This window comes from Pithys albifrons, chromosome 18 (assembly GCF_047495875.1).
Source record: "Pithys albifrons albifrons isolate INPA30051 chromosome 18, PitAlb_v1, whole genome shotgun sequence".
Taxonomy (NCBI): Eukaryota; Metazoa; Chordata; class Aves; order Passeriformes; family Thamnophilidae; genus Pithys; species Pithys albifrons.
This window is the reverse complement of record NC_092475.1, coordinates 991,854-1,121,150: the sequence shown is the minus strand read 5'-3', so window position 1 is coordinate 1,121,150 and position 129,297 is coordinate 991,854. Positions and strand designations below refer to the sequence as shown.

At 60.9% G+C, this 129,297-nt stretch overlaps 18 protein-coding genes across 23 annotated transcripts in view; 9 read left to right on the top strand and 9 right to left on the bottom strand.

The window, feature by feature from the left end:
- The window catches only part of CTNNBL1 (catenin beta like 1), a 48,433-nt gene extending 42,041 nt beyond the window's left edge, over positions 1 to 6,392 (bottom strand). The window contains exon 1 of the mRNA XM_071572902.1: positions 6,306 to 6,392. Coding sequence (XP_071429003.1) covers positions 6,306 to 6,335 — 30 coding nt within the window. The 5' untranslated portion in view covers positions 6,336 to 6,392. The remainder of the gene's footprint in view (positions 1 to 6,305) is intronic.
- Positions 6,393 to 18,600: 12,208 nt separating this feature from the next.
- Positions 18,601 to 23,868, top strand: WFDC3 (WAP four-disulfide core domain 3). 2 transcript variants are annotated; one of them, XM_071573156.1, is made up of 4 exons: positions 18,601 to 18,808; positions 22,252 to 22,383; positions 23,445 to 23,597; positions 23,678 to 23,868. In XM_071573156.1, the coding sequence occupies exons 1-3, from the start codon at positions 18,724 to 18,726 to the stop codon at positions 23,594 to 23,596; spliced, it is 369 nt and encodes a 122-aa protein (XP_071429257.1). In that variant the 5' UTR covers positions 18,601 to 18,723; the 3' UTR covers position 23,597; positions 23,678 to 23,868. The 2 variants fall into 2 exon arrangements, with proteins under 2 accessions (XP_071429257.1, XP_071429255.1); XM_071573154.1 differs by lacking the exon at positions 18,601 to 18,808 and adding an exon at positions 18,824 to 21,998.
- A 9,923-nt stretch (positions 23,869 to 33,791) lies between these two features.
- Positions 33,792 to 35,262, bottom strand: SPINT4 (serine peptidase inhibitor, Kunitz type 4). The gene is made up of 4 exons (XM_071572889.1): positions 35,087 to 35,262; positions 34,710 to 34,883; positions 34,189 to 34,356; positions 33,792 to 34,109 (listed from the first exon to the last, which is right to left on the bottom strand). Exons 1-4 carry the CDS (start codon positions 35,217 to 35,219, stop codon positions 34,093 to 34,095), a joined length of 492 nt encoding a protein of 163 aa, XP_071428990.1. The 5' UTR covers positions 35,220 to 35,262; the 3' UTR covers positions 33,792 to 34,092.
- Positions 35,263 to 40,672: 5,410 nt separating this feature from the next.
- LOC139680314 (dentin sialophosphoprotein-like) lies at positions 40,673 to 42,317 on the bottom strand. The gene is made up of 2 exons (XM_071572828.1): positions 42,210 to 42,317; positions 40,673 to 41,671 (listed from the first exon to the last, which is right to left on the bottom strand). Exons 1-2 carry the CDS (start codon positions 42,280 to 42,282, stop codon positions 40,785 to 40,787), a joined length of 960 nt encoding a protein of 319 aa, XP_071428929.1. The 5' UTR covers positions 42,283 to 42,317; the 3' UTR covers positions 40,673 to 40,784.
- Positions 42,318 to 48,198: 5,881 nt separating this feature from the next.
- Positions 48,199 to 52,775, top strand: DNTTIP1 (deoxynucleotidyltransferase terminal interacting protein 1). Its single transcript, XM_071573055.1, has 13 exons — positions 48,199 to 48,341; positions 48,415 to 48,485; positions 48,583 to 48,679; positions 48,822 to 48,920; positions 49,409 to 49,477; positions 49,815 to 49,871; positions 50,120 to 50,181; positions 50,620 to 50,665; positions 51,105 to 51,163; positions 51,344 to 51,404; positions 51,997 to 52,068; positions 52,297 to 52,352; positions 52,593 to 52,775. Exons 1-13 carry the CDS (start codon positions 48,255 to 48,257, stop codon positions 52,729 to 52,731), a joined length of 975 nt encoding a protein of 324 aa, XP_071429156.1. The 5' UTR covers positions 48,199 to 48,254; the 3' UTR covers positions 52,732 to 52,775.
- On the top strand, positions 52,740 to 54,599 carry UBE2C (ubiquitin conjugating enzyme E2 C). Its single transcript, XM_071573054.1, has 6 exons — positions 52,740 to 53,415; positions 53,493 to 53,520; positions 53,646 to 53,732; positions 53,879 to 54,083; positions 54,210 to 54,269; positions 54,410 to 54,599. The coding sequence occupies exons 1-6, from the start codon at positions 52,799 to 52,801 to the stop codon at positions 54,466 to 54,468; spliced, it is 1,056 nt and encodes a 351-aa protein (XP_071429155.1). The 5' UTR covers positions 52,740 to 52,798; the 3' UTR covers positions 54,469 to 54,599.
- On the bottom strand, positions 54,578 to 55,682 carry LOC139680459 (regulator of G-protein signaling 9-binding protein-like). The gene is made up of 2 exons (XM_071573056.1): positions 55,382 to 55,682; positions 54,578 to 55,270 (listed from the first exon to the last, which is right to left on the bottom strand). The coding sequence occupies exons 1-2, from the start codon at positions 55,572 to 55,574 to the stop codon at positions 54,837 to 54,839; spliced, it is 627 nt and encodes a 208-aa protein (XP_071429157.1). The 5' UTR covers positions 55,575 to 55,682; the 3' UTR covers positions 54,578 to 54,836.
- Positions 55,683 to 56,232: 550 nt separating this feature from the next.
- Positions 56,233 to 58,063, bottom strand: TNNC2 (troponin C2, fast skeletal type). The gene is made up of 6 exons (XM_071572655.1): positions 57,962 to 58,063; positions 57,188 to 57,239; positions 56,966 to 57,109; positions 56,774 to 56,888; positions 56,559 to 56,695; positions 56,233 to 56,480 (listed from the first exon to the last, which is right to left on the bottom strand). Exons 1-6 carry the CDS (start codon positions 57,962 to 57,964, stop codon positions 56,449 to 56,451), a joined length of 483 nt encoding a protein of 160 aa, XP_071428756.1. The 5' UTR covers positions 57,965 to 58,063; the 3' UTR covers positions 56,233 to 56,448.
- Positions 58,064 to 59,572: 1,509 nt separating this feature from the next.
- Positions 59,573 to 61,783, top strand: SNX21 (sorting nexin family member 21). The gene is made up of 3 exons (XM_071572653.1): positions 59,573 to 60,103; positions 60,271 to 60,428; positions 60,695 to 61,783. The coding sequence occupies exons 1-3, from the start codon at positions 59,827 to 59,829 to the stop codon at positions 61,364 to 61,366; spliced, it is 1,107 nt and encodes a 368-aa protein (XP_071428754.1). The 5' UTR covers positions 59,573 to 59,826; the 3' UTR covers positions 61,367 to 61,783.
- A 357-nt stretch (positions 61,784 to 62,140) lies between these two features.
- Positions 62,141 to 64,778, bottom strand: ACOT8 (acyl-CoA thioesterase 8). The gene is made up of 6 exons (XM_071572654.1): positions 64,536 to 64,778; positions 64,322 to 64,458; positions 63,623 to 63,848; positions 63,225 to 63,382; positions 62,690 to 62,881; positions 62,141 to 62,528 (listed from the first exon to the last, which is right to left on the bottom strand). Exons 1-6 carry the CDS (start codon positions 64,664 to 64,666, stop codon positions 62,410 to 62,412), a joined length of 963 nt encoding a protein of 320 aa, XP_071428755.1. The 5' UTR covers positions 64,667 to 64,778; the 3' UTR covers positions 62,141 to 62,409.
- Positions 64,779 to 67,049: 2,271 nt separating this feature from the next.
- ZSWIM1 (zinc finger SWIM-type containing 1) lies at positions 67,050 to 70,473 on the top strand. The gene is given in 4 exon segments (XM_071573227.1): positions 67,050 to 67,085; positions 67,371 to 67,541; positions 67,543 to 67,912; positions 67,915 to 70,473. Coding segments are annotated over 4 exon segments (666 nt in total). The 3' UTR covers positions 68,004 to 70,473.
- A 920-nt stretch (positions 70,474 to 71,393) lies between these two features.
- Positions 71,394 to 73,585, bottom strand: NEURL2 (neuralized E3 ubiquitin protein ligase 2). The gene is made up of 2 exons (XM_071573035.1): positions 72,910 to 73,585; positions 71,394 to 71,564 (listed from the first exon to the last, which is right to left on the bottom strand). Exons 1-2 carry the CDS (start codon positions 73,583 to 73,585, stop codon positions 71,449 to 71,451), a joined length of 792 nt encoding a protein of 263 aa, XP_071429136.1. The 3' UTR covers positions 71,394 to 71,448.
- Positions 73,586 to 74,338: 753 nt separating this feature from the next.
- CTSA (cathepsin A) lies at positions 74,339 to 78,665 on the top strand. The gene is made up of 15 exons (XM_071572874.1): positions 74,339 to 74,404; positions 74,625 to 74,785; positions 74,857 to 74,968; positions 75,091 to 75,141; positions 75,427 to 75,513; positions 75,609 to 75,764; positions 76,108 to 76,199; positions 76,499 to 76,583; positions 76,716 to 76,807; positions 77,011 to 77,089; positions 77,208 to 77,356; positions 77,428 to 77,503; positions 77,598 to 77,687; positions 77,800 to 77,901; positions 78,043 to 78,665. The coding sequence occupies exons 1-15, from the start codon at positions 74,354 to 74,356 to the stop codon at positions 78,124 to 78,126; spliced, it is 1,467 nt and encodes a 488-aa protein (XP_071428975.1). The 5' UTR covers positions 74,339 to 74,353; the 3' UTR covers positions 78,127 to 78,665.
- A 299-nt stretch (positions 78,666 to 78,964) lies between these two features.
- PLTP (phospholipid transfer protein) lies at positions 78,965 to 83,516 on the bottom strand. 2 transcript variants are annotated; one of them, XM_071572872.1, is made up of 16 exons: positions 83,215 to 83,516; positions 82,291 to 82,443; positions 81,990 to 82,089; positions 81,790 to 81,918; positions 81,497 to 81,652; positions 81,289 to 81,352; positions 81,107 to 81,170; positions 80,899 to 80,990; positions 80,586 to 80,762; positions 80,379 to 80,438; positions 80,119 to 80,280; positions 79,873 to 79,940; positions 79,755 to 79,797; positions 79,540 to 79,603; positions 79,382 to 79,458; positions 78,965 to 79,288 (listed from the first exon to the last, which is right to left on the bottom strand). In XM_071572872.1, exons 2-16 carry the CDS (start codon positions 82,400 to 82,402, stop codon positions 79,148 to 79,150), a joined length of 1,509 nt encoding a protein of 502 aa, XP_071428973.1. In that variant the 5' UTR covers positions 82,403 to 82,443; positions 83,215 to 83,516; the 3' UTR covers positions 78,965 to 79,147. The 2 variants fall into 2 exon arrangements, with proteins under 2 accessions (XP_071428973.1, XP_071428974.1); XM_071572873.1 differs by having other exon boundaries at positions 82,291 to 82,409.
- A 1,554-nt stretch (positions 83,517 to 85,070) lies between these two features.
- Positions 85,071 to 96,861, top strand: PCIF1 (phosphorylated CTD interacting factor 1). The gene is made up of 17 exons (XM_071572970.1): positions 85,071 to 85,177; positions 85,406 to 85,514; positions 88,127 to 88,265; positions 88,418 to 88,542; positions 88,967 to 89,104; positions 89,269 to 89,399; positions 89,638 to 89,792; positions 90,015 to 90,162; positions 90,361 to 90,444; positions 91,156 to 91,255; positions 91,420 to 91,582; positions 92,736 to 92,908; positions 93,732 to 93,818; positions 94,304 to 94,488; positions 94,581 to 94,674; positions 94,896 to 95,071; positions 95,822 to 96,861. The coding sequence occupies exons 3-17, from the start codon at positions 88,142 to 88,144 to the stop codon at positions 96,072 to 96,074; spliced, it is 2,136 nt and encodes a 711-aa protein (XP_071429071.1). The 5' UTR covers positions 85,071 to 85,177; positions 85,406 to 85,514; positions 88,127 to 88,141; the 3' UTR covers positions 96,075 to 96,861.
- A 1,455-nt stretch (positions 96,862 to 98,316) lies between these two features.
- LOC139680368 (E3 ubiquitin-protein ligase RNF182-like) lies at positions 98,317 to 100,455 on the top strand. The gene is made up of 2 exons (XM_071572912.1): positions 98,317 to 98,521; positions 98,946 to 100,455. Exon 2 carries the CDS (start codon positions 98,977 to 98,979, stop codon positions 99,700 to 99,702), a length of 726 nt encoding a protein of 241 aa, XP_071429013.1. The 5' UTR covers positions 98,317 to 98,521; positions 98,946 to 98,976; the 3' UTR covers positions 99,703 to 100,455.
- Positions 100,456 to 103,747: 3,292 nt separating this feature from the next.
- Positions 103,748 to 113,964, bottom strand: ZNF335 (zinc finger protein 335). Of its 4 annotated transcripts, none has more exons than XM_071572930.1 (28): positions 113,884 to 113,964; positions 113,320 to 113,551; positions 112,724 to 112,997; positions 112,282 to 112,359; positions 111,056 to 111,385; positions 110,779 to 110,910; positions 110,545 to 110,703; positions 110,172 to 110,430; positions 109,901 to 110,078; positions 109,709 to 109,821; positions 109,512 to 109,530; positions 109,205 to 109,321; positions 109,043 to 109,119; positions 108,802 to 108,962; positions 108,465 to 108,694; positions 108,283 to 108,391; positions 108,108 to 108,202; positions 107,710 to 107,993; positions 107,458 to 107,596; positions 106,998 to 107,387; positions 106,767 to 106,909; positions 106,313 to 106,446; positions 105,739 to 105,842; positions 105,573 to 105,650; positions 105,332 to 105,415; positions 105,097 to 105,162; positions 104,841 to 104,922; positions 103,748 to 104,493 (listed from the first exon to the last, which is right to left on the bottom strand). In XM_071572930.1, exons 2-28 carry the CDS (start codon positions 113,518 to 113,520, stop codon positions 104,375 to 104,377), a joined length of 4,155 nt encoding a protein of 1,384 aa, XP_071429031.1. In that variant the 5' UTR covers positions 113,521 to 113,551; positions 113,884 to 113,964; the 3' UTR covers positions 103,748 to 104,374. The 4 variants fall into 4 exon arrangements, with proteins under 4 accessions (XP_071429031.1, XP_071429033.1, XP_071429032.1 ...); XM_071572932.1 differs by having other exon boundaries at positions 108,283 to 108,364; XM_071572931.1 differs by having other exon boundaries at positions 110,187 to 110,430.
- A 10,213-nt stretch (positions 113,965 to 124,177) lies between these two features.
- MMP9 (matrix metallopeptidase 9) lies at positions 124,178 to 128,811 on the top strand. Its single transcript, XM_071572697.1, has 13 exons — positions 124,178 to 124,460; positions 124,664 to 124,902; positions 125,259 to 125,407; positions 125,600 to 125,728; positions 125,809 to 125,982; positions 126,058 to 126,231; positions 126,358 to 126,531; positions 126,677 to 126,832; positions 126,921 to 127,173; positions 127,322 to 127,461; positions 127,571 to 127,721; positions 127,822 to 127,925; positions 128,220 to 128,811. Exons 1-13 carry the CDS (start codon positions 124,317 to 124,319, stop codon positions 128,327 to 128,329), a joined length of 2,097 nt encoding a protein of 698 aa, XP_071428798.1. The 5' UTR covers positions 124,178 to 124,316; the 3' UTR covers positions 128,330 to 128,811.
- The last annotated feature ends 486 nt before the right edge of the window (positions 128,812 to 129,297 follow it).

The following is a 129,297-nucleotide window of genomic DNA, read 5'->3' as shown; positions in this document are numbered from 1 at the left end:
CACAGTGGGGTTGGATCAAGACATGGTGGATTCTCACTCAGTGCCACATCCACAGAATCACAGACTCATAGAATGGATTGGGTTGGCAAAGACCTCTGAGATCATCAAGTCCAACCCTTGGTCCAACTCCAGTCCCTTTACCAGATCATGGCACTCAGTGCCACGGCCAAGCTCAGTTGAAAAACCTCCAGGGATGGGGAATCCACCCCCTCTCTGGGCAGCCCATTCCAATGCCTGAGCACTCTCTCTGCAAAGAATTTTTCCTGATCTCCAACTTCAATTTCCCCTGGCAGAGCTTGAGCCCATCGTGCCCCCTTGTCCTATTGCTGAGTGCCTGGGAGAAGAGACCAACCCCCACCTGGCCACAACTTCCCTTCAGGCACTTCCAGACAGTGCTGAGGTCACCTCTGAGCCTCCTCTTCTCCAGGCTGAACACCCCCAGCTCCCTCAGCCTCTCCCCATCCCTCACTCTCATTCCTAAACACTGAACAGGACCCTGGTGAACCTGCTGTGTGACCCAGAGGGAGCTGCAGGTCTGTGAGACACAAACTCTGTGCCAAGGGAAGGGACAGCACCCCAGAACAAACCCGAAATTCCAACTCCATCACAAACCCCAGCACAAGATCCACAGCATCAGAATTCACAGCCTGCTTCCATCTCAATCATTTCATCCCTTTTTCTGTGTTTATGCCTTGCTGGAGGAGGCGCCTCCAAGCCCAGCAGAGTCATTATGACAACTCAGGAGTGCCCTGGTGAGATCATTAGCGCTGGCACAGGCACTAATTGAATTCCAGGCAAACGCCATTAGGGCTCTGCCTCTGCTGATTGATGCCGTGCAAATCCTCACCAAGAACATTCCCATTCCCAACAAGCACTAGTGGAGTCACAGAACCACAGCCCGAGTGGAACCCCTGGGTCCTGCTCATCCCACAGGAGATGCACAGCCATGAAGGGCTGGTTTAAGGCAGGCACTGGTTTCTGTTCATTGATTTCCTTCCTGGGGTTGGTTTTCCAAAGGGCTTTTCCCAACCAGCAGGAATTGAGCCCCTCAGTTCCTGCTGAGCCCGGTGCATTTTGCTCACACACTGTGTCCAAACACATTTATTTAACCAATTCCACAACTTCAGGCATATCTACATGAGTTCTTTGCCCTTCTGGGGGAAAAGAGAAAGTTAATCATTTGATAAACAAAATGTGGGGCTTTTTACTCAGTTCTGCTGAGGTGAATCTGGCAAGAAGATGGAATTCATTAAAAAATGCACACGAAAAGCATTTTTAAATTGTTTTGTTAGCTAAGCTTAATTCTGTTCTGTTGAATGTGGGGCATTCACAGTGATTTATTCAGAAGGCATTTTCATTTAAATCTAACACTGATACCACCACACGAAAACCAATGAATACAAAAGGGTTTAAAAAAGCTGCCGTTTATAAAATATGATAAAGTAAACAAAAGATGCTGATTGGGAAAGAGAATTATCTTCCCCTTTCTCTTCCAGCCCTGGCTGTGGTGGCTCTGTGTGTCCCCTGACACACCCTGAGCTGTCACTGCCTGGGGCTGAGCCCTTGGGCACAGGTTTTCTCCAGGAACACACCTGGGTCTGGGCTGAGAACAGCCAGGTAGGACAGAGCCTCGTGTGTGGAGGGACAGGGAAACAACGCCCCAAACCAAAGCACAGTGACCTGCCAGGGCCCCCGGGCTCCTCCAAGCACTGACTGCACATTAATAGCAGGGTTCAGCACCCCACAGGATCTGAACACACATTGCTCAGGCCCCTGGTTGCTTCAGCCTTTGCCAAACATCAGGAACAGTTAGAGAAGCTTTGGCAGTTTCATATTGCTCAGGAAACAGTCAGGAGTTTCATATTTCTGAGGTATCTGGTTTGTAAGTAACCTCGTTACTGTGAAGCCCTGAAATGATCTGTTAATGAAACCTGAACTAGATCCTCATAAATGATGCAGCCTGCTCAGAGAGTGATGCACCAGCTGTCAGTCTGGGATCCCACAAACAAGCCCAGACCTCCAGAGGCATCTTCAATAACTTCCTCATTTTGTTTTCAATGTTTGTGACAAACCAGGCTACCATCAATCTCACTTTTCCTTGGTTTTCCTTCCTGAAGCACAACCTCAATGGTGCAGGATCTGAGAGCTAAAAACTGGAAGAACTGGCACAAGGAAAATCCAGAAATCTCAGGCAGACCCGAGAGCTCCACAACCACAGAAACTGAGGCAAGTGCAGTGAGAGGTGAGCACTGTGCCCACATGGACAGAGATCAATCATTTCAGAGAGCCCCTGTGTCCTCCAGCCTCAGCCAGGAGGCTCCAAACTGCCCCAGAGCCTGCCAGGATGGCACAGGAGCACAGGGACCTTCCTGGACACACATCTACACACACCCCAGTTTGGTGGCCAAGGACAAGACACCAGGGAGGAATTGGCAACCCTCTGAGAGCCCCAGGAGGGGTCTGGCAGCACGGGCTGCACCCCCAGGGGCAGAGAGAGGGCTGAGCTGTGTCAGCCCCTTCTTTAACCTGCCAGCAGGAGAGAAGCTGCTGTGGTAATAATGCTGTAAGCAGTCAAGGATCTGCTCAGCTGAGCTGCCCCTGCCACCAGATGCCTCCACTGCACTGCAAACCAACAGTGAATGAATTACCTGTGCCAGCAGCAGGAAGGATGATGTGCCCCCCCAGACACGGGAGACCCAGCCCAGCACACCCTGCACTCAGCCCAGGGAAGCCACAGCTCACCCCGGCAGTCACTGCTGCCTCTGTCGTTTGATTTTACTAATATTCCATCTAAAAAATCAGCAATTTGTGATGATTGCTCACAGTGAGGAAATCTGCCTTTAATGGAACTGAAATAATCTCCCTTATTCCCTCCCAAGACAACTGGAAGAGGACTCTGAATAGCCCCGGAGTTGGCTTTGTCCCCTTAACTACCCTCTGTAATCAGAGACCAAACACGGGCAAACAGCAGCAATATTTAATCATCACTTTAGACCATCTGCAACTGTTTTGCTGCAACACGTAAAGTTTATGGATTCCTGAGCTTTGTATAAACTGCCAGGTGCTGTTTAATTGTATTTTTTGTTGCAAGAGGTTCCTTTTCCCATCCTGGCAGGCACTTGGTGCTGAATTGGTGGCACAGTGCCCTGCAGCCCTCCATGCCAAGCCTGGCACTGAGGGAGAACCTCATCCTGCTGAACAAGGGCACAGATCACACATTAAGAGGAAAAAATTCAAAACAGCATAAGAGAAAAGCAATTATTTGGGGTTGTGCTGAGGGAGGCTGAGCAGACCAATTCATCTGCAGCAAGAGATTAAAACCAAGAGAGCCACCACCCCCAACAGCTGGTGCCACCCCTGCAGCAAGGACAAACAAGGAGACCTTGAGCAGGCCCACACCTCAGCCAGGGCAGGGAAGCTCCCAGATCCAGGGCTGGAGGGGAGCAGAAGCTGCTGGGAGAGCTCCAAGCCACCCTTCTCCAGCCACCACCCTCCTCAGAACCCGATCCACGGGGTGGAGGCAGCGAAATCGGCTGTTTCCTGCTACTCCTCCCCTCACTCTCAGCCAGAAATGCCCTCCCAGAAGGGAATCTCCTTTTCCCGGGAGCTCAGCTGATTTACCTGCCCTCTGCTCCTGCTCTCCTTCCCCCTGCACTCACCGTGGCACCCAGTTTGGAGCTGGGAGTTCACTGAAACCCAGTGCCCACTGAGGCACCACCTCACCCCCGGCGCCAGACCCACCTGCCCCCAGGTGAGGGCTCAGGAGAGCAGGGCCAGGACAGCCCCTCAGGACCCACAGCAGCACCTGCTGAAAGCTGCAGGATGTTTTCCCCACAATTTCAGCAGCAGGAAATGAGATTAAAATGTAGATCCCCAGCAGGTGAGCAGCATTTCCCTCCCTCCCTCCCTCCCTCCACAGACACAGCCCCTGCTGTCCCACCCATCACCCCGTGCTGAAAAAAGCTGCACAACATCCAAGAGAGCAAAGCAAAGGGACAGACACTCCCCTCCAGAATGAAGTTACACATTGTATTCTTTATCATCGATTTTCCAGACAAAGATCACCTGCATTAAAGGCTGTACATTTGCTTGGCTAATCCACATTCTTTGGTATCTTCTTGTGACAACAAAGATTTCATCAACTGTTTTCTTCAGCATTACAATTTCCTACCTTTATGCCACATTATCTTGCATATATAATAAATAATCATTCATAAATAAATTGAGAAATAACTCAGGGAAGTCTTTAAAAAACAGAGGTGTCTGATTTGCATTTGCAGATTTCCCCTTCTCAGAGCAAGAGAAAAACCAACAAACAAATCCCCAAAATAGAGGCTGGTTAAATAATTTCCAGGTTCAGGTTTCCCTCTCTGTGCCTCAACCTGCACATGAAGGATGAAATCACTCCCATAACTGGGGGGGCAAAACCAAAGAACAACAGGAATGGGGGGAATGGAAATTCCAATTTGATACTGAGAAATCTAGTTTTAAAAGAAGAGATAAATACAGCAGTGGAGCAGAGCTCAGCCCAGCAGGGCTGTGCTGGTGGATACAGCAGGGAGGGTGGGGAGGGATGAGGAGGGGTGGGGAGGGATGGGGAGAGACGGGGAGGGATACAGAAGGACGGGGAAGGGACGGGGAGGGGACGGGGAAGGGGACGGGGAAGGGGACGGGGAAGGGGACGGGGAAGGGGACGGGGAAGGGGACGGGGAAGGGGACGGGGAAGGGGACGGGGAAGGGGACGGGGAAGGGGACGGGGAAGGGGAAGGGGAAGGGGAAGGGGAAGGGGACGGGGAAGGGGACGGGGAAGGGGACGGGGAAGGGGAAGGGGAAGGGGAAGGGGACGGGGAAGGGGACGGGGACGGGGAAGGGGACGGGGACGGGGAAGGGGACGGGGAAGGGGACGGGGAAGGGGACGGGGACGGGGACGGGGACGGGGAAGGGGAAGGGGAAGGGGACGGGGAAGGGGACGGGGAAGGGGACGGGAGGGATGTTTGAGACAGAGCAATAATCCACAGGAAATGTCCTGGAGATCAGCCAGGAGGAATCCAGGGGAGGGAACAGCAGGAAATGTCCTGGAGATCAGCCAGGAGGAATCCAGGGGAGGGAACAGCAGGAAAATCGATGAGAAGCGTCTCAAAGCCAACAGTAACACTCCCTCTGTCCCCGGAGCGTCTCCAAAACAACATTCCCAAACCACAAACGCTGGGCTGCCCCTTTCACCTCCGAGCCCCCAGAGCGAGGCACACCAGGAGGGCTCCCAGCTGGGAATTCCACAAGGAACCCCGAGCAGGGAATTCCACAAGGAACCCCGAGCAGGGAATTCCACAAGGAATGCCCAGCAGGGAGCTCCATTAAGGAACCCTGAGCAGGAAATTCCTTAACGAATCCCGAGCAGGGAATTCCACAAGGAACCCCGAGCAGGGAACCCCACAAGGAACCCCGAGCAGGGAACCCCACAAGGAACCCCGAGCAGGGAACCCCACAAGGAACCCCGAGCAGGGAATTCCACAAGGAACCCCGAGCAGGGAATTCCACAAGGAACCCCGAGCAGGGAATTCCACAAGAAACCCCGAGCAGGGAATTCCACAAGGAACCCCCCGCTCTCAGCTCAGGGGCAGAGCCAGCCGGTGTCTCCCCCGCTCCCGGGGCAGGGGATGCCCAGGGGGGTTCTCCTCTCCTCTCCCCACCCGGGGCCGCAGCGGGGCCGAGCACGGGGCCCGGGGAACGCGCCAAATCCGCCCCGGGACAGCAATCCCGGCTGCACACCGGGAGCACCCACCGGGCGCACCCACCGGGAGCGCACACCGGGAGCGCACACCGGGAGCACCCACCGGGCACATCCACCGGGCACACCGGGAGCACCCACCGGGCACGGGGCAGGGAAACCTCCGAGCAAAGGGAGACTCCTGTAAGTAAAACTTCCAAAAACTTGGTAAAAATGAACTTAAATGGGTTTGGTCGTGAAACAGGAGAAAAAGACACCGTAGAAGAGCCGTGGGATGAGCTCGGGCTTCCCTCCGGGGCGCTGCGGGCACCGGCCGGTCCGGCTGTGGCAGACACGGCACCGGCAGCGCCCCGGTAACGGGACCCACCGGGATGGTGTCTCTGCGGAGACATCCCCAAAACTTGGCGACACCGCAGCGGGGCCCCGAGCGAGCGCCCCGAGCGCCGCCGGGCAGGCCCAGCCCAGGCCCGCGGCCGCACCGGGGCTGGAGCTGCCGCCACAGGACAGCGCTGGCGAGGGCACCTCTGCGCCCAGGGCCCCGCCACCCCGCGGGCCCGGCCCGGCCCCCCGTGCCCACCTGGTAGCTGAGCAGCTCCCCCACGTCCATCGCTCCCGCCGGGCCCCGACACCGGAACCTGTCGCAAAGCACCGGGACCGCGCGACACTCTGCCGTAAAACAGGAGCGCGGGCCAGGCCACACTGCCGCAAAACGAGGCGGGGCGGGCGCGTCGCAAAGTGCGGGCCGCAGGTGCCACACCGCCGTAAAGCAGCGCGGGGCTGTCGCAAACGGGAGGGTTAATCCCTGAGCAGCCAAAGAGCTGTGAGGGGTGTCCAGGATTTAGGAAAAAAAACAATTTCGTTGTTGTTATAATCGCCTTGTTAAGGCTCAGGGCTGCTCCCGGACCTGGGGAGGGTACCAGAGCTGGGGAGAGGCTGTTCCGCCGCAGCGGGCACGGCGGGTGCGGGTTGTGGCGCTCCCGGCCCAGAAACTGCCCTGGGATCGCCCCGTCCCCCGGGAACAGGGAATGGGGCAGGGGCAGAGCTGCCGGGAAACCCCGACCCAACGGAGAGAAACACGGGGCGTGGGCAGGAATCACCGTGGGAATCATTAACCACCAGATCGCTAATTAGCGACAGAACCATGTGGACAATGAACACGCAATTCCTTTGTTTGCTAAAACCTGTAAACGGTATAAAAGTTTTGATAACGCGCTCGATTTGTGGAATTCCCCTGGGCAGCGACTGCGCAGCCCTGGAATGATTCATCGGTGTCCCTGCTGCTAATTCCTGGCTGCTGGCACAGCGGTAAGAGCGCGATTGTCGCCGACAGTGCGACAGAGGGGACGCGCACCCGGCACAGCCCCTGGCACTGCCCCTCGGGCACACCGGGAATCAGCAGCTCCTCGTGTTCCACAACCCTCTGGAAACGCTTCCCCGGGGCCGAGCCGGGCTCGGGAATGCGGAGCGAGTTCATTGAACACGCCGCTGTTTGTCCCCAGCGCCACCGGCCGCGGCCACCTCGGAAAGTGCCCACATGGGAGCGCCGGGACAAACCCCCTGCCCGCTGGGTCTGACACACCGGCCTGGAATTCCACACGGGATGCAGAACCGTCCAGGAATTCCACACGGGATGCAGAACCGTCCTGGAATTCCACACGGGATGCAGAACCATCCTGGAATTCCACACGGGATGCAGAACTGTCCAGGAATTCCACACGGGATGCAGAACTGTCCTGGAATTCCACACGGGATGCAGAACCGTCCTGGAATTCCACACGGGATGCAGAACCATCCTGGAATTCCACACAAGGTGCAGAACCGTCCTGGAATTCCACACGGGATGCAGAAACATCCTGGAATTCCACTCAAGATTCAGAAACAACCTGGAATTCTACACAGGATGCAAAAACATCCAGGAATTCCACACAGGATAGAGAACCATCCTGGAATTCCACACAGGGTGCAAAAACATCCAGGAATTCCACTCAAGATGCAGAAATATCCTGGAATTCCACACGGGATGCAGAACCATCCTGGAATTCCACACAGGATGCAGAACCATCCTGGAATTCCACTCAGGATGCAGAACCATCCTGGAATTCCACACGGGATGCAGAACTGTCCAGGAATTCCACACGGGATGCAGAACCATCCTGGAATTCCACACAGGATGCAAAAACATCCAGGAATTCCACACAGGATGCAGAACCATCCAGGAATTCCACTCAAGATGCAGAACCATCCTGGAATGCCACACAGGATGCAGAAACATCCAGAAATTTCACACAGGGTGCAGAACCATCCTGGAATTCCACACGGGATGCAGAACCATCCTGGAATTCTACACAGGATAGAGAACCATCCTGGAATTCCACACGGGATGCAGAAACATCCAGGAATTCCACTCAAGATGCAGAAACATCCTGGAATTCCACACAAGGTGCAGAACCGTCCTGGAATTCCTCACAGGATGCAGAACCATCCTGGAATTCCACACGGGATGCAGAAACATCCTGGAATTCTACACAGGATGCAGAACCATCCTGGAATTCCTCACAAGGTGCAGAACCGTCCTGGAATTCCACACGGGATGCAGAACCATCCAGGAATTCCACACGGGATGCAGAACCATCCTGGAATTCCACACGGGATGCAGAACCATCCTGGAATTCCACACGGGATGCAGAACCCCAGACAGACAGAGGCATTTCTCAATTTAACAAATATCAGTAATTAGGAGAGAGTCAACTTGGCCAAAATGCGACTGAATTTATTTCAGCTGTGCTTTAAAAACCAGTTCTGAGCTGAAAGAATTTCTCATAACGACGGCAGCTGTTCCACAGTTATCTCAGCAGGAGTCTGGTTTGAGAACACTCAGGAAATTAAAAATATATATAATGTTTTCCAAGGAGTCCTTGCTTGAATCCCCCGTTGTTTCAAGAAAATACAGGAGATCAGTCATGGCAAAATTAACTCAACAAATCTGCATGTTAAAGATGAGATAAATAGAAGATAATTATTGGCTCATCTGGCTTTGGGGTATTGAGTGTTCAGATAATTCCCCAGCTGTGAAACCACCGAATTCGCAGATCCTGGAGGGGTTCTGGCACATTTTGGGAACGGGATTCAGCCCTTGGGAAGTCTGACAGTCCCCCCTCCAGTGAGAACCACGATGGGCTGAAAGAAGAGAAAAGCCCGACCCTGAGCAGGGCCAGCACCTCCCACCTCGAGTCTCCTGTTAGACAAAGGCACAGAAAATGTTCGAGTCACCTCCCTGGGTGAATTAAGGCCAGAGGGGCATTCAAAAAAAAAAAACAAAATTGGGAATTTTAGGAACTGAGGGGCTGTGTCACTACCTGGGAAATCCAATTCCCCCTCAGTCCTGCAGGGAGGATTCAGTAACGGGGGGTTTATCCAGCAAGGGGGGTTGGAGCACAGGGACAATATATGGAACTTAAAAGGTGAAATCGAGGGCAAGATCAAAGTATTAGAAAGCTCTGAAGGAAATAAGTGAGGGCTGGGGATGAGTGGCTGCCCTGGATGGGCACCAGCCTCTCCCAGGTGGAACAGGCAGCAAAACTGGGGAAAGGGCTGGAGGCTCTGGATGGGCTGGGGCAAACCCAGAGAGCAGGAACCTCAGGAGTCCTGGCTCCAGGTCCCCAGGCTCACACCTTCCACAGGGGCTGGGCTGCCCCCCCAGGGCTGACCCTGCTCCTGAACTTTTCCTGACCCTTTTCCTTGGCCTCCCTGGCTGCAGCTCTAGGGGTGGGCACTGAGGACCCAGCAGCCACCAGCCATGGGGAGAAGCCCCAGTCTCTGCAACAATCCCGGTATAGAAACACCAGTTCCTCATCGCCAGGGCTGTGGGGAATGCTCAGCACCATTACTGGGAGCACTGGTGGGAGGAAGAGGCGAGGAGGAGAACCCTGGATTAATTTTATCCCGAGTTCAGGTTTCAACCCAGATGCCTCGAGATCTAATTCTGAATAAATAATTGTACTGAGTAACCCAGGCCCCCGGTGATTAACTAAACACACTGAGCCTCGCTGAAATTGAATTAGTGGTGTGCACTCAGCCGTTATTACCCTCCCCACGTCATGAATATTAATGAAGGGTTATTAAGAAATGTAAATGACGCCTCAGGGGGTTGGGAGCACAGGGGGTGCAGGGCCGTGCGGGCTGATATGACAAACCATTAGGAAAACAGCCTGATTGAAGCCACTTTTTAATTATGTCAGATCCTGCTCTTTGGTGGGTGCAGCGTTTCCGGATATTTTCGTCTTTATTAAAATGAGGAAAAGGGAACGAGGCAGAGCTGGAATGGGAAATGAGCCTTCAGAGGGGGGAAGATGCAGCCACCCAACAGCCTGGCCCATGGGGACAACAGGGCTGTGCACCCCACAGGGTCCCTCCCCACCTGGCTCAGCTCCCAGCCGGGACACCCCCTGCTGCCAGCACAGGGGGGGGACACTGGCACCCCCAGAGCCCCTGCACTCAGCCTGAGACCCCCACAGCCCCCAGGGCCCCACTGCCTGCAGCCCCTGCCCTCGGTTCAACCTCGCTGGGCAGCACAGCCACTGCCACAGGCTCATGCATTTTAACGGGCTCTCACAGGGCTCCCCGCACCGGAATGGGAGCTGACAGGGCCAGCTGAGTTAATCAGAGTGGATAATGGAGGGAAAGAGAGAAATCTCAACCCAAATTGCTGCAGAAATCATGAGCCGGGACTCAAAAGCATTGAATTAAACCAGGCTGAAGCTTAAAGGGGAAGGCAGCAGTTCTGCCAGCCCCGAGCACACCAAAGAGGGAAAGGAGAACAGCCACAGAGCCCCTGCTCTCCCACAGGAGAACAAGTGTCGTGGAGCCCCATTTCCCCATCCTGGAGGGATGCACTGCTGGTGCTTGGACAGACATCTCTGTCTGACCAGCACTGCAGCATCAGGGCTTCCCTTGTGAAACAAAGCAGGCCAGAGGCTGTTCTTTGGAGGGCAACATAGATCAGGTGCTTTGCTGTGGTGATGGGTATGGCACCAGCCCAGCCCTGGTCCTGCTGTGGCTGCCTTACCAACTCCTGGTCCCTCCACAGCACCTGTGCCCACCAAACCCAGCACGTGGGTGCCAGGACAGGGCTGGGCCACAGGCAAGGGAAGAACAGGCATCTGATGGAGGTGAGGCCCATCCCTGTGGCCTGTCAGCATCACCACGGTGTCACTGCAGGCAGATGGAACAGTCTGGGATGGGCACACACACAGAGTTCCTGGGGATTCAGGTCTCTCTGCCCTGATAGCTCCGTAATGCCAGGCTGCCACTTAATTGCACCCAGAAGTGTGGAATTACTGAAGGGTAAAATGCAAATGGTGTAACCTTTCCTGAGCTTACCCAGCACTGCTGTGCCAGCTCTGTGCCAAAGGGAGCTGCCTGCCTTCCTAATTGCTCACATTGCTGCTGGGAGATACTCTCATCAGGCCCCAGGAGGGAGAAGACAGGCCCCTTGCTGGGGTCACATGCTGGTTCCCAGAGCCAGAGGCACCGGCATGGCCCTGGGAACTGCCCCTGCCCCAGGCTGGCCATGACACCCAGTCCAGCAGGGGCCAAGCAGGGGCTGTGCAGGACGGGCTCATAACAGGGACATATCAGAGCATGGAGTGAAACACACAGCCTGTGCCCTCCCTCCCCAGTGCCACATTCCCACCCTGACAGGCTGGCACAGCTCCTGGCCAGGGTCCCTGCATGGCTGTGCCCAGGTGCCAAGGCAGAGCACTGGCTGAGCCTGCAGCATGGCAGGGGCCAGAGGGGACTGGTGCTGGGAGGAGAAACCAGCTGTGGCATTATGGCTAATGAAATTTTCATGAACCTACAGATCACTTGGTGGGTGGGGTGGGGCCAGACATGGGTAATTAAAGGTTGCTGACCTGTGAAATCAGGCTGTGAGAGGCTGGGCACGGAGGGGGTGACTGTGGTCAGGCTGTCCTTGCTCCCCACCCATGCCAGTGCTCCTCACTGTCCCAGTACAGCTGAAGCCTGGGTGCTGGAGTAGCACCTTATTTATGGCTCTTCTTCCCCAAGTTAAACTCCACAAAGTGTGACAATCAAAATTAAAGATTTCTCCAGAAAGGCAGCCTGAGGGAAATCACTGCTGCGGCCGGCAGAGATTTCCCAACGGTGACTTTTAAATTAAAGGGGAAAAAAATTTCTTTAATTTGGTGGCATGCATGGGACGCAGCTCACTGGGCACGTTATTATCCAGCTCAGCAAATGCTCCCAGAATCCGCTTGTGCTCCAAATTACCAATCTCACTGCAAGGCTGCACATCCCCACCTGTGCTGGCATCAGCCAGCACTGGGGTCCTGCGTCACAGCCAGAACTAGGCTGTGCCCTGACACCCCAGAGCTGAGCTGTGGCAGGTGTCCCTTCCCCACACAGCCGGGTTTTCCTGCCTGAGCTGCAGCAGCTGTTGTGTGTCCAGCATAGGAGCTCCCCGAGGCCACGGGGGCTGGTGGCACTGGGGTGCAGGCAGCCCTAGCCCTGCCTGCCATGGCACAGCTCTTCCCCTCCCTCTCCCTCCGCCCCTTCATGATGAAGCAATGAAATTATTTTTCTACTTGAGGAGTTTTCAATTTAGATTAAGAAAAATCTGCGCTCGGTTAGCGGCGCCGCAGTAAATCAGGCGCGGGCGGCGCGGGCGGCCGCAGCCCCATCGCTTATCGCCTGCAAACCTTTCTCATGTTGACAGGCTCTGAGTGTGACATTGAGCAGGGCAGCGGCAGCCTGGCAGCAGCAGCCAGGCGGGGACACCACCTGAGGAGGGGGACCTATGCCTGGAACCACCCTCAGGGCACTGCAGGCAGTGCCCAGGGCAGGTGGGCATGCTGAAAGGATCGGGCTTGCTGCCATACCACCCAGTCTCTGCCAGAGCCAGCATGGCTTGATAACCACACCAAGGGCCTGCCACCAGCACCTCTCGGTACTCCAGCATTTCACTAAGCCCTTGCTCCTGCCTGGCACCACTGGTGATGTGGTGGCACCCAACACAGCTGAATGGTGCCCATCGCTGGCTGCCCTGTGGTCATGTCAGGAGCAGATCCCCATCCTCGTGCTCATCTTGGCACTGCCACCTCCCTCATGCCAGCACCATCAAAAGGAGCGTTTGACAGAAAACAAACCTTTTTTTTCCCCCTCTTGTTCTTGCAGCTCGTTTATCGCCGGCGCGGGGCAGGCGGAGCTGTCAGCGCCTGAACCTCACTCATCCGTTTAACCTTGGGGGAAGAAACACATTTGTGCCGGATAACGTGCATCAGATGGTGGCACCAGGAGCGCCTGTAGCTGCTGCGCCTGATGGATGGGCTACAGGGGCCTCGCCTGACCTGTGCTTGTATGTTATCTGCATTGCTGCGGGAGGCTTTTCATCACACCGACAGCTCCGGCGGCACCAGCCTGGCAGGAGCGTCTCATCTCGCCAGGAATGGCTGTGGGCATCACAGCCAGAGGGATCCGGCCCTGCAGCTGTGCTGGCACCACGGCACCAGAGGCAGGAAGTCACCGTGGCAGGGGAGGGTTGTCAGGTTGTGCCAGTGCTTATCTGTGGTGGGGCTGGAAGGACAGGGAGAGCAGAGCTGGTGCCAGCCATGCCAAGGGGACAGAGGACACCCTCAGTGCTGGCAGTGCAACCAGACTGGCTGGAGGAAGAGGCCAAGCTGCTGCACTTGTCCTTTGGGTGACATTTTGCCAACGAGGGGTCCTGTGACAGTGACGAAGAGGGCACGGCGCTGGGCAGCCCGGAGCCCCGGTGACGGATGAGCGCTGCCAAGTGCCGACACAAAAGCCATTTGGTGTAGGGAAATGATAGATGCTAACACTAATTTTAAGCACAGGCAGCCGAATTCCTCCAGACAGTCTCGGCACTCAGGATTTAGGGCACAGCTGCTGGGTTCAGATAAGGTGTGAAATCAGCCCAGCGTGCAGGGTGTTACTTGGTAATGAACGGCCAGTGATGGATGGGGGTGGCTCAGCGCTATAACCTCCGCATTTGGAGCCTTTCAAATCTCTTGCCATCAATCCCAGTCTCTGCCAGGCACCAGGAGGAGGAGCTTGGGAGCTGGCAGTGGGTGCACACTGTGCCTGGTGGGCACCACAGCTGGGGGTCCTCCTGCACCACCAGTCCCATCACAGGCTGGCAGGAGCACTGGAGGGGTCTGGGGACAGATCCTGTCCAAGCTGGGGCAGTTACAGGTCATTTCTTCAGCACCACCAGCAGTGTGACCCCACATATTGCCTCTCCTCCTTAATGCCATGGAGCATCTCTGACTGCTCCCATGTGCCAGCAGCAATCTGGTGAGGAAGGGGATGGTGAGCATCCTGCCCTCCGTGGGGCCATCCCTGCTCACCCAGCACGGCCACAGTGAGCAGGCTTGGACCCACGTGGGCAGCGTGGGGATGTGGGACCAGCCCAAAATATTTATGGTGAAAGTGATGCTGGAAATGGCAAGTGCTGTGCTTGTCTGTAGCATTTAATCTTTCCTCTGACCTTATAAAAAATCTATTTGTGTTGAGATTTTAAATTCACTTCTTAAATCACCTGCTACAGGCTTCACACTGTATTAATTCCTCCTCAAGCAAATGAGTTTGGTGTTTGTTCTTTTCTGGTACTACCAAAGCCAGAGCACCAGAAGGATGGACACCATGCCCATGCAGACATGCCACCTGTGCCCCAGCCCATGCTCTATCCCCCCTGCACACCCCTCTGTGCAATGTCACTCCGTGCAGAGCACACACAGCACCTCTGAAGGGATCCTATCTCTTCCACTTCAGTGAAGAGCTCTGAGCAGGATCTTCACTGCTGCCCTTCCAGGAGAAGGAAGAATCACAAGTGGGCATGAAGGCCAGAGGCTGCAGGGAAGCAGCTGTGGGCTCACCTGGGCTCATGCACGAGCTGCCCCCCACTGCCCCAGCACTCCTGCAGCCCCCCAAGGCCCCAGTCCCTCCTACCTCGTGGGTCAGGAGTTGCTGAGTGCAAGGGAGACACATGGCACTGCTGAAGCTGGAGCAGAGGTTCCAAGGCAGCTCACTGGCACAAAGCCTTCCATCCAGGGGCTGTCCGTGCCTCACCCTGGCAACCCCAGCATTGAGCAAATCACCGGGAAAGCAAACCAGGCGCACCTGGGAAAATACATTAACGAATTACTGCTGATGAGGGTCAGAGGGCGTTCCCTGCTCATGTGCCAGACCTGGGCTCCTCTCCTCCTTGGATAGAAGGGGAGGGGTTATGGGGTTTATCAGTCACTGGTGATCCATGCAATGGGTGTGATGGGGTGAGCAGCCAACCCCCTGCTGATTTATTGCCCTGGAAATGCTTAATTTAGGCAATGTATTTAAAGGAACTCATTAGAATTGTATTAATATTTATGCACCATATGGAGAAGCTGATAGCTGCTATTGGAGGATATTAACTGTTATCTTACACTGGGTAGGACTGTGGTGTTTGGAGGCAACTTTAACTGTGGTGAGAGCAGCCAAGGTCTCGCCAGCAGCCGGCGACAGAAGCCTGCCCATCACTGCAAGGCCAAGCCATGCTGGTGCACATAATCCTGCCCACATGGTCTCCCCATGCCCAGGCAGCAAAGTATCCATCCAGGAATCCCTCCAACAGGAGTGGGAGCCCCAGCTCCTCCAACCCTCTGGAGCAGCAGCACAGCCCTCATGCTGGGCATGATGCTCCCAGTCGTGCTGCTGCCAGTGCTCCCCCCCACCCAGCCTGGAGCAGGGGCCGGGAGGGGCTCAGGGACAGGCAGCCCCAGCAGTCCCTGCCTCATCCATAACCAGCTCCCTGCCCGCGCCCGACCTCTCGCTATAGCAAAGTTCACATCAATTTTCCTTCCCCTCATTTGTCTGTAAACCATGAAGAAAAATCACCGCCGTCTGCCCGCATCAGGCCTCCGCCGTGATGTATGGCTGTAATAAAAACCCCATTTTGGGCGGCCGCCTTGCCGCGCCGCCAGCCAGGCGCCACGCGTGGCCGTGCCACCAGCCGGGCACCGTGCGTGACACCGACCGTGGGCAGCCAGCACCGGCCCCGCCCGGCCCCGGTGCTGCATCTCAGCCTCACCGTGGTGATGGGTAGGAGCTATTAGAGCTGTCACAGAGCCTGTCCCTGTGGCTGTTCAGGCTGCTGGTGCTGTTAATCTCGAGAGCCAGATCGTGCTGGACACCCCAAGGCAGGGCAGGAGTGGGCAGCACGCTGCCTTTGCTGGGCATCCTCCTGGCCCTGAGCTGAGGGACAGCCATGGCCCTGCCTGATCTTCCCAAGTGGTGGGCACAACCCCATCAGCTCTGGGGATAGGGCTGGGGTGCCAGGGCAGGGGTGCCACCCCCTTGCCAACCCCATGCAGAGGTTTTCATGTCAGCACCCAACAACAGCTGTGGTGCCAGATCAGGGCCGAGTGGTCCTGGAGTGCACGGGCAGGGACATCTTCTACTAGACCACATTGCTCTAAGCCCCATCTAACTTGGCCTTGAACAGTTCCAGGAATGGGGCTGCCACAGCTTCTCTGGACAGGGTGTTCCAATTCCTCACTACCCTTGAAGGAAAGAATTCCTTCCTAATCTCTAATCTAACCCTCTCTCAGTGGGAAGCCATTCCACCTTGTCCTGTCACTCCATGCCCTTGTCCCAAGTTCCTCTTCAGTTCTCTTGGAGCCCTGGAAGGGGCTCTAAGGTCTCCCCAGAGACTTCTCTTCTCCAGGATGAACACCTTCAGCTCTCCCAGCCTGTCTCCATAGCAGAGGTACTCGAACCCTCGGAGCATCTCCGTGGCCTCCTCTGGACCCACTCCAGCAGCTCCACATCCTTCTCATGCTGTGTCCCCGCCGGAGTCCCGGGCCGGCCGATGCTCTCTCCGGGGACGGGAACGGGGCTGTGCTGCCGGAGCCCAGCAAAGCCCAGCAGAACTCGGCCCCGCTCCCGGTCCGCTCCGGCGGAGCAACAGCCTCCTCTGGCGGCCGCCGCACGGGATCGGCGCCGCTGCCGGGACGGGACCGGCCCCCGGAGCTGCGAGACGCGGCGGGAGGGGACGGGATCGGCCGCCGGCACCGCCCAGGAGCAGCTGCGGGAGGGAGAGGGCTAAAGGTGCGGAAAGGGCTGCTCAGGCCAGGGCGTCCATCCGTTCCCCACGTCCCGGTGGCAGGAGGGCATGCCAGGCTCGCACCTCCATGTGCCATAGGACTGGCACACGCCATCGTTGATGCTGCTCACACATCAGTCATGCAGCAGCAGGGAAAGGAAGAGTGCGAGGTCAAAACCCCACAGATACCAAAGTTGCTGGCACCAGCTGAAGGGCCACAGCTGCTCAGGAGGGACTGGTGACCCTTCACATCATCATCAAGCACTGCAGCATGCGTCACATCGGGGCCAAGGTGTCACGCAAAGGGACCCCACGCACATGACCAGGCTGCTCTCAAAGCCCCTGGTTACTGGTTGTGGTTCCCTTTGCTTCAGACCCAGAGTTCTGGCAGCAACAAATGCATTCAGCTGCTCGAAGCAGGGATGACGCACACAGGAATTTCCAAGTGGGGAAATACAGTCATTGAGCTGTAAAACCCTGGATGAGGCCACAGAGGTCATGTTGGCCTCAGCACAGATGCCTGTGTCCAGCCAGGCTGGCCTGGTCACAACCCCCTGGGTAGGGAGTGTCCCTGGCGTCCCCACTGCGTACCAGGACCCTGGCTGAGGCCATTCTCCAGCTCTAGCTCCAGCACAAGGCAAATCCCTTCACCAGTCCCTCAAAAACCCTGGTCCCACCTCTCTTCACCCATTGCAGCCCCAGCTCCCCACTGTGCCTTGTTGCAGCCCCACCAGTCCCCTGCTGTGCCCCCTGAGCCAGGCTGCCCCTGCCCAACCTGCCAGCAGCACCTGCAGGTGCCCTTTGATGTTCAGCGAGGCACGAAGAGCTGTGCCAGTGTGGCCATGGTTCAACAGTGAGAAGAGCCATGGAGCAGCCCCCCAGCAGGGCTGCAGCCTCTGGGCTCTGCTCCTGCCTGCATGGGATGGGGTGCAGGAAGCAAAGGTCCCGCTTGGCAGGGCCTCAGGGCACAGCACTGTGGGGTCCCTGCGAGCAGGGGGTACACCTTACCCTCAACACAGTCACCCTTCACACTCAGCTGTGCTGGGCTCCCTGTGACCTCCCTGCATCTCTGACTTTAGCCATCCCAGGGTTGCCTCTCAACAGTCCTGGAGCAAAGCGAGGTGAGAGGCAGCCCCGGCGCTGACCCCACTGCAACACCCACCCATCTGCTGGGACACGTCTTCAGCCAGCGATGTCGGCACCCAGCCACCAGCCTGTCCCCACGGAGGAATGGTGCTGGGTGCAGGGCAGTGGGTGCGCCCAGCCCGCCACAGTGTGGAGGCTTCCCACGCTCTGATCCCCCTGAGGCCATGCTTGCCCGAGGGGACCCAGCCAGCTGTCCCCTGCGGCTCCACAGGCAGACGTAGCAGGATGTGGGCACCAAGCCGGGACTGGGGCAGGCACGTGCCAGGTCCCTGGGATGGGCACAGCCAGGGGCAGACCCCCAGCTGCTCCGTCCTGGAATGCCCCCATGGCACACTGCCAGGACAGCAGCCCCTGGGGAGGCTCCTCCTGACCAGAACCCCCTGAGTTCCCATCCCACAAACTCATTTCATTGCTTGTCACACCTGGGCACTTCTGGGGTCCCTGTGGCCATGGGGTGACCCCAGCCCATGGCTGCATCTCCCTTTCCCCATGAGGGTGCTGAGGGTGCCGTCCTCCCCCCTGCTGTAGCCTGGTTACCAGAGCTGGACAGGGCCAGGTAAATAATTTCTCAGGCAGGAACGTCGTGTGGCCGTCACTGCCTCGGGCACAACTGTGACACGCAGCAGCAGTGAGAGTTTCAGCACTTGAAGGTTATGTGCACGGCCCCTCCCCAGCCCCACACGGATATAAACCCTCCCAACCCTCACTGCCCATCCATACCTGTGGCACCACCATGAAGACTGCTGTCATCTTGCTCGTGGGCATCCTGGCACTGTGTGCCCAGCTGCAGGCAGCTCCTGTGGCTGCCAGGCCCAAAGGTGAGTGCTGGGGGTCTCGGGGTGGCTGCTCCCACTGGCTCTAGGAGCAGTGTGGGGCTGGCTGGGGCCAGGGTGCTGCGTGAAACAAGCAGGTAGGAGCAACCCCACCAGCACAGAGCCAGGCACGACCCCAGCTCCAGAGCAGCCACACTCTGAGGCTGTGGCTGTGCCTCGGAGCAGGGCCACAAGGACTGTGGGCAGGGGGGAACTTGGTGGTGGCAGAACGTGTCAGTGTGATGGGAGCCCTCGGCTGCTGGCAGGTGCACAGCTGGACCAGAGGAGCCAGATTCCCCATGTACCAGCCCATGCTTATGGCGTAGGGACCCTGCACTGCTAGCTGAGGGGCCCAGCACCTCCAAAGGATGGGGTGTCCCTCTCTGTCCCTGTACTTGCTGTCCCTGCTCTGTGCCAGCAGTGGGAGGCTGTGTCCCTACTCGAGGGCACCTCAACATGCCCCTTTTAATCATTGACTGCATTCCCTCAGAAGTCAGGAGATGTGACTCTGGCACCTTCCCTGCTGCCATCGAGGAGTTGCAGTCACCTGCAAGGCTTGGGCACAACCAGCATAACCAGGTTTAGCAGCCGTGGGCACAGCTCCCCAGGGATGTGGCAGGAGTAATGCTCGGGGCTGCTGATCCCATGGGGACAGCCACCTGCAGCCATGCCAGCAGACCCCTGTGTTCCCATTGCCATCCTCAGCCTCTTCTGAGGAAGTACCTGGCAGAGCCAGGGTGGGGAAAGCAATATCCCAAAAGCTGCGCACTGGGGACAGGAGCCAAAGCACTCCCGTCTCCCAGAAGGCGATGCTGACTGTGTGGGCTGGAGCCACTGGCCCTGCCACCAGCCTGCTCACTCCCTCTCCAGCTGCTCTGGCTGGCTGGGGGCAGCTCCAGCTGGATCATCCCCTCAGCAGCCAGCCAACCACCCTGGGACCAAGGTGCAAACACGGGCAAACCCACTGGCACCCACATTGCTCCCCACAGCTCTCATCTTCCCCTGCGTCTTCCCCCTCATCTCTGCCTGCATTTTCCTCTCATTTCCTGCCAAGAGCCCATTTCTGGGCTCCTGTCTGCTCCTGTCCAGCTGGTCTGGTACAGCCCAGCTGCTGGTATCCACCCTCACAGCCTCCCAGTGCCAGCTGCTCACCGCCAGCACCAAGGTCACCCCGTGCTGAGGTGACCCCACAAATGGAGCAGAGCTATTATGGGGTCAGACCAGGGTGATGACTCTCAAAGACAGCACTGGCATGGGAGCCACACCTCAGCCATGGTGGGACACCAGGGCAGCCCATTCCTGACGGTGCGGATGGTGACCCTGGGTGTGCAGTGTGGGAATGGCAGCAGTGCTGCTGCTCCAGGGAAGCTGCTTCTGGGTCCAGGTGGGCTCTGTTCCTGTGTGGCACAGGCAGGGATGATGGAGGGACAGAGCCTCCATTCTAGTGGGCAGCACTCCCACCTCCCAGCCATTACCACCCCAATCCCACCCTGGCCCTGGTGTGGTGGCCAGCGGGCTGCAATGTGGCTGCCTTCATTCATGGCATCCTGATGTTGGCCCTGCATTAAACTCAGGCCCAGGCCAGCTCCCTGAGCACTGTCACCAGTGGGGCCCAGAGTGGGAGCATCCCATCCAGCTTAAGCATGGCCAGGTCCCAGCAGCTGCCTGGCAGGTCACCATCCTGGAGGACACAGGGGCAAGGACTGCCCTGCTGATCTCCCTGCTGGCCCAGGCCTCTGCCTATCCCCATGTGTTGCACGAGGTGCAGTGCCGGCTCCTGTTCCTGCATAAACACCCAGGCAGGGAGGGGACCACAGGCAAAGGCAAACAGTTACTGATTTACTGCCACGCCACCGTGCCACATTGTTGACTGTGGGGTTAAATTACCTGGAGACGGACCCCGGCAGAGCAGACTCCAGCTCGTGACTCAGGCAGAGATCACATCCTGGCTCCATACACCTCTGGCCCATGCAGGTTTGCAGGATGCTCCAACACGGAGCTGGCACTGCTTCTGCAGCCTCTTCCACATCACCAGGGACAGGGCAGGTCTCACCTTCCCACAGGGGGCTGTGGAGGAGATGGGCACTGCAGAGTAGCAAACGCTGATGTGAGCTGGGCAGCCACGTTGGGTGGGTGAGCTGGGCCCAGCCTAACCAGCTCTGGCTCAACATTGCCAAGCACCATGAAGTGTCCAGATGTGCTATGGGTAGAGTATCCTGGGGAGGCCAAAGGGGTTTTGGAGTCATACTGCCATAGCACCACCAAGCCCTGGAGCACTGGGTGCCCATGCCAGTGGCTCATTCCCTGCCAGTCACTTGCCTGACTGGTGCTGCCAGATGGTCTGTCTGTATCCCTGGGGCTGTGGGATACTGCAAGGATGGTGGGGGCCATGGGATGAACCAGCAGCCAGGCAGAGCTCTCATGGCTGCTCTGGGGAAGTGCAGGGGAGCCCTGGGTCGGTTGCCTGCCCAAGGCACAGGCAGCTTTGAGGGCCCTTCAGTTGAGGACCAAGAGCTGGAGGAGAACAGCATCTGAAACAAGGGCAGGAACTGGGTGAGCAGCAGCAGAGCTGAGCTGCAGCCCTGTCTGCACCTCCAGTTCCCTCCTGGCCTCTGGGCATCAGTGACCCAGGCCAGGGGCTCTGTTCAAGCTCCCGACTGTGGCCGGGGCGCTGCAGGGCGAGTCTGAGTGTGGACTGTCGTGCCCTGTCCCTGGTGTACCCGTGCCTGCTGCTCTGCCCGCGGGCAGTCCCACCACATCCCCTCGGTCAGTCCCTGTGCGGGTCATGGTGTCCCAGCGCCCCGGGGGGCTCAGCCTGGAGCTGTCTGGGGTCCGGAGTGCGCCGTGCAGGGGCTGCAGCCGCTGCTGTTGGGCTGTCATTCCTGCCGGGCGAGTTCTGAGCATGGCCGCCCGGTCTCGTCGAGGCTCCCCCTCCCTGGTCGGCAGCCAGGAGCGGCAGATACCTGATACTCGGGTTGTGCAAGCACGAAGGGGGAGCCTGGCCCTGCCCGGCCCTTGGGAACCACCCGGAAGGCCGAGCCCGCCAGCCCCACCTGGAGAGGAGCTTAAAGGCCGTCCGGGCGGCGCAGAGCAGCCGGTTCCTGCACCATGCCCGCACCCCGCAGCGTCCTGGTCCTGGCGGGGCTCCTGGCTCTCTGGGCAGAGCTGCCGGCAGCATCCGCCCAGAATGTCACCAGTGAGTATGAGCGCACGGCCCGGCCCGGCTCGGCGCGGCACGCCCGGCGAGCAGTCAGCATCCCTCTGTCCCGGCCGCAGGGCGGCTGCGGTGGGGCCGGGGCGAGCGCCAGCCCGCGCCTGGTGCATCGGGCTCGGCAGCATCCCTGGCCCCAGCCCTGGGTCCGGCGGCAGCATCTCTGCCACGGCAGCAGCCCCCGCCCTGCCCAGGCCCGGCCGCCCCAGCGTCGCCCACGCTCCACCTTTCCTTGTAGCAAAAGCCGGCGTGTGCCCGGACCCGACGGACGCGGCGAACTGCACAGTCGGGTGCCAGTCCGATGGAGACTGCGAGAGCACCCTCAAGTGCTGCCCGGCCGCCTGCGGCAAGGCCTGCCAGAAGCCCGACGGTAACGCTGCCTGTGCTGCTGCTGGCCGTGCTGCCCGGAGCTGCCGAGAGCCCGCAGCCCATCCCAGCGGCAGCGCCGCGCTCCGGGGGCGGGGGTGGCCACGGGCACCCCCGATGCGTGTGCGGCTGCAGCCTGGGCGGCAGGGGCCGTGTGGGAGCCCGGCAGGCTCGGGGTGTGCTCCCACCGGGCCACACTCACCCCTTCCTCCTCCTCTCGGTGATGCAGGGGCTGAGTGGACGCTCCCGAATGACGCTGGGGCCGGGAGGAGGGTGGGGGTCTGCGCCGCTCCCCGTCACAGCCCTCGTTTGCTGCTCAGCCTCGTGGGCAGCTGCCAGCCCAGCATGTGTGCACTGCCCTGGCTCCAACCCTCCGCCGGGGCAGCATCCCGATCCTTGCACTGGACACAGCCCTGAAGCTGCCTGGCTGAGCACACTCACCACGCCAGTCCTGTTGGAGAGCAGCCCCTGGAGAGGGGTGCAGGAATTGGGATCCACAGCTGCACATACATGCATGTGACCCGGAGGTTCCAGTGTCTCCACCGCCACTTACAGGACGGCAGTGGCCTTGCTGTGCTGCAGTGTGGGGCAGCAGAGTGCAGAGCCGGATCCCAGTGCTGATGACAGGCAGGGGTCCCACACTGCCAGGCACAGGTTGTCTGGGGGAGCACATGATCCCAGCTGAGGCCTAGCTGAACCCTCATTCCATGAACAAATAGCCAGGGCCATCCCTGGCAGCTGTGGAGGGCAGCAGGGCCAAGGCCACTGTCAGGTCAGCGTGCACATCCTGTGCCAGCCATGTATCCCTCAGCAAGACCACTGAGCACAGGGACCATTGGGGACCACCATGCCATGTGGCCCCCATGACGTGTCCCCATCAGGTCTGTCTGGCAGGAGCACCAACAGGCAGAGCTGTGGGATGGGGGACAGGCTGGTCACCATGGAGGGTCCCCCCTCCATGGCAGGCAGAGGCAAGGGCCATGCCCACAGCTCCAGGAGCTGCAGGGTGTGCCCTGCCCCCATGCCAGGGCCAGCACATTTCATCCATGTCCATTTGCCTTTCAGAGAAGCCTGGTACCTGCCCACCTGTCAGCCCAGGCATCCCCATGCTGGGCGTCTGCACCAACCAGTGCAAGATCGACGCCGACTGCTCCGGGAACCAGAAGTGTTGCAGGAATGGCTGTGGCAAGGTCTCCTGCGTGACGCCCCTGCACTGAGGTCAGCTGGGTGCATGCCAGCCCCAGGGATCCTGCTGCACCCGAGCACCTGCACTGCTCACAGTCTCTGCTCCTTTGCAGGTGCAGCTGCCTCCTGCCAGCCCAGCCACGGGGAAGCTGCTGCCCAACACCCGTCCTGCACACCCTGGCTCTGGCCTTGCATCATTCCCCGGCCTCGGAGCCTTCAGCCTCTGCTTCCTCCCCAGGGTCCCCTGCATGGGGCATGCCACAGCCCCCTGCTCTCTCACCAATAAAGCAGCTTCTCCCTGCCACGCCGTGGCTGCCTCTCCATCCTGTGCTGTGGCCAACTCTCCCTGTAACTGCATGGCCACCTCTCCATCCATGGCTGCCTCTTCATCCTGTGCTGGAAATGCCTGAAAGGGCTCCACGCAAACACCAGCATCACAACTGGCTCTGTCATGTCTCCAAGGGTACTCAGCCTGTGCCCTGCCTGAGGCTGTCCCATGGCATGCCAGCTCCTCCAGCTCTGCAGCCATGCTCAGGGGTGGGGCCATCAGGGTGCAGCTGTGTCCCATCAGAGCAGGGGTACTCCCTGCTCTCCGCTGTGCAATGGCTGGGAGACAAACAGGCTGCAGCTTGTGCCCTCATGAGCATCACCCAAACCCTGCCTTGCCCCACATGTTCCCAACCTGCCAGTGGCACGTTGCCCACAGCAGAAGCCTGAAAGAGCTTTGGGCAGTGCAGCCCATGCACCCCTGCCCAATGCCTGCCTGTGCCCACTCCCTCCCTACCTTCTTCATCCTGCTCCTGTCCTGCTCTCCCTGGCACCTCCTGATTCCCACAGGTCTCCAGGGGTCCTGTCCCTTGTGCTCCTGCCCTGCTCCTGCTCCCAGCCCCTGGGACTAAAGCAAGTGTTCCTCCTGTCTGAGAGGGGCTACTACTCCCAGAGGCCCCACCCTTGACAGGGGACAGAGCAGAGGTGTCTTGCAGGATTGAATGAGTCCCACACCCTGCCCAGCAGTGCCCAGTGGCTGGTGCTGGTTTCCCCTCTCCCTGTGGTGCAGGCTGGTGCACCCCAGCACAGAACCACAGCACCACAGGAGCTCTCCCTGCTCCATGCATGCCACGAGGGAGCCGGTGGACTCCGAACACAGGGGACAAGATGCTGCCCCAGTGTCCCATCCCTGCTCACAATGCTGGGGTTGTGGCAGTGCTGCTCAGGCCCTGGCCCAGCTGCTTGCAGGTCACTGGTGACCTGGAAAGGGCTCTGCAGAGGGATGATGTGTCAGCCATGGGCCACGAGCCCAGCACTGCCCCGGGAGTCTCCCCCGAGTCGAATTGTTCATGCCTGGCACTCCCACGGTGCTGAAACTGTGCTGCCATGAGAAGGGGCAGCTTGGCCTGGCCAGCCCCCACCCCAGCAGGGTTTAAATCCCAGCCAACTGCCCAGATGCACATTGATTGCAGAGCAATGCTGGGCCAGCACAGCCTCCTCCTGGTGCTCCTGGCACTGCTTGTGCTGGCACAGCAGCACAACCATGGGGACCAGGGCACTGCTCCCACCTTCACTGCATCCCCACAAGGACATTGGACCTCCACTGCTCTGCCTGCACCCCCCAAAGTGGGTGCATGCCCGGTGGGGGTAAGTGGAGCCCCTTGGCCCCCTGGGCTTTACTGCCTCTCCGACCACAGCTGTCCTGGTGCTGAGAAGTGCTGCCAGAGCGGGCAGTCCTGGACCTGCCTCCTGCCCACCACAGGTACCACTCCGAGGGATACCAGTGCCAAGACTGGGTGATGGGTGGGATGTGAGTGGGGGCTGGCACCTGTATTGGTGCCCCTGGCACAAGCCCCACTTCCTGGCACATGGTTGCATGGAGCATGTCCCCCTGCAGAGAGCCCAGGCTTCTGCCCCCGCGTTGGCAGTGCCATCGGGCCGAGCTGTGGGGCAACCTGCCACAACGACACCACTTGCCAGTCCGGGGAGAAGTGTTGCACCCGCGGGTGCTGCACCCACTGCGTGCATGCTGAGCCAGGTGAGGTGGCCTGGGGTCCCCATGCCGGGCTGAGTATGCCCCGGGACAGCCCCAGGGGTCTGCAGCCCCCACCGTGCTCCAGGGGAGCATGTGGGGCCAGACTGGCTGCATGCTGAGCCTCAGCCCTTCCTCCAGCCAAAGCTGGGTTCTGCCCACGGAAGCGTGCCCAGGGGAGCGCTGCTGCCTGCCCCAACCGCTGCTCCGATGACCGGGACTGCCCTGGGGATGGCAAGTGCTGCTTCTCTGGCTGTGGGCTGGCCTGCACCTCTCCAGACACAGGTACAGCCCTGCCAGCCCTTCCTAATCCCCATCTCCAGCCCACCACTGCACTGGTGGCAGCACAGCTCTTGCTCCCCTGCAGAGCCCGGCGTGTGCCAGGCCGTGCAGCCGAAGAGCCGCAGCGGCTGTGCCCAGCCAACTGTGCAGCTGTGGCAGCTCTCCAGGCCCCAGGGAGCGTGTGCCATTGGCTGTGCCTCTCGGTACCACACACCCACCCTGGCCCCAGACCAGGCTCTCGTGAGCCCCTGGGCAAGAGCTGGACCTCAGGTTTCTGTGGGAAGGGATTCCCAAGCCCAGCTCCTCTGTGATGGGGGAGTGACACCCTCAAATGGACACAGGAATGAACTTCCTTCTGCATCCCACCCCTGTATCTCCTCAAACTGGCTGCTGGTGGGACCATAGCCAGGGTTGTCCCTCACCACTCCAGCTATCAACTGGCATCCTGTACTGGGCCGTCACCAGTCTCACTAGGTCAGACTGGTGTAGGTGTGAGGCTGGCAACTGAAGGAACACAGGACTCTGGAAAGGAGGATGGAGGGGCAGACAGGGCCAGCATGGAGACTGAGGCTGTGCCAGAAGCAGGGCTGGAGGACACAGAATCCTGGCACAGCTGTGGTCCCCACTGTTCCAGTGAGCCGCCGTGCTGCAGCAAAGCCTGGCACGTGCCCCAAGGTGCTTCGGGGCTCCCTGGGTCCCTGCCTGGAGCTGTGTGATACCGACGGTGACTGCCTTGGGGACAACAAGTGCTGCACCACTGGCTGTGGACATGTCTGCAAACCACTCACCAAGGGTAAACCATCAGGACCTTGTGGGGCCAAGACCCCTGTGCCCCCCCCTCCCTTCTCCCTGTTACTGTGACCCTCCTGGAGGCAATGGGAGGGTCAGGACCAAGCTGCTGAGTGAAGTGCTCACCCCTGCAAGGACAGCTCCCCCATGCTGGAGGAGTGCCCTGAACCCCTCACTCCCCCCTCCCTCTTCATGTGCCAGTGTGGCAAGGGCTCTGTCCCCCTGCAGCCAGTGGAGATGGGGCAGCCAAGTGCCTCCTCCTGTGCCTGCAGGACAAGGATTGTCCCCCTGGCCAGAGGTGCTGCCAACAGAGCTGCAGCCAGATCTATGTCCCCCCACTATGGGCTATGTCCCCCCCAGCCTGCTGGCTCTCAGGTCCAGCCTGGAGGGGACTAAGAGGGCCCATGGGGGGAGCATCCCAGGGTCCCCCATCCTTCAGAGAGGGAGCACTCATCCTCACTGACCACCTCACCTGTCTCCTCCAGGCATAGCCTAGCCCTGGCCAGGAAGAGCTGCACCAGGATCTGCCTTTTTGAGGTCACCTTACACCCCCCTGCCATTGCATTACTGGGGTGAGCACAGGTGCTGCTGCCCCCCACGCCTGTCCCTGCACTGGACCCTCTGCACCGCTGGCAGGATGGCACCAGCATTGACTCTGATGTCTCTGAATGGGGTAACTGGCACCCCCAGCTGCTCCCAGCCACACCATCAAGGGTAGCACAACTCATACACCACCCCATGGCCAAGGCTCCTGGCAGCCTGGTGCAAGCAAATAAACACCTGCATCCCCTTTGGCCTCAGCTGCTCCACAGCACTGAGACAGAATAAACCATCCCTTGGCTGCCTCCGCTCTGGGTCACCATCCCTGTTCTCTGCTTAATTCCCAGAGGCACCAGCAGCCTGGGCTGCTTGCAGGCTGGGAGGTGCAGGCAGGCGCCAGGCAGCCATCCCTGCATGCAGGCACTGCCCCGGGGCAGGCAGAGGGTCCCAGTTCCATGTGGGCATCCTCCAGCCATCACTGGTGACCATCCTCCCGGGCCCAGGGGCTGCATGATGTCCCCTCCACAGTCATAGACTGGAGAACCAGTTCCCTCAGATTCCTTGCACCAAGGACAGGCTTATTTGCATCCCAAAGTTTGAAAACCTGGTGGGAAAAGCAGTCACAAGTAAAGACAGATGGAGCAGCCAGACAGGGAAGGGGACAAGGAGCAGCACTGACTTGACAGGGGCCATGGCAGGACCTGCTTACTCATGGTGCTGGATCCCAAACAGTCCCATGCATGGAGGCTGCAGTGGCTGAGGAGCAGCACCATGGCACAGAGCTGGCAGAACTCCTCAGACTGCTCCTGCTGCCATGCCAGAGACAAGCCTGGGGTCTATGCACAGCCCCGTCTCCAGGGAGGCAAGCAGGGCCGGAGGGAAACCCAGGGAAAGGGTGGCAGCCAGCTCCAGCAGGGACAGGGCTTTGCACCATGGAGGACAGCAGTGGCCGACCCCAGCTGCCCTCCCCAGCCCTGTGGGTCGCCCTGACCCCAAAGCGGGGCTCAGCCAGAGATAAGAGAGATGGCTGGCGGGGCACTGATGAATTCTGGGAACTGCCCCTCCTCCTGCCCCTCCTGTCCACAGCTGCCACAGCCAGCAGCACAGCTTCAGCCACCCTGGCACCTCGGTTACCCCTGACACAGGCTTTAAATCAAGCCACAGCTCAGCTCCAGACACTCACAACGTCCCAGGCAGCACCATGAGCCCGGGAGTGTTCCTGCTCCTGGGACTCCTCATCCTCAGGGCAGAGCCAAGCATAACACCAGAGAAGAAGGGAGGTGAGTACCGGGTAGCAAAGCTGGCAGCTGCCAGGCACAGGCAGCCTGGGGGCAGCTTCTTGCACCCCAGTTCCCCTTGCCCCTGTTGTGTCTTCTCTGTCCCTGCCCAGCACTTGCTGGCAGAGCCCCTGTCCCAGCTGCCTGCAGCACTTGCCCTGCAGCCCAGCTGCTGGGGGAGCCACGGGGCATGTGTGCACCCCTGGGGGAGCCATGGGGCATGTGTGCACTCCCTGCACCCCACTCTTAGGGGTGCCACGTGTGACAGGCTTTGCTACATCCTGGGCACAGACCGCAGGTGCCGGGCCCCTCCAGGGGACAATGCCAGGGGTGGTGGTGCCCAGCTGGAGCACGGTTCTGCCCACCCCGAAACAATGGCCAGTGCCTCTTTGTTTGAACCAAACAGCTGCTGTTTGCAGTGAAACTCTGTCAGCGTCTGTTTGCAGCCAAAACACACAGCCCTGCCACAGCCAGGCTGGTTCTGCTCATCCCTGGCTGGTGGCAGGAGCCGGGCACAGGTGCCAGCTGGAGCTCACCTGTAGCAAAGGCAGGGCTGTCTCGATTTTCCCAGCACAGCCAAGACGAGGGTTCCAGGAGAAGGACGAGGAAGAGGAGGAGGCAGCAGTGATGAGTGTGTTGCTTGCAGTGAAGATGCCTGGGGCAGCAGGGTGCTCAGGGATAAATCCTGACCTCCCACTGGTGTGCCCTGGTAGTGCCAGTGACACTCCTCATGGCACTTGCTGCCTTGCAAGGGCACACACGGCCCCATGCCACACCGTGCCATGCAGGTCTCGATGTGGCGGTCCAGCAGCCCTGGGCTGTGCTGCAGCAGAGTCTCCAGCCCCCCAGGCTGTGATCCAGTTCCCTGGTCCCTGCAGGGGGACCCACGCCCCACTCCCTGGGGGATGGAGCATGGGGGGCTCTGGTGTTGGTGCTGCACTGATGCTGCTGCCCCACTGCAGGGGACCCCCAGAAACTGGGCAGGTGCCCACGGGACTTCATGCGCTGCCTGCGCCAGGAGCCCCCGCTCTGTGCCAACGACTCCAGCTGTCCCGCTGGGCTCAAGTGCTGCCCCTGGGAGTGCCGGCTCCGCTGCATCCCCCCAGCAGAAGGTACAGCACCACCTCCATCCATGGACAGCTGGCACCCTTCTCCCCCGTCCCTGTCCCAATCCCTGTGCCATTCCCATTGCTGTGGAGCAGCTCTCTATGCATTGTGCCCTGGCCACGGCTCCCAGTGCCATCATGGGGCACATGGAGGGGTCTGGGAAGGGGCACATGGTGGGGTCCAGCCAGAGCCAGGCACAGGGCAAGAGCAGCTTTCCCAGTGCTGTCCTAGGACACTCCAGTGCAGCCTCACCTTTTGGTCCCTTGGCACTGCAGAGAAGCCTGGTGCCTGCCTGGCAGCAGCCCCCGAGGGATTTATTGCCCCCTGCTCCTTCCCCTGCCTGGAGGACAAGGACTGCCTGGGAATGCAGAAGTGCTGCCCGCTGGGCTGTGGCTCTGCCTGCCTGGAGCCGGCACCAGGTAAGGACCTGGCAGTGGCAGCTGGGAGTCCTGGCTCACCACAGGGACTCTATGCCACAGACACCTACCACCTTCCTGCCACCCTGGCCTCTGGGGCACCACACCCAGCTTCCCCTGCACCAGCAGCTCCTGGGAAAGAAAACCTAAGGCTGGGATGTAGCCTCAGGCACTAGGCATGTGTGGACCACAAGTGGGCAGGGTGGCTGGTAGAGAATGCTGAATCCTTGCACTCACTCTGCCTTGCCAGACCAGCCCAAGCCCAGAGAGGGTCACACGGTGCAGCCAAGACCATTCCAGGAGCGGTGCCGAGGCGACAGCGACTGCCCTGACACACAGAAATGCTGCAACAGCAGCTGTGGCCAGCAGTGCCTGCCAGGAGTGTCAGCTGGTGAGGCAGGATGGGGCAGGATGGGACTGGATGGGCAGTGTGGGCAGGGACATGGCTCAGAGATCAGCGATGATGCCGTGGGGCCACAGCCACCCCTGCACAGAGCTGTGGTGCAGTGGGGGCTCCTCTCCCCATGCCCACCGGGGTGGGCTCTGCCAGGTCTGGGGTGGGACCCACTGTGCAGCTCCCAGGTGGGCACTGCAGTGGGGAGGGGACAGTGAGGCCACCAACCCGCTCTTGCCTGGTCCGCTGTGCAGAGGACACCAGCCCTGCCCCAGCCACCCAACAGACACTGCCACAGCAGTGGGGGTGCCTCCAGGACCAGGACTGTCCCCCATCCTACATGTGCTGTCACCAGCTATGCAGCCAGGAGTGCCCAACACACAGCCAAGGTGAGGGGGCCAGGAAATTAAATAGTCCCACAGGCTCTGGTCCTCCAGGCAGTGTCTCCAAGCAGTGGCACTGCTGCCATCCCACCCCATGTCCACAGGGAAAGACGGATTCTGCCCGGCCCGTGCTGGAATGTTTCCCAGTTATGACTGCAGAGCCTGGTGCTGGCACGATGGCGAGTGCCCTGGCGAGGAGAAGTGCTGCCTGCGTGGCTGTGACTATGTCTGTCTGCCCCCATCTCAAGGTGCCAGATGCAGACAGGGGTGTCCCCCAGCTCCAGGAACTGTGGGACTGGGCAGGGAAGACCCTCTGCTGCTGCTTGCACAGCCAGCCCCACTGCCTCCTGCCCCCAGGAAAAGCAGGCATCTGTCCCCTGGCTGAGGAGGCTCGGCTAGCCATGGCCCCGTGTGGCACCACCTGCATCGGGGACTGGCAGTGCCCAGGGGCTGAGAAGTGCTGCAGCAGCAGCAGATGCGGCCAGGTGTGCTTGGCCCCCGAACCAGGTGAGGAGATGGTTGCCAGGACAGCAGCGCCATACACCGCTCAAACACCATCAGAGCTCCTTGGGGCAGGATGTGGGATGGAGCTGGCATAAAGCTGGCGCTCAGACTCCCAGGGTGCAGCTGCAGAAAAGGGGGTGCCTGCAGCATGATGTGGCCTGTCTGCCCCTTCCTGCCCCTCTCAGACAAACCTGGCGAGTGCCCGAAGGTGAGGCCGCAGCAGAAGTCAGAGCCGTGCACGGAGCGGGACTCCTGCGCCCACGACAGGGACTGTCCCCGGCAGGAGAAGTGCTGCTTCTCTGGCTGCGCCATGCACTGCTCCCGCCCTGCCCGAGGTGAGCGCGGCCACCAGCACGGGACAGCAATGAGAGAGCAGGGCTGGCACCCCCCTCACCCGGGTCACCTCCTCCGGCAGAGCACCCTGGGGAGTGCCCCCGGGCAGAGCCGTGCTGGGACCCCCGGCGCCGGCGCGGGAGCCAGTGCCTGGATGACAGCGTCTGTCGGCGAGAGGAGAAGTGCTGCGACACGGGCTGCGGCTGGGAGTGTGTGGCCGTGCTCAGAGGTAGCGGGCACGACCTGCTCAGGGGGAGCTGGCCCCAGTCCCCAAGGCGGCCAGGTGCCAGTGGGTCACCGTGCCCCCGCAGAAAGCCAGGACAGCGCTGATGGCAGGTGTGTGGAGGAGTGTGAGGTGGACTCACAGTGTCCCCAGGGACAGCGATGCACCAGCATTGGCTGTGGCCATGTCTGCATGGACATCCCTGGAGGTAAGAGCCAGCCAGGCACTTTGGGAGCCACACAGGGCCACCCTGGGGTGCCCCACGGTAAGGTGCCCCAGCCAGGTGCCCCCCAGCTGGGTGCTTGCCTTGCAGGCAGAGTGGGAGTGTGCCCCATCCCCAGAGATGGGGACACATGCCTGGACCTGTGCAACTTCGACGAGGAGTGTCCCTGGGGCCACAAGTGCTGCAGTAATGGCTGTGGCCATGTCTGCACGCCAGCCTCTCTACAAGGTCAGCCCCTTGCCCCCTCTGAGCCCAGTGGGGATGGACCCCAGGGTCCCCTTAGCACCCCCCACCATGGGGCATCCCAGCCCTCCCATCCCAGTGAGGATCGATGCCATGACCACACCAGAAGCCTGTGTGGGGTCTCCTGAGCTGGCTGTGGGGGTCCCACACCCTCCAGGGACATGATCTGCCCCACTCCTTCTTTGCATGCCTGGCACTCTTTCTGAGAGATGAGCACACACAGCCTCAGGTCAGAGTCACAGGTGACTGTCCTCCCCTGCCCATAGAGCACAACGCCGTGGCTGTGCCACGCCACACAGCCGAGCAGTGTGTGGAGAAGTGCGAGGCCGACTCACAGTGTCCCTGGGGCCAGAGGTGCACTCGCACCAGCTGTGGCCGTGTCTGCACAGACACCCCTGGAGGTGAGAGAGGACCCAGGTGTTGTGCTGGGAGTCGTGGGGTGTCCCAGCCAGGTGCCCCACGGCTGGGTGCTCTGCCTTGCAGGCAGAGGCAGAGAGTGCCCCGTGCCCAGGGGCCATGGGACATGCCTGGATCTTTGCAGCCTGGATGAGGAGTGTCCCTGGGGCCACAAGTGCTGTAGCAATGGCTGTGGCCACGTCTGCACACGGGTGCCTGATGGTAAGGATGGGCCAGCACCGGGGCTGGCAGCAGGTCATGCAGGGTGTCAGACCTGTGTGAAGGGCACAGCCCTCAGCACACTCACAGCTTGCAGGTCATGCAGGGTATCAGACCTGTGTGAAGGGCACAGCCCTCAGCACACTCACAGCTTGGCATCATCATAAGCCCAGTTCCTGCTCTGCCCCATTGCTCTGCTCCCAGCAGATGCACTTTCAGGGCCAGGGGATCTGAAGTGACACAGAGCAGGATGAACCTCTCATGGAGCTGACAACCACCATGGCTGCAACCATGGACACTGGTCCCTCACTTCTCCAGCCTTGTGGCTCCCTCAAAGTGTGTCCTCCTTTTCAGATGCTGCATGATGGGAGAGCAGCTCCTCTGCAGCAGGAAGACACCTTCCTTAGGAGACATAGGACAGTCATGGACCCCAGCTGGTCTGTCCCCTCTGCACCACCTCCAGCAATAAATTGTGTGCTTGGCCACCTCCAGCTGCCCCACAAGCTGCCAGAGCAGCCCTGGAATCCATGTGGCTCCCAGGGAAGGGGATTCAGCCAGGGTCGGTGCCACAGGGCCAGTGAAGCAGAACAGACACAGAACCAGGGCAGGGCAGGGTGGGGATGGGCATCCACTGAGGCAGTGGCCATTCCTCCTCCATTCCATGGCATCAGCCCGCAGCCAGGTCACGTTGGCAGCTCAAGGGCAGGACTACACTGTGAGTCCGTCTGAGGCAGTGGGAGCTTCAGGGTGGTGGCTGGGTGAGGCCCAGGGCTGCCATGCTGTGCTGCTGGAGGCACCCAGCACCCATGAGGGAGGGGAGCCCAGAGGGATGGGCACTGCCTGCTCCAGCAGGAAGGACAAGACCCAGACTGCTAATCCAAGGACCCACCCTTGTATTGAAGTGTCACAGCCTGAGGGGAGGGATGGGCTCCTCTGGTCCGGCACCATGGCACAGGAAGGGGCAGCCGTGCTGTCATTATGGGATGCATGTCCCTGACATTGGGCCAGCAAGCATCCCTAGTCAAGCCACTGCCCCCCAGCATGGCTACCCCAGCCAGCAGCACTCATTGCCACCAGCCCCACAGAGAATGGTTCCCTGCAGGGTTGGGGATGTGACCAGCAGCAGCAGTTTCCCCGGGGCAGGGGCGGTGCAGAGACCCCCACGTCCCCGAGCCAGCACTATTGGTCACCTGGAACTGAGACGTGGGGAGTCAGGAGCGGGGCCAGGAGCAGCCACCCTCAGTGGCACACGGGCCACAACACATGGCTAGTTACCAAGGTGGGAGCAGGCCTGGGAGCACTCGCCCTTGGTCTCAAAGTTGTTCCTGTTGCCGCCACAGCCGCCGTAGATGAACTCCTCACACTGCTGGCTGGAGGCATTGAAGAAGAAGCGTCGGAAGAGAGCCTTGCAGTTCCCACAGACTGAGGGCAGGTAGCAGAAGTCTGCATGGTCCAAAGGGGGCAGGCTGAGCCAGGGACAGGATGGGCATGCCACCACTCTCACTGCTCCTGGGCCCCTGGAAAGACCTGCACAGTTCCAGTCCCCTCTCACTGCCAAACCCCCTGTGCCAGCACCCAGCCCTGCACCCACCTGCCCACAACCCCACACACCAGCAGCTGGGACGCTCCCACACCACACAGTGTGATGCCCTCCATGGTCTGCAAGGACCTGGCAAGACCTCAGGAGCACCCCAAGGACCTCTCTTCTCAGTTTACTTCCCAGTGTGAACCAACTCCCCTCCAGTCATCCACCCCTGCCGCTCCAGAGCCCCACTACCGTGGCACCAAGCCCTCACCCAGCACTGGCTCCTGGCAGGTGTAGCCACACTTGCTGGGACAGCACTTGGTGACGCCGGGGCAGTCGGCATCGCGGGAGCAGCGGGAACAGGAGGTGTCCATGCGGCAGGCGCCACAGCTCTCATCCGGTGTGTCCTGTACCTCCGAGATGTGGTAGCAGTACCCAGGCTTTTCTGTGGGACATGGGGGCCAGAATGCTGGGGACACCCACAGAGCGGGGACCTCAACAGCCCCTCAGTGCCCCAGGGCTGGTCCCTGGGCACCCACAGCCCCAGACCTCTGTGGGCACCTGGCAGCACACAGGGCAGTGGGGAGCACTGGGCAACAGTATCACCCTGGCATCACTTTGCCCGGGCCATGCCCTGGCCACACTCACCCATCCTCAGCTCCTCTCGTCCATGTCCATGTCCATGTCCATGTCCATGTCCATGTGGGGCTGGGCCGGACCGCGTGGCGAGGGGCAGCAGGGCAGCGAGGAGGAGGAGAAGGCAGCCAGGCAGCAGCTTCATGGTGCCCTGGACAGCCTGGTCTGGCCCTGGGTGTGGTGGGCTGGGATTTAAGGTGCGCAGGCGGGGCAGAGGGAGCAGGGCTGTCCCCTGAGCCCAGGTAATTCCTGCCATGCAGGTAATGAGCCACACCTAGGCAAGGCCCAGCTTCCCTGGTGGCATCCTGGCCACATCCCTCGAGCCAGGGGGACCGGTAGGACAGGACGGTTGTCCCGGTGTGGCCCTTGGGGAGCCCAGCTGGGTGGCAGCAACATGCCCAGGCTGGGCTGAGGGCAACACCAACAACAGCCACAGCCTCCTGGGGACAAGCCTGTGGTGGGGATGGGCATGGAGAGGTTGGCACTGGCCTCTCCAGTGCCAGTGAGGATGGCATCCTGGGGGGGATGGGCTCATGCACAGGGCTGAGTCTGTGGGTACCACCTCGCTGCCCACTGCTCTGGTTGTTGAACATCCCCCAGGACAGTGATGTTCCCTTCATCTGCCCCACTCCCAGGAGCTGCCCGCCCTGAGCCATGCCCTGTGGCCCCCGACAGCCCCTTGCTCCTGGCAGCAGGTTGGGGTCCGGCAGCTTCATCGTGCTGGTGTGGGGAGCATCCCCTGGGACTGGGGCACGGCTCACAGTTCTCCCCCACGGCAGCTCCGGGCGCTGGGCTGGGCATCACCCGCCGGCACCGGTGGGAGGGCGTGGGGTGAAACCTGCCAAAAGGAGAAACAGATTAAGCTGTTCCCATTTTGCAGGAATAATTGTCTTCCTAATTACTGCCGTAATTACTATTCCAAGGGTGAAGCGGAGGACGAGGAAAGCTCCGTGGGGAGGGACCAGGAAAGTCGGACTCGGGGTGGGGTTTGGAGGGTGGTGCCGCTCCCCGCTCTCGCCCCCACCCCCCCTCTACGCCCCACCACAGATTTTCCTGCCTCTCCTCCAAAGCCTGCCAGAAACCCCGGTATGGGTTACGGTGACGTGCCCGGTTTTGAGCAAGGCGGGAGCAAAGCCGGAGGGACACGCCGGATGCGGTCAGGAGTGCAGGGTCAGGATGGGCAGTGGGAAAGGGACCCCTGCGCAGGGACCGTGGTGGTCTCGGGCCGCGGCTCAGCGGGCACCCTGTGTGCGTCTCCCACTGCCTGGTGCCATCCGGGACGTTCCTGGTGGCACAGAAACTCCCAGCACCGCAGCCCCAGAATGGCAGGACCACAACGCCAAAATCCACCGCGGCTGCATTTTCCCCGCTATCTCCCCAGGGAATCAGCTGAGTGATCACTGGAACGACTGATGGCATCTCCCAGAGCAGCTCCGTCTGTCCCCGCACCGGCAGTAACAGCGTGGCCGGGTGGGACGACACCGCGGTGGATGCGCAGCCGGTCCCGGGGCTTGCTGCGGTTTGGGGCACGGCGGGTGTGAGGGGTCGCTGTTCTCAGGTGGATGTTGGGGTTGCACGTGACAGAATCCCGCCCCCCCCGAGGTACCCCTTGCCCTGCCCTCACAGCAGGGGGAAAACAGTGACCGGGGCGCTCGGGGATCACGCAGGAATGTGGCCCTGCCAGGGCGGATCCCCAGGCGGGGCAGAGGCAGCGCTGTGCCACCGGGAGGATGCCCCTGCCCAGGGTGGGATGCGGGGCAGGAGGGGCACGCGGGGAGCCGATGGACAGAGCGGGAACACGACAGAGCTCACACGCACACACACGTGTCCACACCTGGCTGGCACGTGGGCACACACAGCCGGGCACACGTGCAGGCACAGCTGCCCGGCCGGGCGTGGGGAGCCCTCCTGCCTCTGCCAGGGACAGGCGCTCCCGGAAAGGGCTGTCAGGGAAAGCCCCGGCAGCTCCGGTGCCGCCACCCTTGCAGCACTCCTGCCCTACACCGTGTCCGGGATGGCCCATCCCGTCAGCCCCAGGGAAGGGAGCAGGAGGCAAGAGGCAGCTCGAGCACCGTGTGACAGGAATCCGGGTGGCTCTGGCTCCGAAAAGGACACAGCACCTGGTGCTGTGGCCCTGCAGTCCTGGTGCCCACGCAGAGCCCCCACCTCCCTGTTCCCAGCACCAGGACCCCATGCCCCCTGGCCCGTTCTGGCCTCCGGGCTGGCCAGGAGATGCAGGGCTGAGGGGCTGGTGGCAGTGCAGGGCTGTGGACCGTGTCCAGTCACAGGACGTCCTTCGGGAACCAGCAATTGTTCCCAGAGGCAGAACAATGCCCGGACAGTTGCCAGGGCACCACGGGCTGCTCCACCGCACTCGGCCAGGGAGCCACTTCTGCTGCCTCGGCCAGGCCAGCCCCAGGCAGGGTCCCCCGCCCCTCGTTGCCACCTGTCCCATACCTGTGCCCCGCAGCAGGAGGTTGCAGTGGCTGCTCTGGTCTTGCAGCACAGCACGGCTCTCTGGGGCAGCACGGAGCCCAGCACCAGGCAACAGCACCTTTATGCCTCCCCTGGGGCTCATCCAGCAGCAGCTGCCTGCAGGAGGGGGAGGACAGTGGGGAGTTCACGCTTGGATGGAGCATGTCAGGTGCTGGGGCATGGGCCAGGTCATAGGGACCAACCTTCTGCCCCAGGAGGATTTAAAGCCCTGCCTGTGCCCAGAGGGGCAGCCCCCACACTGCCCGGCCATGCCATGCGGCTGCTGTCACTGCTCCTGCTCTTGGGGCTCTGCTGCCTCTGCACCCGCCTGGTCTCTGCAGGTGAGCGTGAGTGGGCATATGTGGGCACAGGTGAGCGTGGGTGGGCACAGGTGGGCACAGGCAGATGTGGGAGCAGTGGAACAGCACTGCAGGAGGGTGTGGGGCCATGGACACAGGGACCAGAACAACTGTTGTTGGGGTGCAGCATCCTGCCCAGCACTGCCATCCTCTCACCTCCTTGCATGCTGCAGAAGTGACTGGCAAACCCCCCACAGCTCCCTGGGAAGGGTGTGTGAGGTCTCTGGATCCCTTACCCCCAACAGCTTTGCCCTGGCATGCTGTCAAGTGAGGACTTGGACATAGATTCCTGTATTTCCCCAGAATTCACCTAGCAGCAACATGGACCTGGACTGAGGGGCGTGTGTGCAGCCAACCCACACCAGACAGACAGGCAAGAGCTGGACAGCCGGACACAGCCATGGAGGGCTCCACCAGCTGCTGGATAAGCACCCAGAGTCCTGATCCCACCTCCACCCTCAGCTCTGTACTGACCATGGGGGCCTCTGTGCCCCCCACCTTCCAGTAAACCCAGTTTGTGATGACCACTGGCTGGTTCCTGCTGTTTCTGTCACCTTGGCATGCCCCTACCAGGCTCTGTAGGATCTTCAGTCCATGTGGGAGGGATGGGGTTCCTGTGCTTGTGGCTCATGGTCACGCTCTGCCACGGCAGCTGCTTTTGGAAGATGTTGGGGCCCCTGGGCATGGAGCAGCTCACCCAGTGAGCCTCAGGGAGCTGGGGACACAGAGAGGTTTCCCCTGCCAGAGAGTCTCTGCAGGTCCCAGACAGGTGCCTGGCTGGGGCTGTCACTGGGTGGTCTCCCATGGGGACAGTGGCACGTCTCTTTGCAGAAGGCCCTGCTGAGCCCCCACTGGGCAGGAGCAGGTGCCAGAGCTCTCTGTTCCTGGACAGGGCTGGGGCAGCCATGATGGCCTGGCCATGCCAGGCACTGACCAAGGACAGCTTGTCATACTCAGCTGGTGGCCAATGTGGGATTTATTAGGAAAGAGAAGGTCCTGCCCAAAACACCACTGGTGCCCATGACCAGCCCTGGGCAGAGTGAGGCAGAGGAGGTCAGGGGCAGCCACCCACTGCAGGGTCTCCTCACCTCACCTGTTCCTTGCATACCCTGCAGCTTGTCAACCAGTGCAATTGCTGTCACCAGCACCATCACCATAATCACCATCATCATCATCGCTGTTAAAGAAATGTTTGGCAATAGGCTCTCATCTCCATCAGGTAGATTTACTAGTGCAGATCAATCATGAAATCTGGTAGCTTGAGCTGGAGCCTCAACAGAGGGACCCTGAACAAATCTCTGGGCAGTGCTACCCTTCTAATCTGAACTCCCCATCCCTCATGCAACAGTCCAAACCAAGTCCATTGTTAGAGCCTGGGGTCTTCTCCCTCTTCATTGCTTCACTGTTTCATTACCAAGTGGTTGCCCTGGGGTCACCTGCACACCCTCTGAGGTCAGCTTTGGTTGGGGTTTCAGTCAGTTCTGTAGAGTAACAGTTCATATACACAACCTATGGGCTGTCCACTCCAGCTATTAGTTTTTAAATAATACTTAAGCTACAGCTTTGTCTATTCTAACTATTATTAATGTTCAGGCTGACAGCCCTGGGTTTCACTACACTCCATCTCTGACTTACACAACACACCCAGTATGATTCAGTTAAAGTTCAATTTGCACCTAACAATTCCAGCCACTGTTGTCAAACAAGCACTTGACTACTTTCAAATAATAAAAAATTTCCAACAGTCATGATCATCATAGTCATCATCACTATCATCATCATCACCACCATCACTGTCATCATTGTCATTGCCATCATCAACCACACTGTCACCCTGGTCACATCCAGACTTCTTTCTCACCTCAAGCTTCTCCTCACTCTCTGGCTTCTCCACCAGCACAGGTTTCTCCCCAGATGCCAACTTCCCACCAGCCACTGGCTCCCCACCAGTCTCTGGCTTCCCTCCAGTCTCCAGCTTTGCTTTTCCCTATTCCCAGTCTTCCCTCACGTGCTGTTTTTTTTTACCTGAATTGGGTTCAGGTAAAAATTCCGAGAGGAATAACTATAAACATTCAGTGACTGTTCATACTCCTGTGGGAGTTTGTTAAAGGTATATTGTTCCTTCCCAAGGAAATGCAAATTTCTTTTTATCCTCCGTTTATAAGGGGACCATAAAGGACATATCTTTCATATCCAGCACTGCCATCCAGGGGTGTGCAACTGCAGAAATCCCATGTGGTGCTGCAGCAGAAGTTGGGTGTTGTGGTACATTAGTGATGGTTGAATCTGGGAGTGCAAATGCTGCACAAAACACACACTGCAGCCTCCCTATTTCTGTCAGGGTTAGGGTTGGCATTTCAGCTGAAGCACCAGGTCCTGATATCCAGGAGACACCAGGTTTGACCCTTCAGAACATCAAGAATAGAAGGCATAGCAGCAGGAGCAAGAACAGGAACAGACAGTGGGGGATCTTTTTCAGTGGGCAGAGTGGGAGGAGCAGGGTCTGGGTTCTGCAGTACCTTGGCTAAGGGCATCCCCTTCTTTATGCCTGGTACCTTTCTCATCTTTCCCAAACCCACAAAACTCAAACTCAGGACTTGAATCTGCTGTGGAGATTTAACACTCACAACTTAGTCCTTCCTTACTCCAGAGCTCCTGGATGAAATTAGAGTGCCTGGAGTTTAGAGGGATGAAATGGGCAAGTGACTGAGCGTCTCATCTGTGTTGCCAAATTGCTAAAGAAACTTTTGACTCTAAGCTCTCATCTCCATCAGATACATTTATTGGCACAGATCAATCATGAAATCTGGTAGCCCAAGCTGGGTGCCACACAGAGGGACTCAGAAATCCCCAGAAATACCTGGGCAATTTTACCCTTACAATCTAAAATACCCACCCCTACTATCTGCACCATTTTCATCACTATTGGAGTCACTGTTTTCATTGCTGTTGGAGTCACTGTTTTCATTGCTGTTGGAGTTGTCACCATCAACACCTTCATCACCACCATCATCATCATCATCATAACTGTCATTGTTGCCACCACCATCATCATCATCATCATAACTGTCATTGTTGCCACCATCACCATTTTCATCACTATTGGAGTCACCATTTTCAGTGCTATTGGAATTGTCACCATCAACACCTTCATCACTATCATCATCATCACTGTTGTTGTCACTATCATCATTGTCATTGTCATCATGAAGCTTATTTTTATCACCATCATTGTCACTATCATTGTCACCATCACTGTCACCATCACCACCATTGTCATCACCATCATCCTTGGCATTGACATCGTCCTTCTCACTGTCACCCTGGCTGGATCCAGGCTCCTTTCCTGCCCCAGGCTCTCCCTCACTCTCCGGCTTTGCTCCGATCTCTGGCTTCTCCCCCAGCACAGCTTTCTCTCCAGGTGCCGGTTTCCCTTCAGTCTCTGGTTTTGCTACATCCTCTGGTTTTTCCCGTGGCTCAGTCTTTCCCCCACATGGTGTTTTTTCCCCTGAACTGGGTTTCTTCCCTGTGTCCGGCTTCCCCAGTGCAGGATTTGCAGCAGCTGCTGGCACAGACCCATGGAGGAGCTGGTCCTTACCCATCCGCTCCGTGCACAACTCTTGCTTCCCGCAGGAGACGACCTTGCCAGGTTGTGGATCAGGCACCACGCTGGCCTCTTCCCCAGATACATGACTCTTATCCAGCAGAGCACTCCTGGGCTGCCCCGGTGGTGGCCACCCCGCTGGAGCTTCTCCGTGGAACTCTGGGAGGGAGCAGCACCAGCAGTGTCAGCCCATTGCTGCCCTCCCACACGCTGCTCCCACACGGCAGCCTGCCTTGCCCCAGCTGTGGCTGCCCTCTCCTCTGGACCTTTTCCTGGTGGCTTTTCAGGGCTCTGCCCAACCACTGCTGCCCTCACAGCTGGGGCAACTCAGCCCAAGGGCCACTCTGGTGTCTCCCAGCACCAGGCAGTGCTACGGAGGGGCCGCTGCCTGAGGGGCTGTCTTGGGCACCTCTGCCCTGGGGCCAGCACCCACCTGTGCCTCTGGCTGTCACAGGGAGTCAGGGAGAGATGGCACTGTGCCATGGCCCATGGTGGCACTGCAGTGAGCCCCACATCGCCTGGGCTCAACCCACCCCGCTCCCCCCACAGCTTCCCTGGCCCTCACAGCAGCAACCCGGCACCTGCAAAGCACCTCCAGTGCTTTGGTTCCTTCCAACCCAAACCATTCTGTGATTCTATGAAAATGAGCAAAGACATTCTTAAGCCCCCCAGAGGGTTCCCACCCGCCCGTACTCGCCTGCGATGGGTGCTGCCTGCAGCCGTGCCCACAGGGCGAGGAGCCCCAGCAGGAGGGTGCTTTGTGCCATCATGCTGCCGAAGTCTATGGCCAGGGCTGTGCCAGGTGGCAATTTAAAGTGCCTCGCAGGCAGCCCGGGTCCAGGAATGGGAGGAGGCAGCTCACAGGTGACTTCAGGAACCTCCCACATTTGGCTCTAATTCTGTTTACTGGAGAGCAACTCCAGCTGCCTCTTCCCACCCATGGCCAAGACTGGAGCAGGATCCAGAGATGGCTGCATGCCGAGTAGGACAGCACAGGGACTGGAGGAGAGAAGGGGAAACCAGGACTGCACAGAGGCAGAATTTTCACTGCTACTCTCAACTGCTTCACTGCTTCATCACCATCAGCAGCCCCAGGTCCAGTGTCTGCCCCAGTGCTGTCATCCTGGAGGGAATAGGAACATCCACCTGGCAGCAGCACCTGGAGCTCCCTCCTTCCACACACAAATGCCCTTCATTCAAGGTTGCTGTTCCACATGTGAGACACTGTTGGCAGATCCCTGCAGGTCTGATATTCAAGGTTTTACTTGACCACCTGTGCCTGCACCATCCCATTCCCATGCAGAGCACTCCAGCTCTTCCAATGTTCCTACTGTTAGTCACCAGGATTGGGCACCCAAAGGAGTGAGATCTGTCTCCTCACCAAGTTAAGGCTGTTCCCCAGCCCCACAGTCCTTCTGTTTTGAGGCCCCCCAGATGCCCCATTATCCCAGCAGAGCCCTGTGTGGCCTGGTATACACAGGGCACAGTCAGAGGTCAGTGTGTCCTTCCCCCAGCCCAGTCAGGGACTCCATAAGGTGCTCTCCAAGCAGCTCTTGGGAACTTTTGAGCATAGATTGCAGTGTTTAGTGTCCATGCATGAGCACCCCATTAGTTCACACATGAGCATTCAATAGCCACTTGAATTCACGTGGGAACATGCAGTTACTGCACACACAAACACCAAATTAGCTCAGTTCAAATTAGCCAGTTCAAGCAAAGGGCTGTGCTGCACTAAAATGGACCTCTCTGGAGGGAAAAGAATCGGGATTTCAAGGATGAGAGCTCACCCAGGGTGAGGAGAGCACAGGAACCTGCCTGAACTGCCAGCCTTCACCAGAAACCCACAGTAAGGGTAAATGAAAATTAGACAAACTGCCACATTGTCTTCCCTTTTCTCTGCATCTGATCTCAGGGAAAAGACTTATTTAGTATGTTTGAGAGAGCAGATTAAGCTTGATTAAAATTCAGTTCTATGAATGTTAATCCATTTACACTGTTATTCTCCAGTCACCCAGACGTGCCAGTTGGAATCCGATTTTGCAATTGTTTCCTTCCCTATTTAATTATTTCTTCCGGAATTACACACAAACCAAAGTGCAATGAGTAAGAGAGGAGAATTTAAGGACTGGTCTGCCCAGGACACATCAGCACCAGGCACGAATGGATCGGACTTGCTAGATCAAAAGACAAAGTTCAAATCTGCAACTGTTGGGTGGGTGAAATTAGTTGGTTTGAGCTCGACATTATTTCTACAACTCTAAGCAGGTGCTGGCACTTGACAAGAGCAGTGGAAAGGCAAAGTCATGCTAAAACAGCTGTGTTGAGGCAATGCAGGGGCAGCGTGAGGGAAGCAGAACAGCTCCACGCTGCCAAACCTGTGTGGAAACAGAAATGGGCAAGAAAAATGCTTTAAGTACAGGTTTGTCCTTCTCCTCCTGCTGTGACTCAAGGTGGATGCAATTCCTGCACGAATTCCTGCCCATGTCCACCGGAGGTTTCGTGCTCCAACCTCGCGGCTCCCGGCGGAACCCGCCAGTCTGGTGCTTATCCTGCGTTGCTGGGGCTGTTAATCACCACCCAGCAGGACACCCTGGAGCAGGCAGTGCTTCCCAGCCGGTGCTGGCAGCAGTGACTCCCTTCCACGCACCTGGAAAACCATCTGGAACAACCTGAGGGGTCACAGGGTTTCTGCCAAACCCGGCACTGCCACAGCAGAGAGCTCCGAGCTGTCCCCCCGTGCTCACCCGGTGGCTCCTCCTGTTGGGAACACCACCATCATTTTGGCACTTTCCCATTTTAGCAGAGCATAATCCTGGATAACGTTTAGGGAACTAATGGAGGAGAATGTCTCACAAGCAAATGTCTCTGCTGAAATAAATGCCTGAGGGCACAGAGGGACTGAGTGAGTGGACTGGGCCAAAGTCACTTCTGAATCAAACAGGAACTTGGGTAACCTGGGCTGTGAACCAGCTGTTCGTGTCTGGCAGAATAGACACTGGTGTGTTTTGTCATGTGCACCTACTACACAGATCCAGGGAAAAATTACCATTACAAATCAGGGACTGGAGGAGACCCCACAAGGCATCTCATCAGGTACAGAATCACAGTTATCAGTTAGGCTGGAAAAGACCTCAGAGATCATCAAGTCCAATCTATGACCTGACACCACCTTGTCAAATAGACCATGGCACTAAGTGCCATCCAGTCTTTCTTTATACACCTTCAGGAATGGTGACTCCACCACCTCCCTGGGCAGCTCATTCCAATGCCCAATCACTTGTTCTATTTGACACAGTCAGAAAGGGAGTTTGGCCTGGATCCCCCTGCTCAGGGCTGCCCCACTGGCACAAAGGACAGGGATGGCACCTGGAGATGGCTGCTGGAACCCACCTCTGTTCTGCACAGGGAGACAGGGAGCAGCCTCCACATCCTGCACTCTGGGAAATCCCCTTTGCTTTGTTTATCTCACCAGCTCATCTCCGAATGGAGGAAAAACATTACCAGCAAAACAGCAAATGCTTTTTAATGCAAATTGATATTCAGCTGACCCAACAGAAAAGCCTCTCGCTGACCACAACATGAAGTAAGATGATCCAGAAAACTACAGATAAGTTGTTTTGACTATTCTGCACATGTTAAGCAAGATGAGGAAATGGTGTTTGCTCAGAGAAACAACAAGATTGCAGAAAGATGATATGTGGAAAATTATACAAGGAACACCCAGATCATGGAAGGGTCAGCATTCACATTGCTCAGCTGCAGGTATTGGGGTCTCAGGGGCAGGGGCCATGTGTGACCACTTCCACCCATGACAGGCCCTGTTCAGAGTGGGACAGGCTGAGTTTAAGGCTTTGGCACAACTTGTTCCTCTGCAAACAATAATAAATATCATGGTATCATCTGTGTTTGTGCAGGTCCTTTCCCTCTGATGTATTTTATTGAGTTACTTTTAAGTGAAGGTCTTGCCAGAATTGAAGATTTGAGATGGAGGATGGAGGGATGATGCAGCAAATATTCCTCACCTTGGAGACTCACATGCTATAAAATAATCATCTCTGCCCTGTCAAGGGCAAGGGAGTAATTTCTTGTTCTGTTGACTGATGCTCTGTTCATTTACAGTTCCAAATGGAGAGTTCTGTGGCCCTCGACCAATCCACTCCTCAAATAATGTGGCAGCAGATTTGACTTGACCTTCCTACAGTGGAATGATTGGATGTCTGAAGGGAAGCAAGGGGGTTGTAGCAGTTATGTAATAGAGGAGGAAGAAAGGGGATTAACTCAAATTTTTCATCTGCTGATCAAGCAATGCACAACTTGGCAAGTGAGTTTAACAAATACCATCAGGTTTTGTGCACAGAGAAATAAAACTCACTGGGTTTAATAGCTGAAATATCAGAGGAAATTACTGGTTGGTTACAGCAATGAGCTTCTTTCAGCCTCCCATGCTTAGGGATTTATCAGAAGAAGCAGTTTCAGGTGCCTTCCTTTGGAGCCCAGCCCCAAACTGGAAACTCCTCTTGACTGCTCCTGAAAGAGGGAATTGGAACTCTACATGCTGAGCAAAGTGACTCCCTCCTCTGAGTGCTGGCTCACCTGCCTGAGAACCTGCAGTACTTATATTCCACCTCACTGCCTGCTTTGCAGGTTCATATCACTAAAAGAAACCTCCAAGCCTTTCCTCTTGTCCCAGCTGCATCTGCCCTGCAGCTCCACACATGTTCAGGTGCACTCCTCCCCTCTCCTGTGCTGCCTCCTGGCACAAGACTCATCCCTTGGCATCTTCTTTGAGCAATGATCCATCTCCAGGTATACCCAAGGGCTTCCCCTCTGCTCCTGCGAGATGCTGTCACCATCACTGCTTGAGAGACTACCTGGGATCGACTGCCTCCCTACTGCCCACACCTGGGGCTGCTCCACTCCCTCGTCATCCTCACAGCCCACACCTGGGGCTGCTCTACTCCCTCATCATCCTCACAGCCCACACCTGGGGCTGCTCCACTCCCTCATCATCCTCACAGCCCACACCTGGGGCTGCTCCACTCCCTCGTCATCCTCACAGCCCACACCTGGGGCTGCTCTACTCCCTCGTCATCCTCACAGCCTACACCTGGGGCTGCTCCACTCCCTCATCATCCTCATTGCCCACACCTGGGGCTGCTCCACTCCCTCATCATCCTCATTGCCCACACCTGGGGCTGCTCCACTCCCTCATCATCCTCATTGCCCACACCTGGGGCTGCTCAGACCGGGAGGGGGGGCAGGGGAAGCGCTCGGGGGGCAGAGCGGGCCCCTGTTTGGGGGGCGGCTGCAGCACCGCGTGTTCACCACCAGGTGGCAGCAGCGACTGAAGTCCCGCCGAGCTCTCAGGTGGTTCCACCGAGGAAAAAAACTGTGAACAGAGAGAGCCGCTATTTCCTTCATACCGATATTTTCTCAAACTTTCAAGCCCTTTATTGCTTAATTTCTATATATATAAGTTATATTTGTGTTTTCCAACCCTATCTATCTATATTCAGAGTTTTTTGTACTCTAAGTTCCTACATATATTACCAGGTCACAAACACTGCAGAGATAAGAGCAACAATTCCTTTTAATGAAATAACCAGGCCCCTGCCCACGTGCCGGGCACGTGGCGAGCGCGTGGCTTGGGCAGGTCGGGGCCGTGCCGGGGTGGGATCGGGTTTGTTGCCGGCGCTCCCCGAGCAGTTGCACCTCTTTGGAACGAGGGGGTTTCTTTATTACTGAGCGCTCACACACGACCCGGCACCGACAGGCGCGCCCGCCGGGCTGCACAAAACCCGGCGCCGCGTCGGGAACACCCAGAGCTGCGGCCCGGCCGGGAGCACCAGAACTGCTGAGCACGGGAGCAGCTGAGCCCGCAGCGGCGCTGCCGCCCTGCCCCGCCCGCCGGGGCCGCTCGGGGGGCTGCGACCCCCGCTCCGGCGGCGCCTCCAGGGCGGGCACCGTGCGTGTCCCCGAGGCTGCCCCTGCCCCGAGCACACCCCGCGTGTCCCCCGGGGGCCGCCCCTGCCCCGAGCGCACCCCGCGTGTCCCCCCGGGGCCCGCCCCTGCCCCGAGCGCGCCCCGCGTGTCCCCCCGGGGGCGCCCCTGCCCCGAGCGCGCCCCGCGTGTCCCCCCGGGGCCGTCCCTGCCCCGAGCGCCCCCCCGTGTGTCCCCCCGGGGGCCGCCCCTGCCCCGAGCGCGCCCCGTGTGTCCCCCCGGGGCCGTCCCTGCCCCGAGCGCGCCCCGTGTGTCCCCCCGGGGCCGTCCCTGCCCCGAGCGCGCCCCGTGTGTCCCCCCGGGGCCGCCCCTGCCCCGAGCGCGCCCCGTGTGTCCCCCCGGGGCCGTCCCTGCCCCGAGCGCGCCCCGTGTGTCCCCCCGGGGCCGCCCCTGCCCCGAGCGCGCCCCGTGTGTCCCCCCGGGGGCCGCCCCTGCCCCGAGCGCGCCCCGTGTGTCCCCCCGGGGGCCGCCCCTGCCCCGAGCGCGCCCCGTGTGTCCCCCCGGGGGCCGCCCCTGCCCCGAGCGCGCCCCGTGTGTCCCCCCGGGGGCCGCCCCTGCCCCGAGCGCGCCCCGTGTGTCCCCCCGGGGCCGTCCCTGCCCCGAGCACACCCCCGGTCTCGCCCACCCCGGTCCCGCCCCGACTCGGCCCCGCCTCGTTGCCGTAACTCGTCACATCCGTCGGGGCCCGATGATGTAGTTCCCCGCTCATCCGGCCGCTCGCTCCGGAGCCGGGACCGGGGCCATGGGCGCCGCCCGCGATGCGGAGCAGCAGCCGGGCCCGCCGGGCGAGGAGGGCGCCGGCGATGCCGAGGAGCGGCTGGTGGGCACGGTGAGGCGGGGCCGGGCCGGGCCGGGCGGGCGGCGGGGGCGGCGGGGCCGCGGCTGACCCGGCTGTCCCGCAGAGCCCCTGGAACATCATGATCAAGCACCGGCAGGTGCAGCGGCGCGGGCGGCGCTCCCAGATGACCACCAGGTAGGGCGGGAGCGGGCCGGGCACGGGGCCGGGGTACGGTCCGGGTCAGCCCGGGCGGCTCGGGGGTCCCCCGGCCCCCCTGACCCTCCACCCGCAGCTTCACGGACCCGAGCGTGTCCATGGAGCTGCTGCGCGCGGTGCTGCAGCCCAGCATCAACGAGGAGATCCGCGGCGTCTTCAACAAGTACATGAAGGTGAGGGCAGGCCCGGGTGGGCACAGGGCTGTGGGGACACCGTGGCTGCCACAGGGGCCGTCCCACCTCTGTGTGGGAGCTCAGCCCCTGTGCCTGCCTCGGCACTGCCCTCACCCTCGGCTGCCTCCCTTCTGCTCTCCAGTTTTTCCAGACAGCGGCAATCAACGTGCGCGATAACGTTGGGGAGGAGGTGGACCCAGAGCAGCTCATCCAGGAGACCTGTCGGAGCTGCCTGGAGCAGGTGGGTGCTGGGAGGGGTTCTTGGGCGCCCAGACAAGCAGAGCAGCCTGGCTAGGGCTAGGACATGTCCCTCACAACAGCCTTGCTGTCACCGTGAGGGGACATCCACAGCCCTTGTGTGGCTGCTGTGCTGGGATTTATTCTTGCTGGGAAGAGAGGAGCAGTCAGGGCTGGGCAGCTTGTGCTGCATTTCTCACTGCTGCTGTCAGAGCATGGCACACAGCTGGGCCTCCCAGAGACCAGCCCCCAGAACCCCTCAGAGAGTCCCAGCAGGGCAGGACAGGGTTTTTTCCTTTCACCTTTTGCTTTTCTGCCTGTTGACCAGTTTATCATGCTCAGGTTGTGCTTTTGCATCTGGCCATCTGTGGAAGGATGACCTGGTGACAGGCTGAAATCAGAACTGGTGCAGGGCCAGATATGTGTGGTGAGGGTTCTGGTGAGGCCCTCTCTGGACCCAGAATCCCTGGAACCTTCTTCCTTTTCCTGCAGGCTAAACTGCTGTTCTCTGATGGCAAAAAGGTGGTTCCCAGGTTGCCCCATGAGCAGGCAGTGCCAAAGGTAAACTTTGTGATTGTACACAGAGGCTTAAATGACTTGTGAGAACTGGGAGAAAGAGTAGAAGGGTTGGAATCTCTTTATTCTCTGCCTCTTCTGTCCTCCAGCACAACAGTGCAGAGGCAGAATGGGGCATTTGGGGCTGGAATGGAACACATAGCAGGGAGAATCCCAGGTGAAGGTGCTGCTTCTTGTGGTTTGGTGCTGCTCACTGTGGTGGGCTGGGGTCAGTGTTTACCTGCAAAGGAGGGAGGGGTGAGCGTTTACCTGGCCAGTGGGAGCCCCACATGACCAAGAGGGAAATAAGGTCCCCCTCATCCCACTGCCCTTCCCCTTCCAGCGTGCCCGACAGATGGATGAGGAGCTGAGCCGTCGAGGAAGCCCCGTTCCCAAAAAGGTAGGAGGGTTTTCTGTGCAAGGAATTTTATATTTTGTGAAGTCTTGTCCTCCTGCCTGGTCATTTCCACCATATGAGTGTGTGCAGATGCACTGGCAGCTTTTGTGAGGCCTGGGAGGCGCTTGCTCTGGTGCCAGGCAGCATCTCTGCCCATGACAAAAGGAGCAGCTTCCCTGGGAGGGGGAGCTTTGCCAAGAGGCTTTCCCCAACCAGCACAGCCAAGTCACAGAAGGGTTTCTTCCATGCAGAGGAAGGGGCGGCCTCCAGGACAGAGCCTGTCGAACGACCGCGGGGTCTCAGGCATGGCAGGGTGAGTATGGGGGCCCTGAGCAAGAGCCCCGGCTTTGGGAGGGCAGGGGGCTGGGGCTGCCCACATGGGGGAGACACAGAAACCCCATGGGCTCCTTCTCTCCTGCAGAGGCAATGAGAGTTCTGGGGACAGAGAGGAGTCTTAGTTTGAGGTGTTGCACCCCAGGAGAAAAAGACCTTCAAGGAGGAGGTTTTAAACAGGCCCAAAGGGGTAAAAAGATCCAGATGGACCATTCAGAGTGAGCAGTGAGACATGGGGGTGGTGGGATCTGAGTAGCCGGGAGAGAACAGGCTGAGTATCCAGATCTGGGCTCTGCAGGAGAACGGAGGGTGGGAACAAGGGTGGATCTGGAAGAGCCGGGGCTCAATCGCTGCTGCAGGTGATGACTGTGCTGGTTCTGCAGGGCCTTGTTCTTAACTTCATTTCCTTTCCCCTCAGGTGGAAGCTCAAAGTCTCTGAGCCCGTGAGAAGGGATGGACCAAAGGTATTGGCTGGCCGACACTGCTGGGGTCCCCCTCTCCTCCCCTTTGCTCCTGCCTGCGCTGCAGGAGCACAGGACAGCACAGGCTGTGCTCTGCCCCGACAGGGCCCTGGGGCAGGGCAGGACGAGGAGCAAAGTGCCTGGAGGCCTTTGCTGGTCTCCCCAGGCACTGTAGCCTGTAGGTGTGCAATGTGGTGCTGCTGAGGGAGAGCAGGAGTAGACAGGAGAATCCCACAAGTGCTTCCCGTGAGGGAAGCTGCTTAGAGCAGCCCAGATGGAATGTAACCTCCCTCCCCTGTGGAAGGCTGGAGGTCTGTGGCCAGCTCCCTCCCTCCCAGGCCGGGGGCAGCTTCGAGGTTCCCTGTCAGAGTGCTGAGGCTCGTGGAGCATGGTCAGCACCAGCTTCATTTCTAATGCTGCCCCTTTTCCAATTGCTCTGTAGTGGGATCCATCCCGACTGACTGAAACCACAACCTTTGTGCTGGGATCTCGAGCAAACAAGTAAGGAACGGCCCTGTCGATGGAGGGTGGTGTCCCCAGGCAGGAGCCCATGACACTCCTCCCGTCACTTCACTTCTCTGCCTCGAAAGCAGTAGGAAGGGCCTGGGGAGGAGAGGGGTTTCCCCCTGCCACTGCAGCCTCCTCCCCACAGCCCTAACACCCCTCGTGTTCCCCTTGCAGAGCTCTCGGGATGGGAGGAACAAGAGGGCGACTCTACATCAAGCATCCCCACCTGTTTAAGGTCAGGTGCCACAGCTGGACAGTTTCCCATGGGAATCAGGGCCGTGCATTTCAGCTCATTTGTTTACTGCCTTCCCCTCTCCCTCCTTTGTTATCTTGGAGCACATTCCCAAGGCCTCGGCTAGCACAACGAACACGAGCTGATGGCATTGTGTGCCCACCGGGGCTGAGGCTGGAGCAGGGCAGGCAGAGCAGGGCACTGCTCTGGGGGCAGCTGTGGGGGCACAGGGCACGCAGGAGTGGGGTCTGAGCACAGGGGCTGTCCCTGGGGGCACAGGGCATGCAGGAGTGGGGTCTGAGCACAGGGGCTGTCCCTGGGGACACAGGGCACACTGGAGCAGGGTCTGAGTGCACGGGCTGTCCCCTGGGGGCAGGTCACAGGGGCACAGGGCACACAGGGGCTGTCCCTGGGGGCACAGGGCACGCAGGAGTGGGATCTGAGCACAGGGGCTGTCCTTGGGGGCACAGGGCATGCAGGAGTGGGATCTGAGCACAGGGGCTGTCCCTGGGGGCACAGGGCATGCAGGAGTGGGGTCTGAGCACAGGGGCTGTCCCTCATCGTGCTCAGCTTGGTCCCTGCTGCTTTGTTGCAGTACGCAGCCGACCCGCAGGATAAGCACTGGCTGGCAGAGCAGCAGCACATGAGGGCCACGGGGGGCAAGATGGTGAGTACAGCTGGGCACGGGCCCACCGCAGCGCCAGCACAGGCACAGCAGCCACGGCACAGGCTGTGGCAGGGCATGGGGGCACAGCTGCCCCGGGGCACTGCCCAGGGCCATCCCCTGCCCCGCAGGGCTCGGTGCAGGCCTGGGGCACAGCTGGCTCCTGCAGGGACAGGGGGGTGTGGCTGCCCCTCGTGGGTACCCTGAGGTGTCCCCCACCGTGTGCCACAGGCCTACCTCCTCATCGAAGAGGACATTCGGGATTTGGCTGCCAGCGAAGATTACAGGTACGGACTGAGGCACAAGTGCTGCTGTTCTGGGGCTGCTCCCCTGGGGACCCACACCTCACCCCCATGGGAGCTGCACTGCAGGGGACCCTCCCGGCTGGGAGGGCTTGGTGCTGGGTGGAGGCCATGGTGGGCTTGGTGGGTCTGATCTTGGTGCTGGTCGGTGTCCATGGTGGGTGCCAGGGGACACGGTGGGCTTGGGGTCTGTAGTTCCTCCGTCTCAACCCCTTCCCTCCCAAGGGACTCGGTGGACCTGCGGCTGGAGGAGCTGAAACCCTTCATCCCGCCGGCCTGGATGACAGAGAAGATGCAGAGACACATGGAAACGCTTCGTCGAGGGGGGGACGCGCCGCCCCCCGAGGACCCCCCCGAGCCCTGAGGCCTCGCCCCGAGGGGCCCCCAATAAAAGCGCTTCGCACCCTCCTCGCCGCCTCCTGGGGACCGGGATGGGCGCCTGGCCCTTTAAGAGCTCGCGGGACTCACGGCCCCGCCCCCGATGGGCAGTGACCAATCACAGCGCTGTGTGTCGCTCCCGGCGACCAATCGGCAGCCGCTGTCCGTTACCGTGGGAGCCGCATCCTCCTTGGGCGGTGATTGGGCGGCTCGAACGGGGCTGCGCGCTGATTGGCGGAGGGGCCGCACGCGGAAACATTCAAACGGGGCGCGGGCGGGGCCGCGCGGGGCGAGAGCGCCGGGACCGGGACCGGGACAGGGCCCTGCGCCGCACCGGGAGCGCCCCGAGCCGCCACCACAGCCCGCCCCGCCGCTGCACACCGAGCAGCCCCGCCGGGACACCGCTTAGCACCGAGAGAGCCGCAGCGGGCCCGAGTCCCGCCCCGCGCGCGGGAGGCAGCGGCCCAGCAGAGCCCGGTGCGGCGCCGCCCGGGAGCGGGAACCGCGCACAGCCCGTGACCCACCGGCGGCTGGAGGCCGGTGAGCCGGTCGGTGCCCCCGGAGCCGCCATGGCGTCGCAGAACGCCGACCCCGCCGCCGTGTCCAGCGCTGCCGCTCGCAAAGCGGCCGAAACGGGGGCCACGGCGGCCCGCGGCGCGGTGGGGAAGAGGTGAGCGGAGAGGGGACCGGGGGTGCTGCCGGGGCTGCCCCGCTCGGCCATCCCGTAACGTGCTCTTCCCCCCGCAGGCTGCAGCAGGAGCTGATGGCGCTGATGGTGAGTGGGATCCCGAAGGGTCCCGGGGCCGAGTCGGGGTTGGGGGTCCCCGGGGCTCTCCGGGCTGAGCCGGCCCGGGAGGGTCCCGGGGTGTCTCTGGCCGTCCTGACGCGCTGCCCCCGCAGATGTCCGGCGACAAAGGCATTTCCGCATTCCCCGAGTCCGACAATCTGTTCAAGTGGATTGGGACCATTAACGGCGCCGCCGGCACGGTGAGAGCGCGATCCCGGGCGGGGGGACCCTGACCCCGCTCCACCCTCCTCCCTGCGGCTGAGGGTGGTCCCAGTTCTCTGCTCCTCCTGCACTCCTTTTCCCTGGAGTCTCTCCCCTGATTCCTGTCCCTGCACTCCCACCCCAGCCCTACGAGGAGCTGCGGTTCAAGCTATCGCTGGAGTTCCCCAGCGGGTACCCCTACACGGCACCCACCGTGCGGTTCCTCACCCCCTGCTACCACCCCAACGTGGACACCCAGGGCAACATCTGCCTCGACATCCTCAAGGAGAAGTGGTCAGCGCTGTACGACGTGCGCACCATCCTGCTCTCCATCCAGAGCCTGCTGGCAGGTGAGTCCCGTAGCTGCTCTGTGGGGGGGTACTGGGGAAGTTGGGCCGGGCGGGGGATCCCTTGCCCTGAGCAGGGCTTGGAGGTGTCCAGGACGCCCCAGCAGCTGACCCAGCCCCTGTTTCCAGAGCCGAACATCGACAGCCCCCTGAACACACACGCTGCTGAGCTCTGGAAGAACCAAGTCGGTGAGTGCCTCGGCAGAACCTCCCTGCCCTCTCCCCTCTGGGGTGGGCAGCAGCACAGCTCCCAGCCCTTCTGTGTCCCGCTGTCCAGCCCTGAAGCTACCCCAGGACCCTCATCACCGTGTCCCCCTCTCTCTCCTCAGCCTACAAGAAATACGTGCGAGAGACATACAACAAGCAGGCCAAGGGCCAGGAGACCTGACTGTCACCCCCGACCAGCCTCCCCTCCCCTCCCCAGCCACCCCCTGCATTCTGTATTATAGGCTGTTTTTTAAATTAATGTTGCAGTCCGAGACACAGTTAATGTATAAATAAATGGACATTTATAACTTCTGCTGGGGGTTTTGTGAGTCTGGGCAGCAAGGGAGGGAGGCACACTGACCCACATGGGCTAACAGAGGCTCTGTCAACATTTGGGTGGTCTGGAGAGGTCCCATTCCCTCTGCAGGGGGGGGCAGCCACAGCATTGCCTGCACAGGCAGGGGGCTGGGGACTCCAGGGGTACATGGGGCCCCTGTACCCTGCTCTGTGACAGGAGGTGCCAGCTTTACTGCTCCTGGCCCTTCCCTCTCAGAGCACCCCACAGCAGCGCCCAGGGCAGAGTCCTGCCCGAGCCCCTCCAGCTGCAGTTCCGCCTCTTCCTACTGGCTGTGTGGTCTCAGTGGCTTCCACTGTCCATGGTGGGATGTTGGCTCCACTCTCCATCTCTGCCAGCATGGCCCTCACCTGCTCAATCTCTTCCTCTAAGCACTGAGCAGCTGAGGGCTGTGTGGGACCCCCTCCTCGCCATCCAGGCAGTCCCCAGCCCCCCAGCCCGGTGCACAGTGGGGCCACACCACCCTCTTGCATGGAGAAGATCTGGCAGAGGTGGTGGGCTCTGTGTAGGTCCTGCAGGAAGAGCTCCAGAGCAGAGAGGAAGAGCACCCACAGCCGCTCCAGCTCGCGCCGCTCCAGGGGGCTCGCCCGTGCCTGCCGGAGCCCCGCCAGCAGCGCCCGCCGTAGCCCTGCGGGACAGGGGGCTGAGCCACGGGGGCCCTGGAGCCCCTCTGCGACCCCAGCATGGGTAGAGCCAAGCTCCGTGGGTGCTGCCCAGCCCAGCAGCACCCCCTGCTTACCAGTGCTGAGCTCACGGGCCTCCGCGCTCCTCCTGTGCCGCTCCTCACGCAGCCGAGGGCCGTCCCCGCTGCCCCCCAGCTGCAGCACCAGCTGCCGGTGCCCAGCCGTGGCCTTGCAGAGGGCAGCCTGAGCTGCCACACACGTCCCCACTGCCCCCCGCCCGCGGCACCCCTCCCTTCTGCCTGGTGCCATTGCCCCTGTGCGAACAGGGCAGACTGCCCGTGGTGGTCCTCCTGGGGTCTCAGTTTCCCTGTGCCACAGCACTGCACAGCAGGGATGTGACTGGTCCTGAGGTGTGGCTCTGTCCTGCCAGCTGCACAATGCTGGTCCCATGGTCCCACCCACCCCGGCTGTTCCTCCTGTCCCCCCCCACTATGTCCCACTCTAGCTGGTCCTCAGGGAGTTGTGTCCAGCAATCTGGCACAGCCTGTCCAGACGACTCCAGTGTCACCTTGACCCTGGAGGGAGGGCCCTGCTGCTGCCCCTCCACCTTATAGGCTGGTCCTCTGGGTGGGAGGCGGGGGTCCTAGTGTGGGGCAGGAGATGGTGGCTCTGCTGTGGTCCCACAGCCCTGCCCTGGAGCAGGTCCCTTGGGACCAGGGCTGTGTTCCCTCACCCTCTGGCATGTGAACCAGCTGCTCCGAACGGAAACTCTGAGCTCAGCGCTGGCTCCTGCCCAAGAGCCCGTGGGAACCACAGCCCTGTGCTGCTCCTGCAGCACAGCCCTGTAATGTGAGCTTGCCTGGCATGGGGCACCCACCAGGCACGTTCCCCTCCCTGGGGAGCAGGGCAGGGGCACGGTACCACAGCCCCCTTCCCATGCACACACAGTGAGGTCTTCACCAGCAGCTCAAGCCTTTCCTCTTTTATTGAGGCTCAAATTAAAGCCACAGATGACAGGCAGGAGGAAAAGCTCAACCACCAGCGTGGTGGGATGAGACCGAGGCCCTGGCACAGAGCAGGGTCCCAGCCAGTGCCAGGGGCCAGGTGCTGCAGAGCTGCTGCTCCCTGGGCGGTGGGGGAGCAGGGCTGGGTGCAGCAGCTGGCCTGAGGAATGTCTGATCCTTTACTGCACGCCCTCCATCATCTTCAGGAACTCTGCAAGAGAGTGGCAGCCTCAACTCACAGCCCTGCCCAAGTGCACAGCAGGGCACTTGGCCAGGGCTGCTGCTTTACCATCAAAGTCAATGCGGCCATCGTTGTTCTTGTCCGAGTCCTTCATCATGTCCTCTATGTCCTCATCAGTGACAGGCTCCCCAGTGGCCCTCAGGATCTCACCCAGCTCCTCGATGTCGATGAACCCATCCGCATTCCTGAAGGAAGGGAAGAGTGGAATGTGACCTTCCTCATCCCTGTGGGCGGGATGGGCCACTTTGCTGCCCCCGCCTCACCTGTCAAAGATGCGGAAGCAGTTGGCCAACTCCTCCTCAGACTTGCCCTTGGCATCCTCTTTCATCTGGCGCACCATCATCACCAAGAACTCCTCGAAGTCGATGGTGCCGCTGCCTGCAGGGAGGAAGCTGAGCACAGGTCAGTGCCCACCCAGTGCCCATCCCTGTCACCCACCACCAAGGGCAGCTTACCATCCTCATCCACCTCCTCAATGATGGCATCCAACTCTTCTTTGGTGGGGTTCTGGCCCAGCATCCTCATCACCGTCCCCAGCTCCTTAGTGCTGATGTCTCCACCGCCATCCGCGTCAAACATGTCAAAGGCAGCTTTGAACTCTGTGGGAGAGGGAGGTCAGGGCCAGGCCTCACACCATGCCTGTGTCTGGCCCCTCTCCCCACTGCCCCTGCTCTCACCTGCAATCATCTCCTCACTGAGGAAGGCACGGGCTTCTGCCTGCTGGTCCGTCTGCAAGACAGGGGAGAGGGGTCACCATGGCCACCCACATCAGGTTGGAGACCCCTTGCACAGCAAGCCCAACACTGCAGGATGATGCTGTGCCCCAGTCCCCAGCAATCCCTACAGTTCCAGTGCCTCCCAGACATCCATGGGCATGGTGGGCTGCAGAGAGTCACCTGCCCAGGGCCCCAACCAACTGGGGGGTCCTTGGTGCACCGGCCATGGTCCCTGTGTGCAGCCTTGGCATCCTAGGCATGCAGTGCTATATTTGGAACCTCCTCCACTCCCCTTGTAGGGACCGGTGGGGCTGCAGCCATGGCACCTGTCAGCCCCGATCGAGTTTCTCCTGGAGGCGCAGGCTGGCCGTGGGGCCGGCGGTGACACCGTGTCGCATGACCCAGCGCTCGGCTTTCAGCCACTCCCTGCCCCTGCTGCCTCCACACAGCCCTGAGCTCCGGACAGGGCTGAGCCAATGTCCCCAGGTACCCACACACCCTGTGCAGCTGAATGGTCCCCCCCAGGTATGTCCGGGGGGACCCTGCACCACCCCAGTGCCTTCCTGCCCTCACTGCCACGGTCAGCCCAGCCCTGGGGATTGTCTCCCCACTGCCCTCCACAGAAGCACCACCACAGCCCAGATACTCACGAGCATGAGGTGCCCAGTGGCTCCTGCCCAGTCATGTCTCATGCTGGCACACAGCACAAGACACACAACACACAGGGGCTCTTACCATCGTGGGAATTTATGGTGCTTCCCTCCCCCAGAGAATCACCAGCTCCTGCAGCAGGAACTCCCAGAAGCTCTGTGGTACCACTGGCACCCCAATTTGTAGCATCCCCTCTGTGGGCCGTGCCCCCAGTTGCTGCCCCTCGGCCCCCACAGCCTATCAGCTCCCTGCCTGCACCTGGCCCTGCTCACTGGCAACCGGCGCCTTTACCTAATTTAGCCAAAGCTTTATTGGGCAAGGGCTGGGATTAACGTGGGGCTAAGGCTGGGATGGAAATTCAAGCTCTCAAGGAGGGACACAGGAGCTGTGGCAGGAGGGCAGCTATGCCCACCCCCATAGCACCCTCCATCCAGGACGACTCAGCAAAGAGGGGGTTAAAAATAGCCCTGGAGCCATCAGCATCACCCACACAATGGAGCCAGGACCCCCCCTTGCACGCAGGGGGCACAGACCATCACCCCCTGCCCTCCCCCAAACCTGCATCCCTGCCTGGGGCAGGCTCCCAGCATGGACCTCGGCTTCCCTGGAGGAGTGTTCCTCCTCTGCACCCCTATTTTCTCCTCTGGAGGCTCAAGGCAGAGCTGTGCTGCAGCCCCCTCCCCCAGGTGAGGAAGGGATCCCCTGTGAGACCTGGGGAACAAAGTTCCAGGAGAGGTTTGGAGCATAAGCCCTGTGGTTTGAGGTCCCTGGCACCACTGGCACCTGCGTCTGGAAAAGGCTCTGTCTTTTCATGCTTGAAGGGAGCAGGAATTGTGCCCAGCGCCTCCTCGAAGGCTCTGCCCTCACACCTGCAGCCCGTGCCAGCCACCGCTGCCAAGGGGTGGCTGGGGCTGCTGGCTCCAGGGATGCACTGGCCAAGTGGCCCGTGCCCTGAGCCCCAGGACTGCAGCGGGGTCAGGCTGACAAATCTCTGTCCCATAAGGTCTCAATGACAGGGGCACTCAGGGGTTCCCTGGCACCTGGTTTTGTCGAGACACCCCATTCCCCAGGTGGGACCTGGGGACTGCACAAGCCCAGCCTCCCGTGCATCCCTCCCTGTCCAGAGGAGTGCAATGTTCCCAACTGAGCCCCGGTGGGGTGCAGGGGGCTGGAGGGAGACGCAGTGGGCACGCAGGGCAGAGCGATGGCAGCAGCTGGGCTGCTTCCTCGATATTAATAGACATTCCCAAGGAAGTGGTGAGGAGTGAGAGGGTGGACACTAAAAAAGGGCGGGCAACTGCCAAGGGTGAAGCCTGGCCGCAGGGTGCGTGGGGAGGGTGGCAGATGCCAGGGTGGTTGGGGGGACTTCTCACCGGGCTGTAGCCCAGTGGAATCAGGAGCCTGTGCCTGGGGTGCCAGGATGCCAGGATGCTGGGGTGCCAGGTTACCGGGGTACCAGGGTGTGGGGTATCAAGACCCTGGGACCGCACAGTGCCAGGCACCGCGGTGCGGGGCTCCTGTGACCCCAGGGCAGGTACGAGGGGCTCGGCCCGACCAGGACATCTCGAAGAGGGGACAGTGGTACAGCCGGTGCGGCAGCGGCGGGGACTGAGGCAGCGCCGGGCTGAGCCCTGACTCTGACTCGACTTGCCAAGAGGCGGCAGAGCGGCCAATCCCGATCGTGCCGGGCGGTGCCTGAGCAGCCGATCCCGATCCCGGCCGTGCCGGGCGGTGCCGGCTCCATCGCCCCGATCCGGGTTCCCGACGGAGGCGGAGCCGCGCAGGGACGATCCCGGGACGAGCCGCGGCGGAGCGGCCATCGCTCGGCACAGCCCGGCTCGGCCCGGCCCAGGACAGCGCGAACGCACCGGGGCGGGGGCAGCGGCGGGAGCTGCCCCGGGGCCGCGCTGTCCCCGCGGTGCGCAGCCCCCCGCCCGCACCCCGCAGCGATGGCCGCCCGCATCCTGCACCGGCTGCGACACGCGCTGGCGGGCGAGGGCGGCCGGGACGAGCCGGCGGGCGGCGGCGACGCCGAGGACTGCCCGGAGAGCTCGGAGCTGGAGGACGACACCGAAGGGCTGTCGACGCGCCTCAGCGGCACCCTGAGCTTTACCAGCCACGAGGACGACGAGGAGGAGGAGGAGGAGGAGGAGGAGGACGGAGCTAGCGAGGAGCTGGAGGAGCCGCCGCAGGCGCCGGGGGCGGCCGCGGGCGCGGAGGACGGAGGTGAGTGCCGGGGCGGTGAGCTGGGAGGACCGGGCTGACCGCGCTCCCTGAGGCGGCAGCACCCCGGGGGGACCCGTGCCACATTGGGGTCGGGCAGCCTGGAGGTGTCGCGAGGCTGGCAGAGCCCTGTGCCCACGGCGGGCACTGACACCCCTGTCCTGGCACAGAGTGGGGCCCGGCGGCCGAGCGCCCCAGTGGCAGCAGCCTGCTGACCCGGCAGCTGCAGGAGCTGTGGCGGAGGTCGCGGGGCAGCCTGGCACCGCAGCGGCTGCTCTTCGAGGTCACCAGCGCCAGCGTGGTCAGCGAGCGCTCCTCCAAGTACGTGGTGAGTGAGCCCAGCAGGGCTGGGCGAGCAAGGGGAGGGTGTGGGTTTGGCTCTCCCCTGGGGCAGGCGCTTATTTCTCTCTCTTTCCCTGTGCTGCTTGGATGGTGTTGGCGGCTCAGATGAGCCTCAGGTAACTATTGCTGGTGGGTGCTGTGGCAACCCTGCCCGGGCAAACCCTCCTGGCCCGTCTGTGGCCACACACCCGGCTCTGCCGGCCCGGGAGCTGCGTGCCCACGGCTCTGCCTGACACCCGGCTCTCCCCACAGCTCTACACCATCTACCTGATCCGCTCCGGCCAGTTTGACAAGGCCCCCGCCACCATCGCCCGGCGCTACTCAGACTTCGAGCAGCTGAACCGCCGCCTGCGCTGCCGCTTCGGCTGCGACATGGCCGGCGTCGCCTTCCCCAGGAAGAGGCTGCGCCGAAACTTCACCGCCGAGACCATCGCCAAGCGGAGCCGAGCCTTCGAGCAGTTCCTGTCCCACTTGCACTCCATCGACGAGATCCGCCGCTCCCCGGAGTTCCTGGAGTTCTTCTTCCTGCCGGACCTGCGCGCCGCGCAGCGCCTGACCTGCACCGGCATGTACCGCGAGGCCCTGGCCACCTGGGCCAACGCCTACCGGCTGCAGGACCGGCTGGGGGTCTGCAGCTCCGGCCGCTTCCTGGTGACGCTGGCCGGGCTGGCCGTGTGCCACCAGGAGCTGGACCAGCTCGGCGAGGCCCACGGCTGCTGCGAGCAGGCGCTGCAGCTGCTGGAGGCCCAGGGCAGCCACCCGCTGCTGGGGCCCTTCCTGCAGGCACACATCCACCTGGCCTGGAAGGTGGGCAAGGACAAGCGGCGCTCGGAGGCGCGGCTGCAGGACCTGCGGGAGGCTGGGCTGCCCCTGCAGCAGCAGCCCTCTCTGAAGGAGTGCCTCATCAAGGAGCCTCTGGAGTGAAGCAGCCCATGCCTGCATGGGCAGGAGGGCAGGGGCTGCCGGGGACTCACACCCATGGCAGCTGGGACCAGGGCAATGCCATGAGTGAGTATGTGGCAGGGGGGCAGCACTGCATGCCCAGAGGCAGCACAGCCTATTCCCAGAGCTGCCTCCTAAATGCACTTTCTCTGTGGTTAGTCTGTCCTGTGGGACCAGGGGCTCTTAGCGGGGTCCACTGCCTGCAGTGACATTGCTGGGAGCCACTCCACCTCTGTAGGGCTTCCTGGAGTGGCTGAGACTTTAGCTGGGACATACTGGCACCACACAAGGGAACGGGAAGGCTTCTGGCAGGGTGTGGGGCTCTTGCTGGGAACTTCCCATAAAACTTATATAATAAAAAGGACTTTATTATAAAGTCTTGGCAGGAAGAAGAGCAAAGTACCTGCTGTGTCTGTTCAGCCCCATGCCCCCAGGGCACCATCAGTGAGAGGCCTCAAGCCTCCACGTGGTGTTGGGAGCTGCTTCATCCCATTTCTCTGACTCACAGCTGGGGCCCAAACCTGAGCCCAGCCCTGGGGAGGAGCCCAATGGCAAGCAGAAGCAGTGACTGAGGCACTGGGGGCATGAGCAGGGCAGGAGAAGCGAGAAAGGGAAGCAACGTGTGCCATAGTAGCACCTTCCCCTTCTGGGACCCAGCCTGTGGTGGGAGCAAAGCTGGTATCCCACACCCCCAGTGCTGCCTGCCCTTGGGCAAGCACAGTCACAGATCCAAGGGGACAAATTCCAGGCATAGAGTCCAGTTCTTCACCCAACAGCTTTATTTTAAGGTGGGTGAAGGGTGGCTGATGGCAGCATGTGGCTGCATGCTGTGCACAGCCAGTTGGTCCCAGTGATGCTCTGTGGGTCACCGTCCATCGCACACACCTCTGGCACTTGGACTCCCCACTGGGCCGGATCCAGCCCGGTCTCCTTCAAGGCTCCTTCCTGCTGCTGTCCAGGTCCTGTCTTGATCCCAGGGCCCCTCACTTGGCATTCCTGAGCCTCAGCTCGTGCCGACTCCTCAACTAGAGCTTGCTCTGGTGTGGTGTCTGTTCCACCCTGATGACTCCTTCCTGTGCGCAGGTGACAGCCAGGACACCGTCCCTGCGCCACAGCCGTCCCTGCACCAGGCCCCGGCACCCACCTGCAGAGAGGGACTGTCAGAGTGCACCCCACCATCCCAGGATGGGTAGGGCAGGAGAAGTGAGAAGGGGAAGCAACGTGTGCCATAGTAGCACCTCCCCTTAGGCAGGGAGGGGCTGGCCTTGGCCTTGTGGGGCCCCAGGGAGCATGGCAGGGACTCACCAGCCCAGGGGCTCTCGCACTCATAGAGCATCCAGTGGTCGGCTCGGAAGGGCGCGTGGAACCACATGGAATGGTCGAGGGACACCATGAACTTGATGCGGTACTGCCGGTGTGGGAGCAGGGCCGTGCCCAGGAAGGCATAGTCGGAGATGTAGGCGGCCACACAGCAGTGCACCTTCATGTCAGTCTCCCCTGCAGAGCAACTGGCACTGCCCATCCCGCAGGTGCCCGGGGGACACCACTGGGGCATGGCACGAGGCAGGACCTCGGGTTCTCCACTCTCCCAGGGCCAGCTGAGACTCTCCCAGGCCCACTCCTTGCCCCCCAGCACAGCCCAGAGCATCACCTCGTGCTCCACACCCACACCTGTAGTTCAGCCTTGAAATGCCCAGGCTACCCTACAGGCTGTGGCACAGGCAGGCTCCAAATCACAGCCCTGCTGACCCATTCTGTCACAACAGTGCTCCACAGTGTGAACTGGAGACTGAGCCCTCACTTCGGGAGGCACCCGGGCCACCCTCTCAGCAAGACCCACCTATGTATCCTCGTGCTCGCACCCAGAAGAGCTGCTTTGGCTCCTGTGGCTCCAAGCTGAATATATCCGGTGGGTTCACAGGTTTAATATCAATTGGTACATCTTCGGCTTGGATCTTGTTCAGGTGCTTCCTGTATCTCTCAGCCAAGTTAGGATTCCTGCAGCCCAGCATGGAGAAGTGAGGGTAATGCCAGGCAGGCAGGGGCACATCCTGCTGGCTCCATCCCAGGGACCCAGGGGCACACAGAGACACAAGGGGCAGGGCTCCTGTCCTGTCCTGCCCCTGTACTCTCCTCCCAGGCATGTTTGGGAACTCCTCAGGCAGTCACCACAATCCTCCCCTGCACCTCCCTCTGTCCCAGCCAAAGAGAGGGGTGTCTCTGATGTGCCCCACTTACTGCAGGAACTTCTGGATGAGCTCCTCCTGTGTCAGCAGCTCCTCGGGGGGTGGCACAGTGGGCATGGTGAACTGGTGTTGCACTGGGCTCGCCTGGGAGAGCTGGAAGGAGGCCTGGCAGGTGAAGATCGGCAGTCCGTGCTGGATGGCCTTTACAGAGCGAACAGAGAAGCTTTTCCCTGTACGAGTCCTCTCCACCTCGTACAGCACCGGCACCTTGGGGTCCCCTGGGACAGCAAAGGGACGTTCTGCCGCCGAGCCACAGAGAGGACCGACCCTGCAGGGGCCGAGCGCGACAGTGCCACCCGCACCCTCCCCGCTGTGCTGGGGCCGGGATGGCCCGGCCCGGCTGCCGCCCCGAGCCCCGCGGCCCGTCCCACCGCCGGGCCCCGCATCTGCCCCGTCCCGCCGCCGGGCCCCGCACCTGCCCCGTCCCGCCGCCCGGCCCCGCACCTGTCCCGTCCCGTCCCGCCGCCCGGCCCCGCACCTGCCCCGTCCCGCCGCCCGGCCCCGCACCTGTCCCGTCCCGTCCCGCCGCCCGGCCCCGCACCTGTCCCGTCCCGCCGCCCGGCCCCGCACCTGCCCCGTCCCGCCGCCCGGCCCCGCACCTGTCCCGTCCCGTCCCGCCGCCCGGCCGCGCACCTGCCCCGTCCCGCCGCCCGGCCCCGCACCTGCCCCGTCCCGCCGCCCGGCCCCGCACCTGTCCGTACGAAGTAACAGTGCAGCGAGTGCACCTGCTCGTCGCGGCTCACGGCGCGGGCGGCCGCCACCAGCGCCTGCCCCACGATCTGCCCTCCAAAGAGGCGCTGCGTGGCGGGCACCCAGTGGTGCCGGCCCCTGCGGGGAGAAGGCGGCGGCGGTGAGGGCGATGGCAGGCCGGGGAACGCGGCCCGGTCCCGGCGCACCCCGCGCACCTGAAGAGGTCGAGCTCCAGCCGCTCCAAGTTCAGCACGCTGGTGATCAGCACGCTGCGCAGGTCCCCGGGAGGCGGCGGCGGCTGCCCCGGCCCCGCGTCAGCCCCGCCGCTGCCGCCCGGAGCCGCCATCGCCCCCGCCACCGGCACCGGCCCCGCCGCAGCGGCGACTTCTCCCGGCTCACGGCCGAGGGGAAGCACCGCCCACTCGCGGGCGCGCACCGCCAGGTGATTGGTTCGCAGCGCTGTCAGTCATCGTGCAGTGCCAGGATGCTCTGGGCTGATTGGTTTTGCCTCCTGTCAATCTGCGGAGAGTGACGCTGACTGGCCACGATCAGGATGTGGGCGGTGCCCGGCTGTTTAATGGTGCGGCGGGTCGGGCTGCACCGGGGCGGGCGGCGCGGAGGGGCCGGCGAGGTCTCGCCGCTCTCCCTGGAGCTGGGCGGCCGCTCCCACAGTTTCAGGGACTTCAGGGAGCGTTTCTACGGTTGGAGCAGGGCTGTCGCTACGGGCTGCGCAGCTGCGTCTCGGTGCGCCGCCACCACCGCAGCGTGGCACCGCGGGCCGCCGGGGAGGCAGGTAAAGCTCGCCCGACGGGCCCGGCTGGAACCTCGCGGCATCCCCCGGGGCAGGGCCGGGTGGTACCACAGGCAGCGAGGAGCCCCGGTCAGGGCCCAGCCAGGCTGGAATGCCCCGGAGCGCCGCCCGCTGTCAGACACTTGCTGTTCCCGTCGTCTCCTTGTTCCTGTGTCGCTCTGGTCCCCTCCCTGCCTCGCTGTGCCCCTGCTCTGCCCTCCCGTGTCTGCTGCGTCACTCTGCTCTACTCGCCCTTTTAGTTCAGCCCCTCTCCGCTTTGATCTTTGGAGTCCTCCTGGGACGTTGCTGGCTGACTGTAGCTCCTGCCTTGTTCCACTCAAGTAGCAAGACACCAAGCATCAGCATCTGTCAGCATTCCCCAGCTCACTGCAATGGAAAGGTGATGTTAAGTTTCCCCCTCAGAGCACTCAATTCCACAGCCTTCACTTCTTCAAGTGTGTCTAGTGCTGCTGTTTCCTTTCCATCCTCCTCGGGTGCACAAAGGCTGCAAGGTCACTCACCAGTTACACAACTGCTACCTTTGCCCTCTTAAAATGAAACTTGCCTTCTTAAAATAATGTAACCTCCTGCCTTGAAGCTCTTCTCGTCATGTTCTAGCCTGCTCCTGCAAAGTTGTAGAACCAGGTACTTCAGGGATTGAGACACTAACACGGGGGCATAGAGCTCTTGTCATTGGCTTTGGTGTTTGTGCAGAGCAGGTGCAGAGTTGGCGCTGGGAGCAAGAGCTGGGGCTGCCCTGTAGTGTCTGCTCATGGCTGTGGTAACTCTCTGTTCCTTTGTTTCTCCTGTGTTTGAGCTTTCTTACCCCAGACCTGAGCAGTAAGCCCGTGTGTCTGACATGTGGATTTGCATGGTGACTAACTCAATACAGAGCTAGCAAGCAAGAAAAGGCAAAATTAAACACTGAGCCTGCACCACCTTTGCTTCCCCCCGTTAATGCTTTCACAACATTTGCAGGTTCACACAGGTGAAGTTTGGTTGGGCCTGGATCCAAAAATACAGCAAAAAAAGAAAAAGGAAGCAGCCCAGCTTGTGCCCAGCCTGTTTCATGCTGCAATGCAAGGAGGACACAGACCAGCTCATGGTCACTGAGGTGAACACCCACCATGCCCACCCGAGGGGTCCCACTCCAGATGGCCCCATGGCAAAGCCGCAGTGTAAGCAGCAGGCGGGGGACACTGAAAGCAGTGCCACAGCAGGCAAGGACTTGGATGTGGCCATGGGATAACTGGCAGCCATGGGATAACCTGCTCTGTGCACAGCTCCCACCCTCCCTGAGGCAGCAGAGGAGAGGACCTCACCCTCGGTGCTCATCAAGGTCCATGCATGGAGAACAGAGCCCAGGCTCCCAGGACATGTACAGGGACAGCCTGGACCTCCTCGTGCACAGAATATCCACTCTCTTTGCCCAGCAGCCACCTCTGGAGTCGAGCATCCCTCACTTCTGACCTGTGCAGGCTGCCTCATTTCCAGCGGCTTGGACAGCCTGCTCTGGGGTCTGTTGAGCACTGAGGGCAGTTGGACAGACTGCAGGAGAAGCCTCGTGCATGTGCCGGTGCTGCGGCGTTACCGGTACGATGCGCGGCGGCCCCTCCGGGCGGCGCCCGAGCGCTCCGGTGCGCACCGAGCGGCGATTGGCGGGGCGGGGCACGGACCGGGACGAGCCGCGATGTCCCTGCCGGCAGCCCCGGCCCCGCACCGCCGGCCCGAGCCGCGCTGGTGATGGCGCAGCCCCACCGGGCCCGGTGCACCGGAGGGGCAGCCCGGCGGGCCGGGCGCTCTGCGTGTTCGTGGTGGCCGGGAGCTGTTCGCCTTCCTGAGGGACCTCATCACGCCGGACTTGCTGCCTCAGCTCCACCTTCACTGGCTGCTCGATGATGGGATCTGGGCTGCGCACAGGGAGGGCAGCTGAGGGGAGATGGAGCTGGAGGTCGTCCTCCAGGGGTTAAGCCAGGTTTTCAGTAACGGGCTCTCTCTGGAGAGATGCATCACCACCTTGACCCCTTGTGTTTCTGAGTCCTCCTGATGCTGTGATGTGCTCTGCTCCCCTACCTGCTTCAGTCTTGCCTCTTGTCCCTCTGGTGTGTAAGGTAAAACATCCCAGAGCTCCAGCCAGGCTCCCCCAACCTTGGCAGCAGCTCAGCAGCACCTCACGTCAGCCTTTCTTGCAGCTGTCCGGAGTCCTGTGGTTGTTCTCCAGAGTCCACCTGCAGCTCCTCAGCTCCTTTAGGCTCTTCAGCAACAACCTGAAACCCCCCAGGCTCTTCTCCAGAGTGAACCCCCAGCCCCTCAGTCCCTGCTATATCCTGTGGTAAAACTGGAGGCCACAGAGACCTCAGAGGATGACAGTGAGGAGCAGATTAACCAAAGGACTGAAGAAGGCATCAGGAAGTCTTTGAGTGACATCTTACAAGGAGCCTCCTGCCAGGCTGTGCCTGAGTGAGCTGGCCATGGTCCAGAAGTCCATGCAGCTGATTGGCACCAGGAAGGATGCACTCAGAGTACAGATCCTGGAGGATGCCCACAGGGTGGACCTGAAAGGCCTGAGCAGCTGCACTTGCCACATCAGCCAGGCCTTCCGTCTGGTCTGCCCTGCTGGCTCATTTGGCTGTGCTGAATCCAGAAGCCTTTGCAGCTGGAGATGCTCAGTAGACCGTGGGAGAGGGGATGTGATGCCAGTCAGGCCGGGTGAGAGCGCTGATGGCTTCTTGGAGGTCCTGAAGAGCTCCTGGAAGAAGGCTTTGGATAAATCCCAGGTTGTGTCAGCCAGCTGTTCACCCACTGTAGTGGGGAGGAGTTTGAGCATTGGTACAGGACCTTCTGGGAGCTCTCTGACAGCTGGATTGGGCCCAATGTCAGGGTGAAGCTCTAGCTCTGAGTGGGAGCTGAGCTTGGTGCTCCCCCCATGTCCTGGCTTTCAGCTTCATTCCCCTCACCCTGCCACTTCCTCATCATGGAAGGGGCAGTTTGGGTCCTTGACCTGCCAAGTGAGCGTCATCTCTTTCACAGGGCAGTAGAGGAACTGGACTGGGAGCTCCTGATCCTCTGGGAAGGGTAACAGCTGCTGACCTGGCTGACAGCCGTGGCCAGGAGCCAGCTAGGGGTGGTGTGGCATACAGTCATAGAATATGCTGAGTTGGAAGGGACACATCAGGGTCATTGAGCTCTACTCCTGCCCCTGTGCAGGGCACCCCAAGAATCCCACCATGTGCCTGAGAATGTAGTCCAAATGCTTCTTGAACTCAGAGAGGCTTGGAACTGTACCCACTTCCGTGGGGAGCCTGTTCCAGTGCTCAGCCACTGTCTGGGTGAAAAACCTTTTGCTGGTATCTAACCTAAACCACCCCTGACTCAGCTCTGTGCTGTTTCCCCGAGTCCTGTCACTGGTCACGAGAGTGAAGAGTTTGGTATCTGTCCCTCCACTTCCCGTCATGTGGATGTTGAAGACCACAACAAGGTCTCCCCTCAGTCTCCACTTTTCCAGCCTGAACAAACCAAGTGCCCTCAGCCACTCCTCATAAAGCTTCACCATCCTCATGGCCCTCCTTTGGATGCTCTCTAATAGCTGAGTGTCTGTTTTATATTGTGGCGCCCCAAACTGCACACAGGACTCGAGGTGAGGCCACACCAGTGCAGAGTAGGGCAGGACTGGCTGGCAAGGCTTTGCCTTATGCACCCCACAACACGGTTGGCCCTCCTGGCTGCCAGGGCACACTGACTCATATTCAACTTGCCATCGACCACCACCCCCAGGTCCCTTCCCACAGCACTGCTCTCCAGCCTCTGGTTCCCTGCACACAACCAGGGTTGCCCCATCCCAGGTGCAGGATCTGGCACTTGCACTTGTTAAAGTTCATATGGTTGGTGATTGCTTGTCTCTGATTTGTTGAGGTATCTCTGCAGGGCCTCCCTGCCCTGGAGGGAGTCAACAGCTCCTCCTGATTTGGTGTCATCAGGAAACTTACTTTGTATTCCTTCCAGTCCTGCATCCAGGGCATTTATGAAGATGTTGAAGACAACTGGGCCGAGAATGGAGCCCCACAGTACCCCACTACTGGCCATATGACAACGTCGTGTCACCTCAGTCACTACAACCCTTTGTGCCTGACCTGTAAGCCAGTTGCTCACCCATCACTTACATGGTTATCCAGCTGTGGGCTGGACATTTTCTCCAGAAGAATCCTGTGACAGACAGTATCAAAAGCTTTGCTGAAGTAAAAACAGATTACATCTACTGGCTTTCCTAGGTGAACTGGGTGGGTTACCCTGTCACTGACAGGAATCAGGTTCAATGGGCAGGGCTTTCCCCTCATGAAGCCATGCTGGCTGTGACCAATGACTGCCTTGTGTTCCAGGTGTTTTTCAATACCTCCCAGAACAATCTTTTCCATGATTTTACCAAGCACTGAAGTGAGACTGACAGGCCTGTACTTTCTAGGGTCCTCCTTCTTGCCTTTCTTGAAAATCAGGGCAATATTCACCAGCTTCCAGACAACTGGGACCTCTTCAGATTCCCAGGACCGCTCAAAATCACTGAGAGAGGCTTTGCAATGACATCAGCCAGTTCTTTGAGGATTCTCAGATGAATCCCATCAGGCCTCATAATAACATGACAAAACAATTTGATCTGTGGCCAGCGTCCGCAGGTCCTTGCACCATCCAGCTGTGAAGTGTTGTGCAACAGAGCCAATAGTCAGCTTTGTGCTGTTTGGGAGCTGCAGATGCCCCTCCCTGCCCAGAGGACGGTGCTGGGGGTCGGGCAGGGCTTTGGGCAGTGCTGCTCGGTGGTCCTGTGTCACCGTGGTGCTCTGGGTGGCAGGAGGTGGCAGTTCCCGAGGGTGGCAATCCCACTGCACTGCAGCCCCACTACAGAGGAGGGGAGTTGTTTGTCTGGTTTCAGCAGCTGCTCTTAATTCCTCAAGAAAGAGGAACCCAGCCTCGGTGCAGGGGTCACTGCCGGGCAGATAACGCTGCAGGGAGCTGGAGAGCAAAGGCTTCACGCATGGGTGGGGGAGGGAAACAGCAGCCCAGAGAGCAAATGCCTGGCCATGGGTGGGTGCTGTTCTGGCTGAGTGAGCTCTCTGGCCCCCTTGCAGCCAGGGCAGCTCCAGTGCCAGCAGCTCCCAACCCGTTGGTGGGACATGGCAGGGAATGTCAGAGACCTCATTCTGTTGCTATGGTTTGGTCACGATCTGTGTTTTCCTCGATCAGTGCTTCCTTCATTAACACTTTGGTGTTGATGGAGTTGGGCTCACTGCGGGCTGGGGATTTCCTTTGAGCAAGAGTTTTGTAATGTGATCTGATACTATCGAGTCTCTGACTAAATTTAGCATTGGGTTTCCTAAAACACCTTTCTGTAAGCTTGGAGTCACTCCTTTCCCCCCTTGGCCGTGTTGTGGAAGAGGCCTGGAAGGCTCTGCCAGCCCCCTCACCATCTCTCTGGCACCTATGGGTACCCCTCTGGTTTTTGGAGGGCTTTTCCCCCTCTGCCTGTTGCTCTGCACAACTCCCACCCCACCTGCCCTCCAGCCCAGCACAGGCACTGCTGGATGCCAGCTACCATCTCTACCAGCCAGCAGATAAGGGGTCTGGCTGAGGGCACAGAGCTGAGGAGTGCTGGGCTCCCCTCCTCAGCCAGCGAGGTGGAATGGCTGTGCCCTGCACAGGGTCACTGTGACTGGCTCTGTGGCCACAGGCACGTGCCCAAGCAAGGGCTGTGCCAGTGCTGCTCTCTGGGTGCTCCTGCACTCTCCCCCATCCCCCTCCCAGCTGAGCACACAGGAAATAACTCATCATTCTCTGCATAAACATCTTTCCCAAGAGTGAAACTGCCTGCCTAGGATGAGAGTCTGGCTATAATTTACCTCCACGTGTGTGCCCTCCCACACTCCACCCACGCCAGCACTCGCTCTGATCCGCCCAGGAAATCCCAGCATCATTCCAGGGCCGTGGGTAGGTCCCAAGCCCCACAGGGGCTGTGTATGGGCTGTGCTCCTTTCCTCACTGGTGGGGCATCTGCTCCCACGAGTGGCTGCTGAAGCATGGTGGGGTCTTAGCTCTGCAAGCCTCCTTTGACAGACTCTTGTCTGGAAGCACTTTATTGCTCTCTCTGAACCACATTAGCCCCCTGCCCATGCTCTGGCCCTGCTGCACTGTCCCTGTGTGGAAAATCTCAATAACACACTACCCTGTTCTCAGGTTGACCCTTTGGCAGCACGTCCCAGGGCAAGGGGGTAGTGAAGGGCACAGATCCTACCAGGCAGCCATCACTGGGGGGCTGTCAACATGAGGGGCAGCCCAGCAGTGCCCTTGACACCTCACTCATGTTGGCAGTAGTTCTTGAGCAGCGGGGGCAGGTCCAGGCCCTCGATGGCCAGGCGGTGCACGATGTGCTTCTGGATGACCAGCCGGCACAGCGTCTGCAGGGAGGGAACTGGAAGAGAACAGAGAGAGCAGCTGAACTGGGCAAGTCAGTGGTGAGGCTGAGAACAGAGGGGTGTAGGAACTGGCCTGGGGCTCCGCACGAGCACTGTGGTTAAGGGCAGTGGTGGGGTGAATTTGTTTTGTGGCATCATCCTGCCCCAGGCTTGAACTGGCTGTGCAGGACCCACTGCCAGGCTGCTCCGGCAGGGCTGGGAGCTTAAGAGCCCCAGGCAGCAAAGCTCTTGCCATTGTTAGGAGGAAGGCTGGGAAACAGTTATGTGCCCAAGCAATGCATGACTGTGGCTTGTTTGCATTTCTTTCCCCGGCAGCTGTTGAGCAGCTCCCCAGGGTCTCATGTGCCCACACTGTGCTTCCCTAATATCCCAAACCCTTGATCGGGTTCCACTGGCACCAGCACCAGGCTGCTGGCTGGGCACTCACCAGCCAGGGCTGTGCTGCTTGCCCACCAAGCTTTTGGGACAGACCACCATCAGCCATCCCCATGGGCACCTGCCCAGCCTCTGCCCTGCTCCTGTGACACAACACCCTGTGGAATTCCTCTTCCCAGAGCCCCAGGTGGCTCCACAGTGCAGGTGCCATCTGCTGTGGCCAGCACTCTCCTGAGGTGTTAAACCAGGGAGAATCCCAGGTTCCAGCCTTGGGACAGAAGCAGGTGCCCTTGGCACCTGTGAGGGAAGCAGTGGCTCCCTGTGGTGGGGAGCAGCTGGTACCCTGGCACATGTTCTCCTGGTTCTGTCCCACGTGGTCCTTCACATCTGTTGATTTTTCCTGCTTGGTGCTAATTAGCCCTCGTTAGCCTGGCCTCTCCCATCCAGCCCAGGGACGCAGATTGATGCCCAGGCTCTGATGGCATCACGGGGTGTCTGCCCAGGGAACACTGTGTGCTGGGCACGTGGCAGATGTGGGGGTTCAGCGTGCCATACTGGGGTGGGCGGCAGACGTAGGTGGATGTTTTGGTGCCAGGGCAGGACGTTGGGTGGCTCTGGCTGCCACATGGTGTGGGTGAGGCTGGGCATGGTGAAGCCTCGCAGCCCTGGGGCAGCCCCAGACACCCACCCCCATGGCTCTGCTCAGGAAGGGTGGCCAGCTGGGCTCTGCCCAACTGCTGCTGCTGGGGGATCTCTCCCCCAGCCCCAGGGCAGTCCCTATGGCAGAGATTCCAGCAAACACTGCCCATCAGCAGCACTGTGGGTCTCTCCCGGCTTCTGTGCCCTCCACCCCATGTCCCTCTGCCCAGTGGCACACTTGGACATTCCCAATGTTGGGGACTGTGGGGTGACCACCCCACAGCCCCGCAGATCCTGGCCCATGCAGGGATGGAGGCAGGTACCTACAGCCATAATCCACTGGGATAACCCGGACGCTCTTGGTGGAGGCGAAGACATCAATGACAGCATAGAGCGGGCGGGTGGTGGGCAGGCCCCTGGCGCTCGGCCCCATGTCCTCGCCGTTGATGACGATGTGCATGTCGGCGGTGCCGTCGGGCCGCGGGGCGTACAGCACCCCGATGCGGCTGCGCCGGGCGGTCGCGGGCAGCACGTTCATCTTGTACAGGTCATCCAGGATGTGGCTGTAGCGGCCGGGCCGGCTGCGCCCCACCAGCGTGTCGCGGGGGATCCGCACCCGCTCGATCAGCAGGAAGGGCTCCCAGGGAGGGCCCCGCGCTCGTGCCTCCTCCCCGTCCACCACCACGCGGTTGTGGCTCCGGGTGATGGCGAACACCCACGTGTCCCCCATGTTGACCAGGTCCGGCAGCGAGTACTCAGGCACTACCTCCAGGCTCTGGGGGTCATGGGCCGTCAGCCCCACGCGCAGGTGCCCACACCAGCCCAGCTCCTTCTCCTCGATCTCCACTAGGAAGATCTGCCCAGGTGCCAGTGGCTCCTGGCTGAAGCAGAGCCCGTTGGCGAAGCTCTCCACCCGCGTGGCGCGTGTGCGCGAGGCGTCCAGGCGCACGTTGGTGCCGTGGACGTGGTGGAAGCGCGCGGCGAGCCGGCACCGGGCAGCCATCACCGCCGGGGCTATTTTTAGCTGTCCCTGTCACAGCTGCTGTGAGGTGGTGACAGCCCGGCTGAGAGACACAACTAGAGGGCTCAGGAGGGTCCTAGTGCCGAAGGGAAAGTTGGGGGGCTCCCTCTGGCTGCTGGGGCACAACTGGGCCCAATCCAAACCCACAGATATCTCATACAGTGACTGCCTGACACTGCCACCTGGGCTGGGGTGCCTGGCTGTGCCCGCGCTGCCCAGCAGTGCCTGGTGCTGTTGGCTGTTCATGGCTGCACCCCCTGACGCCTGGCCGTGCCTGTGGTGCTGGCTGTACCCAGAAGTGCCTGGCAGAGCCTGGTGATGCCCAGCAGTCCCAGCTATACCCAGCAGTGCCTGGTGGTGCCGGATGTACACGGCGATAACAGCGCTTGACAATGCCCGGCTGTACCCAGCAGTGCTGGGTGGTGCCCGGTGCCGTCCCGCAGTGCTCGGTGCTACCCAGCGGTACCGGCTACCCCCAGCAGTGCCCGGTGCTGGGTGACACCTGGCTGTAACCGCTGGTGTTTGGCAGTGCCCACCGGCACACCGCATCCCCCCGCCCCGCCGGCTGCCCACGGTGCGTGCCGGGGCTCCCCCGCCCCGCAGCATCCCCGGTCCTGCCCGGTACTGCCGGGGCCGCTCCCACGTGCGCGGGCGGGGCGGGGCGGGCCCGGCCGCCCCCGGGGCACCGATTGGCCGCCGCCGGGCCCCGCCCCGCTCACGTGAGCGCCGCAGGTCATATGGGCGCGTGTCATGTGCCCGGCGGGACCGCACGGAGCGAGCGCCGCGCCGGGAGCGGCCGCGGTCAGCGGGGCCGGGCGGGCAGGGCAGGGCAGGGCAGGGAGCGGGGCACACGGGCCGGGGAGACCGAGACCCGCGCCGGGGGACCGGGCTGGGCCGGGCCGGGGGTCAGCCCCGGCTGGGGGTCGCGTTCGGGGCTGCCCGGCCGTGGGGCTCGCGGGGCATCGCCTCGGCCGTTCTGTCCGGCAGCGCCCTGACCGTGCCCTCCCTCCGCCCGCCGCAGATGGGGCCGGTGCTGCTGTTGTCGCTGATGCTGCTGGGGCTGGGCCGGGCCGCCCCCCCGGACCACGAGGTGACCTACCTGCCCGGGCTGCCCAAGCAGCCCTCCTTCCGCCACTTCTCGGGCTACCTGTGCGCCGGGCCGGGCAAGCACCTGCACTACTGGTACGTGGGGCTGTGCCTGGCGCTGGGGGCGGATCGGCCGGCACCGGGCACTGATGGCTGCACGCCCGCAGGTTCGTGGAGGCCCAGAGCAACCCCCAGGGCAGCCCCCTGGTGCTATGGCTGAACGGTGGCCCCGGCTGCAGCTCCATGGAAGGCTTCCTCAAGGAGCATGGCCCCTTCCTGGTTAGTAGTCACTGCTGTCCTGTGGCTCAGGGGGACAGGGAACGACCAGCTGCGTGGCACGAGCCATCCCGCTGCTCCCCAGCCCAGCTTTGCCCATCTGTCATCGCCTTCTGCTTCTGCAGATCCAGCCCGACGGGGTCACACTGAAGTACAACGAGTACGCCTGGAACAAGGTACGGGCACAAGCGCTGCCACTCTCCACAGCTGCTGGATGGGGTGGCCCTGAGCCAGTTCCTCCTGCCCTCTGCGTGGAGCCAAACCTCCCATCGTCCCCTCTGCCCAACACACCCTTTGCTCGAGTCTGCTGTTGAGCAGCACAGGAATGTGGCCACCCCAGCACAGCCCTGCAGTGGGCTGGGCACCCGTGGGTGCTGCCATGGGCGAGGCCAGCAGCTCTTGGCCTTGCTGAGCCAGAGGAGGGTGTCCCCTGATCACTGGCTCCTCTGCTGTCCTCTCAGATTGCCAACGTCCTCTACCTGGAGTCTCCCGCTGGTGTTGGCTTCTCACACTCTGATGACAAGAAGTACAACACGAATGACACAGAGGCAAGTGACCAGCTTGCTGGGAAGGCACTGCCCCCCATCTGCCCACCATGTGCAGTCCAGCCTCACCACCTGACCCTGCCACCTCCTCCCTGCAGGTTGCTCACAACAACTACCTGGCACTGAAGGATTTCCTCCGCCTCTTCCCTGAGTACTCCAAGAATGATCTCTTCCTCACAGGGGAGAGCTATGGAGGGGTGTACATCCCCACCCTAGCAGAGTGGGTGATGCAGGACCCCAGCCTCAACCTGAAGGTGGGTGGCTGGACTCTTCTGGGGAGCACAGGGCTCGGCCTGGCCTTGCTGGGGCCCTTGAGCAGTGCTGGGGTGGGGACTGGCCATGCATTCAGGACCTGCTCCAGGACATACAGCAAGGCCTGGCCGTGGGGCCTTTCATCTCCTCCTGGGGCGCTGGCAGCAGCTGCTGGTGGACGTGTCCATCCCTGCTGCTGGGGAAGCGTCCTCAGGCCCCCCGACCCTGCCTGTTCCCTCCGTGGAGTAAACAGTGCCACATCTGCTTCCTGCCTGGGGCCGCTGTGCTGCCGCCGCCCCGCGGGGAGCTGGAACACAACAGGGTTGTTTTCTTCTTGCCTCGCAGGGAATCGCTGTGGGAAACGGCCTCTCATCTTACGAGATCAATGACAACTCCCTGGTTTACTTTGCCTATTACCATGGGCTGCTGGGGACTGAGTAAGAGCAGGGGGAGTGCTGAATGTTCTGTCCCTGTGTGAGCAGGAGCGGGGTATGGCTGGGGCTGGGGCTGGGGCTGGCTGGGTTGGTGCTGTTGGGACAAGCATGGCTCCCAGCCTGCCCTGGGCCAGCAGTCAGGCTGTGGAGGTTGCCCTGCATCCCAGGCAGCTCCCATGTTTGTGGGGTGCAGAGGGCACCAGGCCAAGCCACGTGCCACACAGGCAGGGAGCTGCAGTGCGGCTGGCACGTCGGTGTTGCTGCCTGGCCAGCATGATCCAAGCCCTGGTTTCTGCCCACAGGCTGTGGAAGGACCTGCAGGCCTTCTGCTGCTCTCAGGGGAAGTGCAACTTCCATGACAACTCCAACCTGAACTGCACACTCAAGGTGAGGGGAGGCAGATCCCCCACGCACGTGCCCACATCAGTGTCTGTGAGCAGCACCCACCTGCATCTGGGTGGGTCCACAGTCCCATGAGGGTCCTACTGAGTTCCAGACCCTTCTTGTGGCTCATTGCAGATGGGGGAGATGATTCAGATTGTAGAGGAGTCTGGCCTAAACATCTACAACCTCTACGCCCCGTGTGATGGAGGCGTCCCTGGGAGCTTGAGGTGAGAGTGGTCCCAAGAAAATGAATCTCCAGGCAGCAGCTCCCTCTGGTCCCACTGGCAGAAGGACATGATGGGCTGGGCAGGGGGTTCCTCTGGGATAGGTGGATGGTGTCTGGCTGCTGCCAAGGACTCGCTTAAGGAGCGTCCTGAGCCCTTGTTTCCCCAGGGCTTTCAGCCTGTCCTCGTGTTTATCCTGGCTGCAGGTACGAGGGTGATTATCTCATCACACACGACCTGGGCAACTCCTTTATCCGGATGCCACTGAGGTTTTCCTGGCGGCAGGTGAGCTGAGGTGCCCGTGCTGCTGGGCTGTGGGCAGCCTGTGCCTGCCCAGTGGTGCTGCTGCATCTGCTCTGTGGAGCAGGTGCTGCTGTGACAGTGACTCTCCTGACCCTCCCAGAACCTGTTCCGGATGCCAGTGGCCCGAAAGAAGGTCCGTATGGACCCACCCTGCACTAACTCCACGGCTCCCAGCATGTATCTGAACTCCCCAGAGGTGCGGAAGGCTCTGCATATCCCCCCTGAGGCCCCGGAGTGGCAGGTGTGCAGGTGAGCGAGCTGTGGGTGGGCAGGGACCACCACAAAGGAGCAGCTGTGTGATGCTGATGCCTCCTCCACAGCTTTGAGGTGAACCGCGGCTACAAGCGCCTGTACATGCAGATGAACGAGCAGTACCTGAAGCTGCTGGGAACCACGGTGCGTGTAGAGGAGCCCATGGGCCCTGGGAATGCCTCCTGTCTGGCTGGGGCCACTGCCCTGCAGGGGCTCACCCCCTCTGTCTGCTCCACAGAAATACCGGATCCTGGTGTACAACGGGGACGTCGACATGGCCTGCAACTTCCTTGGGGATGAGTGGTTTGTGGACTCCCTGTGCCAGAAGGTAAATGGGCAGGGCAGGCCCCAGGCAAGGCAAGTCATTGGCTCCAGGCTGTGTGCTGGGAGCATGGGCAGGGCCAGTCCCAAGGCACTGAGGGTGCTGCCACCACTCCCAGGTGCAGGTGGCTCGCCGGCCGTGGCTCTACACTGAAAACGGCGAGAACCAGATCGGGGGCTTTGTGAAGGAATTCAGCAACATTGCCTTCCTCACAGTCAAGGTAGGGCTGTGGGCTCTGGGGGCCAGGGACAGGGCTGGGGGATGATGTGCTGGACCCCAAGGCTGTGGTCAGGGTAGGGTGGTGCTGGCTGGGCTGCAGCATGGCCAGCCACACTGACCACTGGCTGCCCCTTCCCTGCAGGGAGCTGGTCACATGGTGCCCACGGACCGGCCGCTTGCCGCCTTCACCATGTTCTGCCGCTTCATTAAGAACCAGCCTTACTAGGGAGCCGCGGAGGCAGCGCCCGGTGCGCCGGTGCCCTCATCGCCCGCCTGCCCACACTGCCGGCACCTCACACAGCCAGGCCTCGCTGCTGCTCGGCTGTACCACGGACCTGTCATGCCTGCAGCCTTCCTCCCAGCTGGACAGGGCTGCCTGCTGTGGGTGGAGGGCATGGGCTAGGGATGGAGTTCCGAGGGCTCTGTCTTTGATAGGAGACGAGTCCGTGGACCTGCTGCAGCCGCTTCCTTGCTTGTGGCTTCCTGTCTTGCCTCCTCCCTGTCTGCAGCAGCAGCTGCTTCCCTCCCCCGGCAGGGACCAGTCCCTGGCACTTCCCCTTGGCCCTACACACACAGCCTGGGCAAGCTCTGAGGGGCAACAGCAGGGGACAGCTGGGCCCTGCTCCCTTCCACCCTGCTCCCATCTCTGCTCCCATTGAAGGAGGCTCAACCATGACCACCACGACAATCCCACTGCCAGGGCACAGAGTGCTTCAGGAACTTGCAATAAACTCTCTGACCAAGGTGGTTCTGCTCCTCCTCCCACCCCTGTGTCAGTCCCTGCTTCACTTTGCTTTCTGAGGAGCACCCATGAGTGCAAACATCCTGTGCTGGGGAGCTCTGGGCTCTGTGGGCTGTGCACCCTCTGCAGGGGTCCCTGGAGCCTGGAGACCACCACCTGAGCAGCAGCAGCACAATCACTGAGCCCTCTGGCACTACCCTGAGCTGTGGCTGCTCCCAAGGACCTGAGCTGGGCAGCAGCACCAACTGCCTCCTTCCCATCTCCATGCCATGTGCCCTGTATGGGCACATCCTCCAAACAACTGGGCTGTGCATTTGGAGGCAGGTGGTTTATTAGTGTAATGAGAAGGGGTGCAGCAGGGGTTCCCAGAGCGTCCCTCTCCACCTTGCTGCGCCCCACCAGGGCATGGGCACCCTGAGGATGTGCCAGTGGTACCGGGGAAGCTGCTTCCTACCTACAGTCTACAGGTCCAGCCCGGGATCGGCCCTTGGTCCTGGGAGAAGAGCTAGAGCGAGCCGGGGTCCAGGCTGGGCTCTGCTGGCTGGGAGCTGGTGAAGGCAGCGGCCGTGGGCACTGGGCGGTATTTCTCAATCACCTCCCGCAGTCCCTTGGTGAAGTGGAGATCAGCTCCCACCGTTAGGAATCCCTGTGGGGGAAAATGGTCAGCATGAAGCTGGGGGTTGAGGGTGCCTTGCCCAGCAGGACGTGGGGGCCCGGACTGTCCCATCCTGCCACGTACCGCGTGGTTGGTGACCACCTCCCTGGTGAAGTCCATGCCTTCAGGCAGGGGAATCTGCACTCCTTTCTTTGTCCTCTCTGCAAGGAGGGAGAGATGGGGTGAGACTGAGCCCTGCTGAGCCTCTGTCCAATCCACCTGCACAGGAGTGCAGTGCCTACCATTAATGATGGGCATGATGGTCAGCTGCAGCAGGGTCTTCAGTGGGGCCTGCAGTGAGAACAGCTGTGGGAGGGAAGCTGGGGTCAGTGCAGAGGCAGAGCTGCCAGCCAGGGGAGGGAGGACTGCAAGTGGGAGTCCCGGGTGGTCAGCACGTCCCCAGCCCACCCTGCACTGGTTGGGTGGAAGGGCCCCCAGGCCATCACTGTGCACTCACCGCCAGCGACTCCAGTGCTGACTGCTTGGAGTAGATGCGAAACCTGGAGGGGAGGAAGTAGCTGTGAGTGGGGTGCAGACAGGACCCTCCTCATGCCCCCACAAGACTCCAGCCCTACCGTCGCAGGTCCAGCTGCACACGCAGTGCCTTCCCTTGCAGAAACACCTTGGCACTCAGCTTGGTTTCCTGGGGAGAGAAAGGGCTGACTCACAGCAGGCAGAGGGATGGCCAGGCCAGCAGCTCTTCTCACCCCACAGACCCAGTGTCCCTCTGCTTTGGGACACCAGTGCCTTTCTGTAGAGGATGGCAGATAGTCCTGCGTGCACTGGGGTGACCTCACAGGGAGCCCTGGCCTCCCCCTCACCATGGCCATGCTGGAGAGCTGGACGGGTGGGCGGTCTGGGGGCACCAGTGAGATGTTCAAGAAGGCAGAGACGGAGACAGAGGTGCCTGAGGGTTTGATGATGCAGCGGGGCGGAGCAGAGACCTGCAGCACCAGCCGGAGCGGAGCATCCACGGAGGGGCTCTGAGGACAGCAAGTGAGCTGGAGGCAGGGAACAGGGCAGGGCTGTGCTCTGCCCCCCTGCTCTCCTGTACCTCCCACCCAATCCATGGGCTCCTCACCAGCATAAAAATGGTCCCGAAGAAGGTGGCTCTCAACAAAACCTCCAGGTCCTTGGGCACCTGCGGGGAAAACAGACCACCAGAGAGAAAGTGAGATGCTGCAGTGGGTCCCAGCAGAGCTGCTCCCTAGACTGCACCTCTTCAGCTCTGTGGCACAGCCCAGCCCTCCCTCCTGCCTGCACATGGCCAGTGTCTGGTGCTCCCTACCTTCTCCCCCTGCAGCTCTATGTTCAGCACTCCTGCCTGGAAGTATGCAAGCATGGCTGAGTCGAAGAAGTACTCCGAGAAGGCAACGTAGACCATGCGTTCAGTCTCTTTGATCACTGGCTCCACCGCATGGTTCTCCAGCTCCTGGTCCTCTCTCACCCGGGGGAAGAACATGCCCTGGGCCAAAAGCAGGAGAGGTTCCCACAGCCATGGTGCAGCCCACCCTGCCTGCTCTGGGGAGCACAGCATTCCTGCTGGCACAGCCATTCCCATAGGGATGGGAAACATCAGCAGGACAGGATCCAGTGCACACCTTAAAGTCGAGGTCAAGGGTGTCAGTGGAAATGGATGGATCCCGCAGGAGGGAGTAGTCAATCCCGATGTGTTCATCCACATAGTTCCTCACTGCCAGGGAAGATGTGCTGGCATGACCCTGTCTGGAGCTGCCCAGCAGTCCAATGCCCAACCCTGCCTGGCCCAAGGTGAGCTGAATCCAGTCCCTTACCCAGAGCAACACTCACCAGGCACTGTGTCCAGCAAGGAGTTCAGCAGCACCAGACTGGCGTGCTCCAGGGATGGGCAGATCTGCAAGGAAAGGAACTGGGCTGAGGGGAATCGCTCCCAGGACTAGATGAGAAGCTGCACAGGCAGGACAAGACTTGGCCCACCCTGGGCTCCATCAGCTGTCTGTGCTTAGCCCTACCTGCTGGCTGAGGAGGTAGCGCATTCCAGTGATGATGAAGGTGCTCAGGAACTCATAGACCTTCCTGCAGGACACAAGAGCAGCTCTGCACTGCCTCCTGTCCCTGAGGCTCCATCTCCATTCCAGCACATAGCTGGGCTGGGGAAGCACCAAGAGAGGGTGGGAAGGGGGTCAGGGAGTGAGGCACAGGCAGAGAGGCTGGATGTACCTCAGTGTGCCAGAGAAGCCAGCATGCATTCTGGCAATGGAGGCACTGCAGGTGATGTTAGAGATCTTGAGGCGCCCGGCCTCATCCTTGGCCAGCCGCAGCACCGTGTGGATGTGGACGCCGTCCGCAGAGGCATTGATGGACCCAATGTCATAGCTGGAAGCCAGGAAAGTGCATGAGAGGAGCACACAGCTCCTGCCACCTGCAGGGCAGCAAGGCACCCGTGGTACCCAGCAGGCACAGCTGTGTGGTGGGCTGGTGCCCGGGGCAGCAGGAGTGGGGAGAGAGCTCACAAGAACCAGTAGAGGAGCTGCCTGCGGAAGCGCAAGCTGATGGAAGCGTTGTCGATGTTGAACATGAGGTGCTGCTGGGGCTGGAAGTCCAGGTCGGAAGATGCCAGGTGCAGATCTGTCACCTTGACCCTGCAGGGAGGGGACAGGATGGTCAGATGGACAGATGGACCTGGGGAGCCGCAGGCATGGGCAGCACTCACTGGCTGATGTTGTAGTGGAACTGCCCCTCTTTCCCATGCAGGTCTGAAATGGTGATGTTCTGTAGCTCCTGCTCCACAAAGCGCAGCCCCTCCTGCTTCACTGCAAGGCAAAGTGAGCCTGGACTGGGACAGCCAGGCTGGCTGCCACCCCCAGCAGCATCACCCTCCCAAGCCCTCTGCTCCTCCCTGGCCACCCCGCAGGTGGACAGAGCAGGCAGAGCCCTGCACAAGTGCAGACCCCAGGAGCCAGGCGTCCAACCTTCCTGTCTCCCAAGCCCCAGGATTTCAGCCGGCTCCTTACCCAAGTCCAGCCCCTTGGAAGTAATCCGGATCTTGCAGCCAGGGGGGCTGTGCGAGGTTGTGACCAGCCAGGGCAGGAGGAGGAGGAGGAGGAGGCAGCTGCCGGCAGCCATCTCACACTTGGAGGCAGAGAACAGGGTCTGCACGGGCTGGCCTGGCAGAGTGTGCAGGGGTCAGCACAGGCTGGCCCGTGGGGCACACAGGGCACTCTCGGTCACCTTGGGAGGGAGGTGGCTGCTGCCCAACCTGCCCCGGGGCAGGAGATGGCCGCAAGGAACACCCCACGGCTCCACTGTTCCCCTTGAGACCACCCAGTGCTGCCCAGGTCCCCTTTACCTGAACTCCCTGGACCAGGAGCCCTCGAGGGGCACAGCCCCCGCCCCAGGGTGCCGCACACAAGCCCCAGCACTGGCCCTGCGGGGCGCGGGAATCCCACATCCCCTGGGCACACCCACTCCAGATGTTCCCACCGTCCTGAACACACCCGGCTCCCCAAACCGCACGGCCAGGCGCCAGCCCCGTGCGTGCTGCTGCAGAGGGGAGACCCAGCGCCCCGCAGAGGAGGGACCCCTCGCCCGTGGGGCCTCCCCACGATCCTGGCAGCTTCCCGAGATGTGCCGCCTGCCCCCACGCTGGGCTGAGACGGGAGCTGAAGCCCGTCCATCCCGGAGCCACAGGCAGAGCTCCCTGTCAGGCTGCGGGATGGAACGGGGCTCCCCCACAGCATTTCCCCCAGTTCTGTGAAAGGAAAGGATGGGGGGATCCCCCTCCCCGGACTGTGGGATCGGAGGGGGCTCTCCCCCAGCGTTTTCCCCCGTTCTGTGAAGGGAGAGGATGTTGAACCCGCTCCACAGGGCCCGGAGCCGCCGTCCTGCCCCGAGGCTGGGGGCTGCCCCCGCACAATGCTGGCTCTGTGGGTACTTACAGCGAGGATTTCTTCGGCTCCCCGGCGTGGGGAAGATGAATCACGTGAAGGCAGGAGGGAGGGAGAACACCACCAGCTCCAGGAGTTTCTTTTAAGCTGGCTGAGGTTTCCCTGCCTTTATATATCCCCAGTTGCCACTCCTTGCGAGCCCACAGCTGGGAGGAGACAGCGGGACAGACGGAGGGACGGGGAGGATGCAGGTCCGTGTCCCGCCGAGCCCGGCTCGCTGCCAGCCCCAGCAGGACAGTGGCTCGCTCGGTCACCCGGCTCCAGGCTGGGCACGCAGCCTTCTTCCCCCCAAAGCCGCGGCTCCTCGCATGTCCCACACACACAGCCCCAGCTCCGGGGCTCCCCTGCGAGGCACACACGTGAAAACAGGACTGGGAGGGTCGCGGTGTTGGCGAACCCCCCAGTTTGGGTTATGCAGCCTCTGGCAGTGCTGAGCTCCCCCGGGTCCAGCACAGGCTCTGTGGCCCCGGGCCGGGCTGTGCCGGGCTCTGGTTCGTGCACACGCGTGACATGAGCCCCAGCAGAGAAGCTGTCGAGGCTGTGGACCCTCCGTGCTGCCCCCTCGGCAGCTGCCCCGGCCCCTGGGACCACTCGGGCAGCTCCGGGGCTGCGGGACTGGCTGGCCCTGCCCGGCGTGCTGCCGGCAGCCTGCAGGTCACAGCACCGCGAGGGACACTGGCAGTGTCCCCGGCAGCGCCCATGCCACCATCCTGCTCCATTCCACCCGTCACGGGCAGGACTGGCAGGGCCTCAGCCCGGGGCTTCTTCCCAAAAATCCTGGCTGGAGGATCCATGCCAAAGGGCTTGTCCCTGACCTCGCCAGTCCCTCCGGCCACTTAAGCCGCCTGGCTCCGGGACACTGACCCTCCGCAGAGTCCCCTCTGCCCCCAGGGGTCAGTCTGAGCCGGCCCTTTGTGCCCCGGGCAGCGGGACCGGGCTGGGGGCCCAGCGGGGGAGCCCCAGTGCTTACACAGCACTGACCCCCCCCGAACTGCTGCGCCAGCACTAACTCATTAAACTGACCCCGGTGCTCCCGGAGCAGAGGGCAGCGCTCCCGGGACAGCGACTGCGATGGGAAGAAGGAAACCCCTTGGGAAGCTGGGCGGGGGTGTCCCAGAGGGAAGGGGCAGGACAGGGACCGTGGCTGCGGGGGGTGGCCCCGCCGCTGTCCCTGCCCGTCCCCACGGGGACCGTGGGCCAGCAGCAGCCCCCGGGGGGCGGACGGGCGCTCTGCAGGGCTGGCACGCCGGGGCTCAGCTCCTGCAGCCCCCCCGGTACCCCCGAACAGCGGAGTGCCCTTCCCCGCCCCGTGTCACCCTCCGGCAGAGTTAACGCAGCGCCGGCAGCGGCCGCGGGGCGAGCGAGGGACCCCCGGGGTCTGCGGGGCAGGGATCGTGTCAGCGCCGCGCCCCAGGGCCCTCGGGGACCAGCAGGGACCACCGGCAGGGCCGGGGAGCGCCGCTGTGCGCCGCGGGGGGCGGAAGCTCCGCACCCCGCACATCAGAGCGGCCCCTCCCGGCGCCGCCGCCTTCAAAGGGCCTGTGGTGGCGACCGCGCCCGTCAGTGCCGGGAACCGCCCGCGGCGGGGCCGCTCCGCGCCAAGGGGCCCCAGGACGGCCCGGGTGGGGCCGATCCGACCCAAAGGGGCTTGTCCGCGCCAGAGCGGCCCCGGGGATGGCCAGTCCGCCCAGAGGGGCCCCGGGATGGGCCGGGCGGGGCCGCGCCCCCAGCGGGGCGGTGCCCGCCACAAAGATGGCGCCGGGCGGGCGGGGCGACCGGGCGGGCCGGTGCGCATGCGCCGCGTTGCTTCCCCGAGCGCGGGCTCTGCTCCGCGCATGCGCCCCGCACCCGCGGCCCCGGCGCAAGATGGCGGCGGCGGGGCGGGCGAGGCGGAGGTGGGGCGGCGGCGGACGCAGCGCTGCCCGGTGCCTGCAGCCCCCGCTCTCACGCCCAGGTAAGCGGCGCGACAGCGCGGCCGCGGCCCGCCGTGCAGGGGGAGGCGGCGGAGCGCGGGGGGGCGGCTGGCGGCGGCGGCGGGCGGCGGAGGGGAGGCGGCGCAGGCCCGCGGCCGCCATCTTAGAGCGCGTCCGCCGCCGCCGCCGCGCCCCCGGTGCGCCCCCGCCGCGCCTGCGCGTCCCGCGGCCCCTCCCCGCGGCGCCGTAACGGGCTCCTGTCTCCGCAGCCGCCCCCGCGGGCCAGGCGCGGGACGCCCCGCTATGAGGATGCGGCCCCGGCGCGCCAGCGGCGAGCACGGAGCGACGGCCACGCGTCCCGCCAGGCAGCCCGCCACCGTAAGTACCCGCCCGGCCGGCCGCCGCCCCGCTTAGGCCGCGCCCCCGGACCGCTCCTGGCCAGCCTGCAGACTTGTCGCCGCCGCCGCCTGCGCTCCGCACTCGCTGCGCGCCCGTGGCCGCCCGCCGGGCCCGGCCCGCCGCGCCGAGGAGCTCCGTGCCGTCTCCGCCGCCGGCAGGGCAGCCCCGGGAGCTGCCCGGCAGACACGGTGCCCCGGCCCCAGCTCCCGTGTCCCCCGGGAGCGCCGCCCTGCCCCGGGCCCGCGCTCGGGCAGGGCATGGTACCGGAGGCGGTGGCCTGGCCCCCAGCCTCGGGAGCAGCCCCGGTCCCGGGATGGGGCAGAACCGCGGGGGTGTCCCGGGGGGCTGTCGCTGTTCTCCTTTGTCTGCATTTGCTGTTGTCTTGTACAAAATCCTACCTCGGTGAAATGGAACCAACTACCGGCCCTGTTTGCTGTACCTCCTTACTCTGTGTGTCCTTTCCCCTGGCTGTGGTCGCTGGCTGTGCTGCCGCTCTAGGTTGTAAGCTCTCTGGGCAGGGACAGCATCGTACCGTGTCTGTGAAGCGCTGTATGCATTGCCATGGTGTATAAAAACATTCCGTAACCACCACAAAATGCTTCCTCTGGATCCCTGTCACTGTCTTAAGTCCCAGTGTAGTTACATAAAAGTAGAGTTGCTTCTGCCAGGATTCCTGTTAGTTTGGCTGTTTCCTTTTCCCAGACCTTAAGGGTACTTGGATTTAACACTCGTCAACACTGATCAAGTGATAAAGCTTCTTGGCTACTTCCACTATTCCAGTTTATCCATAAATGGGAGAAGGCAGAGCCAGTGACCCTGTTTGACAGCTCTTTTGAGGGACGGGTGGTGAGAAACACTGGCAGGTCCCTGGAGCTGTGGGTGCCACCCGGGCTGGGCAGGGCTCAGTGCCCAGCGCTGGCTGTGTATTGACACACACCACTTTGGGAGCCCTGGTCCCACCAGTATGTACCAGTTCACTACAGTGTGTGCTCTGTGCAGCGTGCAGGACACAGCACCAGGTGCATGTGCAGATGTGGGTTTACTTTGAATACGAGGAGGAGGAGGGGCTAAACTCCCTTCAGCGGTTCCTGCACCGGCAGAGCTGCCAGGTGAGGCTCCTGCCTTGTGGCACTTCGGGCTGGGGTCTCTGTACCCACAGCCCAGCACGAGTCTGAGCTGGTGCCACTGGCCCAGCTCCCGTGGGCACCTTGAGAAGTGACAGTGGGAGCACAACAGGGTTGAAGTTCAGTATGAAATTGCACAACACACCCCTGATGAGGCTGTTAAAGGTCCACAATTGCAGTGTGTGCTCTGCAGCAGGCACAGGGATTGTTACCTGCCAGTTCTGAGCAGAGCCCCCAGTTCTGCAGTGTCCCACACCTTTCCTTGTGTACCCTGCCTGGAAAGATGGAAACATCTTCCAAGGGGCTGAAAGGGTTGAGTTCTTTGATGCTGATTCCACAGCCAGTGCTGTGGGTACATGAGCTACTGGTCCCTGCTGGCTCCTGCCATTCTGCTCTGCTGAAACAGCCAGTGGGCCTTGTGCACAGGAGGGGTAGCAGAGGGGACAATCCGAGTGACTTGGCCCCAGATCCGAAGTTTTCACTGCAGAGCTGCCGAACGCGGCTCCTCTTGCTGGCACTGCCATGCCCAGGTGAAGAGCACGTTGTGCACAGCTTGTGTTGCTGCCACCCTGACTGCTGGTGTGTCCTGTCAGGTGTCTCCAAGGCCTGAGTAGAGTTCAGTGTCTGAGGTAGCTGGGAATTATGTAAAATGCCTTGTTTCCCCCAGTTCATGGCCAGTGTGTTCCGGGCTGCCAGAGAGGAGCAATCTGCGGTTTCAGAAACTTCCCCGGGGGAAGAGTGGTGACTAAGAGAGGAAAAGCCTGGCTGTTTCCCTCCAGCTGGCAACATTAGATTATGATTAAGAGGAGCTTTATTGTTCCAACAGACCTTCTTTTGCATAACTGTTGTTATGCAGATGAAAAAGCACCAAGGGCCAAAACAGTCTGGCTGAGGCCAAGCAGTTACTGTGGGCCTGGGACATATGGAGGAAAATAATTTTGAAGGTCCCAACGCCCAGCCTGCGGTTCTCTGAACCACAGAAGTTGGTAGTGAAGCTCCAGGGCTATTTTATGTAGCAGACTTTTTTTAATTAAAGCCTTTTCTTTAAATGCTGTGCAGTTATGTGTGGGTGAGTGTTGATTTAAACTGTCTCTGAGGACAACAGGTCAGACATGGCCGGTGGTATTGGTGTGGCAGAAGGTGGCACATAATCACAGGGGAGTGGATGTTATTTTTTATGCTCTCAGTCCTGATGCTCCACTCTTAGGAGGGATTTAGCTGAAAAGTGAATGTTTTGAATGCTGGCCTGAAGAACACCCTGACTGACCCCATTTAACACTCAGCATTCTTCACAGCTTGTTGTGTCCAGAGGAACAGGTGTTTTTCAGGGTTGAGGTGCTGTTTGTGTGCACTGATTCAATCCCTGTTTTATTGTCAGAATGAACTCGTAGTGCTGCAGCTGAGTGGGCCGAGTGGATCTGGTATCATTCCTGCTGTAATTCTGGATGTTGTGTCTGTCTTTCCTAGTGTGGTTGCTGAGAAATGGCCAATGAGAATCACAGAAGCCCTGCTGAGGAAGCGTCTCTCATGAGTCACTCACCTGGCACCTCCAACCAGAACCAGCCCAGCTCCCCCAAACCCATGCGCCTGGTACAGGACCTGCCAGGTACCAGCTGCCCTCGGGAATCCTGCAGGGCCAGGGGAGCAGGGAGGGGGGTACAGAGGGGCTGCCAAGGGAATGATGTGTTTCAGTGTGCTGTGGCAGTGCTGGGGCCTGCAGAGCAGGATGCTCCCTCCTGACTGTTGCTGTCCCCTCAGATGAGCTGGTGCAGGCTGGCTGGGAGAAGTGCTGGAGCAAGCGGGAGAACCGCCCCTACTACTTCAACCGCTTCACGAACCAGTCTCTGTGGGAGATGCCTGTGCTGGGACAGCACGATGTCATTGTAAGTGCACACTCACCTCAGGGGGCTGTGCCAGGACTGACATGGGCCGTGATCTCTGCACCTCAGAGTACAGGTGTGGGAGGGTTTCTGTGCCTTCAGAGCTCTGTGCTGTGCAAGGTTCTGGGAAAATGTTCCCCCTTTGGGTGTGCGCTCAGGTGGTGCTGCTCCAGGTGATCACAGAGCACTCAGGTTGGGGGAGTTGGGGTGCTTTTTTCTCATCCCAATCTTTAAATAAAGTGCACAGGCACAGGTCTACAGGAGAATCTTTTAGCTTTATGCTGGTGTGAATAGTGGTGTTCTTATTTCCATCCATGTGGGAGCTGGGCACAGTGCAATGGAAAGTTAAGGGCTTACAGCCTTTGTTTGGGGTCTGCAGTGGCGGCGGGTGAGCTGATCTGTGCTGCTGTTGTTTGGACTCTCACAGTCAGATCCTCTGGGATTGAATGCAGCTCCAATGCCACTGGAAGGTGGGGTGGCAGATACCTCTGTGGAGAGCAAGCAGAGGAAGAGGAGGTTCTCAGAGGAGGTTCCACCAAGCGGCAACAGCATGAAGAAGCCCAAGGTGGGTGGGTCTGGTGCTGTGAAACAAATATGTGCAACCCGAAACCAAGCTGGAGAGCTCACGGGGGTCTCCTGCCTGGTGTTCCAGTACAGGACTGTTTGGTTTACTGGGCTGCTTCCCCTTTACCTGTGTCTGTGGTGCAGTAATTCATCTTTCACACACAGACTGATGTTCCTGGGAACCCCCCTGCTCAGCCAGTCCCCAGCTCTCCCAGTATTCCAGGAACCTCTGTTTTGAAGGCATGGTGTGTTTCACCTGAAGACAAACAGCAGGCAGCTCTTCTACGACCAACTGAGTGAGTTGTCTCCATTTGTCTTCTGTTCCTCTCTCAGTGAAGGATTAGAGACATGCAGGTTTTCAGACATCTTTGAAGAAGAACCTGGGGTATATAACTTGCCCCTGTATCTTTGCCAGGAGTCTTGGTAGTTCAGCTTCCTGGCTGGGTGAAGCAGCCCAAGGAAGCATCTTTAGGAGTAATATTTGATAATTAGCCAATGATCGGGCCATCCTGGTGACATTTGCTTCTGCCACAGAGTATATTGGGACCTGGATATTCAGACAAATGCTGTGATTAAGCAGAGGGCACCATCAGAAGTGCTTTCTCCACACCCTGAGGTGGAGCTGCTTCGGTCCCAGCTCATTCTCAAGCTGCGGCAGCATTACCGTGAGCTCTGCCAGCAGCGGGAAGGTGAGTTTCTGTTGGGCTCCCTCATTTCCTTCCCAGTCCTGCTGTGCTGTGGTGATCTTTCTTTTGGTTTACATGTGTTTTGTCCCTGTGGTCTCTTCTTGTGATGGTTGTACTTTGGCATTGTTAGTTGTGAATTGATGAGGCTGAACTCTGTGTGATTCTTTATCACATCTTCTGGGCATCTCTGTATCGTATTGATTAGACTCTTCTGTGTGTCTCCAGGGATTGACCCCCCAAGGGAGTCCTTTAACCGCTGGATGTTGGAGAGAAAAGTGGTTGATAAAGGGACAGATCCTCTTTTACCGAGTGACTGCGAGCCAGTAGTGTCTCCTTCCATGTTCAGAGAGATCATGAATGACATTCCCATCAGGTACCATTCACGGACAGGGCACCTTGCTGGGATGGTTCTGTATCCATCTGGTCTGGTGGTTTACCTGCCAGGATTCTGTGCAGTGGTGCTTCCCTCTGGTCGATGAAGTGGTAGAGTGCTTGTAATGGAAAGCTGGGGAACTGGACCTGGCCTTCATGCCTTTGTGAGACTGATGCATATGAATTTAATTTACCTCAGGTTATCCAGAATCAAGTTCCGAGAGGAAGCCAAGAGGCTGCTCTTCAAGTATGCTGAGGCTGCGAAACGGCTGATTGAATCCAGGTGGGGGCTCCTCTTGCAGTGCTGTCACGTTCAGAAAGGAGAAAAGGATTATAGGGGCTGCTCGTCCTGCCTTATCCAGTGCTGGTCATAATCTTGTTGAGGAAAAGCAACGTTAGGAACATATAGAAAAAAACCAGTAGTGCTGGAGACATCTTTTGGTAGAGATATTACTGTAATATGTAATGCCAGGAAGCTGGAATATGTGTGGAGACAAGTGAGAGTTGGTGAAGTACTGTACATGGAATGTCTTTTGTCATCCCTGAGATAAAAACAAGAGTGCTTGGGCACACAGAGCAACAAGCTTAACAGTGGTATTTTGTGTACCTGGTAGGGTTCTGCCACAGGACAGAACTGTGGAAGGTTGTGTGGAGAACCTTGGTGGGGAAAAGGAAAACCTTGTTATCAGGGGAGTTAGAGTCACAAGCTCCTAGGAATATTTGAAAATTAAAGGCAATGTTAAAATGGACCATTGCTGCAACAGATAAAGTTTTGTGAGCCTCTCCTGTTGCAGAGAGGATGACAGTCAGCTACACTGAGTTTTGGAGAGAGCATGGCATGCCCTAGTCATGCAAACATCTGAAAGCCCTTTCTTAGGGAGAACTGGAGGGCAGTGACAGGGCAGGGCCAGATTCCCCTCTGACAGAAAATGTAGGGGAGTGGAATATCTTGCTGTGCAGCCATGGCTTAAATTTTGCCTCTCTGTTTTTGCAGGAGTGCTTCCCCAGACAGCAGGAAGGTGGTGAAGTGGAATGTGGAGGACACCTTCAGCTGGCTGCGACGGGACCATTCTGCCTCTAAGGAGGACTACATGGTCAGTGTCCTGCTGGGCACAGGGGGCCGGGGAGGGGGCACATGGGGAGACGGCTGCCATTCCTTCCCCTCGCTGTGTGCCATGGGAGAGCAGCCTGGAGACTCTGAATGCCCCCAGGGAGTCGGTGGTGGCTGTGTGAGGGACTCTGGTTCCCTGTCCCGCAGGACCGCCTGGAGCACTTGCGCAAACAGTGCGGGCCCCACGTGTCTGCTGCAGCCAAGGACTCTGTCGAAGGCATCTGCAGCAAGATTTACTACATATCCCTGGAGTACGTCAAGCGGATCCGGGAGAAGCATCTTGCCATACTCAAAGAGAACAATATCTCTGGTATGCAGTCGGCTCTGAAGAGCTGTAGGGGTACAGCACTGCAGCTGAAGGCCCTGTGCTGTGGCCTGTCCCCGTTCCGAGCTGTTGGGAGGGCAGCTCTGCATCCACAGGGTGGCATTTCTAAGTCAGAAACAGCCGGTCCTTTGTAGGCTTCAGCTGTCAGTCACACAGTGCCTGTGCAGTGACAGACTGTCTTCCATCAGGTGCTGTGACTGGCTGTAACATCAAATACCATAAATGTGTGATTTGCTGGGATGAAGTAGCTTGTTAGGTGCTGTTCACACTGAACGAGGTGTTTGTTCATTTCCCTGGACTGTTACTTTTTGCCCTGCTGCTTCATGAATTCCTGGCGACAGCTGACATCCCCTTGCCAATGCCAAGTGTTCTCTTCTCCCTGTATTCTCATTTGCCATGTTTCTTCTGAGCACCGTCTGCTCCCCTGTGCCTCCTGGCATGTCAGCACCCTTTCCTGGCAGAGTTCAAGTTCCTTGATCTTTTTTCTGTCCTTTATTCCTAGTTTGTCTGCATACTTCTACCTCTAGTCAGCTTTTCCTTCCTCTATCTGTCTGTAGTCCTTTTCCCTTTTGGGTCCTGGCTCTGCTCAGACTCCCTTCAGGTCCCAGTGTCTGCCTTTTGCCAGTGTTTTTGCTGCTTGTCTTCTAACCCCACTGAGTCAGGGATTCCTTCCAGCTGATCTCTCCCGTGAGCTTCCCTGAAGCTGAGGTGATGGGTAACCATAAGGTGCAGGGAGATTCCTTTGCCTCCTATTTGGCAGCCTGGGAATTTTTCCTGTGCTTTGGATGAGTTTGGGGAAAACTGAAATAGAAACAGTAGCCACAAAGAGTGTTTGTGGTCTGGAACGTGCCTCAGGATGCTGGGGTGGCTGTATGCTGTCTGCACCTCGTCTGGTTAGAGAGAGAGAAACACTGTGAAATGGGTCTTCTCTGTGCTCTGGCCGTGGGAGATGGAATTAGTTTGGGGAATCAGCTCTGAACCCAGGTAGCTGCCTGTGAGATCTGTGAGGGACCCCCACAGTGTTTTTTTGGGAGGAGCACCCTGCTGTTCAGGTCTCTGTGTGTTTGGTGGTGGAGGTAAGACTGGTCCCGAATGCCCTTGGCTTCTCACGGGCTGCCTTTCCCTTCATTCTCTGTAGCTGAGGTAGAAGCCACCGAGGTCCAGGACAGGCTGGTGTACTGTTACCCTGTGAGACTGGCCATCCCCTCCCCACCACTGCCCAGCGTGGAGATGCACATGGAGAACAACGTGGCGTGTGTGCGGTACAAGGGGGAGATGGTCAAAGTGAGCCGCAACTACTTCAGCAAGCTGGTAAGGGCTGGGCCCACTGCCTCGGGGCAGGGTCACCTCAGTGTGCCCCAAGGACAGGGCTGGGCCCACTGCCTCGGGGCAGGGTCACCTCAGTGTGCCCCAAGGACAGGGCTGGGCCCACTGCCTCGGGGCAGGGTGTCCTCAGTGTGCCCCAAGGACAGGGCTGGGCCCACTGCCTCGGGGCAGGGTCACCTCAGTGTGCCCCAAGGACAGGGCTGGGCCCACTGCCTCGGGGCAGGGTGTCCTCAGTGTGCCCCAAGGACAGGGCTGGGCCCACTGCCTCGGGGCAGGGTCACCTCAGTGTGCCCCAAGGACAGGGCTGGGCCCACTGCCTCGGGGCAGGGTCACCTCAGTGTGCCCCAAGGACAGGGCTGGGCCCACTGCCTCGGGGCAGGGTCACCTCAGTGTGCCCCAAGAACAGGGCTGGGCCCACTGCCTCGGGGCAGGGTCACCTCAGTGTGCCCCAAGGACAGGGCTGGGCCCAGGATGGCCTGCTGACACCAAGGAGCTGTCAGACACTGCTCTCGCCTTAGCTGGAGTCAGGCTGCTGCTGGGAGTATTTCCCAGGTATTGGGTCTGTACTCTGGATACGTACTGTGCATCCAGAATGTCATCCTAAACAGCAAGGCAGCCCTTGCTGAGAGACACGTGCTGGTGTGGTGGCTCATTCATGCTGGTGGCTCACACAGTGACAGCAGATGTGCTGACATGGCTCCCTGCAGAGCCCACCTGCTCCTCAGCATCCGTTTCCCTGTCGCAGTGTGTGTGTATTGCTGCTCCTTGGCTGTTCTGGTGTGTTCAGTGGCTGGGCTTTCTCTTCCAGTGGCTGCTCTATCGGTACAGCTGCATTGACGACTCGGGCTTTGAAAAGTTCCTGCCCAGGGTTTGGTGCCTTCTCCGTCGATACCAGGTAAAGTCTCAGCACAGCTGTACATCAGAAAGCCTTGACAGCACTGGGAACTGAACTTGTCTTTGATCTGGGGCAGGGACATGGCTCTGGGAGCCTGGACCAACACAGGGTTTAAACTGGGTCTGTTGTCTGCTCCCAGCATGCTGAGGTAGGAGTATGGTCTGGAGAGTGGTTCTGGTCTTGTCACAAGGGTAATGATTTTTGTGAAGAAAACCTTCAGTAGCTCTTTACTCTGAGGGGCAGCTGAAGACCCACAGGGGTACGAGAGAAAACTGATGGTTTTTCTGGGGCTGGAGTTGGATGAAATCTCTGAAGATTATTCTTGGGTACATGCGGGGACCTACAGGAATTTGAGAAAGGACGAGGGGGCCCTGCATATCTAGAGGAGTGGGTGCATGGACGTGTGGCTCTGGGTCTGTGGTCAGTGAAGGGAGCGGCAGGAGCAGCGAGTGCAGGCACAGCTCACCAGGATTTGCTCTCCTCAGATGATGTTCGGTGTGGGGCTCTATGAAGGGACTGGTCTGCAAGGGGCACTTCCCGTGCACATCTTTGAAGCCCTCCACAAGCTCTTTGGAGTGAGTTTTGAATGCTTTGCCTCGCCCCTGAATTGCTATTTTAAGCAGTACTGTTCAGCCTTCTTGGACACAGACGGGTATTTTGGATCCAGGGGGTGAGTCTTGTGTTCCTTGCTGTGTCTGTGTGGGTGTGTGCCTATGGGATGACTCAGGACAAGCTGATAGGGATCTTTGCTTCTTTCCCCAGCCCCTGCCTGGATTTCTTCCCCATAAGTGGCTCTTTTGAGGCAAATCCTCCGTTCTGTGAGGAGCTGATGGATGCCATGGTCTCTCACTTTGAGGTACATCTACTCATTGGTGGGGTTGTTTGGGATGGAGCTGTGCCATCCATCCTGTTCTCCCCACCCCTCCTGTGCCCTCCTGGCGGGGCTGAGGGCAGGGGCCAGTAACGGTGGCAGCTGCAGCACCGCTCAAAGCAGAAGTGATTCCTTTCCGTAGCACTTACTAGACACGTCATTGCCCAGCCAGTGTTGAAAGGTTGTTCCTTTCCTTGTTGCACTAGAAACTGCTGGAGAGCTCCAGTGAGCCGCTCTCCTTCATCGTCTTCATCCCCGAGTGGCGGGACCCCCCCACGCCGGCGCTGACCCGCATGGAGCAGAGCAAGTTCAAGCGGCACCAGCTCATCCTGCCGGCCTTCGATCACGAGTACCGCAGCGGGTCCCAGCACGTCTGCAAAAAGTAGGCTTTGTTCTCAGATCCCGCTGGGAACACGGCTCTGAAGCCGTGTGACAGAAATATCCTCTCCCAAGCTGAGATCAGTGGGAAGCAGGGAGCAGGCAAGGACAAACGCAGCACATCATCACCCTGGGTGTTCAGGATGAGCAGGCAGCATTGTGAATTCCACGTCCATTTAATGACTGCTAACAGAGCTTGTGAGAGATGTATGCCTTGGGCACGAGTACAGCCGGAACAGGTCACACCTGTGGTGCTCATCTGTACTCCTCTGCCAGCCCTTGGGCCTGTGAGCCAGCTGAGCTGCAGCAGCTGGGTGGGTATCACTGTGGACAGCAAGGACAAGGGCCAGTGGGGGCTCGATCCCCAGTGCAGCAGGCTCACCCCTGCCCTGCTGCTGCGGCAACAAGTCTGAGCAACAACTTGTTTTAGCAACAAGTGCCTGAAAAGTTCTGCTCTCCTGGTTAGGACTGATGCCTCACTGTGATAAGTCCCTTTTGCAGCGAGGTCCCAGCACATGTCGATAGAGAGCCACTGAGGCTGTGCAGCAGGAGTGTTTCCCTCTGAAAGCTCAGGAGCCTCTGATGTACTCAGAACTGCCTGAGGCTGCACAGTGCCTCCACCTCCTTCAGAATGAGGGAAATGACTGGGGCAAATACTTGTCCTAAGGATGGTGGGCAGGAAGAAGAGGAGCAGGTGTCGATGGCTTTGCTTGGGCCCAGGGGAGGTGCTGATGCATGTGCTCTTCCCTTGCAGAGAGGAGATGTACTACAAGGCTGTGCACAACACAGCCGTCCTCTTCCTGCAGAACAGCGCCGGCTTTGCCAAGTGGGAGCCCACGCCAGAGCGACTGCAGGAGCTCGTTGCAGCCTATAAGCATTCGGGCCGGACCCTCAGCTCCTCATCTTCTTCCTCCTCGTCCTCCTCCTCCTCGTCCTCCTCTGCAGCAGACAAAGAGCGGGAGCTGGGCCGAGAGCAGAGCAGCAGCAGAGAGACTAATCCTAACTAAGGAGAGGTGTGAGGCAGCAGAGGAGGTGCCAACAGCCCCGGGGCTGGCCGGGGCAGCAGAGACTGCTGAGTGTGCAGCACCAGCCCGGGACTCCTGCACAGCAGCTCCACGGCACCTGCTCTCCCCTGCGAACTGCACAGCGGCCCCCAGGAAGGAGCTGGGAGCGTCCGGCCGCCAGCGGGAGAGGGGGCTCAGCCACGGCCCTCGCCGGGGGCAAGGGAGCCCCGTGTGGCACAGCAGGAGGAGCCGGGTAGTGCCGAGGGAAGGGGCAGCCAGAGCTGGGCAGCAGAAGGACAGTGGGACAGATGGCGGGACGGGTGGCAAGCGCGAGTGCTGGGCGCTGAGCGCCGCGGCCGGAGGGGCCCCGGCAGGAGAGGGACGGGCAGAGCCCGGGGGCTCCTGCGGCCGGACGGGCCCCAGCACAGCTCCGTGTCCATAGTGTAAATAGTTCTGTCCGTGGCGCCCACGCTCCTGGCGGGGCTGCTCCCATTGCATCTGTGTTTTTTTCCCATGTGTGAGTCCCGTGTTTGGCGACACTGTGTCCTGGAGAGGGGAGGAGCGGAGAAGAGGAGTTTCTTTGGTGTGTAAAGATGTCTTTGCAGCTGTTTTGTAGTCGTTGTGGTTTTTATGCAGAGCCTCTGGGCTTTATTTAACCTTCTTGGGTTTTGTTTTGTAAGGATTAATTTAACACCGCTAACCATTTTATTACTTTTATCAAGAAGAGCAAAGTCTATTTTTGATTTCTGTTTCCTAGTTCTTAGGAACATTAAAACCAGCATACAGCTCTGCTTGTGTCCGTGCCTTTCCTTCTCTGGCATCCAGGGTTTGTGTTCACCCCCTGTCCAGCCTCTGCCTGGGTGGAAGGTGAGGAAAACATTGAGGTTTGTTTTTTTCAGAACTATCTGGTGTCCACCCTGTTCCGTGTGGCCCTGACCTGGTGAGTTTTGTTTCCTAAAGACCAGTGTGAGCCTCTGAAGCAGCGTAACCATGCAGCTCCTGACTCTTGGCAGCTCCAGTGTGGATTTGGTGCTCTCCCCTCAGAGGAACACGGGCAGCTGGTCTGCCCTTGGACCCCTCAGGGCAGCACATCGACCTCTTTTGTGGGATGCCACAGCAGTGACAGTGCTGGAACAGTGTCAGTGCTACTCTGGGGTGGGCAGAACTGCCCTGTCCCACACTCTGCCTCCTCCCAGAGTCTTTGCAGCTCTTCCAAGATACTTCTGACAGAGGCAAGGAGATCTTTGATGTCCTTTAAGGACACTTGGGGCAGCTGGGAATGGTGACTGCAGAAGTGGCAGTTTATGAAGCCTTTTTTCTCTTTTATTCATTGTTTGAGCCAAGACTGGCTGTTTGAGAGGCACAGGTGAGCAGAGATGTGCTAATGCTGGGAGTGTCCCCACCCCTGGGTCAGTCAGTCCACACAGAGCCCTTTGCTGCTCCCTCAAGTGAGGGTCAGTTACCTGGTTAGGTGTCCAATGGCCGTGGTCTCACAGGCGGTATGACATCAGTGGCTCAGTGGCATTGCTGCTTCCAGAATGTCTCCTTTATCCAGAGCAAGAGACGGTCAAAGGGGTGTGTCAAGCTGACAGTGGATGTCAAGGACAGGTGACAGGGACTGGGTCAAGCTGTCCGAGGGTCTGTGGTGGAGGGGGCAGCTGAGGGGGGCAGCTGGGACTGATGGGGGGTACAGACAGGGCTGGGGTGAATGAGGCACACCAGGAGCTGGACCCCTGACATAAAAAGCCCTTTCAGACTGTGCCAAACGTGGATGATTTGAACTGAAGGGCCCTCACTAATGCTGCCCCCGTGGTGAGCAGTGCTGCTGCTCCTCTCCTGCCTGGCTGAAGGGAGGAAGGTGGGGGGGGGAGTCCCTGGGTGTTGCTGCCCCCCCGGGGCTGCTGGAAACCTCCAGTAAGGGCAGTGGGTATGGCCGGGCTGGGGTGGGATGTGCCAGGGGCTCGGCCGTGCCCAGCCTGAACCTGCCAAGCGCTGCGTCCCCCGAGTGCCCACGACTCGACTCCCAGGGCGTGCCAGACCCCCGGGGCCGCTGCCGCAGTGCCCGGGCCGGGAAGGAGCATCCTCAGGGCTGCCCGCAAAGGGGGGGCGGCGGCGTGCAGGGACCTGCACCGATCCCGCACCAAACCCCGCACCGACCCCTGCATAAACCCCTGCGTGGTCCTCCCGCAGCCCAGTTCTGCCCGAGGGGGCCCCGTCCGAGCCCGCCCCGTTCCCCGCTCTTCGCTCCCCGTTACCGAGCCAACGCCGCGGCGCTGCCGGCGGCCCCTGCGCCGCGCTCGCCCCCGCAGCGCTGCGGGCAGCGCCCCGCGCCTCCCCCATGGGGCTGCCGGGCCCGAGCCCGCCGCCGCGGAGCCCACCGGCACCAGCGAGCCCGCCGGGGCCGGGCACCCACCCGCCGCCGAGTCCCCTCCGGGAGCCGCGGAGCGCAGGTACGGGCGGGGATGCGGTGCGGGCCGGGAGCGCCGGCGGGAGGTGCGGACCGAGCGCTGCTCGTCCTGGAGAGGGAAAGGAGGGTCGGGGGTAGGGAGGTCCCCGCCGCCGGCAGAGCCGATGTCCGGAGCCGTCCCGACCACGGGGCCCCGGGGAACCGGCACGCACCGTGAGGGCCAAAGATGCGCCCCCCAACGCTGGCGCCCTCCCCCGGGAGCGATGTCCTCCCCAGAAAAGGGGACCAGAATGAGGGCGAGTGCCGCGCCCGTGTCACCGACCGAGTGTTGGAGTTCGGGCCGGGGAGGGCCCTGCTCCCCCGGCCCTGCGGCGCCACCGGGGGACACTGACCATGGGAGCCCACCCGTGAGAGGCAGCGGGCCCAGGACCTGCCCCCCAGCCCTGCCTGACCGCATCTTCCCGCAGCCCGGGCAGCCTCCTGCGCCCCTCTGGGAGGATGGCCCAGCCGGGCAGCGAGCCAGGGTCCCCGCCGGTGGCACCGGCGCCCCCCGAGCTGGAGTGCCAGATCTGCTACAGCCGCTTCGACGTCCGCGCCCGAAGGCCCAAACTGCTCCGCTGTGGCCATCGCGTCTGTGCCCGCTGCCTGCGCAGAATGGTGTCTCCGGGGGATGCATCAAGCCCCCAGCTCCGCTGCCCCTTCTGCCGCCAGCACAGCCCGGTGCCCGGCGGGGATGTGCAGCAGCTGCAGGATGACAGCGAGGCACTGGCACTGCTGACGGGTCGTGAACTGGTCAAGAAAGGGGGTGCCCCCCGATCCCCCGAGGTCCTCCTTTGCCCTGGCGTGTTGGAGCCCACATCTAGCCCTGACTGCCTGGTTGTCACCATTCTGGAGGTACCAGAGGACGTGGCCCCGCCAGAGAGCCTGGGCAGGCTGGAGGTGGTGCGACTGTACCACTCCACCAGCCTGGGTGCGCTGCCGTGCCATGGCCCCGGGCAGAAGTGCCACTCCTGGGGGTGGCGAGCTGTCCCTCGCTTCATCCTGGGTGTCCTCTGTCTCCTTTACTTCAGCTCCCTGCCCTTCGGCATCTACCTCCTGCTCATTGAGCACCACAGCCTGGGCATCATCCTGGTCAGCCTCGTGCCCTCCACCCTCCTCCTCTGCATTGTCTACAGCCTCTGCCAGTGCCTGTGTCTGGAGGTCTTTGGGTTCCCCCATTCCTGAACCTGCACAACCATCCCCTGCACCTGTGCCAGGGAGGATTTGAGTTCCTTGGAGTGTTGTCCCTTGGGGCACAGGTGTTCCCTGACCCCACAACATACTCTGCCTGGACCACGGGGAAAGTTCAGCGCCTGGTGCCTTCCCATGCAGAACAGCACTGGAATTTCCGCGTGGAGCCCTCAGCAGAGTGGCTGCAGGAGCTCGTCACAGTCTACAAACAGTTGGGCTGGACCCTCAGCTCTTCGTCCTCCTCCTGCACAGCAGACAAAGGGCAGGAGCAGGGCTGAGAGCAGAGCAGCAGCCCGGAGATTAATCGCGGCTGAAGAAGGGAGTGCTGGGCGCTGAGCGCCGCGGCCGGAGGGGCCCCGGCAGGAGAGGGACGGGCAGAGCCCGGGGGCTCCTGCGGCCGGACGGGCCCCAGCACAGCTCCGTGTCCATAGTGTAAATAGTTCTGTCCGTGGCGCCCACGCTCCTGGCGGGGCTGCTCCCATTGCATCTGTGTTTTTTTCCCATGTGTGAGTCCCGTGTTTGGCGACACTGTGTCCCAGGGAGGGGAAGAGGAGAGGAGTTTCTTTGGTGTGTAAAGATGTCTTTGCAGCTGTTTTGTAGTCGTTGTGGTTTTTATGCAGAGCCTCTGGGCTTTATTTAACCTTCTTGGGTTTTACTTTGCAAGGATTAATTTAACACCACTAACCATTCTATTACTTTTATCAAGAAGAGCAAAGTCCAGTTTTGATCTCTGCCGTGGACCTGCCCTGTTCCCCAGAGGCTCCTTGTAGCACCACGGGCAGTGAGTGACATTCTCCACATCCCTGTCGGCACACCTGCATCCCTACCAGCATCCCCACTGACACCCCATGTCCCTGCCAGCACCCCCACCAGCGTCCCCATCGCAGACAGGCAGCACCAGAAGGCCCAAGACAAAGTCACATTTATTTACCACTCCCTCCCTGCCCACCCTCCAGGTCCCATGGCTGTCTGTCCTGACATGCCCTTGGGGACAGGACAACTCCTCCAGTCCTACACCTGCTCCAGCACCACTGGCACCCCCGGCAGGCATCCATCCTTGCTGGGGGCAGATGCCAGCATCGCCTCCACACTCCAGATCTTGGTTTTCTGGGGCTGCTTGCCCTGCCCAGGGTCTGGCCCTTCCTCAGGGCTGCCCCTGGACCCATCCTGCAGAGGGCTGGAACTGGGAATGGGTGTGGCAGGCGGTGGGACCCCCTCACCCTCGCTGTCCTCACCGTCCGAGGCGCCGCGTGTGGCCCAGCCTGCCTTGTTCTCCTTCTTGAGGCGCCGGCGGGCGTTGGCAAACCAGGTGGAGACCTGGGTGAGGCTCATCCGGCTGACTACGGCCAGCATCACCTTCTCCCCCTTGCTGGGGTAGGGGTTCCTGGGGTGCCGTGCCAACCAGGCCTTCAGTGCCCCAGTGCTCTCCCGTGCTGCCGCTGCCTTTGCCCGACCCGGCTCCACAGGCAGCCCCAGCGGCACCTCATAGGGTGGTGAGACCTGGAGGGGCAGAGGGGTGTCAGGGTGGGATGGGATGGGGGGGCATCACAGCCAGAGGAGAGACTGAGGGATGTAGGGGCTTCCACACCCCTTTGTGTGTGGTAGGGAGCAGAATTGTGTCCTTCCTGTCCTCATCCTTTCCCATGCACACCCCGAAGTGCTGGGGTGCAGGAGGGAAGGGTGGGGGTGCAGGGCAATGCTGGGGAGCCACAGAGGACACAGAATAGCAGGTCCCAAGCCCTCACCCCACCCACCCCACACAGCCCCATCCCGGTTCTGGGAGGGTTCCATGCCCTGGCCCCCTGGATCTGCAGTGTGGTACTTACCAAGGGTGTCAGGAGGCTCACACGGGGTGGCAGGAGGCTGTACCCTGCCAGCAGGGGGTAAGGGCAGGGGTAGGGGCAGGGCAGTAGGGCTTGAGGGGGTCCCTGCAGGGTCCCCCAAGGCCCCCCGCAGCTCCCCAGCTCTTGCCCTGGGCTCCTCTTGCCCCGAGGTGCTGCCATGCTGCAGGAGAGGAGCCGGGGAGCTGCTCCCGGGTGCTTTATACCTGCTGGGGTCTGCAGTGACTGACAGCTGATTAGGGGGTATTAGGACCCATGAGAGCAGCAGCAGGATCTGGGGCACCCAATACCCCTCCCCCAGCTACTGTTGGGCAGGGACTGGCAGGGACTGTCCTCCTCCCCTGCCTGGCACCAGCCAGCACCCTGTGCCCCCTATGGCCCCCAGCTCTGCACAGCCTGCACAGCCTCCATGGATTGGGTGCAGTGGCACCCAGGGGCTGGGGCATGGGGCCCACAGGAGCTCCACAGCCACCCCCAGGCACAAGGACACAGCATATCTCGGGCTTTACTGCAGTGACAGGAGCATCAGTCCTGTCCATGACACCAACCCCGACCTGGTCCTGGGGCTGGGGTTGGCAGAGCCCACCACACTGTGCAGGGCTGGGTTGGAGGGCCAACAGCTGTTGAAATCATGCCTGGTGGGAGAACAACACCCCGTGCTGCCCCACTCCGCTCCTCCTCTGGCTTGGCCAGGTCCTCACCCAAGCCCCAGCACTGCCATACCTGCCGCTGGATCCCCAGCAGCAGAGCAGTGAAGAGGAGGGGTCCTGCAGCCCCAGAAGAGTTGGGGATCCTGTGGCTGGTGCAGTGGGGGCACTGGGTGGGCAGGGCAGTGTTGGGCAGCTGTGTGAGGGGCCCCGAGAGCCCATGACCCCCCGGGCCGCTCGCTCCTGCCGCTGCAACCCCCGCTAAGACTGGGATTATCCCACAGGTTGTATCCGTCATTAAATACCGACTAATAACGCTCTCAGGATATTAAATATGTAACAAACCCGCTTAGCGCTGGCCAGGACGGGAAGGCGAAGGTCACCGGTGCTAATGAGCCTGGCTGCATCCCTGGCTCCCTGCAGGCCCTGGGGACAACAGAAGGTCCCAGGGCTGAGGTGCCAGCACTGAGGGGTCCCAAGCCCCCGCAGAGCCCCATGGCCAGAGACCCAGCAGCACCTGGAGCTCCCAGTGAGCAGCAGTGGAATCTCTGGTCCCATCCACCCCACTGTGTCTGGTCTTGTGCTCTGCGTAGCCCCATGTGTGGAAGCCACAGGGCAGCTGGAACACCAGTGCTGCTGGCTGGGACGGACCTGCCCTGGCCACGGCCCTGCAGTGGCCCCATAACCTTGTCCCCACAAGACTCCTCCAGCCCTAATCAGTGCCACAGATCCACTTGATTAGATAATGGGGCTGTAATCTAGGAAAGCGCCTGTGGATTGCTGCGACTGCACCCTGACCCTGCACAGCACAGCTGGAGAGGGCCATGGCCAGCCAACAGCACAGCTGGACACTGACCAAGCCATAGCCAGGCAGGCACAGCCACGCACCAGCACCACTGGGTAGGGACAGGGCTGGTGTGAAGGCAGAGGAACAGTCACAGCCAGGATGGAGCCACAGCCAGGACTGCTGAGCCGAGGCAGGTGTGGGACTACACACACCTCACTGCCATGGGGGTCAAGGGGAACAGCCCACTGCCCCACGAGAACAGGGAGAGCCCATCAGAGTGCTCAGGGATGGCACTGCCCTGTCCTGGAGCTGTGGGGCTTGGGCCTCACAGAGGCTCTCACAGAGGCTGGGTGACTCCCAGCCTTTTCCCCCTCCATGGATAATCAGTTTAATGCAGGAGCAGAGAACTAAACTCCGCGATTAGCTGTTATAATCACATGTAAATACGCCCAGACAAGCCGCTCAGGAGGGCGGTGCGGGGCTCGGGACAGAGTTACACGGGATTTAGGCTGTTTACCACTCGATTAATTTCATGACTCCAGCCCCAGGGCTGTCCCAGCTGCCCGGCTCCCTTCCCCGTGAGTTCAAGGTCACTCAGGCGGGAGGCAGCCGATAGCCCAGCGTGTCTGCCGGCAGTGATGGGTGCAGCAAGTGCTGGGCTCTGGGACTCCCACAGCCCCAGCCCCAGAGGCCACACTGAGGAGCCTGGGTTGTCCCACCCCTACTGGCTGGAACCCGGAGCCCCAGGCAGGCACACACACAGGTCTCCATCCCTTTTTATTCATAAGCATAGTCAAAGCTTGAGAATGTCACAGCTGAACCCTCCCACAACCACTGATGGACCAACACCAGAGTCCATCCCTCTTCAAAAGAAAAATAGAGCATCTTCCACCTCTGCCTCCTTGTTTCTCCAGTCCAGAGCCCTGCTGCTGCCTGCCTGCAGGCCAGAGACACCATGGGAGGGCTGGCTGCTGGCACACCAGGACCACAGGCCCCATGGCTGCGGGGAGCAAGTGGCTGTGGCTGCACACACCTTGCCTCTCGCATTGCCCCACACACTGTGCTCAGCCCCACGGCTCTCCCAGGACCCCGTGGGCCAGGCAGACATCGATGCATGGCTGCACAGACAGTCCAGGAAAAGGGATTCCAGACCACCAAGTGCAACAGTCAAAGAGACCATCCACACAAAGGCTGCCCCTGTGGCTGTTGAGCAGTCTCTGGGGGATGCACAGGGCCGAGCAGCAACATGTCCACGTTCGTGTCTGTGCCACTCTGGCTCGGGCATGGCCCTTCCATCCCTGATGCAATAAGGCAACTGCTGGCTGGGTGGCTGCCCCGCTGTGGCTGCCCCGCCGTGGCCCTGCCCAGCCGGTGTCCAGCCCCGCCCGGTGCTAGTCCGACAGAGTGATGACGTCGAAGTTGATGCCCAGCTGCAGCTGATGGATCTGCTCGGCCGCTGCCTCAGTGCTGAAGACGCCCTGGGCCTGGGCCATCGCCGCGTCTGCCACTGCTGCAGGGAGGGCAGGGAGGTCAGTGCTGCCAGGCGGGGCCATCCCCGCCACGTTCCCCTCTGCTCCCAGTGAAGGGGCACAAGGGCACCTTGCTCACGCGGGGCTCACGCTCTGTGAACGGAGCCCAGCTCTGGTTAACTGTTCCAGAACTGACAGGCTGGAATGAGCAAAGATCTGCCCTCAGACACCATGGCTGACCACAAACTGCAATCCAGCCTGCCCTTCCCAGCTCTCCCGCCCAAGTGTGCTGCAAGGCTTCCTGTCAATCCCCACCATCACTGCCAGCAGCACTGGCACCCCAGGCTCTGAGAGCACTGGCTGAGCTGGCCCAGGGCCCTGCTCCTACCTGAGACAGCCGAGTGTGCCGCTGCTTCCAGCTGTGCCTGGGTGACGAGCTGCTGCTCAGGTGACACAGGCATGTACTGGATCTGCAGAGGGGAGAACAGGGGAGCCCTGAGGGGAGGGCCCCTCCTGGAGCCACTCTGGCCAGTCACTGCATCCACACACCAGCCTTGGAGCACCCTCTGTTTCACATCACCCTCTCCAGGCAGGCTCAGGGACCACCCCACAGCAGCCCCTCCCGCACCTGCCTGGCCCCATACCTGTGACTCCGGGAGGAACTGGCCACCCTGCTCATACTGGATGTGGGTGATCTGACCGTCCTGTACCTGGGGACACACAAGTGAGGCTGTGTTAGGGACTGCTGCTGTCCAGGACCCCAGCAAAGCTGCGACCTGAGCTGAGGAAGTTGGAGGACACCCAAGGTGGCTCAGCCCCACCTATGGCAGCCCACGAGCCCCACCCACCGTGTGAAGAGAGAGGACAGCCTAAGCTCACCTGGATGTGATGTCCCTCTGGGACAACAACATATTCCTGGGGAAGCAAGTGTGGGACACCTTCCTGGGCAATAATGTACTGAACCTGCAAACATAGGAATTCAGACCCAGGAAAGACCACCACTGCCCACCAACCCCCACCACCAAAGGGCTAGAGCTGTCTGTCTCCTGTGCCTGTGTTCACCACCCCACTGCCCCCAGCTCTCCCAGCTCCCACTGGGCAGTCTCCTGTATCCCCTCACCTGGTTGTCAGCGGTCACTAAGTGCTGTACTGTCTGTCCATCAGCAGTTGTGATCTCCTGGATGTAAGCTGCCTCCTCCTGCAAGGTCAGGAAGTGCCCTGTGTGCTCAGCAGGGCTGGGCCACAGCGCTGGGGGAGGGAGGTTGAGGCCGAGGGACCCAACTCACCTGGCTGGTGACACTCTGCTCCTGTGCAACAAGGATGTGCTCCTGCCCCAGAGCCTGCTGCAGCTGCTCAGGAGCCAGCACGGCCTGGCCAGCCTGCAGAGCCGCTGCAATGCAGAGAGAGCTGGTGGGGACAGCAGTGGGGACACCGCTGGGGCCACTGATGGCCCTGCTCCCTCAGAGGCCACTGCCTGGCATTCACCCTGGTGAGGAGCGTGGGGCAATCTCTTGGCTCTGCTCACACAAGGTCAGAGCTACATCAAACCCTCTCAACAGCAGAGATCACTGTGAGAAGAACACACCCTCCACATCAGACCCTGAACTCTGTTTCCAGCGTGAGCTGCTCCTGCATGCACTGATTTACCAGGACCTGCTTGGAGGGAATATGGGACCCCTTGTTCTGCAAAGCTCCCCAACCCCTGGTCTCTGTTCCCACCAGCAATCCCAACTACAGCAGGATCCTCCTGGCCTCAACCCCAACTCAGCCCGGCCTGGCCCATGGGCTGGGTGAATACTGCACAGGGCTCCAGCTGCAGGACATCTGCAGATCAGCCCTGGTCACAGGGACACATCTTACTGTGCAGGGTGGCCAGGGTGTCCTCATCACTGTTCAGGATGATGGTCTGCTGGGCAGCAGCAGGCCCTGACCTCTTCCCCTCTGAGCTGTGCAAACGCTGCATGTGGAACTTGAGGTGCCCGTTACGGTTGAACCTACAGGAGGAGCAGAGTAAGGTGGGGTTTGCCACAGGACCCTGTGCTCTCTGCAGAGATCCAGGCCACAGGCACCACAAGCACATCCTAGAACACAGCCCATCTCAGCTTCCAGCATGTTCTCATCAGTGACCAAACCTCCCCATGCAGAGCTTCCTTGGAGATGAAGCCGAGTCCACCTGCATGCAGCAGGAATTGTTCCCAGGGGCAGAGTCCTCTCTAACAAGGCTGGGGCAATGATCTCTGCCAAGATCCTGTCTCTCTGTGGCAAAGCATTGTGGGATCTCCCAAAGTAGGAACAGCCCTTCTGCATCACTCACCTCTGCCCACAGAAGTGGCAGGCGAAGGGCTTCTCGTTGGTGTGGGTCAGCATGTGCCTGCGCAGGTCCTTCTTGTTCTTGGAGGCAAAACTGCAGTGGGGGCACTTGTGTGGCCGGAGACTGGCGTGCTGGACCATGTGGCTCTGGGGCAGGAGGACAAGAGCCAGGTCAGAAACTCCCTGTTTTTCCAAACCCCTGGTTCTCGGGGCTGCTATATGCCAGGGAACCTACCCGGACCTCCGGCCAGAGCGTGGCAGTGAAGGTACAGTCAGGACACTTGAAGGTGCTGGGCCCAATATGGGCTCTCTTGTGACTTTCCATCTCTGCTCTCCCTGTGAACATGGCTGTGCAAATCTTGCATGAAAACTTTTTGGCTGTGGAAATCTTGCATGAGAGCTTCTTGGCTGTGGAAACCTTGCATGAGAGCTTCTTGGCCACACCTTGGAGAGCAGGCCACTTGACCTTTGGGGATGAGACTTCCTGCCCCTCGGAGGCTGGGGATAAAGATGAGTCCTTCTGGAGCTGCCTGGTGACACACTGCACCAGGGGCCACTTGACACCGGCGGGCTGTGCCTCCTGGCCCTCCGCAGGCGAGGGAAAGGCACCATCCCCGCTGAGGGACTGTGAGAGAAACACCAGTCACACCTGCTCACACTGCTGCCTGGGACGGGGAGAAGGCTCAGCTCCTTACCTCCACAGTCTGCACCTGGCTCCTCGGGACACTGGATGACATGATGTAGTGATTACTGTGATCCTTCAGAGCCTCCTCTGTCACCACAGCTCCGCTCACCACAACTGCATGGGAGGTCTCCACAGAGCTCTCCTCCTCACTGCCAGAGAGGACAGAGTCAGTGAGGACCTGCCTCCTCCTCCTCACCACTCAAAGCCTCCTCACTGGAGAGCAGAAGAGCCTCCCTCTCCCTGCTCCTCCCCTACAGCAGACCTGTACAGCGTTCCAGGGGCCTGGATTTCCTCACTGATGGGTGCAATGATGCTGTACTCCGCTGTCCCACCGAAGGGGATGGTGATCTGCTGCAGCTCTGAGCTACCCAGGCTTTCCTCCCCGTAAGCCTCCTGCACCAGTGCCTGCCCAGGCTCTGCCATGTGCAGCATCACCAACTTCTGCTGCTGCTGCTCCTTGGAGTCCACCTCTGCCCCCTCCTCCTGTGCTGGCAGCTCACAGGGCTCCAGCGTCTCTCCTGGATCATCTGGCTTCACGACTGCCACCTGCATGAGACAGCAGCTCAGCTGAGGGGTGCAAGGCTCTGCAAGCCACCCCTGCAGTGGAACAGGGCTGGGAAACCTCCCTCTGCCACCGCTATGCAGGCCTGGCATGCTCACCTGCAGTGAGCCTGTGGCCAGCTCTCGCTGGGCACTCATGTTCAGCAGGAGATCCAGGGCCGTCTGTGTGGCCAGCTCTGCTGATCCAGCCACATCTGGGGGTCAGATGGGGAGGGTCAGGTAGGCATTTGCCCACCTCCACCACATCCCACCCCATTCCTGGGAGCTCACTCACCTTGTTCATAGATGATGGTGGCCCCTTCCAGGGAACCCTGTGAGAGGACAGGGGGCTCTGCTCCTGCCACGGCCTGGACCGCCTGGCGGGTGGTGGGGCCAAGAGGCACCTGCATGAGAGGGAGAGCTGACAGCATGGCAGGCAGCGAGCCTGGGAGGAGCCGGGCTGGGCACGGCACTCACCGGTGGGCTGGCCTCCGGCTCAGCTGGCGCCTGCACCTGGCTGTGCTGCTGCTTCAGCTCCTCGATCTGCTGCAGGGTGAAGAAGGGGCGGCGGCGGCAGGGCGGCTCCTCGGGGTGCCTCTGCGCCCACTCCTCGAAGGAGTCGGCGTGGCGGCACTGCACGTGCAGGCGCAGGTTCTTCTTGTGCTTGGTGGTGAAGTGACAGAACTCGCAAGCAAATGGCTTTCCTCCTGCAGGGCCCGGGATGACAGTCAGGCCCTCGGGATGGAGGGGAGAACAGGCAGGCTCTAACCTTCTCCGGGAGAAGGGAGGGTGCAGGACCTCAGGTTCCTCTCACCTGTGTGCTTGATTGCCATGTGTGAGACCAGGAAGTCCTCCCGGAAGGTGGAATACTTGCAGACATTGCACTTATAGGGCTTGTCATTCATATGTGACAGCTGGTGGTTCAGCAGGACCTTCTTGTCCTCACACACATAGTCACAGAACTCACACTTGAACCTGCCAGGACAAAGCCACCCATCACAGGTGCTGAAGGGGAGCAGGACACAGGCTCTGCCCAGGCTGCCCCGGGCTCGTACCTGCGGTTGGCGATGGCCTGGATGTGTGTCAGCAGGTGCATCTTGAAGGTGTAGCGCTTCTTGAAGGACTTCCCACACTGTGGTGAGACAAAGCGAAGCAGTGTTCACCCCCTGCCCAACCCCACCTGCACCCAGCCCCTCCCCAGGCTGTGCCCCCCTCACCTTGTCACACATGTGAGGTTTCTCTGTGCTGTGTGTCTTCATGTGCTGCGTAAGCCTCTTCTGCATGGGGTAGACACGGTTGCAGACGGGGCATGGGAAGGAGTTCAGCTTTGGTGGCTGGATGGAGAGCGTGAAAATGAGCTCACCTGGACTGATTCACCAGTTTCCTTACCCTCTCCCCCTGCAGGACCTAGGCTGCCTTTCCCAGAAACAATGCCCTCAACGAGGCACCGAGAACTTGTGAAAGACCCAGATGTGCCTCTTCCCATTAACAGTGCTGAGAGACAAACAGAGTACCCAAACTCACCGGATCAGCTCTCTTCTTCCTGAAATAGAAAAAAGAAAAGCCCCTTGTGTGAGCTATACCCCAAGTCTGAGCTACCCAGACACCAAAACCCCCTGATTTGGAAAGGAGGTCATGGGAAGGGGCAGCCATGGCTGCTCTCCCAGAGTAGGAGGAACAGTGTCGGTGCTGTTCAGACCCCAGGACTGCGCTTCCCTCACCTGTCCCGGCTGTGCACCGTGGAGTGCCGGATGACATCCTTCTTGTACACGCTGGTGTAACTGCACTCCTCACACTTGTAGGGCTTGATGCCCACGTGGTTGAACATGTGCTCCTGTGAGAAGCAAAGCAGGGCCATGAGACCTGGGGCTGCCGGGCACTCCTGAGTTCGGGGCAGGGCAGACAGAGCTCACCTTGAGGGAGGACCAGCGCCGGGAGCGGTAGCTGCACTGGAGACACTTGAAGAGCTGCGGGTCGTTGGCCTCGTGCGAGTCGACGTGGAAGCGCAGATCGTCGTGCGTGAGGAACCGCGAGCCGCAGATCCGGCACAGGTAGGGCCGCATCAGGGGCTTGGCAGACTTGTAGTAGTACCTGCAGGAACAGGAGCAGGATTCAGAGCTGCAGTGGCCAACGGGCTGGACCGGCCCTGGGCAGAGGCCAGAGGGCCCAGCACACCCCCCTCACCTGCGCCCCATGTACTTGCGGTATTTCTTGCCCAGGAAGCGGCGGGAGGGCCGCCCGCGCCGCCGGGGGACGACGTCTGTGTCCTCAGCACCCGTGTTGGAGGAAGGGTCCTTGTTCTCGGAGTCAGACTGGCTGATGCTCGGTTCCACCAGGCTCTCCCCCACCCCATTCTCCAGGCCAGAGGAACTGGCTGCTTCCGAGTTCTGCAGCTCAAGGCTCGGTGTGCTTTGGGATGTCACCAGGGGCTCCACCTCCCCTCCTGCTCCACAGAGCACAGCACAGCTCTGTCACACCCCCGCTGTGGGATCTGGGAGCTGGGGTACCAGTCCCTGCTCCAGTCCCACATGGGGATGCTGCCTCCTGTCCCTCTCACCTTCTGGTCCATCCTGAGGCATGTCCTCCAGACGAGGGCGCTTGCGGGGTCTCCCCGGGTGCCGACGCAGCCTCTCCTCGCTGGACGTGGGGACGGTGCGGCCGTACTTGGGCTGTCGTCCCCTGGGCTCATCCTCAGCTGGGTTGTAGTCACTGTCCTCTGCAGGCAAGTGCCCCAAAATGTCAGGCTGGGAAGAGACTAAACTACATAAGATGTGGGGAGAGCAAGTCCTACCTTCAGGGTCATCAATAGCACCAGCATCCATGATATCATCATCTTCTTCTTCTGGGGCTTCGTCCTCCTCTGTCCCTGGAGCAGCTCCCCTCTTTCGTGGTCGTCCCCTCTTCAAAGCCAGAGCTGAACCCACTGCCACACAGAACAGGTCAAAAGCTCTTTACCAGACTGTGTGCTGTAATAACCCTTTATGCTCCAACTCCTCCCTTGTTTCTTCTCCAGACAGAGCAGAGCCTGTCAGCAGTGAGGTAAATCTCCCTCAGCCCTTGGCACACACCTGGCTGGAAGTGACGCTCTTTCATGTGGTTAATCAGCGTTTTCTTGGACACACTTTTGTACTGACACATCTTGCACTTGAACTGCTGCACCACCACCACCTCCATCATCTCTTCAAGGGTCTCCATGTCTGGCTGGTCCAGCTCCTCCCCACCATCTGCTTCTTGAGGCTGGTCTGGCTGTGCAGTCAGGTCCACCACTTGCAGCTGTTTAGAAGGGTCTGAAGGGCCAGGCTGGTCAAGGCATGTGGAGGTGGGTCCGTCAGCAACAGCTTCTATCATCAAACTATTGGCCAGAGCAGACGTGGCCATCTGGGACACCATGGGAGCACCTGAAACACCAAAGCCCACTCAGCCAAGGGGCAGACCCTCACCTGCACTCAAAAGGCTGCACCCACACTGGGGGTACAGGGCTGAACACGAGCTCAGGAACAGACACTGTTATGAGTTCACCCAGGTGGGCCTAGATTTGGGCTCTGAAGTTTAGATTAGGCCAAAGCTGTCAGCTGACTTGAGCTGGGCTGAGCTAACAGCTGACCTCTTCTAGCCAGTAACTTTGTATTCCATACCACATTATGACATCATCTCCAGGGAAGTAGGAACCAGTGTGGGAGTGGTTAAGGCAGTCGCTTCTCAGCCTCCTCTTGGGAAGACACATGATGCTGCCCCAGGGGGGATGGAGAGGACCAGGCCCACCACTGGCTCACAGGGTACCTCAGGAAAGTAAATTGTGTTGTTCTGGGTCTCTCCTTTCTGCTTGAGTTTGTCTCCCTGGGGAATAAGCTTCTTCTTAAGTAATGTGTAGTTAGGACAGTAAAGTTTGTGTGTTCGTTAAGAAGTGAGGAATTTGTTGTGTGTTGCAGACTTGTGTGAGTGTATATTTGTACTCTCTTCTAATTGTCTCTTCCTTTCTGTAAAAATATATGTAGTTTTAGTATAAACGTGGTTTGAAGTGTTTTTTTCTTCCCCCTCTCTTTTCCTCCCTTTCCCTGGTGTTAGGAGGGAGGCTTTTCTCTCTGTGCTTGGGGGGGTTGGCAGTTGCTTATCTCAAACCAAGACAGACACCCAGCAGGACTGTGGTAGAGGTGCTGTGACTGATCCAGCTGGGACACTCCCTCCAGGCCCCACTCCAGTGGCACAGGCTCAGAGGCAGAGCCAGGCCCCACTCCAGTGGCACAGGCTCAGAGGCAGAGCCAGCCCCCACAGACAGCCCAGGGCGCTCCCTCACCATCATCAGGGCCTTGCAGGATGAGGTACTGGGTGGTCTCTGCCCCTCCATCCTCTGCGCTGGTGACAGCGATGCAGCCTGGCAGGGGGAGCAGAGCAGAGTGGTGACTGCCAGGCCGGGGCTGCACTGGGGCAACCCCAGCTCAGACACAGGGGAAGGTGGGAGGAGGGTCTGGCCCCAGGGATGGAGCCTGCCTGGGCTGAGGGAGCAGCTGGACAGAGGGAAGGCTGTCCAGTAACACAAGCTCCTTGTCAAACCCTCCAGCCACTGCAGCAAGGCAAGAAGAGAAAACCCTGCTGACCTCTTGGACTGGATAATTTTAGCTGTTTTTTCCAAACCTAATGATTCCATGTCCATATTTCCTCCCACCTCCTGAGTTCTGGCACAACAGCAGCTCCCTCCCAGACCCCCAGGCCATTTCCCTGTGGGATCACACACTCACTCTGGATGATGTCAGGCCCGATTGTGGACTCAATGATTTTGTCAATGGCAGAGCCCAGGTCTGAGGATGTGGATGCAGTGGAGTCTGACACCGCTGTGGCTCCATCAGTCACAACACTGGAGTGGACCAGGACTTGTGGGGACTCTGACACCATGATGGACTGGCTCACAGTGGAGACACTGGAGACCAAGGTGGACTGGGCGATGGAGGATGAGTCTGGCAGGTAAATCCGGGGAATGGCATCTGTACTGGAGCTACTCTCTGAGACCTCTTCCTGGCAGAAAAAAATAAAAGGAGTCTGGCTCAGCTCAGCTGAGACACCTTTACCAGACCAAACCCTTGGGGCAGCCAACATATGCAAACAACCCTGTGCATCAATGCAGAACTGCCAGGAAAGGCACCAGAGAGAATCCTTTGGTGCTTACGAGGACCTGGCCCTCCAGGGCTGCCCTTACTACCAAGGGGAGTTCTGCTCCTCACACCGGTGAGCACACACCGGGCCAGAGCTCAGTCTGCCAGAAACGTCCAACGAAGCCCCCAGTCCCCGGGAGCGCGGCTGCCCTCCCTGCCGCCCCACGGTCCCCACCGGCGCCTACCAAGGAGATGGCGCTGCTGTCGGAGCTCTGCCCCACAACGGAGTCATCGGCTCGGGAGCGGCGCCCGCGCCCCGCGGCGGCATCGCTGCTGTCCGCCGACACGGCCTCGGAGCTCCCAACGCCCAGCCCGCTCTCGGTGGGCTCCTCCCGCGCCGCCTGCGGGGCCGCGTCGCTGCTGCTCTCCACCGCATTCTCCTCCATGCCCGCCCTGCCGGGGCCCGCTACGCTCGACCTGCGGGGGCACCGCCGCCGTCAGGGCCTCCGCCGCCCGCCGCCCGCTCCCCCCGGCCCGGGCGGCCGCAGCCGCGGGGGATCCCGGCCGGGCGAGCCCATTGCCGGGGGGTCCCGGCGCCCTCCCGGTGGTCCCGGTGCCGCCCGGTGCCCCCGGGCCCGGCATGCCCCGCCCGGGCCTCGGCCGCCATCTTGCCGCGGGGTCCCCCCCGCCGCCTCCGCGCGCGCGCACACGGCGGGGCGGCCCCGGTGCCGCCGGGGCGGGGGAGCCGCGGCCGCGCCGGGGAGAGGCGGCCCCGCCGCCGCCGCCCGCCCGCCGGCCCGCGCCCTCACCCGGCCCGCCGCGGCCCCGCCGCGCCCCCGCCGGACCCGGCACCACGGCGGCCGCCATGGCCCCCGCCCTCGCGCCGCGCAGCGATTCGGCCGCGCGGGCCCCCGCGCCGGGACTACTTACCGCCGCCCGGCCCCCGCCCCGCCCGCCGCGCTCGTCGCCGCGGGGACGCGCTCCTCGTCCCGGCCGCCGCCACCATCGGCTCCCGTGGGCGAGCAGCGCCTCCCGCCAGAGCGGGGAGGCCTCGGCGCCCCGCCGGGGACTACTTTTCCCGCGGAGGGCTCTCGGCGGTGCTGCGATCCTGCGTCATGGCGTCAGGAAGCGGCGCCCGGGCCCTGAGCGTCGGCGTCGCGCCGGGTTGCGCTGGTCACGTGGCGGGAACGCGGAAGTGGCGGCGGCGGCTCCGGGCCGGGACCGGCGCTCGGTGCGCCCGCCCCGCTCCCTCCTGGCCCGGCCCGGCCCTGCCCGGGCTCCCAGCGGGGTTCTGCGGTCTTGACCGGCCCCGCCCCAACCGGGATCTGCACCGCGGGCGGGCCGTGCAGTCCCGGCGCTCCGGTTCCCGTTTCCGTAGCCCGCGGCGGGCGCAGAGACCGGCGCGCCTCGTGGGCCGGCGCCACCCATTCCCGCAGCGACCGGGGCCTCGCCGCGGGGCCTCGCCGCGTTGTGCCTGCTGAGCGCGCTGTCCGTGGTTCCCGGCGCGGGAGCGGCCCCGGCGCTCGGTTGGCTCCGTCCTGCCAGAGTTGCCTCTTTCGATGGCAGTTCCGCAGCTGGACAGCGGCCCAACCTCCTGCTGGGCTCCGGCTCGCCCCGTTGTGCCCCCGCGGTGGTTCCCCCTGCCCAGATGGCAGCGGACGCGCAGCTGCCGGCAGTGCCTCCGGTGCCCGTGCTCGGGGGGCTGCCCTGGGCTGGTCTGGGACTGCTCTGGGGCTGCCCTGGACTGGCCGGGGGCTTCTGCTTTGCCCGCACCTCCTGCTGCCACAGCGTTCCCGCAGGGCTGCGCTCGGAGCCCGCAGCGGCCCCGGCTCCCCCAGCGCTGCTGTCCCGGACGCTCCAGCCGGGCCGAGCCGAGCCGTGCATGGCCTGGGCTGGGCCTGTGCGCGGGGCCCTGCTCCGTGCTGGTGTCTTTGACATGTTTAACCAACATGTTTCTCGTGCTGTAGCGCTCCGCTGAGCACGGCTCTGTCCCGGTGTTTTCCTGGGAGAAACTCAGCCGTGCTGTGCCTGTGCCCTGCTGGGGCTGAGCCTGCTGCGGGGCGCCCGCGGGAGGGACACGGGGGGCGCCCGCGGGAGGGACACGGGGGGCGCCCGCGGGAGGGACACGGGGGGTGCCCACCGCAGGGACACGGGGGGTGCCCGCGGGAGGGACACGGGGGGTGCCCGCGGGAGGGACACGGGGGGCGCCCGCGGGAGGGACACGGGGGGTGCCCGCGGGAGGGACACGGGGGGCGCCCGCGGGAGGGACACGGGGGGCGCCCGCGGGAGGGACACGGGGGGCGCCCGCGGGAGGGACACGGGGGGCGCCCGCGGGAGGGACACGGGGGGCGCCGCGGGAGGGACACGGGGGGTGTCCGTGGGAGGGACACGGGGGGCGCCCGCGGGAGGGACGCGGGGGGTGCCCACCGCAGGGACACGGGGGGTGCCCACCGCAGGGACATGCGGGGTGCGGGGGTTCAGGAGCCGCTGGGACGGAGCCAGCCCGCAGTGCGGGCCGGGGTGGCAGTGCCACCGTGTCGCTGGCCGGGACGGCGGTGCTGAGGTGGTGCCAGCGGCAGGAGGACAGACAGTATCTCGTCTGGCGCTGGCTGCGAGTGCTCCCACAGCGTGCCAGGAATCCGAGCCGGGGTGCTGGGCTGGATCAGCGCCCTGGGTCCGCGCTCCGCAGGGTTTGGCCGCGATGCCCGTGCTCCCGGGGGAGGCAGGCAGTGTCCCGGGGTGCAGCCCCCCCGGCCCGTGCTCCCCGCGGGGCTCAGCGGGTCCCTCGTGTCCTGCCCCCAGCCCCGCGTGCCCGCCAGAGGCAGCAGAGGCGCCGCTCCGCCAGCTGCCGCGCCTGCACCTCCCGGCTCTTTTTCAAGCTAATTAAATGCATCCTTGAAAGGTTTATGCCCTCATCCATCACCGGCAGACAGCAGCGGTGAGAGCTGTCCCCCGGCTGGCCGTGTGAGCGCTCCTGCTGCCGCAGCGCTGCTGCCGCTGCCTTGGGGCCGAGTCCCCGTGTGCTGCTGCCGTCACCAACACGCCAGAAGCCCAGAGGGAGCTGAGGGACTGGGTTTTTTCTTCATTACTGTTCTTTAAAGCTGTCCTGTGGAGCTCTGTGGGGGAAGCAGATCTGGGAAGGACATGGGGGGCTCCTGTGCCTGATGTCCCCTCTGCATGGTTCAGTGGCTCACACAGGCTGGCAGAGCCTGTGACCAGCCATGGCCTGGCTCTGTCTGGGCTTGGGGTGTCCCTGTGCTCCCTGTTGGGAGAAGCTCTCTGTTTCTGTCAGGGAGGGGGAGTGGTGTTGGAGGAACCCCTGGCAAAAGCTGCCTCCCAGGCAGAGGAAACAGAATGGAATTGTGTCAGACCTGCAGGTTTCCTGTTTCTGCCTTCAGTCAGCTGCTGTGCGAGACAAATAAAGGATTTTCCCAATGGGTGATGGTTCCAGGACAAAGCAGCCTGAGCTCTGGGTGCCTCAGGGGGACATACGGACCCTCCTGGTGCTGGCTGGGCTGATGTAAAGTTGCATCCAGCTTCCCTGTTGCCCTTCAGAGGTGCCCCATGTCCTCTGTGTCGGAGCATTGTCCCAGCAGAGCTTTCTGCAATTGGTAACCTGCTATTTTTAAAGCGCCGTGTGCCGCCGGGCTGGAGAGCCGGGGATTTCCAGGCCAGGCAGAGCACGGAGCCGGGGACAGCCTCGCTGACAAGGCTCTGCTGCTGCAGCCCCGAGCCTGAAGTCACTGCAGAGCCAAAGAAAACACAAAGAAATCTCAGCAAGAGGCTTAAGAGAATCCAGAAAGGGCTGTGGCACGCGTTGGATGTGCGTCCAAATACCTTAGTGGGGGGAGCAGCAGGTTAAAGGCCTTTTGGGAACAGGCTGAGGAGACAACACAGTGCTTGTGATTGCAGGACAAAGCGCTCAGGCTCGGGTGGGGTACGAGGCTTTAGTTAGGAGGTTTCAGTGAGCTTGGTTGATGGGCTGCACCAACAGGCTGTCCCAGTCTCTGGGAAGTTTCACAGCTCTGGATGTGGCACTGGGAAGGAGAAGCTGCCACTTGGGCAGGGTGAGAGTGGCCGATGGGTGGCACTGGTTGAGGTCCCGCTCTTACTGGTGCTCTGTGGCCACATCGAGCTGCCCCTCCCTGGCACAGTTTGCTGACCCACTCCCACAATAGCTCCCCCATGAGCTCATGGCCTCGGTCACCATCCCAGAATAGGAGGTGGTTGTGCTGAGCACGGTGCCCAGGGCAGAGCCTCAGCCTCTCCCCCCTCTGCAACCTGAACCCCCGACTTCCACTGCTGGTGATGTTGTCATCTGCTCTTGTTTGTTCCTCCTTGTTTCCTTTTTTCTTTTCAAAGAAAACATTGCTACGATGTTTGTGTAGCTGCAGGGCACAAATCCACATCAAGGCTTATATTTATATCCCACCTGGGAAGGGCAGTTGCATCAGCACATTTTGTAAAACGTTGAGCAAAGCAGCCCTTGCAGCAGGAAATGGTTTTTCTTCACACCAGATTGCCTCACTGCTCTGTGCCTTCCCAGCAATGCCAGCTTATGGAGAAGGCTCCTGGGGCACTCCTGGGGGATGTCTCCATGCAGGGGTGGCAGTGACCTGGGACAGGATCTCACCAGGCACCTCTCTGGTCCTTTGCCCTGCAGCAGGGCTTGCTGGGCCATTGGTACCTACACAAAGAGCAGCATCCCTCCTGTGCCAGCTGTTCCAGTTGGGAGCCCCACTTCCCAGAGCACTGGCATGAATGGTAGTGCCATAGGATAACACCTGCCTTCGGTGGCCACCAAGGCTGTGGCTGAACTCATGGCCTCAGCTGTAATGCCAACCTTGGGCTCTGGCAAGGCACTCCTGGGACAGGCAGGAGCCACTCCCAGCAGGTCCTGAGAGGCTGGAGGAGCCCATGGAAGCCTGTGGTGAGGCCACTTGCATCCTTACATGGTCCCCTTGGCAGGAGGCAGTTTTCTGGCCCTGGCTCTGCCCCCCACGGTGGGAGGTGCTGCTGATGGCTGTGCCCTGGGCACGGAGGGGCTCTCCCTATGTGTCCTGTCTGTCCTGCTGCCTCCTGCACCATCAGTGCCTGACCTGCCCACAGGCAGGAGCAAAGGCAGTGCCAAGCCATGCGCTTCATCTCCCATGTGTATTATCTTGTTTCCGTGTGGGAGCCGTGGCTGCCATTCCCGGAAGGCTTTGGGAGCATCAACAGCCTTTCCAGGATGTGTTTGGAGCTGCTGGATGCAAACAGCTGGCTCCTCCGTGCCTGCCAGAACTGCTGCTCCTGCTGCTGGGTGTTTTTTTTCCCCTTCTGGAGGGAACCTGTGGCTTCCTTCCCAGACCCTGGGACCTCGGAGCCACGGTCCAAGGCCACTGGCTTCCACCCTCTCCCGTGCTGCTGATTCATCACTGCTGGTTAGTTAAAAAATGGTAATCAGCAAATTACTGAAATATAAGTAAAATAAACAAGGTGGGCAGAGAACTGTGTGTGTAGCAGGGCCCCAGAGGCCTTGGGTATGTGCTGTGCTGGGCTCTTCCCGTTCCCTGTGCTTGCCCCCTGCACGGGGCTTTGCCTGGATAAGCTTCCCTGGAATGGGGGGTCAGTCCCTGGCACTGCCTTGGGGCTCCTGGGCTCTGCCAGTCCTGCAGCCCTGCCCATGACTGGTCCTGCAGGGCTGCTCTGCTCAGTTGCCCTCCCTCCTGCACCATGGGATGGCATCACAACCACGCAAGCTCTGGGGTGACTGCCCACCCTGTGGGGATGTGGCAGCTCCCACAGAGCCAGTGGCTCCCACCCAGGTGCTCCCCAGCCCTTCTTCCCTGGCAGCACAGCAGCTCTCCCATCTCAGCGCTCCAGCAACCTGGGGGGCTGCCCTCCTCTCCTCCTGTGATACCCGGTTTGGAAAGGTCGTGTGGCCAAGGCAGCTCCCAGAGGACAGCCAGGCCATGTGCCATTCCCGAGCTGCCTGGGCTTTGTCCATATGCCTGTGTTGACAACTGAGCCTCTCTGAGTTAATTTGGCAGCAAGCTGTAGAACAGTTGTCAAATGTTTTACTGAAACCCGAGCGTGTTGCATCTACCGCCCTTCCTTCTGCTTGGCGCAGTTTACAGTTAAATACCACCAGTTTTGCCCATATTCCACCCTCCACAAACCCCCGCTCCTCATTCCCGAGCCTGTCTGCCACTGATGGGCTCCTGGCGCCGCGGTGTCCCCTGGAGCGCGGACACGGGCGGGCAGGTTCCCTGTCATTGTCACAATTGCCGCTCTTCCTGTTTTAGCAGGCAGCTGCCGTCCCTGTGTCACCGTCAGGGACAAAGTGATGCCCACCCGTGCTGTGCTGTGCCACTGACGGTCTGGCACAGCAGCTGTGCCCTCCGGAGCTGGTGGCCTCCCAGCCCTGTCCTGCCCCTCTCATCTCCCAGCCGCTGCCTCACCCCCGTGAGGGACAGGAGATGCCTCCACATCTCCCGGAGGGGATGCTGAGGGGGTGATGGTCACAGGAGTGCCCATGGACCCTCGTTCCCGAAGGCACTGTGGACTCTGCACCCCTCTCACCTGCCTAAACACCCTGTGCTCCTGCTTCCAGCAGGTGGGAAAGTTTGGTAGAACAAAGGTTGGTCAAAGCTGGAGGCAGAAGCTGAGGTGGGAGGAGGGTCAAGGGATGGGACAGAGTTTACAGCAAAGCAAGTCGTGAAGCACAAGAGCCCTGCAGTGTTTGTCTGGCAGCCTCAGCACAGGTGCCACTGTGCTGGCTGCTGGCCCCAGTGCCTGCTAAATGGAGCTCTGCGTGGAACCTCAACAGACAGGGGGGGTTCCCAGGGTGTGCAGGGGCTGAGGGGGCTATCCCAGCCCAACACAGGGAGGTGACTGTTCCACCCACCCGTGTGCTGGGAGCTGGTGTGGCAGCCAGGGGATCCGTCATGTGTGTTTTGCAGCTGGGAGGGGTGGTGACACGGCAGTGTTGGTTTCAGTGCCTGCAGGGAGGGGTGAGCCGCCCGGTGACACCGGCCACGTCACCCTCACCCAGACAAGAGGCTGTGGGAGCAGCAGCACCAGAGCTGGGGGTCAGTGGGGCTGAGAGCGCAGAACGTCACCTCCTGCCCCGGGAAAACAGGGACAAAAGACTGGCAAGGAGCTGGTGCCAAGGTTTGGGGAGTTCCCCAGGTGAGGCAAGGGACAGGCAAGGAGCTGAGCAGGTGCATCCACAGAGCTTGGGACAGGCAGGAAAGGGATGTGAGGCTGGGGACTGGTGGTGCTGAACTGCTGCAGGGCTGTGGCATGAGGGGTGGTTTGCCAGGAAGGGTCCTGGGCCCAGCTGGAGCTGCAGTCCAGCCCACACAGGGCCAGCGCCAGGGCAGCAGATGTGGGAAGTGTGTGCAGGAATGTTGTTTCTGTCTGGAGCCCTTGAGCAGGAGTGATGGGGCTCCAAGTCTCTGACGCAGAGCTGCTCCCTGTGCCCTGTCCTGCTCGTGTGCCAAGCATCCCCCATGCCCAGGTCACCATGCACATAACAGGCCAGGTCAGCCAGTGCTGAGTTGTCAGTTCTGCTCCCTGGACATGGGGTGCTGCAGAGCCCGTGGGACAGGAGCAGGGGTGGGCTTGGGGCACTGCAGCTCAGGGCAGTGGGGTTGGCAGCTGCTCAGCTTGTCTGGGGGCAAGCACTGGTGCCCTGCCCACTGGCTGGGGAGGCTGGCTGTGCCATGGCAGCTGTAGCACTGACTCTCCCTGTGGTGTCTGCCAAGTGCTCCCTTCCCTCTTCACAGGTTGTGTTCCCCATGCAACCGGCACTTGGTCTTCCTGACCCGGTGCTGTCTCACCCGCACAAGATGCTGACTCTCCCCCACCCCACTTCCCCTTGCCACTGCTCCTTCCCAACCCCTTGCACTGGGAGGGCACCTGATGCCATCCACACGCTTGGGCCTGTTCTTCGTTCCTCTGTCTCCCCTGTCCCCTGCCCAGGGTGCCCAGGTGTGAGGCAGTGACTGTGGCAGCCGCATGTCCCCTCACTCCCAGCTCCTCAGTTCTCCAACACCTTTGGCACCCTGGTGCACCTGGTGGCTGCAACTGTTCATCCTCTCCCCTGGCCAGCTGGTGCCACACTCCCTCCCTGGCTGACCCCCACCTTGCTTGCCTGCACAAGAGGAAGAAAGTTGGGGAGGGTCCAGGCCCTGCCTCCACACAATCCCCCCAGTCCTCACTGCTGGCCAAACCAGCATGTCCCAGTAGGAGATCTGCAGCCTCACAGAGGTGCTACTGTGTCCTGTCAGCCTCTGCCCCAGGCAGGGATCCAAGCAGGGAACCAGCTCCCTCCAGGGTTCTCCCTCCGGGGTCCCGGACCAGTTTTCCCACAGAGGGTCTACATGAGGGTAGCTGTGAGTAAGGGCGTGGGAAGGGGCTGTGGTGGCTGTTCCTTCCCCTTTTGGGAGAAACGGTGGTGACAGGAAGCCTCGTGGCTCAGGCAGTGTCTGGGATGGAGGATATCTGCGTGTTTTTTTCCATCTCACCCATCCTTTCGGGGGTTCTGGGAGTAAACAGAGCCAAGGCAGCCTGGGCTGGGCACAGCTCCTGAGGTCTCTGCTGGGCACAGCCTGCAGCACTGCCCCTGCTCACCATTGCCCTCTTCTCCTTCCTGTCATTCATAGAAGCTACCCCAAGCATCCCTCCACACGTGCCCATGCCAAGGGACCTGTGCTTTGCTCCTGCTCCCAAAGCTGAACTGGCCCAGGCAGCCTCGCTTGGGGATCATGCCAGCAGTGCCAAGCCCAGCCCAAGAGTTCCCTGCCTGGTATGGAGGCTGCCAGCACTGCCAGACATGGGGGTTTCCCTATTGCCCTGGCCCTGCTCCCTGATGAGCTTCCAGAGAGTCACCAGAAAATCCCCCGGGATGGTGCCAGGAGGAAGCTGGTGAGCGGGACCGTGAGTCAGTGGGAGCGGCCAGGACGAGGGCAGAGCTGTGGTCAGCAACTCCACACTGGGGCTCCCACTGCCCAGCTCAAGGGCTGGCCAGGACAGAGTCCATGGCATGTGGGGTACTGGCTCTTGGCCCCTCCTGCCATCTCTTGCTCCAAGCCCCCACTCCCTTCCCAGCCCCGTTCCTGCCAGAGTTGCTCTGTGGTACTGGGCCATGGCTCTGCCCTCAGAATGCCACCAGCATCACAGCACAATGGTGGTGTGCCCAGGCTGTGGGAGCTGTGGCTCCTGCACATGGTGGAAATGAAGGATGGGAATAGCATGGGAAAGGCCCAGAGATCTGCTACAGCACTGGGGAGGCCTGAGCCGGATCTGGCCCTCTGACAGGATCCGGGAGCTGGCATGACTCCTCTCCTGAGCTGCCCTGGGGGTTCTGCAGATCCATCCACAGCTCTGTGCTGTGGGGTGAGGTCCTGGCAGCCTGCAGAGTGGAGGATATGGAGCAGTCCCTGCTCCCCAGAAGCCCCAGGTTACTGGAGCACCATGGCAGAGCCCCCTTCTTGCCTCAGCTGCCAGCCTGGCAGGGAGCACAGGGAGCCGCTGCCTCCTGCCTGGCAGAGAACTGGGCCATGCTCAAGAGTGAGGGGGGCAGGCTGGACCCTGTGAGAAGGGGCGGTGGGTTTGGTCTGGTTGTGGGGTCCCTGGGCTGTGTCCCATTGTGAGAGGTGCTTGGCTGGACATGTTTGTCACACCGGTGCAGGATGCTGGCTGGTTGTGTAGCAACTTCCTGCACCAGGGAACAGGGGCTGCTCTTGCAGGACTGTGGTGGGGTGTGAGGCAACCCCCTGATTTCTCACCATTGCTTCCTCCCAGTAGTGTGCCCGGCCAGCCCAGGCACCTGGCAGGTGATACTGCCCCAGGGATGATCCCTCCCTTGGGCATGAGGATTCCTCTGCAAGGGCACAGGGAGTGTGGTCCCCTCCTCTCACCATCCCCAGTTATGCTGGCTGCCAATACAACCTGCTTGTCTTCTGGGAACTGCTGGTTTGGCTCAGCCAGAGCCAGGGGGAACACAGTCAGAGCTGGGACACAGTCTGGGTCTGTTGGGAGCCAGGACAGGCACCAACAGGACTGGGGTGGACAGGAAGATCCTCCTGACAAAGCCAGCCAAGGACCCCGTGGAGCCCTGTGTGCCCGAGGTCAGCAAGAGCTGGGGCAGGGGATCCAGCCAGAGACCTGTGTCTCAGGCAGCGTTGCTGGGCTGCAGCAGCCCTCCCTCCCTCCCCCCCTCCCTCCCTTCCCTCGCTGACACTGCGCCTTGTTCTCTGCCATCTGTTTTCCCCCTGCTTCTCATCCCTGTTTTCTTTCCCCTTCACCGCTCCTGTTCCCACAAGCGTCGGCACTTTGGGAGAAGCAGGAAAACACCATCCCATGCTGATGTCTGTGCTGTGCTGGGTGGGAACCTGAGTCAGCAGCACCCTGCAGAGCCAGGCAGGGAGGATACGGCACCTCCATGTCCCATGGCACCAGGTGGGGTGTCCCCAGACCCAGAGCTGCTCCTGGGCAGGCACTGTCCCTTTTCCTGTGGGGCTCTGCCACTCAACTTCTGGCATGTGGACTTGGAGGTACCATGGGCTGGGGAGCGACAGGGATCTCTATTGCTGGAAACACTCTGACCCACTGGAACGATGGAGTTGCAATGGCAACATGGGGACAGATGCAGTGCCCTGGTGGGGGTCCAAGCTCACAGTTCTTGGGCAGGTGGGTTGCAAGTGCTGGGGCACAGGTACTGCTGTTGGCTCTGCCCCCATGCCCTCCATGGGTCTGGCTCTGTCACCATCAGCCCTTGGCCAGCCAACCTCAGCATCAGGCAGTGGGATGACACAGCTGCAGGGTCCTGAGTGCCCAGTGAGCCCACAGGGATCCTCTGCTTCCTTCACACCCACCACGGTCTTGGGGCCAGCAGGGCAGTGCCCCTGGCTGCCAGCTGCCCTGTGCAGGGCAGGCCCAGGGTGGCCATGCCATGCTGTGCCATGGTCCAGTGCAGCTGCCCAGCCACTCTCCCCGGATCCGGTCCTTGTGTGGCCACAGGATGCAGCGTGTTTAGTAAACAAGGTGATGAAACAGTTAAGGCAGCGATCGGAGGAGCCTGAGTGTGTGTTTCGTCACGGTGGGAAGGGAGAAGAGAGTGTGAATCGGCTCTGAGGGGTCTGAGGGTGACTCACTGCCCTCCTGCCCCATAAATAGGAGCGGGGCGCTGGGCAGCACCCAGAGCAGACAGCGGGGACCAGCACAGCCACAGCCCTCCTGCCACCGACACACCATGGCACTGCTCCTCCTGGCCCCGCTCGCCGTGGGGCTGCTGGCTGTCTCCTGCTGCGCGGCCCCTCTCCAGGGCAAGCCTCAAGCAGTTGTCAGCTTCCCGGGGGATCTGGTCAGCACCCTGCCGGACCTGCAGCTGGCGGAGGTGAGGGGAGCATGGCCCCGTGGTCCCCTCCCAGCATCCAGGATTCCCAGGGGCTCCCGGGGTGGCAGCGAAGGGCTGCAGGCAGAGCTTGAGAGCTGTTTATCTCCTTGAGCTCTGGGAGGTGCCCAGGCTGAGATGGGTGCCTGGTGCTGTCGGAACCCCCTCCTGCCCCTCTCACCCCTCGGGCTGCCTTTCCTCCCCAGCGCTACCTGCTGCAGTTTGGCTACACCACGGAGGCAGAGGCAAAGACGGGCAGCAGGCACGTGTCCCTGGAAAAGGCGCTGCGCAAGATGCAGAAGAAGCTGGGCCTGGAGGAGACGGGGGAGCTGGATGCCACCACGCTGGAGGCCATGAGAGCTCCTCGCTGTGGTGTCCCCGATGTGGGAACCTTCCTCACCTTTGAGGGGAACCTCAAATGGGACCACATGGACCTGACCTACCGGTGAGTCTGTCCTGGAGGTGAACCCTTCTGTCCCCAGGGCGATGGTCCCAGGGGGATGGAGACAGCCTGAGGAACCAGGTGGGCAGCAGCCTCTGCACAGCCCTTGTCTGGGCTTGGTGCTGCCAGCATAGCTGGGTCTCGGCACTGCCAGCGCCAAGCTGGTACTGTGTCAGCATCTGCTCCCTGGTGCCTGGGAAACCATCTGAGCCCTGGGCCGAGGGTGGTGGTGGCTGCTTTGGCCAGCCATGCCAATGCCACCGTATCCTCCCGGGGTGGGTGCACATCCCTGCACAGAGCAGGGTCTCTCCTGCATGGGGAGGGGACTTGGCAGCACTGACTCACTCTGTCCCTGGCAGGGTGATTAACTACTCCCCCGACCTGGACCGTGCAGTGATCGATGATGCCTTCAAGCGGGCATTCCAAGTGTGGAGTGACGTGACCCCCCTCACCTTCACCCAGATATACAGTGGCGAGGCAGACATCATGATCATGTTTGGCAGCCAAGGTGATGTCCCGTGGGCAGGCAGGGAGTGAGAAGGGGGGTTATGACACACCCTACTTGTGTGATCCCTGCCCTATGTCTCCTTGCAGAGGGTCCCTCTGCCCCTACATGTGCCAGCAGGGCTCGAAGGTCTGTGTGCACATCAGGAGCATGAGGGCTGCTCTCTAAGTGCCATCTCTCTGCTTTTCTCTGCAGAGCATGGAGATGGATACCCCTTTGATGGAAAGGATGGGCTCCTGGCCCATGCTTTTCCCCCAGGCAAGGGCATCCAGGGTGATGCCCACTTTGATGATGATGAGTTCTGGACGCTGGGAACTGGCTTAGGTAAGGGCAGGGTGTGGCAGGCCAGGGGGTCTGATGGCAGCAGCCCCAGACCTGGTGTTGAGCTGCCTCTCTCTGAGCAGTGGTGAAGACCCGTCATGGGAATGCCAACGGTGCCGAATGCCACTTCCCCTTCATCTTTGAGGGCCGTTCCTACTCCCAGTGCACCACGGAGGGGCGCAAGGACGGGCTGCCCTGGTGTGCCACCACGGCCAGCTATGACAGGGACAAGAAATATGGCTTCTGCCCCAGCGAGCGTGAGTAGCAGAGGCCACAGCCCCTGCCCAGCCCCACAGTGTCTGGGGCCCTCCTCACTCCCTCTTGCCCCACAGTCCTCTACACCAATGGTGGCAACAGTGATGGGGCCCCCTGTATCTTCCCCTTCATCTTTGATGGCACCTCCTACGATTCCTGTACCACGGACGGGCGCTCCGACGGCTACCGCTGGTGTGCCACCACCGCCAACTTCGACCAGGACAAGAAATATGGCTTCTGCCCCAACCGAGGTGCCAGCAGGGTGTGGGGGTGTGCACAGGGAGGGGGTGTGCAGGGTGGGCATGTGAGGGATCTCAGGGAGGTCCCTGGTTATGGCTGCTGTGGCTGAGGACAGCCCCACTGACACTGCACTGCAGACACGGCGGTGATCGGCGGCAACTCCCAGGGGGACCCGTGTGTCTTCCCCTTCACCTTCCTGGGGCAGTCCTACAGTGCCTGCACCAGCCAGGGCCGGAAGGATAGCAAGCTTTGGTGTGCCACGACGAGCAACTACGATACTGACAAGAAGTGGGGCTTCTGCCCTGACCAAGGTACCACCCTCCATGCCTGCATTCCTCTCTGTGTCCCCCAGACCCACATCATGCTACTGCGCTCCTAGTGGGGCCCATGGTCTCTGGACAGGTTGTCCTGTCCCACTGTGACCTGCTGGGCACTGAGGCCAGTGCTTTCTCCCAGGTTACAGCATCTTCCTGGTGGCTGCCCATGAGTTTGGGCACTCACTAGGACTGGACCACTCCAGTGTGCGTGAGGCCCTGATGTACCCCATGTACAGTTACATCCAGGACTTCCAGCTACACCCCGATGATGTCCAGGGCATCCAGTACCTCTATGGTGAGCAGCTGCACTGCAGCTGGGCACATCAGGGGGCCCACAGCACCAGGCTGACCCCAGCCTCACACCCTCCCCTCTAATCACTCAGGTCGTGGCTCTGGCCCTCAGCCCACTGCACCTGCACCTGCCCCCACTGAGGAGCCCCAGCCCGTACCCACACAGGAGCCCCAGCCCCTGCCCACAGAGGCTGGCAGCACCTCCACCACTGAGGAGGAAGAGGAGGAGACACCGGAGCCTACGGTTGGGCCCATTCCCGTGGACCCCAGCCGGGATGCTTGCAAGGAGAGGAACTTTGATGCTATCACAGAGATCAATGGGGAGCTGTATTTCTTCAAGGATGGGTGAGCAGCAGCACCTGGCTCCTCCTTCCCTGGCAATTCCTGGGGTGGTGAAGGGATGTGGGGGAACAGGAGGCTATGCAGGGGGCACGGGGGGGACACTGGACTATGCCAGGCTGAGGTGATCAGGACTGCTAACCTTTCCCACCAGGAAATACTGGACTCACTCATCCTTCTGGAAATCGGGCATCCAGGGTGCCTTCTCTGTTGCTGACACCTGGCCTGGTGTCCCGGCCACCATTGATGCCGTTTTCCAGGACTTGCTCACCAAGAGAGTCTTCTTTTTTGCCGGTGAGCTCTGCCCCCTCTGCCCTCGGACCTGCTGCCACCGTCTGTGGGAGGAGCCGGTGCAGCCGGGGCGCCCTCGGGGCCAGCTGACACCAGCTATCTCCCACCGCAGGTCGGCAGTTCTGGGTGTTTTCTGGGAAAAGCATGCTGGGCCCCCGAGGTATTGAGAAGCTGGGGATAGGGAAGGAAGTCGGCCGCATTTCAGGGGCCCTGCAGCGGGGCCGGGGCAAAGTGCTACTCTTCAGTGGGGAGAACTACTGGAGGTGAGCAGGACCAGAGAGCGACAGTGCCTGCCTGGCCGCCTGGCAAGGGGCTGGGAGGGGGATTCCTGGCAGCCCTGAGCACAGCTCTGCTCTCCCACAGACTGGATGTCAAGGTCCAGAGGGTGGACAAGGGCTACCCCCGTGCCATCGACGACGTCTTCACTGGTGTCCCCCTTGACTCACGCAACGTGTTCCTCTACCAAGGTGAGTGGAACCGGGTGTGTGGGTGTGATGTGGAAACCCCCGGGCTGTCCCAAGCCTCCTGCAGGCAGGGACTGCATTGTCCTGGTACCAGACTCAGAATGCTTGGGTGTGTGGGGAATGGCCCTGGGGTGGGGCACACCATCAACTCCGGTGGGTTCTTGTGGTGGGGCTGGCAGGAGCCCAGCAAGGTGCAGGGTGCTAGGTGCCTCTGCTGTTTGGGCAGCCCCTGGATGGGTCCCCACACAGCCAGCCTCCTGCTGACTTTCCATTCCCTCTGCTCCCCTCCTGGCTCAGGCAAGTACCACTTCTGCCGGGGTGACTTCTACTGGAGGATGACGCCACACTACCAGGTGGACCGGGTGGGCTACATCAAGTACGACATCCTGCAGTGCCCCCAGCACTGAGGGCCTGACCAGCCGCTGGTCCAGCCAGCACTGCTCCCTGCCCACTGCTCCCAACCCATGGGCTCCCATCTCACAGGTTGACTCCTGGGGGCCGTGTGGCTGTGGGCAGCCCCAGCTGAGGAGGGGGCTTCACTGTCTCCCTGACAGGGAGGGATGGGGGTTCTGGGGTCACCTCTTGGCAGCTTCCCAGCCCAGGGAGCCCCAGATGGGGAGCAGGGCTCTTGTCACAGCTGGCATCGTGCCACCCCTGCCAGTGCTGGCTCCATTGCACAGAGGTGTTTGCCTGGTGCAAACCACAGATGAATTTGAGACAAAATTGTCTTTTTCCTGAGTCAGTGATGCCAGGTCGGGCTGAGCCCCACTGGGAGCTGGCACCTGGAGATGTGTCGGGGTGGGATACAGGGCTCTGACCACTCCTGCCCCTGCCCATTCCACCAACCACCCACTATGCCAACCACCCACTCATTTGTAATAAAGAGAGTTCTTTTGACACAGCCTAGAGTGCTCTATCAGCAGCTGGGGCCATGGTGCAGAGAATCCCCTTCTGCTGGGGACTGGGGTGTGCCAGCACCTGTGAAAAAGGGGCACTGGGAGGGGGACTGCCACCAAGTCCCCCTTTGCTAAGGACTCTTGATCTCTCAGGTACACTGGGTCCCACTGGGGAGGATGTCCCTTGATCCCAGCATCACTTGCCACCAGCCCTATTCCAGGCGCGGCCCCCCCCGCACCTCTCCACCCCCAGGTCCCCCAGGCCACAGCTCCGCATATTCGCCCACGCGCTGTCCTTCCGGCACTCCGGCATCGCACCGCGATGAGGAGCGGGTGGTTGTCACTGGCTGGGACACAGTGTGTGACCGGACTAGCGCCGCAGCCGGGCCCCCACCGCGGACTGGCCCCACAGAACCCCCCAAGCCCTGGCCTGTGTCTGCGCGGCCGCAGAGCCCGACGGTGGGGCCAGGGCCGGGGCC

Excerpts from the sequence above, each read along its gene's own strand:
- LOC139680314 (XM_071572828.1), bottom strand. The coding sequence starts at position 42,282 with ATGATGGCACAAAGCACCCTCCTGCTGGGGCTCCTCGCCCTGTGGGCA. Across the intron at positions 41,672-42,209 it reads GCAGGCAGCACCCATCGCAG|AGTTCCACGGAGAAGCTCCA; the intron begins GCGAGTACGGGC and ends GCTCCCTCCCAG.
- DNTTIP1 (XM_071573055.1), top strand. The coding sequence starts at position 48,255 with ATGGGCGCCGCCCGCGATGCGGAGCAGCAGCCGGGCCCGCCGGGCGAG. Across the intron at positions 48,486-48,582 it reads CGCTCCCAGATGACCACCAG|CTTCACGGACCCGAGCGTGT; the intron begins GTAGGGCGGGAG and ends CTCCACCCGCAG. Across the intron at positions 48,680-48,821 it reads TCTTCAACAAGTACATGAAG|TTTTTCCAGACAGCGGCAAT; the intron begins GTGAGGGCAGGC and ends TCTGCTCTCCAG.
- PLTP (XM_071572872.1), bottom strand. The coding sequence starts at position 82,402 with ATGGCTGCCGGCAGCTGCCTCCTCCTCCTCCTCCTCCTGCCCTGGCTG. Across the intron at positions 80,439-80,585 it reads TAGAGCTGCAGGGGGAGAAG|GTGCCCAAGGACCTGGAGGT; the intron begins GTAGGGAGCACC and ends TTTTCCCCGCAG. Across the intron at positions 79,604-79,754 it reads CAGCACTGGAGTCGCTGGCG|CTGTTCTCACTGCAGGCCCC; the intron begins GTGAGTGCACAG and ends TCCCTCCCACAG.
- PCIF1 (XM_071572970.1), top strand. The coding sequence starts at position 88,142 with ATGGCCAATGAGAATCACAGAAGCCCTGCTGAGGAAGCGTCTCTCATG. Across the intron at positions 88,266-88,417 it reads CCTGGTACAGGACCTGCCAG|ATGAGCTGGTGCAGGCTGGC; the intron begins GTACCAGCTGCC and ends CTGTCCCCTCAG. Across the intron at positions 89,105-89,268 it reads ACAGCATGAAGAAGCCCAAG|ACTGATGTTCCTGGGAACCC; the intron begins GTGGGTGGGTCT and ends TTTCACACACAG.
- CTSA (XM_071572874.1), top strand. The coding sequence starts at position 74,354 with ATGTGCCCGGCGGGACCGCACGGAGCGAGCGCCGCGCCGGGAGCGGCC. Across the intron at positions 77,090-77,207 it reads TGAGGTTTTCCTGGCGGCAG|AACCTGTTCCGGATGCCAGT; the intron begins GTGAGCTGAGGT and ends TGACCCTCCCAG. Across the intron at positions 77,688-77,799 it reads TGGACTCCCTGTGCCAGAAG|GTGCAGGTGGCTCGCCGGCC; the intron begins GTAAATGGGCAG and ends CACCACTCCCAG.
- SPINT4 (XM_071572889.1), bottom strand. The coding sequence starts at position 35,219 with ATGAAGCTGCTGCCTGGCTGCCTTCTCCTCCTCCTCGCTGCCCTGCTG. Across the intron at positions 34,884-35,086 it reads ACGAGAGGAGCTGAGGATGG|AAAAGCCTGGGTACTGCTAC; the intron begins GTGAGTGTGGCC and ends CATGTCCCACAG. Across the intron at positions 34,357-34,709 it reads CTGCCAGGAGCCAGTGCTGG|ACTTCTGCTACCTGCCCTCA; the intron begins GTGAGGGCTTGG and ends TGGACCATGCAG.
- LOC139680368 (XM_071572912.1), top strand. The coding sequence starts at position 98,977 with ATGGCCCAGCCGGGCAGCGAGCCAGGGTCCCCGCCGGTGGCACCGGCG.
- NEURL2 (XM_071573035.1), bottom strand. The coding sequence starts at position 73,585 with ATGGCTGCCCGGTGCCGGCTCGCCGCGCGCTTCCACCACGTCCACGGC. Across the intron at positions 71,565-72,909 it reads TATCCCAGTGGATTATGGCT|TTCCCTCCCTGCAGACGCTG; the intron begins GTAGGTACCTGC and ends GTTCTCTTCCAG.
- LOC139680459 (XM_071573056.1), bottom strand. The coding sequence starts at position 55,574 with ATGGCACCAGGCAGAAGGGAGGGGTGCCGCGGGCGGGGGGCAGTGGGG. Across the intron at positions 55,271-55,381 it reads GGCCCGTGAGCTCAGCACTG|GGCTACGGCGGGCGCTGCTG; the intron begins GTAAGCAGGGGG and ends CCTGTCCCGCAG.
- WFDC3 (XM_071573154.1), top strand. The coding sequence starts at position 21,911 with ATGCCCGCACCCCGCAGCGTCCTGGTCCTGGCGGGGCTCCTGGCTCTC. Across the intron at positions 21,999-22,251 it reads ATCCGCCCAGAATGTCACCA|CAAAAGCCGGCGTGTGCCCG; the intron begins GTGAGTATGAGC and ends CTTTCCTTGTAG. Across the intron at positions 22,384-23,444 it reads GGCCTGCCAGAAGCCCGACG|AGAAGCCTGGTACCTGCCCA; the intron begins GTAACGCTGCCT and ends TTTGCCTTTCAG.
- ZNF335 (XM_071572930.1), bottom strand. The coding sequence starts at position 113,520 with ATGGAGGAGAATGCGGTGGAGAGCAGCAGCGACGCGGCCCCGCAGGCG. Across the intron at positions 109,120-109,204 it reads AACCTCACATGTGTGACAAG|TGTGGGAAGTCCTTCAAGAA; the intron begins GTGAGGGGGGCA and ends GTCTCACCACAG. Across the intron at positions 105,163-105,331 it reads CAGAGGGACATCACATCCAG|GTACAGGACGGTCAGATCAC; the intron begins GTGAGCTTAGGC and ends GTGTGTCCCCAG.
- SNX21 (XM_071572653.1), top strand. The coding sequence starts at position 59,827 with ATGGCCGCCCGCATCCTGCACCGGCTGCGACACGCGCTGGCGGGCGAG. Across the intron at positions 60,104-60,270 it reads CGCGGGCGCGGAGGACGGAG|AGTGGGGCCCGGCGGCCGAG; the intron begins GTGAGTGCCGGG and ends GTCCTGGCACAG. Across the intron at positions 60,429-60,694 it reads AGCGCTCCTCCAAGTACGTG|CTCTACACCATCTACCTGAT; the intron begins GTGAGTGAGCCC and ends CTCTCCCCACAG.
- TNNC2 (XM_071572655.1), bottom strand. Across the intron at positions 57,110-57,187 it reads CAGTGAGGAGATGATTGCAG|AGTTCAAAGCTGCCTTTGAC; the intron begins GTGAGAGCAGGG and ends CCTCTCCCACAG. Across the intron at positions 56,481-56,558 it reads TGGCCGCATTGACTTTGATG|AGTTCCTGAAGATGATGGAG; the intron begins GTAAAGCAGCAG and ends ACTCTCTTGCAG.
- UBE2C (XM_071573054.1), top strand. The coding sequence starts at position 52,799 with ATGGGCGCCTGGCCCTTTAAGAGCTCGCGGGACTCACGGCCCCGCCCC. Across the intron at positions 54,084-54,209 it reads CATCCAGAGCCTGCTGGCAG|AGCCGAACATCGACAGCCCC; the intron begins GTGAGTCCCGTA and ends CCCTGTTTCCAG. Across the intron at positions 54,270-54,409 it reads GCTCTGGAAGAACCAAGTCG|CCTACAAGAAATACGTGCGA; the intron begins GTGAGTGCCTCG and ends CTCTCTCCTCAG.
- ACOT8 (XM_071572654.1), bottom strand. The coding sequence starts at position 64,666 with ATGGCGGCTCCGGGCGGCAGCGGCGGGGCTGACGCGGGGCCGGGGCAG. Across the intron at positions 63,383-63,622 it reads CTCATCCAGAAGTTCCTGCA|GAATCCTAACTTGGCTGAGA; the intron begins GTAAGTGGGGCA and ends GCTGGGCTGCAG. Across the intron at positions 62,529-62,689 it reads GTGCGAGAGCCCCTGGGCTG|GTGGGTGCCGGGGCCTGGTG; the intron begins GTGAGTCCCTGC and ends CCCTCTCTGCAG.
- MMP9 (XM_071572697.1), top strand. The coding sequence starts at position 124,317 with ATGGCACTGCTCCTCCTGGCCCCGCTCGCCGTGGGGCTGCTGGCTGTC. Across the intron at positions 125,729-125,808 it reads GACGCTGGGAACTGGCTTAG|TGGTGAAGACCCGTCATGGG; the intron begins GTAAGGGCAGGG and ends CTCTCTGAGCAG. Across the intron at positions 127,926-128,219 it reads CAACGTGTTCCTCTACCAAG|GCAAGTACCACTTCTGCCGG; the intron begins GTGAGTGGAACC and ends CTCCTGGCTCAG.